Raw genomic sequence first — 143,363 nt, forward strand, 5'->3', positions numbered from 1 at the left:
AACCTTGTTTAATTAATGGTGTAAAACGGAGGAGGGACAAAAGAGGGGAAAACATCCTCTTCTAATTGTGCGTGACTTGGTGAGTGTTTTAGCCCGTCCCAGAAGGGATTAATTAACCGGTATAAGACACAAACTCTGAGCTAAATGCAGTCCCTTAGTAAAACACACACACGCTGCAGCAGTGTCACATGGTGCTACTTGGCACAGTCGAGGCTCTGCATTTACTTCTTGACTAGAGTTACTGAGGGATCTCAGACATCTGCGCCCCAGCGTTCCTGTCGGGTGTCTGGAGGATCTGTGATTTTAATGATACAGAGGAGCCGCCTTAACTAGCTGAGGAGAAACCAGGAGCAAAGCTGCAGCGTGTCGGAATGACAAGAACAGGGATCAATGGAGGCTCAGCCGACAGAAACAAACAGCTCTGGAAACTACAAAATGGCTTTTTATAGGTTTATGTTTGAGTAAAATGAACATTGTTGTTTGTTCTAGGAACTACTGACGTGTCTCTGAAATTCCAAGCAAAAGTTTTGTATTTATTTGCAGAAACTGAGAAGTGGTGAAAATAAGGAAAATGTTGCAGCACTTTCAGACCTCAAATAATGCAAAGAAAACAAGTTCATATTAATTTAGGAACAACAATACTGATGTTTTAACTCAGAAATCAAAATTTGGTGGAACAATCATGAGGTTTTCAATGGGGTTCACTGCAGTGGGCTCTTCATTTTCTCCAGAGGTGATTAGAGTAGCACTACGTCAACATATTTCGACTCGTAAAAGTAAAAAGTAAGTAATCAAGCAGGTGTAAAAGCCCATAACATCTGGTTGAATATTGAAGAGGGGCAGTATTTTTGAATTTTCCAAGCACCTAAATGTTACAATTAAATAACTATGTTGCCTTCAGTTGTTATAAAAATATGACTTTAAAGAAGTTTGACTTTGCAAGTTAAAGCTTTGAAATTGGGCCTCTGTCTCTTTAAAAACTCCTGTTCTTTCTGAAACTCTGCCTTCAGGAAGCCATCACAACATCCCTCCTCTATTAACCCTTTAACAATGTTTTTACCGGTGTTGCACTGAGAAGTAGCTCATATAATAAGCTCAGCAGATGCACAAACTTTTAAAAATCGTGGAACCTGCAAGTCTGAGGAGGAGCTGCACCTCGAAGGCGTTTCGCACAGCTGAAAATGTCATCGCAGATTTTTGTAGGTGGGTAAAAATCTGAATCAGGTCCTATTTGAAAAATGTAAACCCACCAACTAGCTCCACTCTTTTACATCCAGGAGTATTTCACATCCATTGAGAGGATTTTTGCCCCACTATTCTGTACTGAATGTTTCTAATTTAGCCACATTGGAAAGTTTTTAAACATTAACAGCCTGATTTATGGCATCCTGCAGCATTTATGCTTAATTTATGTCCAGTCTTTAAACAGGTTGCTCCAGGCTAATCGTTTCATCTTTTTATGTATCTTTGTTTGTTGAGTCAGTCATAGGTTGACCTTCTGGTCACCATGGTGATATAAGGTTAGGGTCCCAAACTTTTGGTTGGTCATTATCCTGCAGGATTTTCTGCTAGAGAGCAGATTTCAATGTTCAATCATATTTGAGGAGTCATGCAGCTCCTGAAGCATTGAAGCGGCTCAAGACCATCACATTATCAGCTCCATATTTTTTTTAAAAAATCCTGTGTTGTCTTTTGAATCAAACTCTCCAAAAAGATAATCTTTTACCTCATTTGTCCAGAGATTTCTTTCTTAAAATCCATATCTGTCATGATGGGGTTTTTTTTTTTTTTGGTAAATTTGAGACAGAACTTTTTATTCTTTTTGGTTTTCACCTGCGACCTCTCTCATGGAAGCCATTTTCCCCCAAGCTCTTTCTGGGTCATGATGTTTTTCTTTTTTGATCTTTTGGCCTACTTCATGCTGTCAGACGGGCTCTAATGACTCTAAACGTCCAGCAGTGTTCAGGCCTTTGTGTGTTTTTAATTGACGCTTTAAATTAGTAACCTACTTGTTAAGGTAAAGCGTGCCTTATTGTTCCACAGAGGAAATTTGTTTCCAACATGTGCATCACATAAATTGTAGCGTTAATCACTTGAACATTAAATATTAACCACATTACATAGGATGCTTCACACAACCCTCCGTTTTATACATAAGCAACTGCAGATCTCTGCATGACACAATGTGCATCTTAGATGGAAAAAAGCTAAAACATATCAAAATGTTAGTGGAGTGTAAATTCAAAATAAACAAAAACAAAAAAGAGTGGCATCTTGGGCTCACATCTAATGATTGTTTTCACAGCAATCATTAGATGTTATCTTTATGTCATGCAGATCTTCCAGCTGGAAAACCTGTTTCTGTCCCACCATCACAAATGTAAATGTGTTTTAATCATGGTAAAAGTTTTGTTGAAGGGAGAAAAACTCTGTCCTTTCAGTCAATTAGACATAAAAAGAAGTGTTGAGATTTTCTTCAGAAATTAAACTTAAATGGTGAAAGTAAAAGTATAGTTCCGGTTAAGGCAGAAATTATTTTAAAAACTGAAATTACAAGTGTTATTTTGAAGCTAAAGTGTTTGTTTCTAGTCCTGTATATTTGTAACGCACATTTCAGCAACAAGGCAGTTCAAATCGCTCTTCACAATACAAACATAATACAGTAACCAATTATGAAACAACCCACAAACAATGATTTTGTCTAATGCCATCATTTAGCAAATCTACATCATATATGTTGCTACTAATCAAAGGCAACTCTAAACAAGGGAGCTGTAGGCCTTGACTTAAAGGAAATCGTTTTTTCAGCATCTTTGCAGTTTTCTGGAAGTTTGTTCCAGATTTGTGGTGAATCGCTGATCCTTATGCATCTATAAAGAATTGATCAAATTCAACCTTGAGCAGGTTTTACATGCATTAACAGCAGGAGAGTCGGTAAGTGTGGCACTTCCTAATATGGGATTATCTTTTCTCCTGGACAAAGACAAATTAAAGGTTGGATTTTTGGAAATTGTTCACTGCGAGAATGTGCTACTGTAGTAAAAGATTTTTGCTCACCTTTTCCAGTGGCGCAAGCAATAAGGGGGGCAAAGTAGTACTTAAAAGTGTTTAAATTGAGCATATTTTTAAATGAAAAAGACAGATCCTTGAATATATTTTTAAATCATCTGAAAATTTAGGTCAGACTGTATGTTGCAGCATGTTGGAAACCCCGTCTGTCTCATTCTATCCACTCTCAGCGACACTCATCTTACCCAGCTCAGTTCGTCATTTCTGATATAACGCTGCACTGTAAGAGGTGTCAGTAACCATAAATGGCTTTAGCTTTCTGATGCTGCCTGATTCTGTCCGGTTTGTTTTCTGACAGTCTGCGGAGCTTCAAACAGACAATTTATGGGACAATATGTTGTTTCAGGGTCACGTACAGTAGCAATGCTGACGTTTCAGATAAAGAATCTGAATGTAATGTAGGTCAGACGGTGCCACAGGGTTTCAATAAGCTCTTCTGTATCAAGCAGATACCAGAAAAACAGGACAAAATGACAGCAGGAGAAACAAAATGTGATGTAGATGAAGCAACTTCCTTTGTGAGTTTCATCACAGCTCAGCACAGAAAACACTCATGGAAAGTTCATGTATTCCTGCTTTTTTCTCTAAGATATAGACATAGCAAAGAAGGGCTAATTGCACTTTAAAAGGCTGCACATAAAGTTGCAATACTGAGCTGTTTTTACTGAAACAAACTTGCTAACTGACACTACATATTTTTTATTATTTTATTTTCAAGTCTGATATACGACTCACTTTTTGTATAAAACTAAAAGTTTAAAAAATTGGTAAATCATTTTAATTCGAAATATTTATGTAAAAAACATTGATTTTGATTTTTCAGTCTAAAAAAACTAATGAATATTGTGCATTTCATGTAAAAAAAAAAACACAGTAAGCAACATTTCACCAATTATTGTGAAGAATGGTAAATAAATTAAATTTCTAGTTTGTTTTTATTGTTTTAATTAGTCAAGAATTACATAAAAATAAGAGTTTCTGTTTTCATCTAGTAAGAATGAACCTTGCCTTTGATATCTTTTTTCCCCAGCCATCACAACAATATGCTTCTATTTTTATTGCATGATCTTTTAATTTTATTTGTTTCATGTCTTTACTTACTCTTTTTGTACTGGAATAATTTGGGTTTAGTTGCATGTATATTTATTTGGTTGCAGTTTGCTAGTTGTGCCACTAGGCGGCACTATAATTACCAAACAGAAGCATCAGCTGGTTTGGTATCAGTTGAACAGTTTAGAAATTTGGTATTTTTACCTTTTTTGTTAACTATTATTAAATACTTTTGCTTTCATACTCACAGGGCAAACTTCCACAGTTTCTTTTGAGCAAACTAGTTGTTCTGGTAGATGTAGGACATATAAACTCAATGCCTGCTAGTTTAAAATGCAAAATAGCATGTGTGTGGAGAAAAACCAAACGTACGTCAACCTGAACACACCGAGGGAGGAAACTTCTTCAGCAGGAAGAGGCAAACTGTTGGATACCCCAAAAGATGTTGACCTTCCACTAGGAATGACTCTAAATGCTCAGCTCATGTGTTCGAATCCAACTGAGTACTTGTGGTAAGACCCAGAGATTGAAGAATCCTGTTGACTGACCCAAACCGTCCGACGGCTCCAGCTCCGCGGTGAAGATGTGTGACCTCAGACTTCCGCTTCAGCAAGCATCATTACCTCCAAATCACACATAGATCCACTGAATGACCCAAGACACATTTCAATATCTTCCATTGATCTTAGACAAGACGTATGAAAACGACCAGCGAGGTGTCTGCCTCCTGGGTCCACTTAGTACTAAGTCCAATAACAGTTAGGACGACTCTCGGCTAATGGAGAGGCTTATGAATGCACCCGTCTGCCACACTTTGTCTGCCAGTCCCAGCTCCCCCCACCCTCTTCCTCCTCGTCCTCCTCGTCCCTCAGCGTTTTTTTGTGTTAAACCCTCGTTGAACATTCAGCACAGGTCACATTATTGCACATATGAGATTAATTTACTCCCTGCAGAACACAGAGTGATGTTATTACAGGAAAATCAATGTCCCTCTTGTTGTTCTCTGGGGCTGTGCGGGGTGTATGCACATCTGCTCTCATAATACAACTGCTGACCTTGCTGTCAGAGAGTGAGGCATAGAGAGGTTACAGCAAAAAGGTTGCGGCCGGCCGCTTTGTTTATCGAAGCTTTATCAAGCCGCTCGGACCTCTCGCAGACGTGTGACATCAGACCGCGAGTCAGCCGGCTGGCCTCAGCTGAGAAAACGCCGGAAAATGTCGACGGAGGATGAAAACCTTCTTGAGGTTACAGCGTTCATTCTCAAGAGTACAATGTTGTACTTACCCACTCTTCTAAGAAAATTTCTGATATAATCACTAAAAATGATTTCTGTCCTCTTCGCAACCTCATTTTTACTACTGTAATTCCTTTCTTCTCTGAAATTACAATGTACCTCCTAGGTGACCTTTTGACCTCTCGTGGAGGACATGTCCATACGATGAGTGGGGGAGGGGGAGCTCTGGGACAGAAAGACTCCCTTTAACCCAGTGAGTGTGTCCTCTTTTGTCCTCTCGTTTTTCTGTGAACTCGATGGGAAGTCAACAAAAGAGGGAGCAAATGCTAACCAAGGACATGCAGAGGGGGGAAAAGGTTCAACATACCATCAAAAAAATCATTTCAAACCTGTAAAATCCAGATTTAAGAAGATTTGAGAACAAATAACCTTTTATTTTGGCTTAATGTAAAAAGATATCTGAAGTATATATAGATATATAGCAGAAAAGCGTGTTTTTGACAATAGTTTATATTTTTTTGTATGACACTCATTTTTGATTTGTTTTATTTTCTTTTTCATGGGATAATGCACATTAACATGAATAAGTAATGTAAATATGCCAGATTTATCCAAAGAGACGCTTGTTCAAGCTTAAAGTCGGAAAATCAGTTAGATTATTATCAATATAATTGAGTAATTAGAATAATAATTGTTATTATTAGCTGCAACACCAATACTACTACTACTACTATTACTACTACTAATAATCATTAGTGAGTAATCACAAGCAATACAGCTATTTGGCATTTAAACTGCACTTTTATGCTTAATATGGTCATGTAATGCAACCCTTGAATCTATTATGCTATAATATATATAGAAAGAGAGGGGAATAAAATAGAACATAGTAGAATAGAAACAGCATTTATTTTATAAAATTGTAGTGTAACAGCAGCATCAGGTATAAAAGTTCACATAAAAAGTGTTAAAAGCAAGATATAAAAATCAAGATTAACAGTGAGAAGAATAATAGTAATAATAAAAATATTCGGTACAAGACTAAAAATACTGTGCAATTATTACAAATAAAATTTTAAAATATCCAAGGGATGCGCAACTGAGTTGGATCACTTCTCCAAAATGTTTTTTTTACACAGAAACACACACACATATATACTCACAAAAAAAGAACGCAACAACTTAATACTTAAGGTATTGACTTGCTTTAAAAAACTTTAATTCCCATCTTTTGACCTAAATAGCTAAATCAAACTCCTTAGTTTGATTTAAACGTTTTTGTTTGTGTGCCCTCGCCCCCTTTACAAAAGTTTCTGGAAGCGCCCCTGGTGCCTCTCCGCTCTGCTGGAGGGGAAAAACTCCAGCGTCTCAGACAGTGCTAGACAGACAGACAGACAGACAGGAGGACCGACAGACGAGAGACACCCCCGCATAGTTTCCGTCAGCCGGGTGACGTCTCCGCCTCTCAGCCCGTGTGCAGTGTGACGTTACGGGGCTGTAGTGGAGCCTCTATCTGCATCTTGTTGACGGTCCGCCAGGCTTTTCCAGTACTGAGAAGACCCCGGAGTGGAGAGGACGACGCGGACGTCGTTCAGGCAAGTGATCGCTACTACAGATACTACTACCAATGATGATCATAATGATAATAGAAGAGCATTGAGTTTTTAAAACAGGTCGGTTAAAGCGGGGGTTATTGAAGCGGAATACGGTTTGTGATTAACGGTTGGTTTTGCTCCGTTCAGCCGCCGCGAATGGAGGGGGTGAAGCTAATCTCCTTTAGCCTCCCGTATCGCTCCCTATCAGGGGGAGGTGAGCCCGCTGGAATATTAGCGCTGGGTTATCCTGCTTATCGGTCACTATGCCGGGGTAACTCGTCCTAGTAAGCGCCCCGGTGTGAGTCGGTCGAAGCGGACACCGTGGTGTGTGTGTGTCAGTCAGCTGGTGTGTGGACGGAGCTCGGTGGGTCAGCTTAATTTAGCCTGTCCGAGCTCCATTTAACTGAGAATAACCTGGAAATTCACTCCTTCCCAATCAGTTTTCATTTCTGCTTATTTCTCTTTAAATAAGCCAACAGGCAATTTATTCGAGGATGTTTCTTATTTCTTTTAAATCTTTTGTAAGAACGAGTTCACAGCTCCAAATGTGGAATATTCTTAGTCTTATTTCCGACCGCAGCGCCCGTCCGATAAACGCCGCGGTCGGAAACCCAACCGTGCCCTCAGCAGATCGGCGTGTGCCAGACCAGACTGTAGCGTAGACAGTGAATGTCATTATCAGGACTGTCTGCATACCAGAGCCGAGCCAGAGGAGAGCAGCTACAGACTGAGGAGGAGGGGGGAGAGCAGGGGCATTACGCGGTGTCCTTGCAGCAAAAACGATACTAGAAGTGGAGGGAGTGACATTAAGGAGATCAAGTTTACGGATTTTTGCGAGGTTTCTCAGACGGATGCACATGCTGTTTGGAGTGAAGCTCTGCGGGCGATGCGCTTTCTGCCATGAATTAATGGATCTTAACGAACCAAGGCTGAAGTTAGCGTCCGATTCGCAGCTTGAATAAAGGACTATTTCGCCGCATTAAACGAATCTGGTCAAGCTTGAACTTGAAAGGGGCGATTTTGAAAGGCGTCATGTTTAAATTTAGACAGGTCAAACTTAGAAATGATTATGAAAATGCAGACAGTCCTCAAGGGCCAGTATCCTGCATGGTTTAAATGTCACTTTGGTTCAAATTAATGGTTCATAACCAGAGGACACCGGCCCCTAAGGACCGGAGCTGGGCACCCCTGTTTTATTCAAAGAAAAAAACAACCCAGAATTGGCTTCTATCGCACTTTTTTGTTGTTTTAGTTTTAGTCAACACCTTAGGTGATGCCCTTCTTGAAAAAACGATACCACCCAGAAAGCTCAACCCTGGATAGAATAGATCTAGACTAATGAGATATTCTTTAAAATACAGTTTGTGATTTCCAAAACTTCTATTTTGTTTGTAAAAGTGAAAATATCTGCAATTTGAAGTCATTTTTTGCATCTTCAATGTTCTTGATAGGGATAACCTTGAAAATAGTACCTAGACAGGTAAAATGGACAGAGACAATGGACAAAGATAGGACAAAATTATGCTGTCTAATAACTAATTCTATAAAATACAGTTTTTGGTTTGGAAAACCTTTAGTTTGTTTGGAAAAATATATAACTTTGTGTTTGTTTCACTAACCTACTGAAAATATGGGCCGCAGTATGAAAACTGCAATTGCTAGATATTTCAAATCTGGACAGAAATACTCTCAATCATCACATTGTTATTTATTAAATCTCTGTTCTATTTGTAAAATATCAAAAAGCTGATGTTTTTTTATTTTTGGAACACTTTTTACTTCTTCATTGCCTGGACAAAACTGACCACATTGAAAAACTAGGCGATGAATAAGAAAACAAGCTTTAAAATGGTGCTTTTCCAATTTGGTTTTTCATCAGGTTAATTTTTTAGCGCATTGTAATCGTCCTTCAGTCAAGTACCTACTTGAAAATTTTAGATCGGGTGCCAACTTCAGCGTCATCAAAGGAGTCCTGAGAAGGTGGCTCCTTGTAGCCCACAAATATTTCAGATTACAGCGCCCACACACATCAACCTGCTTAGACTTGGAGAGGAAAATAAAAAAAAGAGGTATTTCCATTTTCCAGAACGATGCAAACTACTCATAACCCGTGGGAAAATGATTAGTTGATCATTAAGCCGTAGTGCCTTATTTTCCACTCTGTTGCTGCGCTTTCTATCATTTCTGCATTTTAAATTGTGAACACCAGATTTAATTATTCATCTTGATATAGCACACTTATGACACTTATGAAACTGCAAGTCTTGGCTGGTTGTACCGCTTTTATCAATTGTTTTGCACTGGTTTGGAAAGGACTCTTTCATTTGCAAAGTTATTTTTCACTCAAAAAAAAAAAGGCAGAGCGGTAGAGGATTTCGCACTGTTGAGTCTTGGTAAACTGGTTTGTTAAAATTCTCACTTTGCGCTTGAGAATTTGGTTTGAAACCCTTGGACTGCCTGATGTAAAATTTCTCCTGTGTTTGTGTGAAGTGGGTTAATGGCCATTTGGTTCAGTGGACCATGCTGGAAGCCTCTGACCTCTGCCGTCCAAAGCGGAGGCAGCATAAAACATTACACTCTTTGTGAGCCTTTACCGCTCCGAAACAATTTTCAATTATCTTTTATATCAGGAACAGGATGTATAGTGCCTTTGCATGAGTAAAAAATTCATAAAATATATATACGACATCTACAAACTTAAGACTTTTATGTTAGAAAACAAAGTAGTGCCACCAGGAGGTGAATACGTGGTTTTCAAATACTTTTACAAATAAAAGTTTGAAGAATGCAACTTCAGACTGAGGTGGAAGTTCACGTCTCTAAATATGCTGCCAGAGCTGCAATGAAGTGGGTTCGATCAAAGTATAGCCGTGTCGTAAAAGGGTCCAGTCAAAGATTTGCAAAGTACTGACTGAGAGGGATTCAATGTAAATACCTTCAACCCTTTTAACATAATTTTTTATATCCCTTTACTTTGTTAGTGTATCACATTAAATCCCTAATAAACTCCAGTGAAGTTTGTGTAAAGGATGTAAAGACGCTACAGCGTATAGAGTCGTCTTTTCTAAACTACCTTCTTTGTTTTTTTTGTGTTTAGACAGCGGATCAGAACCTAGAGACCTTCCTGAACCATCATGCATGTGTGCAGCTACCAGAAGACTTTCATTTAGTAAAGACTTGAGGGGGTAAAACGGAAATCAGGAAAACAAGGAACAGACAGAAAAAAAAGCGAAGGACGATAATTCCCACACTCGGACATGGCCAGCACCCAGACCAGTTTGAAAACCCCTTTTAAAGACTTGACCTCCTTTAAGGGCAACATGAAGCGGCTGTACAGGGAGCGGATGGAGGACGCGCCCATCAAGAAGCGAGTGATGGCAGAGATCAATCTGAAGAGGCGCGGCTTGGACTCCCTCCCAAAACTTCCCAAGGTGAAGAAGGAGCTGATGGAAGATCTGACCCATGAGGCTGAGATGGACGGCGAGGCACGGAGCGAACTGCACATTGTGGGCTCTGTGAAAGCCCTGGACCTGAGTCCTGGTCTCAAACACACGCTGGCCCAGTTCACGCTCAGCAGCCAGAGCTCCCTCGGCGGCCCGGCCGCGTTCTCGGCTCGAACGGGCCACGAGAGTTCCCCTGCAGGACTGCCGCCCCTGCCCTCCCCGCCTGTTCTGGGAGGGGGCCCTCTCCTGGTTCCCTGCGACAGCTCCACCGAACTCACCCACTCTCTGCTGGAAGGAGAGTCCATCTCCTGCTTCGTGGTCGGCGGCGAGAAGCGGCTCTGCCTGCCTCAGGTGCTGAACTCGGTGCTGCGGGACTTCTCGCTCCAGCAGATCAACACCGTGTGCGACGAGCTCTACGTCTACTGCTCCCGCTGCGACGCCGAGCAGCTGCACATCCTCAAGGTGCTGGGCATCCTGCCGTTCAACGCGCCGTCCTGCGGCCTCATCACACTGACGGACGCGCAGCGGCTGTGCAACGCCCTGCTGCGTCCCGGTGCCGCCCTCCCCACTGACCCCAGCGGCAAACTGTTATCCCAGGGCCTGCTGAAGGAGAGCGAGGCCAGCTTCCAGGTGGAGCACCAGTGTCTGGGCAAGTGTCAGGGTCTCTTCGTGCCCCAGTTCTACACCCAACCCGAGGCCCCCTGCATCCAGTGCGTTGAGTGCCAGCTGCTCTTTTCGCCACAGAAGTTTGTCATGCATTCACACAAGTCACCTGATAAGAGGACCTGCCACTGGGGCTTTGATTCGGCCAAGTGGCCCTGCTACCTGCAGCTAGCCAGGAAGTACCAGGGGACTCCGGAGGAGCCAAGACTCAAGCAGCTGCTGGACGAGGTCAAAGAGAAGTTCCACTATCAGCTCAAGAGCTCCCTTGACAAAGTAAGTCAGCATTGTTTGTGTTGTGTGCTGTGTTAACTCTTCTTGTTATCTGCTAAAAATCTTGCTCTTTCCTTTCACTCTGTCACAGCCTGAATGAGGCCAACTTGTCACTGAATAGTTTCCACATCAGTGCGCCTCATTGATTCTTGAAATAGCTAGTTAGCTTCCAGTCTTCTTCCATCATTTGCACCTTCCACATTGAAGGGTGTGCTTGTTACTGCAACCTGGTTAGATGAGATCGTATTGCTGGTTGGATCTCAGAGTTTCTGACCAAATGTTCAAGGTGAAAATTGTCATGCTCTGGAGGATTATCTAATAATAAAAAAATAAATTATAATTTTTTGTGTCGGGAGGTATGTATTTGATTTTTTCTGCAGTGTGTCCTGTATACAGTCCCTACAGGAAGTAGTGATGTTGTGATCGTGACTATTAAAGCAAATTCACTCATTTGAAAGTTTTGCTCAGACTTGCATTTTCACCATTCATCTTCTGCACATCTGACAAATCACCTTAATATTTTCAGTATTTCCTTCTTTTCTGACCAATCACTGTAACTCCGCTGAATTTCGACCAATCCCCAATAGCCACCCTTCTAATTTCATTTTCTGTTTCACAGCATCTCTTGAAAGCTGAACCTGGAAGATAAAAGCATGTGTGCAACATTTACCTGTTTTTGTTTGGTTGTTTTGTTTCAAAAACCATTTTGAGATGTTCTGTAGGATTTATTGATTCTTCTTCTGCACCTTAACAACTCCTCAGGACAGAACTGTATTTTTATCAAGGGTGCAACTGAAGAATGTACTTGAAAATGTGATTTATACTTTAAATATGTTAATTTCCTGTTTTGTTTTGGTTTTGGGAGATTATGTGCCGCAATTTCAACTTTTAGGTCGCAACAATCCCCTCCAAAAAAGCATGGCTGCCTCCTGGAGGGACTGTATATGTGGCTGATTTATTAGGCTGAAGCAGACTGCCTTATGGTCGGTGTTTTCTTAAACCAATGTTGACCCAGAGTGTGTCTGAGTCCCGGGACAGGTGGTGACATCTGCTTCACCAGGTCTGATCAGACCTAAGTTAGTCCAGCTGGCTACAGCTGAGGAGGAAGTGCATCATTTGTCCCCTCAGGGGTCACCTGCAGGTCAGTGGGAATGGCGCTCAACAAAAGGTTCGGCGTAGGAGGTTTAGGGACGCCTGAATAGAAATGCTGCTCCAGTTTGCCTTCAGTAAATTGGAACCTCTTTTTTCATACATGCCTTTGCAGTTAAATAATAACATAATGTTCCCTAAACAAGCTTATTTTGAGATTTTTTTATTTTTTTTTCCAATCTAAATTTTTTGTCGGGAGTAAGTGTTTCTTGGAAAAAGGAAAATATCTGCACGCAAAAGCTATTTTTCAGAGTCCCTTCACCTGGAGGCCAACCTGAAATTGAAATTGCTTCATTGAATTTCTTCAGCTCATCTCTGAGGCTCTGAATTGCTTGATAGTTTTCCTTATTCTCTTTCTTCTTGCTGCGGGTGGGGGGGGGAAAACACGTCAATATATGATCAAAGCCACAAGGCCAGCAAGTCTATAAAAAAGTCAACAGTCGCTGAGGGAAAAGCTGTAGATTTTCTCCCCCTGCCATGAAGTGGTTTATGTCTCCTGACCTGCCTTTGACCACAATGGGAGCCCCCTCGTCCCCCCCGCTTCACTCTTGTATTGTTTCTGGATGTTTTTGTCTGTTCGCTGCGGTTTGTTCACGCTTTGATGCACAAATGGAGATAATTTTTCCCCTTACAGTCAAAGCAAAACCAACAACCCTCACTAACATGGTTTACTTGTCACCTTTCCTAACAAAGCGGCTGCTTATGTGCGCAGAGATGGACTCCAAAACAAACACACAAATGTTTGTGTGTTTGGGAAACAGACAAACGATTTCCCTCTTCCGTGTCTGGTTGACTTGGAGCGTGTGGATGCGGCGGAAACGCCGTCTGCTGTCTCGTCTCGCATCCTAACCGCATTCCTGTTCCGCCCCTTTCCCATCCCTCCGACTTGGAGGTTTCTTCTCAGAGGTTGGAAAAAAAGACGTCTTTTATTACCGCAACGGAAATGCACTCAGTGAACAACAATGGACCCGGGCGACAACAGCACCAAAGCATCATGTTGGATTATAAGTCCTAACATCTCGGTGTGCTTTTTTTATGTGTCAGACACTGTTGCTCCATGTACGTGTTTGTGTGTGTGTGTGTGTGTGTGTGTGTGTGTGTGTGTGTGTGTGTGTGTGTGTGTGTGTGTGCACGCGCGCGTTTGTTTGTAATACCTTGTGGGGACGATTTTCCTGACATATACTACGTTGTGGGGACCGGAGCCTGGTCCCCACGAGGGGAAACCCTGTTTTTGGGTCAGGGGTCAGATTTAGGGCTAAGGTATGAATTGAGTTTTGGATAGGGTTAGGGTTAGGTATGTGATGGTTAGGGTTAGGAAAAGGGTAAAGGTAATGTTTAGGCTGTAGAAATGAATGGAAGTCAATGGAAAGTCCCCACAAAGATAGCAACACAAACATGTGTATGTGTGTGTGTGTGTGTGTGTAAAGAGCAGATAATTGGAGGCCAGTGTGACACATTTTTCGTCTCTGTCTCACACTTTGTCAGGCTCTCTGGAGCCTGCGTCTCACCACAGTTCGAGGTGCTGTCTCTTCTCTGAGGTGATTTCCACACTCTTTCTCTTTAACGTCAGTGCTGGTGACGACGTCTTACCCCACTGTGCCCTTTTCAAACTTTAGTTTCATTAGAAACCTCCAGTATCACTTTTAGTTGCTCCTGATTTCTCTGCCTTTGTTGGGAAAATCCAACTTTCAATTGAAGTACATTTATTTATCAAAATCGTATGTGGGATAATGCTAGGTACCGTAACAATCTCTTTAAAAAATAATTGTAAATAAAGCAATTTTTAATGCATCACTACTTTTTTTTTTTTCTAAGATGACCAGTTTTAGAGGCTCTTATTAGGAATCTTTGACATTCTGTATCCCTTCGATTATAAATAGGACATCAGACAGACGGCCGTTTCTTTCAGCCACTAGGCTGGATGAGGAGCCATGTTTATCTTTCCCCCACACACAGCGAGCAGCACGGTAAACGGGGTAAAGAGTGGCATCACCAGAAGCAACATTAGATGCCTTGTTTAGGAGTGAAGCCAGAAAAAAGCTGTTTCTATCCTACCACCACAAACGTAACTTTGTGTGGTTTGCTAAAGACTACTGGGATTTTAAATTAAATGCTTTGGTCAGATGAGATTATGGCTGAAGCGATTAATTGGATTAAACGGATTAATTGTGATGAATCAGTTATTGAAATAATCGTCATCTAATCTCTTAATAGATTAATTAACTGGAGTGTACAGGCTAAAAAAAAGTATGTTTGCTGGAAGAACAACAGATTCAGAGCAGTAGTTAAACCCTGAACTTCTTAGGTGGCAGTTTATTATAGAATATAAGCAACTTTTGCTATCCAATGATTACTTAAAAAATAGTAAACACATTATTCCTACACTGTAGAAAAAGCAGAGCTTTTCACATGCTGTTGATAGAAGTATATTTTTAGCTGGAGTTGCATCCAGCTTGCGCTACAAGCCTTTAAGGCAATAAAATGTTTATTTTATTAATAAATGAATTGAATCATTTGCTTAATTGCATTTTTTTATGTGTTTCTAATACTATATATGTGCCAATTTTTGTGTGATTAATTGTACGATTAATTACTGAACTGATAGAATAATCGATTACTAAAATTAAATATTAGTTGCAGCAGTGTTTATTTTTTCTCATCTTTACCGGAGATGCCAGTCATTGCATCCGTATTCAGGAAAGTACGAAGTGACAAGGAGCCATGTTCCTGGAGAGATCCCGGCATGGAAGTCCTCCAGGAAGCAGGTGATTTTCGACATTAAAGGATGATGACACTCAACCCGCCTCCAGCCCTCCCTTCCTCTTGAGAGCGGATGTATGAGTGTATAAAAGGTCAATAGTTAGAGAACAAGGTGACCCGGCAGCGTCCCGCTTCACTCAGTCACAACACGGCGCTTCCCCTCCCATGGCAGCGCGATCCGCGCCTGCACATGTGCGCAAATGAGAGGAAACGAGGAGGACATGTCGCTCAACCCCGAACATCCTCCAGACTCTTGGTGTCCAGCCGCCTCCACTCCACTGGCTGCGTGACTCATTTTTTCCACATCCCAGTGGATGTGAACAGAAGGCCAGCCATGCATGCATCCCTGCGTTCTGGTTCATGCCTCGAACATGAACCCCCTTTTTCTCATGAGTCCTTATTGACACACGCCGTCAATGTGCACATTTACTAGCGAGACGAGATGAGATGCAGACGAGAACAGGTTTTTTTTTTCTTTTCCTTCCCTCTCCAGCGGCTAGAAAGTCCCATATCCTGTTGGGAGTGTTTGGTTTAAGTAGATGGATTTAAAACCTCCAGGACCTGCGCTCTGTAAATGGCGCCTTGTGCCTGGAGGCCCGGCTGGCCTGTCTGCAGATCCCTGCTGTGTAAATAAAATTTGCTTGACGGACGCCATGAACAGACAGCAACAGCAAGCCGAAGCCTTATTAAACAGATTATTTTGGTACTCCACAAACAATGGGCTCATTTTGCCCGCATGAGCCTGTGAAAGTGGTTTAGACTCTACAGTCAGACATCAGGTGGCGTCATATTTTTTTTTCTTTGTTCCTTTATTTGGTTTCCAAAGAAGACAGGAAGTAACAAAACAAATTCAGATTTGATGATTGCTTTTTTTTTTTTTTTTCCACCTTGCTGCATCGGTTTTAGCTAAGCAACGGGTAACAAAAAACCCCACAACAAACAACATTTTGTTTCACTTTTTTTTTTTTTTTTCCTCTTAGAGTCCTTGCATTCAGTTTCACACCTGATACGTGAGGTGTATCTTTAAGGCGTCTGCGAGCGCAACCCCTGACATGTGTTGCTTATTTGCACCGGCCTTGTTTTGCAGCGTCTAGCTGGCCCAGAGTCAGAGGAGTCAGACGGAGGGAACAGCCTTCCCTCTGTCTGTCTCCCCCGGCCGGGCTGACACAGAGGCTGCGGCACAGACGGCAGACAGCTGCATCTCTCTCTCTGGCTTCCTCTGTTTGCTATTTGGAAACCAGTGACTTCATTACCACAGAGCAGCGCAGCTGTAGTCTCTGGCTGGCTCCTGGGCAGTCTGCTGCGTCTGCCTCTCTGTCATGCTCGCATCTAATTGGATTTTTGCAAACATGCTAATTAGGCGAGGGTCGCGTTGAGCTTCTCACGGTTTGATAACCTTAACTAGAAATATCACAGTATTTACACAAAAACTGAAAACTAAAATCAAGTTAATTTGACTTGCAGTGTGAAAAGGATAAGAATTAGCTTTTTATCGTAGCACAAACAAGATATTTGAGTTTGGTTTCAATAGTCAGGTTATGTGTTTGATTACCCAGCCTGGTGTTAGCAGCTTAACACAAGCCACTAATAGCTCGCCACCTTTAGCTCAGAGTGACGGGTTGGCACATGCCCCTGGTTGGGGCTAAGCAGGCTTCAAATTAGCTTGTCATGGTCATCCGTTGATTTCTGATTGAAAATCATTAAAGCTTGTGAGATCTTAACTTTTTACAATTATCCCAGCTTTTTGAAAACACAAAATGTCTTGACAGCCATAAACATGATGGTAGCCGTTCACCGTGTCATCGTTGCTATTTTTCCCTCCCCTTTATTCACAATTTTTCTTTGAGTTCATACTTTCAAAAGTTTTATCTTCCAACATTCGGTTTGCAATCCTCCGCTCATCTCCCTCCTCCCTGGTGCACATCGTATCTCTGAATGCCCCCCAGGCCCCAGTTGCTAACAGTAACAAAGTAAGCGGTCAAATGACCTGATAAGTCGATCATTACATAAGCAATAAGACCACTTGTGTGCGTCTGCGAGGGGGATAGGCGGAAAGGCCAACGGTTATTGATCAGATCTGCAGCCTTGATGGATGTGACGAGATGCAGATGACACAAAACAGAGAGGAGAGAGGAGGAGTGAAATGAGAAAAATCAGAGCGAATGTAGGAAGAAGGGAGGGAAAGAATTGGGGAGGTTAAGTCACCGCAGGCCAGTCTAAATGTTATTCAGTCACAAACAACTCCTCACCGACCTCGTCCACATCTATTCGGTTCTTACTGGGGGAGTTGGGGCCCAGGTCTCCTCTGCCCTCCAGTTGAAAATTAACCTCTCCAGGACCTGAGCTGAATCTCCAATCTGTCCGGTAGCAACCCTCCTGGGTGACCAATCACATGCACGCCACCTAGCAACCAGCACACAGACAGACCCCCATTTTGGTGTTTCTCTTACTAAACACAGACCTGCTGGTGTTGAACAGAGAAACCTATAATCTGAACCCACTGTAGTTTGCTGGGTAGGAGTGCTGATGGTTGTTGTGTGTGACCATGCTGCCTGTTGCAAAGGACTGAGCGGGGCCCCTCGAGGTGGGAGGAGCCGAGCAGAGGGGCCCTCTGCTGTGTCACCAGCAGGTCAGTGGCAGTATTACAGAGCTGTAAGCGCACTGGAGCTCGCTGGAGGAATGCCAAAGTCATTACTTCTGAGTCTTTGTCTTAAATAGACAAGAATATTCTGGGGTTTTAGGTTTCACATGCTCAGGGGCCTCGGAACAGTTCAGGTCTTTACATGGTTTAGTCCTGCAGCAGCTCGCAGTCTCTACATTATGGTAAAACATGGAGCGTTGCTTTACTGGTTGGTCATTTCATGCCTCGGCCCGGTCACTGGAACCGGATAGTTTTTTGCTTGATCAACTAGCTGAAAGACAGACAAATCCAGCTGTTTTCTGACCAATGAACACAGGATAAGTACTAGTTTTGTATTATTTAGAAGATATTAATAAAGAAACCTGCTTCATTTATTATTTAAATACACCGATTGTCCTGGCTGAAACTACTCTTCAAGATTTTTATTTATTTTTTATTGATGTCAGAGCTTTTTCTCCAGGGGAATGTACCACACATAATCGAAGGAAAATGTACTGGAGGTTTGATGATAGATGTATTTTTGTATGCAGTAGAAAATGCACAAATTGCAAGAGAATCCTCAATTATGCATCAAAGTGCATGCTTTTTGTTGGAGCACTTCTTCTGATGCATTTAGTGAATGCATCAGAATGCATCTTATTTCTGACTGATTTGTTAAATCCTCCTCACTTAAATCGACGTATCAAAGTCAGAATATGAATAAACAAACGAAGCAGATAACATTATTATAAAAGCAATTGGATGTAATTCATCTTTGTTTTAACCGTTTTTTTTTTGGTGTGGTTTATTTACTGAATCTCATACCAGCCCACGCTCACACTGAAGTGGGTTTACTTTTATCAGCAGAGATGGCTCTGTCTCTACACAGGAGCCTCTGCCAGGTTCGCCAACAGTCAGACAGACTAAACAAACCTGCCAGGCCCCTCCCAGTCGTCCTTCAGGCTTTAAAAGTGTCCCAGACTGACGGCTTGTTTGCATGTTTGCCTCGCCCCGTCTCGTCTCTCCTACCCTCCCCTCGGGGCACCAGGCCAGTTTGCTGCTTCTAAGGAAAACCAGCCTGATAACGGGTGAAATCAGCAGCAGTTCCATGTAATGAGCTACAAGTCCAAACAAGACTGATTGGTGGAGAAGAGATGCATCCGAGTGGCTCGCCTCGGTTGTTTTCCATGAGACCGGAGTGATGAGTCTCCGTATTAATTAATCGACGTGCTGATGAGAAGATTAGCCGTCCGCTGTCTGGTCTCCATGGGAGACAGCTATAGAAGCAGGTTGGTGTCCAGGCAGCGTGGGGAAATGTGCGTTTGCATTTGAAAGGCTCCTCCCCCTGGGAACGGTGATTAATGAAGACATAAACTGAGAAAACCAGAGACGAAGCGATCCACAGGAGAACCAACATATGCAGCTCACTCCAACTCTCTGTCGCTTATTTACCCCCCCCCAAACCCTCCATCTCCCAGACAAGCAGATAAACAGGATATCAAAGGCGTGTCATAAGTCCCGCTGGGCCGCCGCGCTGCACATCCACAACACATTAAGCCCAGCCACCACACGGATCAATTATGCATGTTGCAAACACGGGGAAACCGGGGGAAAAAAGAAGGGCCGCTCTATTAAAACGAATCCCTATCCATCCACTTTGCTGCTAATTTATCACCCCGTGCGGTAATGCCTCGCCATCTCAACATGGAAGTAATTCTGCTCGCAATGTTTGAGATTAGCCGGCCGCAGTCTGCCAGTCCGACGGCCACACATGTTTTAATAACCCACAGTGGCAGCCGAGTTAAGTGTTTCCATGATCTGTTGTTAGTTTCTGCCTCAAGTCTAGACTGCGAATGAAAACAGAAAGCCCAGCACAGCTCCAACCTGCTAAACTCGGTCTGCTTGGCCCTGTTAGGCTCACCTTTGCTCCACTAGCTTAAACTTCAAACACCTCCCAACTGTTTTCTTCCCGTTCCACCGTCGGCAGTCTCTTTACCCCCATAAATCCTGATCTCACCAGGGGCTCTGAGCGATTTTGCTCAAGGCGAAACTGTAAAGTTAGCAACCAGGAAACAGAAAGAAGCGAGGGACATTTTGCACTTCTGCCCGCTCCTCTATTACTTTCAATCCCTCCGTTGCCAAATGGTGATGTTTATCTCACTGTTAATCCCACCTGCATCGACGTTGCTCATGGGAATCATCCGTCTCACTGATATTTCTTCAGGATATACACTGTTTTCTTTTGCTTCATTTCCCTCGGGAGATTGTAGCAGCTCAATTAGTTGCTGTAAATAGAGGCTTGGTTCTGCTTCTCCCTCTAGATCAACTCTATAACTAAAAAGTTTCTGACCTCAATATGCAGCTATGAGCTGGGAATGGTAGCGGCTTGTTTGAAACTAGTAGTGGTGATGACTATGTGTCAGAAAGCGTCATCGCAATGACAGTAAGTCTTATAAAGAGCAGTAGAGTTGAAACGATTAATCATGAGAAATCGATTATTGAAATAATCAACTAATCTCTTAAACTGATTAATCGTTACCTGACGTATACAGACTCAAACAAAGGCCATTTCTGTCCAATTAGTAATTCGGTAATCCAGAAAATGATAAACAGATTAGCCCTACACTTCATTGATGAGTCAAGCAGAAAGGGCTGAGCATTTCACATGAAAAATCTTAAGTGGTTAAATGTGGTTATCATCAGACTAATCAATAGAATAATTGATTACTAAAATAATTGCTAATTGCAACCCTACCTAACAGATTTTCACATGTAGATGCCGACATGTTTTTCCCTCGTATGGTCAAATTGGACTTGAGATCATTAACCTGCTGAAGAAAAGCAACTCCACAGCATGATACTGCCACCACCATGTTTATCTGCATGGATGGTGGCTTCAGGGTGATGCTTAGTGTTAGATCTTTACACTTAGGTTTACTAATCTACTGCTATCTGAAGGTTGCATTTTGAAAAAGTTGGCAGGGTATGAATGCATTTGCGAAGTTCTGTGGCGTATGCAGCATTCATTGTTTGTTGCCTGTTCCTTCGCTGCAGCCTTGCTGCTGGAGAGACTTGGCCCTCAACAGGGTCTTATTACCCTTGACTTTATCCTTCGCAGAGCGCAGTTTGCCTTGTGGTTTTTGTTTTTTTTTTACAATCTGGCTGCAGTTTAACCAGTTCCTGTGACATGTGCGCGTTGTAATGCCAGACATCTGATTTGTCATCGCTATCAAAATGAACCGGCTGAGACACATCCTGATCCCCGATGAGACCATCCGTGCTGTATTTCTTCGTAAGACTGACTCATGTTGAAGGGGATCTAGCAGTCAGTCTAACGATGCAGATTTTTTGGCAGGGTTGCCTTTTTTTTTCTTCCTTTTTTATTTGTCAGCTGCTCTGACAGCCATCCCCGCCTCGTTTTCTGTTCAGCCAGGCTGTGCACCTTATGGGAGACGGAACGTCCTTGTCGTTACCGTGACGTTGGAATGCCGTGATGACCCGCCAGTCGTCACGGTCTCGCAGGAACCCTTCAGAAGTCGCAGACCGCATCTCTTCCTAAAGGCAGTCAAGGGGTCAGACAAACAAATATAAAATAAAATGCAGCCACCAGCAGATACTTCCTCCCCCCCATCCCACGTCTCCCACTGCCGTCCTGCAGCATGAGTCACGGCGCTCCATCCGTGCTGCGGTCTGCTCTCCACTCATCAGCGTCACTGTGGAGCCAGGACGAAGATTTATTACGGCGCAGGTCTCTCACTCAGTCCGTTTGATCTTCGCCCAGGTGCGTTCACTTAGTGCTCTGACTCAGGCCTTAACCAGGTTTTTCCAGAGACGAACGGGCTTCTCCTGCCCTCTGTTGTGCGTTCCAGACCGCTAACGGAGAATCGACTCGACTGAGGGTGTTTCAGCTTTAGATTAGATAGAGACTTCCTCTGAAGGAAAAAAAGAGACACTTTCAGAAATATTAATGTTTCTTGACCAAACAATAGCTCATGTGTGAGTCTGAAGGAAAGATTGTGGAGCCCCAGAGATGTGGAGGCCGAAGCCAAGCTGTCCATTCAAGTAGCAGCAGTGGAGGCTTCAAACAAGCGGCTGCATGTAATATGAATGAGACCTGAGCTCCCTGCAGAACAGCCACCATACCCAGAGCCTGCTTGAATTCAACAGCCTCTCTTTCCATGTGGCTCTGATAGATTTGACCCTGCGGGGCATTTTAGCCAGGTGAAAACTTCCCTTTGTAACACTGTGACTGTATCTTGGATCTGGATCTCCTGAAGCTCTACAGTTTTCCAGCCGTCCCTCCCTTTTTTTTTTTACCCTCCTCCGACCTCATCGCTGGCTGTGACAGCTCAGACGTTAATGCAGCTTTCCACGCTTCAGCAGAACGAAACCAAACTGAGGATTGACTGATTGATTGCTAGTAAAGAAGCACTAAAATCTCAGTCTGGGATAGTTCTATTTACAGATTTATCGAGGACTGTCATGCTAACATATAAACAACCATTTTCATGTAATGCAATGGTAATGGCATATTAATGCAAGTACACCCTCTCAAAGACCAATAAACATTTAACACTAGAACTGGAAGACATTTTAAATATCCAAAATGAATAAGCAAAACATCTAAATCAACACATAAAATAGAAAAGAAACAAGATTGTCCTTCTAGTTCAGACAAATACATCAGACCATCATTCAGTCTTTGGTAAAAAGAGAGATACGAGAAAAACAAACCACCCTGCAAATGGAAATTATCAAGCTTGTTTTAATTTATCATGTGATTAATTGATTTATTGCAACAGGCAGAGATGCACCAACTAGAATCTTGTTGCCAGCTTCTAGTTTTTGATTTGCCAATATAGATGTTAGCCAGTTCAGTTCTGTAACGAAGGTTTTTATCCACAAACTTGACATCTGAAGCTGTTTTTACCATCTTATATTAGCAGTTAGCTTAATTAGTTAAACTAAAACAGTGATGAGATTTCGGAAAAGCTGCAACATTTCCTAATCCATGATGCTTCGTTACAGACAGAGATTAAAAGCGCTGTCTATAATACTTTATTGTATTGAGCCTCCCCGTAAAAAAGTCTTGCTCTCTCTTGCTCTCCCACAGCCTGAAATAACTGCAGTGTATTTTGGCATGTTGTAGTGAATAGCTTCTTACATCTTCCTTTCACTTCATTTTAAATAGATCATTGACACTTTGAATATTCTTTCCTCAGTAACAGCTTCCACCCTGAAGACCGCTGTTAGTGTGACCTGGATACTCGTAGCATTTGGTCACTGATAGGAAAACGATTACATGTTTGATTTTCCAGCCAGTCAGTCACCAATTGGAGGAGATGAAGCTGAAAATTGTTGGATTTTGATCATTGTCTGATTTCTCTGCACTGATTAAGCATTAATTCGTCCTAATTAGACGTGCATATAGTGATTTAAAACACGTTTAACAGCCGAGCAACTCTTTATTGCTGTGTAAATTTAGTTTTGCCTTGAAAACGGGTCGGGCTGCGTCTCCATTTTGTGTTTTTCTCTTTCTGTAGTGATAGCAGTGCATTGCTGGCCTGCTGACAGCCTCTCTCAGCTTTCAGTCTGCTTAGCAACGCTCGTCCTCTCCACGGCTCTCTCACTCGCCTCTTGTCTCCAAGCGCTCCGAGTTGTTTCATCCGTTTCAAATAGTAAGCCAAACTCCCTTGTGCAGAAAACCAGGCGACCGATTCAAACACGATTTGTTAAACCGGTACTCTGCCTTCTGACGAGCAAAAACTGCAAGCAATTGTGGAGGATTTCTTCCTTTTTGGCTTGTAAAGAGCTTGCAGTTCTCTCACAGACGCAGAAGCTGTGTGAACGGTGTCCCAGTTAGAGCTCAGATGATGAGTACAGTCATCGGCAGACAAGACAAGGGCCCACTGGCCTCATTCTGAGTCGATGTGTCCTCCTGGGAGCATGAAGTGTGTCTGCTCGTGTCTCTATTTGTTTGCTTGCAGTAAACTGCGTCATCCTCCCACATCACTGTTTGATGGAGCCATTGTTTGATAGGATGTCTGTTTACTCGTGTGTGTGCACGCATCGACGTCTCTGTCTCCAGGCCCGGCTTGCTAATGCAGGTGAGCCCTGACGGCTTTGGTAATTAATGATCTCTGAACAAGGGGCGCCGAGGAGGGGAACGTGGCGCTCGCACATTTCTGCACATGAGCAGTGCAGTCTGAGACTATCCTCTGTGCTGCACGGTTGATATTTCTTTAATGGCTCAGATACAGTCATGTTCAATAAATTAATAGAATTTGCTCAGATGAGGCATGTTTGAAAATAACAACCTTTAGGCAGGTATTGAACATGCTTTTCTGTGTTTAGTGTATTTTTTATGTAATATTTTAATTTTGAATGTCATATTTTCATTACCTGGAGGAGAAAAATAATCATAATTAACAGAAATAAAGGTTTTCAAATTTTCACCTGTGGAATAAAGCAATATAATCTGTTTTACATAGTAGTTACTGTCACCCCTGGTGAAGATATATATAAAAAAAGTATTTCTACACCACCACTTTGTCGATGTTCTCGAAATAAAACTTTAAAAATTCCTCTGAGATTATATAATATCTTTTATTTTAAGGTTCATCAGCAGGTGCTAATAATAGTGGAGGGTGAATAAAAGGGCCTGAGTAGAGAAACTGCACTAATTATTTCTAATAATGCAAGTAAAATATTTCAGTTATCAAAACTAACTCTGGACACCGTTTCACAGCAGTGAATCATTCTTCCTTTCTTTCTGAGGCTATAAGTGTATTATGAGGCAATATGTGCTGTCTGCATAGGACTATTAGTCACAGTTCTACAGACACATGATGAGAAGTGTGACATAATTCAGTTGTACTTTTTGCTTATGAAGCAATGTCTGCAGGGGATGTACATCGCCCACAATATCTTGGCGCACCGTTTCATCACTGTTCAGAACGCAGAGACACAGAACGGGACAATATTGATCATTTTTTATGCGCCATGTTTATGCTGAATTCTCTGTTCTTTAAAGCACTGTCTTAAGCGTATGTTTTCAAACTGTTTTAACAAAATCTTGACTTTGTAATTAATTTTGCCTGAGTATAAAAAGTGTAGCTTCTTTTTTGGATCTGAATCTCACTTCTCCAAATTCCTCAGTTTAGCCCAGTTTTCCCTGCTGATCTGTAACTAAACTAATCTAAGAACTCACACAATAAACTATTGTCTTTAAACTTACTCTGGGTCATGAGCCCGGATGCCAAAATGAGAAATAAGCAAGAAAATATTATGTTTCTCCTTAAATTGGAAGCAAAGTTCAGTCCCTTGTTTGGGAAGGATGCACAATGTGAGTCTGATGTACAACTACTTTTAGAGTAAAATGTTTGTTCTCAAATGTCTGTAAAGTTTCATAAAACATTTAGCAGGTCATATACTGAAAATGTAGAACCTTATTTCCTGTTAAATAAATGCCTCAAAACCAAGACTTGCCACCAATTTTAGTGTTTTTTTTAAAGTGTCACCCAGCAGCATGTACTTTAATTTGCTTGTTTTGAGTTTTTAAAACAATTTAATAAAAATTAGGGACGTATGTTTCTGGAAACATTAAAACTATATATAAAAAAAAAGACATCAAAAACAACAAACAAACAAACAAAAACTCTGTTTGAGTTTCTAAATTGAACTTGTGTAAGTCAAGTCACGGCACCAGGCGGATCGGACGAACTATTAGCAGGTAGATTGCCCATTTTCCAGCACAGACGTCCACGATTGTACCCTGCCGCTTTTAGCCATTAAACCCCGATTGTGCAAATTGTAAAATGGCCGACTGGAACTCTGGCCAGGAGGAAGGAGGAGGAAAGGAAAGTAAAAGAGGGGAGGGAGAAAAACCACATGTTTGACCGTCTAGACGGAGGAGACGTGTTGCAAAAAATCCCGTCCTCACCGTCTGGAGCCAAAGCAAGTTGGGAATGTACCTGTCCTCATCTGCCCTCTTTGTGAATGTGTGTGAGAGGAACGCTTGTTCATGACTAACCCAGCTGATGCTTATCAGTGTGTTTGTCTGTCTCTGATCTTTCACTTTACATGTAGAAATAAAAGGTGGAACAGATGTGTGTGTGTCTGAGTGGAAGGACACAGAGAAAGACCGTTTATTTGCTGGTTTGTTTTGGCTTTCTGCCTCAGTTTTTTCTTTTTGTGATATTAATTTTTCTTTTACTTCCAGCTTCTGTCACCACCTGTCAGAAAACTCCTTTTGTTTCTGCGCCTCTTATCTGTCTTTGCAAAACTAAATCAAAAGAAAAACACGTTGAGCAATCCGGTCCCTTGCACGTACATCAAACAGAGACCACCATCGACGAATGACCTGCTTTATACATTCTTACAGGAATGAGTCAAGATCTGAAGTCCGCTCGTATAATTCTGCAGTACAAAAAAAGTCGGCAAACAGCAACAAAAAAAAAAAGAAGAAGAAGAAAAAAAAAAGGAAAGTACATTGGTTTAATTGCCCCACTTTACTGCCCGCTTCCCCTGTGGCTTCTTATCGATTTGGCTGCTGAAACAAAGTGTGGCTCCCAGTCTGTGGATAAATGGCTTATTGGATTAAGACCATCGTATAAAGGTCTCCGGTGTCCTCCTCGTGCGATTTGCCAGGTGGGACCCCTCCGGAGCAAACCACGCCCAGAATCTCGGGCTTAAAAGATCGCATCGCCCTTCGGCACATCCTCTGTTTGTGTGTTCTGCGAGGTTCAAGCAGGAAGTAGATGTGTGTCTCTCCAGTTTGATCTTTGACACAGCTGATGACTGCAGCAGTACAGGATGTGGTTTAGAAACAGACAGACAGACAGGGTGTGACTGACTGTCTCAGTGCTTGTGTGTTCCTCTCCCCCTCCCACCCCCCTGGCTCACTGTCTGAAGCAGATAGGAAAGGCACCCAAATAAAGGCTGTTTACTTCCTCTTCTCGGGCTAATGGCTGCCGCTTAAAAGTGGTCAGATGGGGGTTAAAGTGCCACAGTTTGGGTTTGTGGTGGCTTCTAGGAGTTTCAGTTTTAGTACCCCGACCGCTGATGTGTTGGTTTTACTAGCGGTGAAGACGATTCTGTCTAGTTTTGAGGGATTTAAATTGCAAAAACAAAACGGTTATACTGGTTTGGGGATGAAAGGTCAGACCTAACCCTTATTGCACCCTTGATCAGGTTTGCCGCTCGGCTTGTCAAAACTTGTTGTGCTTGTCTGTGTGCTTTTGCATACATGGGCACGGTTTTATTGTTTTACTGTAAGGTCAGTAGCCTGATTGCGGGTGCTAAAGGGAGGTTAATGAGGTCAGAAAATAGTTTCTACTCTGGTTGTTTCCTCCTCTTTGTATAGGCAAGTATTCATGCCACTGACGTTTTTCATATTTTGCACATTAAAGCAAACTTCAATGTTTTTATTGGGTTTTTATGTGATTAGATCAACACAAAGTAGCACATAATTGTGATTTAGGAGGAAATGAAACAGTTTTTAATGCCTATTCATATAAAACACTCCAAAACCTAAAAATAAAATTATGTTACATTCGTAGAAGTTATAAAACCACATCGCAAACTTTGGATGGGAGAATCTTAAAATTCATATTCACAGATTCTCTCCTTCCAATCTGACTGTGTTTGAGCTTTTTTGAAAAGAAGACTTGGCAGAAAAATTGATCAAAGCTTGTCTATTTGTAACTAATTCTGAAAAACATGCAGTTTTTTTCCTTCCGCTTCAGATATGCGTTACTTTGTTTTGGTCTGTCACAGAAAATCCCAATAAAATACACTGAAGATTGTAGCTGTGGCATGATAAAATTAGAACAGCTCTTGCATACCTATGCATGGATGGTACTTTAAATGAGTTGGAAAACTTTCTCTCACATTACTGTTGTCTGAAACGAATGTCTATTTATTCTTCAACTATCGTTTTAAATAATTTAAACGGCACATGCAGCACTTTGCTGATGCATGTTTGTTCATTATGCATGTAAGGAGACAGCACGCGTATTTATAGCCGAGAGTCAACTTTGAGCATGTCTGTTGCGTTTAGACGGCAGACATCTGGAGGCTCCGCGTGACTCCGAGGAGGAGAGCCTGACCTCTGACCCGGCTGCGTCTCTGTGTTTCAGCATATCAGTCTGCGTTCATGGCACCTTCGCCTTTAACCGATGAACACGTTGCTAAGAATAGAATAATGACGGAGTAGAAACTCGTCCCTCTGCAGCGGATTTGAGGCTGGATTTGAGCCTTCACTTTCCTTTCTTAAATCCAAAATTCTTCATCTGGTGCAGAAATCAGCTGAAATAGATTAAAATGTTTGTGCACAAGCAGAACAATCACTCACTCAATCCTGTCCTTGTAGCAGAATTCCATTTCTATCCTTAAAACTGAGCTAGAAATAGTTTAAAAGACACAAAAATCCTCCTTTGGTTTAAGATGCTTTTAGCTGCAAAGTTCAGGTGGAAAAGGAAGAGGAGAAAAGCCCAGATGCTGTTAAAGCTGCTGGTGGACGTTAAATGTCTGCACAGATGTCGCTCCATGCAGAAAAACGAAGTGCTTTTACTCTGAGCACAGTGATGGAGAGTCATGGATGTGTGTAGTACCCTGCCGTCTAATAGCGCTCCCAAAACAGCACTTTTTTTTGTGTGTGCTACATTAGTGCATCTGCTGCAGAAATGTCACGTGCCGGAGCCCAACGGTCGGGAGACTGAACCGAGGCTTTGGAAGTGGGTCACCGTGGGGAGTTCACATGGCTGTTTGTGTCTAGAGCGGAGCGCTCGCCGGCGCTGCATGAGTGTAGCCGCAGCAGCAGGCAGACTGCTGGTGATTAGGAACAACAGGGCAGAGTTCAGCTGAGCGAGTGCGTGGAATGCTAATCCACATTGTCATAAGGCGAGCCACGGCCTGACAAAAGGACTGGAGACATCCGGGGGGTTAGAAGGGCTGTTTGTGAGCACGTCTGCCTCTGTGTGTGTGTGTGTGTGTGTGTGTGTGTGTGTGTGTGGGTCACAGGAGTGTCTCCAATGAGAGAGGTGCTTCATTAGTGGAGATTAAGACCAAGCAGCAGCCTGGTATCCGTGCTACTAAAGTAAGGTGGGGGGTTGAGCGAACGAGACGGGGGAACTGGGGGAGTGGTTGTTGATATGTGTGAACATTTGCACGCGGCCAGGTTCATTAAGGAGCAGAGAGCAGCAGTGATAATGAGCCTGGGTGTGTTTTCTTGTGTGGGTGGTGGGTGTAAAGCTGTCAGGTGTGCAGGAAATACTGAGAGACAAGCGACCAGTAGTGGAAAGGAATGAGTAAATGTATAGAGCTGTGAATGTACATTATGGAATCATCAAATTAATTTTAATGTAGATAAAGATAACAGTAGAATAAAAGTTATCTAAGTAAATAATGGATTAATGGCATTTCTTGAGTTCAGTTTTGCTAGCAGAGATCAGGTCTGTTTACTGCCAGATCGGTGGTAGTAAACAGACATCGAACCTGTCCAACAACATGAAGTAGACCAAAGGATCTCAAAAAGCAACAAGCCTTGACCCGGTCGAAAGAAATTCAATAACAGATGAGATCCATCGTTGTGGAAATGGTGATAGTCATTTTAAACGCTTTTTTTGATGACTTGCAGTAATTAATGCAACCGTTAATTCAGGCCAGTGACATGAAATTCTGTCAGAGAAAGAGCAGCATCAGATTTTAGCAGTTGTAGGATTTCTTTTTTGTCTTTGGCAAAAGACCACAAGTCGTTTCTCCCACTAGTATTTGTCTTGTGCGTTTGTTTTGGTTATATTTACCCACAATGCCCTGCGCAGTAGTTTGCTTCCTGCTTTTGGAGTGGTCTTCGATCTGCTTGGCATTCACATATGCATTCGAATCACTCCAGAATTCACTTAATCTGAACCGAAATATAGGTTTTTAGGTGGAACAGTGTTCACTTTTTTGATCCACATCAGAGCTAGATTGCACATTCATACCTTCCTAAATAAACTAGACTTTCCAGGCAAACAAACTAGAGTTTGATTAAAAAAATAAAGTGGACTAAACAGAATTTAGTTTAGGATGTGAATGTACCGTAAACAGGCCTTTAACACTTTGAAACCCCTGCAAATTCTGCAAAGAGGGGTGGGTCAGAATTTCTCATTAGTGATGTGGAAGATTGTCAGTTGTTGTCACAAAGGGTGGAGAAAAATCTTTAACATTTTCTTTCTGGCAATGTTTGCCCCAAGCTTGAAACCTAATCCCAACCAGCCCTGTCCTTCTAATTGGTCTGCACAGATATAGAGCAAAGTAGATAAGTGGTCTCAGTAATGGAGCTTCTTCTGTTGTGGGGGTCAAGCAGATGAAAGACCCCTAAGAGACCTGAAGTTAATGTCCGTTCAGTCCAGTGCTCTCCATCTGTCTTCCCCTTCACACACACACACAACCTTCACAGTGAAGGAAGCTGACGAGGGGAAGGCGCCACCACTGCAGTGTTTTTTTTCTTGTTTTTTTTCTCCCAACTCACTCTCATTACTCAACCCTTCCCTCCATCTTTTCACTGTCCCATCATCCCGCCCTCCCTCTGCCCCCTCCTTCACTTGCCCCCTCCTTTCAGCGCTGCAGTGCTTCCTTCTGAGCAGAAATAAAAATAAAGAAGGAAAAAAACCACCAACAAAATGCGCTCTGGAGCGGACGAGCCTCCTGCTTTCCACACTACACCTGGCTACACATCCAGCTCCATCCTCCATTTGCATGCTCATTCAGTCATGGCCTTGTAAATAAGGGACAGTCCCCTGCTCAGCTGGCAGGAGGGACCACACAAATTAGCACTAGGTAGAGCGTCTTCAGTTTACAAGGAAATAAAACAAGAGAAGCGGCTTCCCTTTCACGAGGCAGGGTTTGTGTTTGATAGATGTTGAGCAAGGTTTGAGGTCCTGGGGTTGTGCATCAGGCAGTAAAAGATGGTGTTTTCCAAATTGGATAAAAGTGATAAGAGAGAATTATTATGATGTCTAGCGGAATGCTGGCGGATGCTGGACTGCAGCTCGTATAACTGGGACTTAGGTGTCACATTCATTTGCACACATTCTTCTTAGCTTCTGTAATGCATCAGTGTGGAGGAAAATCCTTTACTCCAGCTGTTGAAAAGCTGTCTGCTCACCATAGATGGCTTTAAAAGGCGAAGGAGTCAATTATTGATGCTTTCTACAACCCTGTTTCATTTATTTCCTCCTCCTCTGGTCTTCATCTCCCCTCTGCGCCTGTCCCTACCTCACCAGAGCTTCTCTTTCCTCTGGTGCTATCTGCGCTACCTGCCAATTTGCTTCAAAGTGCATGAGCGCTGTGAGGCCACAGATAAGCATCAACTGTGTCAGTTCGTGGGCTCTCGCTGAGCACGGCCCCGTGTTTGCTCAGAACATATACACACACGGAACTAGAAAAGCAGAGACGGGAGCAGCGGTATTTAACGAACACATCTGCAGACGCTCTAATGTACATCTGTGCTTTGAAGCGAGAGCTTGACTCCAGCTGCGTTGCATGTCTGCACAGAAGCACCTGACAACAAGACATGTTGACTGTCGGCAAGGCGTTTCCTTGTGGTTTATTTATAGGCCTTCTCTTACTTTCCACAGTGTTGTATCACAGCGAGGCACAGACCAGTTAGAAACTCTCACAGTATGAAGTTTTTAGTGAAAACACTGGTTTTGTTGTAGTTACCATGAAACTATAATGCTCAACACTGTCTAGCTGGTTATATTTAAGAGAGAAAAACAATTACCTGTTTTCCTGCTGACGTAGTATATAATTTATTTATAGTTATTCTGATTCATTTTGGCCAACCAATCAAATGTTTTGACCAACATTCACCCAGAAACACTCTAGTCACTCTGATGCCATCTCTGGCATCAGAGTGACTAAAATTGTCAGTCAGGTTGTTCTACAACCTGACTGACAATTTTAGCAGAATTGAAACTTCTACTTTATAAAAAAAACTAGTGTATCTTTGCACTGGTGACTGGCCCGTTGCTAATCTGGACCAACTTATCTTCCGTGAGGTGTAAAACTCTATTTGTGAGCTGACCTGTGAAGACATCATCAATGTGACTAAATATAAATGAGTGAATGAGTTTCTCTAGACCTTGCTGGGACATTAGACCTTTAATCCTGGAAATGTTCTTCAAGTGATGGAAGACCAACTTTGTAATTGTCTTTATGCGTCTCTGAAGGTTCAGGTCTGAGTCGATCACTACACCCTGAATTTTTGCCTGATCTCTAGTTTCCACATGTAATAAGTGATTGATTTGGTCAATGATTGAGTGGGTTCATGTAATGTAAAGATATGCGTCATCTACGTTTTAAAGTGTTGACATCATGCTGCACTTTTAATGCCAATCACTTCCATGGGTTCGTTGGACCGACTCTTTGTTTTCTGTGTGTTCTTCTCCATCCTCCCGTCTCTCTGGCTTTGGTAACTCTGGATGGTATAACTCACCCACCGTCTCTCTCTCTCTCTCCATGTGTTTTAGAAGTCGGGAGAGGAAGAGGAGAGCCAGCTGAGGAAGTCCTCGGTGGAAATTTGCTCCGCTTCAGACAAGTTAGCCGACACAGAGCCTACGAGAAAGGTCAGTAGCCACCCCTAAGGGTCATGACCCTCACCTCTATCCTTTCTGACACCTTGTGTTCGCTAATTCGTAGTGGACACAAGGTGCTCCGTTCTGTTGGACCAGACTCTTAAGCCACTCTCCCCCCACACTCACTGAGTTAAAATGAAGGCCGTTCAGGGGGACTATATTCTCCTCTGATGCGCATCGTCTCAGCTGTTGCCTAATCCCTAACTCACATCTCACACGTAATAATAATAATAATAATAATAATGCATTTTATTTGTAGGCGCCTTTCTGGACACCCAAGGTCACCTTGACATAAAAGCAAGCAGATTATAAAATACATACCGGTAATAAAAACAAAACAAAAAAACAAGATTTATAAGAGAGTACAAAGATAATTAAAGGCTGTATGCTAGCTCAAACAAGTGGGTTTTGATGTAGGTTTTGATGTAGGCATGCATATTACACCATGGCTCCTATGAGAGAGATGTGCAGCATATTCCCGTCTCACTTTGCTGTTTCACTGGTCATCTGGTCTGCACTAGTTTCCCTCACAGATCAGTAAATTGGTATAGAACATCTCTAACCATAACAGTATGTTAAAAAGACAGTGTTTTGGTGGTTTTGTGTCCTATTTATGCTGTTCTTATCTTTTTTATTCTTTCTTTCCCACAGGGGAAACCATCCCCACCGGCTCTGATGTTCAACCGTCTTTTTACAGACATCAAGGAGGAGCCAGGACACCCCACCCTGGTCCATCCCAGGTACTGCACCTCACCTGCCGTGATGCAATCTGAAATCTAGAAATTTCCCATTTCTGCACCGTTATGTCTAGTATTGTTTAGTTCAGATACAATGGTATGTTTGTAGTAGACCTCTGCCATTTTACTCCCAGTTGCCGTAATATGGCCGTCCATCCGTCGTTCTCTATTTCTTCTTCACTGCTTCTCCTTCCCCAGACAGTTGCTCCAGTCTGTTTAGTTCTAGCTCCATTTTAGGTAGCACGGTAATCTCTCCCAGATTAAAGCCTGGAATTAAAGGGTTTACGGAGCCACTGCAGCGTCTGACTGCTTCCCGCGGAGACTCTCGCAGACGTCAGGCTAGACGAATTAGAGGATGGGAGGGAGAGATTAGAGCCACGATCACCTGGTGGCATCATGAGATTTCACATTTACATGTGCAGACCAGATTAGAGCACCAGTTTAGAGCCAGACGAGGTTCAATTTCGGTTGTCGCAGGGATCCACTAGAGGGGCACGCGTCTAATGCAAGCCTGCCTTGCATTATTCAATCAGGTCTCAGTTGTTTTAAGTGACGGAGCTTCATATCCCCGCGCAGGCAGACAGGCAGCGCTTCATTCCCATCCAGAGGGAGAGCAGGAATGTCTTGGTTGGTGGAGTTTTGAACAGAGCCCCGCTGAGCTGTCAGGCTTAACCTAGTTCACTGCTCCAGCCTCGGCGCTGGTGGGGGGAGGGGCCACACAGATGAGTGTTGACTCAGTGGCTTCGGAGCATCTCCAGGCAGTATCTGTCTCCCCGTTGTGCGCCACTACCTGGAAGTTTGTGATAAGCCGAAGGTCTGTTTGGGCTGAGATCCTGGCAACACACGATAAGGAATATCCATATTCCACACGGCGTTTTGTTTAGCCCCTGCTCTGAGATTTATCGCGCTGCTTTGAGCTAAAAGAGATAGCAAACAGAGATTGTTCTTTGTTTCAGACGTGTTTGTTGTAAAGGGCAACACAGCATTCTGGAGCCCATAACTCTTTGCTGTTTATAGTTTTTGGCGAAATTGCTGAAAGGAAACTAAACCACCTTTATGAGGCCTAAAGCAGAAATGGGGGATATTTTTAAACACATTACAGAGTCCTGAAAATACTCCTGATTCTTGCACCTTTTTTTCTCTACATTTTGAAATCACAAACTTACATGTATTTTTACATTTTACATAACAGAACAACATGATTGTAAACTTTTTTTTTTTTTTACAAATAATGTTAAAAGTGTGGCATGTCTGTATTCATCCCATTTTTACTTTCATGCCCCTAAAAATAAAGCATTTTGTCTTTTGAAGTCACCTCAGTAGTAAATAGCATCCATTATCAGTGTTAACTTCAATATGATATAATTCTAAGCTTTTTAAGGTCTAGTGTTTAAGGACATAGTTGCATTTTTTAAATAAAACTTTTAAATTCACCAAAAGGGATTGGAAAACCTGGTAGTGGCACCATCATGCTGTGGGACTACTCCAAATCTACTGCTTTGTGTTTCTGTCACATGTAATCCTGATAAAATACTGTAAAACCAAAGTATTGTATCTTTTAACTCTTCACCTCTGTTTTCCAGTTATTACCTGTACACATACGATAAGATGGTGGCTCCCAACGTTTCTCTGAGGAGGGAGGCGGAGATGAGCCCCGAGGTGTTCGGCGCGCTGCTCAAGCATCACTACAGCCGCAGGATGCTGGGCCACGAAGAGCCACCAATGGGTCAGTAGGAAACGCAGCGAACTGTGAACTTACCTGGACAAAAATCCACTTTTTGTTTAAAAATATTTTACTGGGGACAAGAAGAGGAACATCTACACACTTTATGCTTCTTTCTTCTGCAGAAACATGCTGAAATAAAGCCAAGGTTTACAAAAACAAAAAAAAAATTAAATTAAGGCAGTCTAAAATCTGAAAAATGCAGACTAATCGGAGTAAAATATTAAGGCCCAAAATAGTTGTAGTTTTAATTGTCTTAAACAATAATTTTATTGTTAATTTATTGCTAATTTTAGTTATTGTGGGTAAAACGTTCATTTATTGCACTTGGGGGAAATTAAAGGTTGATTCTTTCTGTTGCTGCAATGGAAGATTTAAGTTTATTTTAAGGCTTTTTACACGTCTCTATCACAGGTGTTAATATGGAGGGTGTTTCAGTTAAAAACGCCCAAAATTTTCTTTTTAGATGAAAAAAATAAAATAAATAACTTACAGATATGGAACTCAAATAAATGTTGGATGAATGTACCATATGTTCAAATCCGTAAGCTGTTGACTCAAATGATAATTATGAAACTAATAAGCTGATGAAAACTCTTAATACAGAGTACATTTATTTTAATAGCAGTTAGCAAATACAAGAGTGAAACACAGAAGGTTCATTAATATTAATTTGATCCAATTTAATGATAAATAATTTCCAAACGCAGTTTTTTTTTTACCCCATTAAATAAATCCTTCATATTTAATTAGAACTCCTTTGCACGCCTATTGGACACAATCTGATGTGTGTCTGCTATAAATACGTGACATCAATACAGCGAAGCAGCAGCTGTTTGCATGCAGCATAAGCATAAATGACAGGCATATCAAGTTCACGCAGCTCACTCCGAGCTGACACATGCTCAGCAGCAACTTCCAGGACTGAAAACTCTGCAGTCCGCTCCCATGCACAGAGCCACTCGTTGACCTTCGGATAACAACACTGCGGGCTGCCGCACGTCTGACGCGCTGGTGACCTCCTCTTTCACGCCGTGCATTCACATATACATAAAAAAAAAGAAAAGGACGAATCAGAGGAACGGTTTCAGTCTGTCGTTATTAACGCGCTGTCTGACTGCCAGGCTGCGTGTTTCTCTCTTTCACTTTCCGCTCTCCAACCAATCTGTCCTCCTTCCCTCCATCCTCCATCTCTCTCTGTTTTCCTGGCAGCCGGCAACACAACCTCTCTGAGCCGACTCTCCGTCTGTTCCCATACTTCTCTTCTTCCGTCCATCCATCCATCATTGTCTCTTCCCTCTCTGGCTCCCTTCATCTCTCAGTCTGCTGTCAAATCCTCCGCCCACTCCTCTGAGTGAGCTTTTCCTCCTTCCTCCCTGCCTTTTTCCAGACCAATCTGGATTTTTCTCCTTTAAGACGTTGTAGAAAGTAGGCCGTGAACTGCCGTAGTGCAGTGTTCCCCTTCCTCTTTACCAAACTGCTGGTTTGAATAGAGGATCTAATATTAGCTCTGTGGCTTTGAATCAATTTGAATAATGATTTGTGCCAGAGATTAGCATCCAGCCAAACGTTTCCCGTGATGCACACACCTTAAAGACCGCAGTCAGGGGAACAAGCCGCAGTTTAAAAAAACAAGGAGATGCAGCGGAGCAGCTCACCTACACAACTCACCTTTATTCCTGTATCTGTGTCTGAGGGCAAACACAAACAGAAATTGTGGGCGAGTGTTTGGTTCCTCGGAAGAAGTGCGATGTTTTATGAGGTTGTGTGAGGGTGTTACTAAGCATGTGCACACCAACATGACTCGCACTTCTTGTCTTTCAACCGCTTCCTCTGCTTTTCTTTTCATCTCATCTTCTCTCTTCCCGTCCTCACTCTCTTCTCTTTCTTGCCTTCCTCAGATCTCCACGCGTCGCCTCCTGTCACGGCCGGCACCGAGGAGGCCAAATCCCAGAGCGTGGCGGCTGCTGCCTTGGCCACTGAGCGGGAAAGCCAAACCCAGGCAGTTTCCATGGAGACGAGCAGCCCGTGCTGCAAGAAAGCCACCCACATCCCCTCCCACACTCCTCCTCCGGCATCTCTTCCTCGGTCTGCGTCGATGCTGTCGTCGGAAACGGAAGCAGCGTCTAAGGACATGAGCGCCGCCGTCGCCACGGCGTCGGCGGTCGGGGGTGTGGAGGACGACAAGGACAGGATCGTCGTGGAGATCATGCAGATGTACAACAGGCAGCAGGAGAAGCTCAACTCCACCCTGCAGAAGCAGCTGCAGCTGGAAATGGTGAGTTGGTGGATGGAAACAGAAACGAGCTGCAGATAAACCCGACTGGAACCGTTGTTGCCATCATTAAAGGCGTCGTTGACGTGGAGATGACACCAACTCAACCTCCACCCTGCCTTCTCTCCATCCAAACACTTGCATTAGGAAATATTTTTCTATTTATGCCCACTAATTTCCCATTCTTTTTTTTACAAAATTTCACATACACTGCAAAATTATTATTTCCTGAACTTTTTAAAGTCAGAAACAAACTTCAATGTGTTTTACATGTCCAGCTACATAAAACTCATTCAGAGCAACAAATGATACTTAACCTATTGTGAAGAGACAAATTTATTTCATTTCATTGTTGAAAGTCCAAAGAGCCATTTGCGGCTCCAGACCCGCAGGTTGCAGACCTTTGAGGATAGTTCAACACAAAGTACATTGTTCAAAGTTCAAGCCTCATTGTGTAAAAAATCTTAAAAGTGTGGTGTGCATTTGCACTCACCATGTATTCAAGGTCATCAACCAGAACTACTTTTCTTGCTGTGTTTAGCTCACTCTCTGGCCATCTTCCCATCAAGCAGTTTCTCTGTCCCTCTTGAAGAAAAACATCCCCACAGCATAATGCTGCCACTTCCATGTTTCACAGCAGATGATATATCATAACACATTGTTCATTTTTCTCCACAAATAGTTTTATTTTGCTCTCATCTGACCAAATATCTTCTTGCACATGTTTGCTAAACAACTTTAAACAAGAATTATGATGCAAGTCTAATAATCCTTATGCTAATAGACTCTCCCACATGAACTGAGGATCTATGCAGCTCCTGCAGAGTAATCTTAGGCCTTTCAGTGGTTTGTTAGATTAATCCTCTCCCTTTTCAGCCTATTTGTTATTTTAGTTCTTCGATTTCTGTATGATGGATTAACTGTTATTTAAAACATAAGACATAACTCTCATAGGAGGACATAATTGTCACTAATGTTCGCTGATTAACCTCTGCGGGTTTCACAAAGCAGCTGCATTTACTCTGAGATGTCAGACTTCAATTATTTAGGCACATCAGAGTAAAAGTGGACAAAATAATCCTATTTTATCTGCAGAAATGATTGAACGCTATGTGCAAATACAAGTCAGAGGTTACAAACACAGTTTTGGATTCTGTCAGGTTTTGGGCAGCGGTAGAGGCACGAAGTCTAACCTCCCTGAGGAGAAGCTGTATTGCAAAATATTTCTTCTGCAGGCTCAGTGTAGGGGTTCGTTATTATCACCGTTACTCAGATCGTTCTTGTCTTGAATTCTGTGTGTCCAGGAGCTGGAGGCGTTGCGTGGGGGCGAGGCAGCGAGGCTACGGGAGCTGAGCGCGGAGCAGCGGGAGCTCCGCAGCGAGCTGGAGGCGGTGCACAGCGAGCAGGCGCGGCGGCTCGGACAGGCCCGCCAGGAGCAGCTGGAGCTGGAGAGCCGTCTGGAGCAGCTCCGGCAGCAGGCCTGCGCCTGCGAACCCGGGGCCCAGCGGCAGCAGGAGGCCCACTACACCGCTCAGGTAGGAGCTCTAAACGCATCACCAGTTCTAAATAAGTCACACTGAATTACAGCAACATAAAACTTTGTTTTATGGGCCTTTTTTTTTTCTTTTTTTTTTTTTTACCTTGAAAGCCTTTTTTTTTCTTTGGTGTATGAAACATATTTCACTCTTTCTTCTGTAGTTATGCCAGATATTGGAGATGTTTGACCAGTATTATTGGAACTCTGAGTGTTGTGTAAGAATATAAAAACACACTCGGGGGACGCTGTTTGGGTTTCCAGGAGATTAAACCTGGAGACAGACTGAGTTATGTTGGCCTGAGCTCAGCGCTGCAGTTTCACATCCACCCTCACCAACAGGGCTTTTAACTCCACTTCTCAGCAGATTCTTGAAAAGCTCCCAACTTTATCTCCTCATCTTAGCTGCTCTAGAAAGAAATGAAGTCTGTGGACAGACATGCAGCATTAGTCTTGTTTACCACGCAGAGATACTTTCTAAACAGAATTACATCACTGTCCATTTCTGAGCTGTGAAATATGAGCGCTAATGGTAAACAGTCCCAGTTGCTTCGCCCTGAATATGAATGTGGCTTAACAGTGAAAGTGCTGCTAAAAGCTGGATTTCTGCTATGTTATGTTACAGCTTTATTACTATTATAAGGATCTAAAGCCATCTTTTGTGGATGTTTTACCTCATTTGGTTTTAGTTAAGTTCTGCGGAAATCTTGAATAAAATAAATGAAATGTGTATCATGTCTTTTCATTATTAGTTTGATGATTTACATGTCTTTAAACCATTTGCATGTTGAGGTCAGCTCCTTTCCTGTAATAATGATTGATTCATTGGTTACTTAGTTTTGTCTTCATACAATATATTTGCATTTGAAACCAGACCAAAAATGTTGGGTAAGATTTTGTGTAAATGTTGAGCAGTGGGTTTTCTGCGGCATTTGATCCTAACCCGACCTCTATCTCGGTCTCCTCCCAGTTGTCGGAGCTGCGGCAGAGGCTGGAGCGGGCCGAGGCCGACCGGCAGGAGCTGCAGGAGGAGCTTCACCGGGAGCGGGAGGCGCGGGAGAAGCTGGAGCACACCATCGCCCAGCTCAAGCAGCAGATGGCCCAGTCTGGCATGATGGGAGGCAGCCCCTCTCCCCCTCTCACCCCCGCCACTGGACCCCTGAACGCCCACTCCCCTCTCTGCTCTTCCTCCATGGGCGAGGCCCCTGTGGCCGGCCTGAAGTAACTGCGACATTTTCTTCCCGTCAATCGCCAACTCTACAGACACAAACAATTCAGCCTGACCCTCTGCAGGCTCCCTTTCTGATCCCCGTTTTTAAAAGATACATTACAAGATTTATGATTTATATATATACACACACACACACACACACACACACACACACACACACAGTATTTAAAGATTTTTTTGGGGGACATGTATGTTTGATTTAATTTATAGTTTTTAATAAACAGCTGCTTTAGAGACAGGAAGTTCCATCACTATCCTTCCCTGCCTGAATCATCGTCCTTCCTGCTCCCTGGTTCCTGGAGCTGAACACTCTGAATTTTGGACTCCACCGTTCCTTGCTGGTGACACTTTATGCTACTACCTGGCACGGCTGCCGGTACCTACAGACTTTGTATACATGAAGCTCAGATCCTCAAGACTCAGCGAGTGGAGGAGTTTAAAATGACATCTCTCTCTCTATACATATATATAAAAATATATATTTTCTTTTGGAGTCCTTATAAACACAAATAAATATAATCATGTTAAAATATTAAGTCTTTATGGAGGAAAAAAGACCTTTACTGTACAAAAGCAGACATTTGTCATGCGCAGATGTTGTAGGACCTCATGAAAATGCCAGTAATGACGCTGATGTTGAAGTGACTGAGTGTGACCTCTCCCCAAAGACCCTCTACACTTCTTGTACTTAGCTATGAAATGCTACAGCCTGGAGGGCAGATTGGTTTCCTCTTCACTCGACCGAAACCAGCTGGTGATCTTCCTCGGTCTGGGCGCGGGTCATTCAGACATCGAGCTATGCTAGGTTTTTAAAACATTCCCATTTTAAAACTGCTAAAATTTCTCCGTCTTTTGGTTCCTATGGTTCAAATCCTTTCATGACACCACAAAAAGTTGTTGAGTGATCAGAGTAAACAAAAACATTATCCCTCCACCGAAAGTAGGCTACAACTTTTCAACCGTTAGCCTGGGCTTTCTCCCATTGGCCTGGATTTCTTGTAGAATTTCAAATCGGCCAATCAGCGAACAGAAGGAGACGATGACGTCGATTTTCTGCGCTGGTTTAGTAATCTGCCTTTAACTTTAGCAATGGCAGCGGAGGAAGTGAACGTAGCCGCTCTGTCCATGTCGGCCACGCTTCCAAATATTTAGTTAACTTCTCTCTTTGCAGTGGAGGATGGTTGTTTACAGAGCAAGTAATTTCCGGTAGGCGTCAAACTTTAGCAATTGAGTACAATTTAAAACTTCAGCAGAGTCTACCCCTCCAGTTAGCAATGGTTTGAAAATAACCAAAGGTCCACACGCTGTGTACTGGGTTTTGGGTTTGCAGAACTTGAAAAGTCATCCTCTGACCAATTAACTAGATATTTGAAAGCTTTTTATTCACTAGTGAGTCTATGAAGAGAAGAATGACAGCAGCAACTAAGCTTACAAAGTGCTTATTTTAGATTTTTCCCTCTAATCTATGCAATAAAACCAACGTAACAGTAAATACATCTTATAAATGATATAGCTTCACGGGAGTTTGCCAGTTTTCTATTAAACATTGATAAAATCCTCAAATCTCACCACACCCAACCAGGAAACCGAGTTAAAAAAAAAAACTAAGTTGCATTTCTTGTCTAATTTAACACCTTTTTTTAATTACTACTATTAAAACCTTCAAGCCACGGTATTTTTACTCACCCTTTATCACACCCTGATCTCACTCCGGCCCATGCTGTAGTTTGGACACAGGTGTTTTTTTTTTCTGCGTTACCATGACGACGCATGAAAGAACCCGCAACGTGTCCGCGCACACAGGAGTGTGTCGGTGCGTCGCAACCATCCGTGCGGAACGGTGGCCCCTGCGTTCCCAGCAGATGATCAAAGCTGCAGGCTGTCACGGCTCTCTGAGCCTCTCTCTTCATTGTTAGACATTCTTGCCGTCTAAGAATGCGGGTCGCAGGTGAAAGCTGTCGGTTCGGCAGAGTTTCGGGTTCTGTTTGCACTTATTCACGAACAGTGTGAAGCTGTGGACATTTAGCACCGAGGCTCGCTAATGGCAGGCTGGGTGGCCCCGACTTAGATGGAGCTCCCTCCCGTTTGAGGCAGCTGTCGATGTCGGGGGGGGCCCTTTGGTGGACGACCCACATCCAGATCAGATGCCCGGGAGGAATCCCATCATGCCCAGGCTGAAGCGCTTTTTATCGCCACTATAAAATAGATCCCTGTGAGCGTCTGTGCGGGTGCGTGCGTGTGTAAATAACTGTGTAACGGGATCGTCCTCGGCAAAAAAAAAAAAAAAAAAAACTGAGCTTCTTTTATATGCATCTGCTATTAATGCAAATTGATAAGACATTCCACTGTGCTCCATCCTGTTCGATGCAGATTTTCTTACACAGCCTCCCTTTACAGAGACCGACCGGAAGGAGCGGACAGAGAGCAGGCGGAACAAATGTACACTCTACTGTTGTTGCATTGAAAACATTTATTAAGATGATGAAAGAAAAATGTTTAACATATAAACGAAAGATTTATATTCACTTTGTAAATAAGGTAGTCATTAATATATTAACTGTTCTTATATAAATAATCTATAAAAGGTTATATGATTTGGACCACAGCTGAGGCTGCAGTGGGTCTAATTGTTTTGATTTCTTTTATTAAAAAAAAAAAAAAGAAAGAAAAAGGACTCTTCTGGAGTGGATGTGGGGGAATGAAGTGCATGGTTTACTCAGACATCAACTATAAAACTAAAAACTAAAAAAAAATATATATATATACTTTGTTACACACTTTTACTCCACTTTCAGAACCGACGTTGTTTTTATGGATTTTATCATGACAGATTTCCTTTTTGCTATTTGAACCTTCTCCCTTAATCTAAATCAGAAATTTGTTCAAGACGACATTTTGGAGAGAAAAAAAAACAAAAAGAAGAAAAAAAAATGTTTGCATGTTTTGCTGCCCTTCCAAGTTTATGTCGCCAAGTTACAATCTGTTTATTGTTAGAAAAAAAAGACTGAAGATTTCCCTCAGATTTTTAAAAAGGCTTCTCTGCATGAATTATTGAACATGTGCAAAGTTTTATCTCCCTTGTGGTTGAGAGGCTGGCCAGAATATGAAGTCACCGTATGATCATGAAGATTGTAAACTGTAGAATAATTTGGTCTGACTATTTTTTTCTCCACACTGAAATCATGTATTAACCCATCAGATGCTAATCAGTATTACTTTTATTCTCCTGTTTGCTTCTGCAGCAGAAAATTCACCCAAGAGTTTTTTTTTTTTTGTTCTGTCAGAGGAGTTTGCATTGTAACCACAAGTGAGCGCTGTTTAGTCTTTTTAAGTGTGCGTCTATTACTAACCAGTAGGATGGGAAAAAATCCCTTTTAAGATGGCATGCTGGGCCTTTCTTTGGCTTTTTGCAGCGCTTTGAGAGCTTAGATGTGTTTTGTACAGTTGTGAATTTTGCCAAACCGATAAAAATGAAAAGAAGGAGCCTGGAAAATGACTGCAGGAGGCTCAGATTGACAGTCAAAGGTGGAATTTACGCAAAAATAAACCTAAATCTGTTGCTTTCCCATCAGTGCTGTTTGAAAACATGAAACGCAGTGTCTGTGTGTGTGACCATTGCATACTACGTTGCCAATACTACAGTGTGATGAGACTTTTTTGTTCTTGCATGAATTAGAGACACTGTTCTCCTACCTCATGTTGTGATATAAGATGTTTTTTAAAGCAGAGGACACTGCATCTCTAACTGTTGAGCATCATTATTAAATGACATACCTGTAAATGCTTTTAGCCGATTCCTCGGTTGTATTTAGTGTTTTTTTGTTTTGTTTTGTTTATTTCTGGATTTTTCCCACCCTCTTTCCTCCCTGATTTCAGAACCTGTAAATAAATCCTGTATAGACGATGAACTTGGATCAAATTCAAGTAAAGTTCTGTAGTGTCAAAACGAGCGTCGTCTTTGGTTTCTTTCATTTTCATTTTAATCAGACGAGATGCCAGACCAGGTGTAGCTTGTACAGAGAGAAAAAAACCCCAGAGAAAACACAAAGTTAAAAGTTGAAATAACAGAAAATATTTCAAATCGGAGAGTAGTAGAAGAAGTAAGTGAGGAAAAGTGGTCAGCCTTTGGCAGTGTAAATACACAGCGCAAGAAAACCTGATTCCTGATATGTGTCAAACAAGGCCGTCTATAGCAGAACCTGTTAAATTAGTTGTTTAAATATTTTATCAATCTAATGAAAGCAGTTTTTTTATCTTTATACTATCAAATTGCATTAATGTGAAAAGATGGTCTATATCATTTAATTTAAAGACGTACTTATCTATTACATAGGGCAAATTTTCCACTTCCATTTCAGCTTTCCTTCTTCTGTCTCAAGTCCTGCATTTTGTCTTGTGCATCCAGGCTAAAATTAACTAAAACCTCCTCTCACAGAAGCTGTCTGCAGAAACGCTGCCAAGCCCTGCAGTAGCTGCAAGGCCTGACAGACTGCACATAAAACAATCTCTACCAGGAGGCTGTTGACAAAGCAGAGCCAGGCAACGTTCCGGTCCAGGTATTCACACCGGGAGAAGGAGGAGTGAGGCCAAGAAAACCAGGAAAAATGTCATTGGAAAACATGTACTGAGTATGTTGAGCTCAACGTCCTTTAGGCTATAATGGGATTTTTTTCTTGTTCAGTCGCTGCGTTTCTATTACAAATGTCTTCAGAAATTTTTCAATGTCCCACTAATATAAAAAATAACATTAAATAAGAAACGATTAAAATCACGGGTTAATAATTTTGTTTTTTCTATAAATCATTAAAACAAACACATTTCTCCAGCTACTTCCTGTCATTCTTCTTCATGGTTTGCGCTTGTGTTAACATCTGGTTGTTGATCACATGACTCGTGTGATGCAAAGAAAATAGTTTCCATTGCAATTTTGTGAAATAAACTAACTTTGATTCAGCAAAAAAAAAAAAAAACACTTCCTTCAATCAGAAAAACTGGAGATTTTTTGGAAATTGGCACGTTTTAAGCTAATTTATTTTCGAAATGTCAAATTGCGCAACTATATGGCTAATGGAACCACAGCTACTGACAACAATGCAATGCAGAATGATGCTTCTTAAACTTAGCGCTTTATTTTGAACGTCATATATCAAAAGGAGCGGTGTTTCAGCAGCTCTCGTGGCCTAGGAGCTACATCCAATACAGTCTCTTTCACTGTGAACATTGTGGTTTGTGAAAAACACTTATTAGGTAACAGTTTTATACATCTTGAACATACATCTTTCTGATTATTAAAAATTAAGCTAAGCTTTAAGTCAGAGCTTAGCTTAAAGTATTAGGAGGTGAGTTTCTGATGACCTAAGTGGGACTCCAAGCTAATACCTGGGATCAAATCGAGGCGATCTTAAATGATAAGTTTTTATTAATTAGATAAATATAGGTTAAGCATGTACTGGGTTCAGCCTATTGCTTGTCTTTTCTTCATATATGTGTTTAAGTAGAAAACTCCATGCGTCTGGTTATTTTCAATGTTAAGTATTTTGTAATTGTTAATATTTTCTATTATGTATTATTTATTGCATGTCTGTGGATGCTGTATGTTTGTTTGTTTTTCTTTCTTTTTGCTTTATTGTTGAAAAATAATTTAATAAAATTAAATCCAACCCAGCATAAATCCAGAAACTCCTGTTTACCATTGTGATTAAAGAAGCCGTTAACCTATAACCTGCAATACCCACAATGGCCACTAGGTGCTGGTTCAGTAGAAAGCTAAATTCATTAATTACAAGTCAGTAAAATAAAGTCTACCTCTGCCTGGATTCTAACAGTGATGCTATAACATAATATAAAATATTAAATTGGCAAGAAACTCTTTCTGTATGTTTTGATATATATTTTAATCTGTAAAATAGAGCTGATCAAACTTTTTTATATGCAATTCTTGCACTTTTTCAAACAAATAGCAAACTCACCACAGTGTGCCAGTGAACTTATAGCTGTATTCTGTGGCTTCCTTGCTATTTAAAACATTTTTAAACTGACAGCAAAACCAGGCTGAAATCTGGCAACACACTCATCATTTTCCTCCAGGATCCCATTTAACCTTATTTATTTTTGGGTATAAAACACAAAACTTAAACTCATGTGCAAACCAATACTCGCTCAGAAACCATGACACAAAAATTTAAATGCGGCAGTGGGAGTGTAGGGAAAAAGGTGAACTTTTTCTTTTGTTGTTGTTTTTTTAAAAAGCCCCTGATAAGAATAGGTAATTTACCAATTTAAATAATATTTTTTTTTCTACGTAGATAAGAAATTTACTTATTTTAAATCTTGATTCAATTAGTTTCAGCACTGCAGTAAATGTTTACAGCTGCTTGTTGAACACTATCAAACAAGGGTTTCCTATTAATTTTATCTTATTGAAATTTGAACTGCTAAAGTTACAAATAAAATGTTTTTTCAGAAATACTTGGAAATGTGAATTTCCAGCATAAATTTTAAAATACAGTTAAAATAAATTAATATACCCTTTAGAGCTTTTAAGATGTCATTTTTTAAAATATATGTTGTTAACTACTACACATTATTCCCACTTAGAATGACTAAAATCAAACACGGCTTACACATGATGACAACATCACAGCTTGGCATTTTGTGGGAGTTTTGCCCTTTTCAAGCCTCAAACATTCAGCTTAGTGTGTTACTGACTGCTGAAATGAGAGTGAACACCAGGGGGAAGATCAAAAGAGGATTGTTATTACATTTTATTTATGCATTACACTAAATCAAGTTAGTCATTGTGTACAAAATGCGAGCGATGCACTTGTTTTCCATTAATTACTCTGTTAGTTGTAGATGCAACACAGTTAACCTTAAAAAAACCCGGATCTACTCCTACTTACAATCCGCTGCATTTATATTTTTTTATATTTTCTTTTCTTTTTTGGCAAAAGAACATACAGTATCTTCTGGTACTGATTCCAGTTTCTGTAGCACTGCGTGTAGTTCTGAGTGTGACCAGCGGGGGCAAACATAGCGCTGTAGCGCGTAGTGGTCACCCGCAATTGCTTCCTGTGACGTCAGATCGCTCCTGCTCTGTAATGTTTCTTTTTTAATGTCTGTTCTTTAAATATACTGTCGTTATTTTCTGAATGCGTCCTTCCCTTTCGTGTCCCTGGGCCGACATGAGCTTTGTTTAGTAGTCTGTGGAAAAGTAAGGCGTCACTTCGTTCAGTTTTGCGGCGTTTTCTGACGGCTAGCTAGCTGAGCTATTGCTAGGTAACGTTATCTGTCAATGGTTTGTGAGTGACGGCAGCTAATCCGGGTGCTACAGTCATTACTGGAGTGCGGTACTTTACACAACAAGGTTGTCTGACTCAAACTGGGACAAAAGTACCTCCAGTTTTTCCGGTTAGACTATAAATACACCTGCCTAATATTTGATCTGAAACGCCTAAATTGATGGTAATATGTAAAGTGACTGGTGTTTTTTTTTTCTTCCATGAATCGGATTTATATTTCATGTTTGTTGCGTACAGATTTCTCTCTTTTATTTTTTTATGCTCTTTTTGGTCACAGTTTAAGGTTTCAGATAATTAAACTCATTTTAATACCACACAAAGGAAATGTAGAATGCAGATTTAAAATGTTGATTTCTTTTCTCAAGAGCAAAACTAAAACTAAAACTAAAATCTGCTACCTGTTTTCTAACCAACCGTAGTGGAAAAAGGCACACTTTTTTTTTTGAAGAATTGTTTTAATTAAACTCGGAAATACTTTATTTGGTCCAAAGGGAAATTAAATGTCTCGAATTCCTAACTCATATCTTCCAAGTATCTTCAAAGATTTGTTGTGGAAGGTGATGGTGTGTACAGAAGAATCTCCGGTAGCAGTCTGTCTTGCAACTTTTGCAAACTGCCTCTAACTGAAGATTGTTAATGTAGAGTTCAATATTGAGGCAGCAGGAATGATACTTTACAGTTTACAGTAACGTCCTGGATGACACCATCAGGAGTCGGCAAGCACTGTTAATCCATTTCATTTGCTTTTATTTTTACTTCAGATTTAATGAGCTGCAGAGCTGTCTGGTTGGCTAAATTACAAAAAAGTAATTTTTGGAAGTTATTTTTGGGAAGAATTAATTCCCAAAAAAGTCTTGGGGATACTATTATTTATGTATTTTTTGTTTTTTAGTTTGGTCCGCAGTGTTTTGGACCTTTAATTTCTTTTTTTTTTTTTTTTTACCTTATTTCTTTTTTGCTGTTGAGTCAGGGTTCATCACCCTGACCTTATTGGAGGAAAGTGAGGTCTGCAGTGCTTTAGATGTTGTTGAGGATTCTTTGGGATAAATTAAGGCAAATTTTTGGTAGAGTGGTCAAAATTTTTTAGTGTTTTCTCCATTTGGTTCCAAGTATCTTCAAAGATTTGTTGTGGAAGGTGATGGTGTGTACTCAAATGAACTCTTACTGTAGTTCATTTGAGTCACAAAGACATAGAATGGTTTTATAGCCCTTTCCAGACAGCGCATTAGAGGAAAAAACAGAAGGAATAAGTGTCCGCCAAAAAACTGAAATTTTGAGAATAATCTCAGAAAATTTCTGGAAAAAACTTGAAAATTTCTGAGTTTGAAAAGTCAGTTGGAATAAAAAAAAATATTTTGAGATTAATCTTGAAACTTTTCTAGAAAAAACATTGAAATTTATGAGTTTTCAAACTCAGAAATTTCCAAAAAAAATCTCTAGAAAATGTCTTAAATTAATAAAAATAAATTATGGCAAAAATGTACCCCTCCTTTTTTTGTTTCCAATGTCCTTAATACAGCATTGGAAATATATGTCAATGAGCCTCTCATGTCATTATAATTTTTTTTTCTGCATAGGACCTGGTGTTTCTCCCTTAACTTCAATAGATTAAATTATCATTCCAAAGTGCCCTTTGTTTTCCAGGATGGAGAACTCGGAGGCCGGTCTGTCATCGAGGTCTCTTCCAGCGCTGGACCGGAGCGTGTCGAGATCTTCCGGCTGTCCTGATCAGCAGCCGGACTCGACCAGGTCCTCAAAGCACAGGGACCAACCGTCCAGGTCACCTAGGAGACGGAGGGAGGGGAAGAGGTCACAGCAGCGGGGGGATGATCACGAGCAGCGGCTGTGGGAGATGGAGAGGCGGAGGTTGCCAGGCCAACACGAGCACTTGGAGCCCGCCGGTTCATCGTGCGGTGCAGCGGAAAGCTCTCCTAAGAGGTCTGCGCTCCGGGTGGCTCAGTTTCTGCTGCTCCAAACATGAGGTGATGTTAACTCCTCCTTTTTTTTTATCCCTTTCCTCACAGGAGAGCTCACTTTCTGCATGGACCATATCCAGCCACTCACTTTGGACCCAAAGCCTGCATTCTCCCCAACCCAACTTCAGTCATGTAAGCATGAGGCTGCGAAATAAGCTGAACTTTGTGTACACTGACTGCTTGTTAGATCAATGGCACAGAGAAGTTTGTGCAACCGAGTTAGATAAGCGAGAGTAAGAATGTGTTTGACTCATTTTAAAGCAAGCTGGTTAACTTTACTGTCAGCTGTTCTGAATTGATTTGAGTCTGAACACATACAGGTGGAATAATCTTTACAATGCCTGCTGTTTACAACACAAAGAAGAGGAAAGACAAATGGTAAAAGGAGGAGAGGACATTTTTATTGTTATATTTGGAATTTGACCCTGATCGTCTGCTGTAGCTAAGAGTCACAGCAGTTAATGAACGACTTCACTGCTCAGAAATGTGGAATAACCTTTATTTAATTCAGAGAATATGGTATGTGTGGAACATTTGCTCTGGTAGTTTATATTTTCCTGTTTGTATCTTGTTGCTGACAAAGCGTCATGGTGTTGCACTGTGTATTTCTGTTTGTTTCCTTGTGTGTGTGTGTGTAACATTTTCCCTACGTGTCCCAGGCACATCCAGGACCCGGCCAGTCAGAGGCTCACCTGGAACAAAGCTCCAGTCAATGTGCTCGTCATCAGGAAGATCAGGGACGAGAGTCTGGTCGAGCCTTTCAAAGAGCTCTGCAGGTTTCTAGTAGAGGTACGAGACGGATGTGTGATCAAACACGCAGCGGTTAACTCAAGTACTGTGTAAACATGCAGACCTCTGAAGAATATTCACACACTTTGCACTTTTCCACTTCTTATTACATTGCAAAAATAGATTTTAATGTTTTTAATGGGGGATTTAATGCCATAGACCACATAGAGTGACATAATTGTGAATTGGAAGTAAAAATCTGTAATGTGCTTTGCATTTTTATTTCTTCGTTTTTCTTCTACTTCACAATTATGCACTACTTTGTGTTGGATTACCACAGGAGTCAGCAATATTTTCCATTCAAACAGCCACTTTTCCTTCAGCTGCAGCAAAATAAAACCTTCCTAAAACCACACAAAACAATTTATTTTCTAAATATATACTACATAAAATGTTTTATTTATGAAAGCTAACAAAATTAAACTAAAATGTATTTCTATTTACAGATATTAAAACAAAATTAGTCCTCTATTACAAGAGGGAAAAAAATTTATATATGGAAAATGAAGAAAAAAGTTTGAACTTTTAAAAGCCGGTTGTAGATATTATATGCAGATTTTGCATAAAAACATATAACATTACCAACTCTAATTGCATCCATAATCAAAAACATTTCCTTTTTGGTTTTGTAAGTGCCACAGTGGACTCCTGATGTATCACATAAAATCCAGCAAGAGACAAAATGCAGTGCATACAGTCATGTTTTCTGGTTTAATATTCTATGTAGACCATACAGGTAAGTTTATGTCAGCTTGGTGTTTGCACATCAATCTAACTTTATATAGAAGTAGTAAATCTTAAGATATACACTCAAACATCAATATATGCTTTGTAAAAAGCATATATAAACCTTTACATGCACGTTGCATACACAACAAAGACACAACATCTTAGCACTCTTGAAATGAGACAAGATACAGGAGTTTGTTTTAAGTAAAAAAATCCTTAAATTTGGTTTTAAAAAAGTGCCAGATCCACTGGCAGATTATTTCACTCATAATATGGTGAAAATGTTTTAAGAGTGAAACTGTAACTTTTTTGTCAATATTAAGGAATTATTGACTTAAAACAAGGTCCTATATCTCTGAAATTTTAAGTTAGTTTTGTCTTATTTCAAGTTTACGGAGACATTTGCACTAGAAACTAGGCAAAATACTTTTTTGTGTACCATGGTGGCGTACTTTGTACAAGCTTTTGCAGGTGATTACTTTATCACTTTTTTGCTCTCTATTTTAATATCTGGACAGAATCTTCTGTTCATTCTTTGAGAGTTTCTCTGGCAAGCGCAGAAGGTTAAACCTCTTCGCCTCCAGTGAACATGAGTTCCTGCTGAGGAATTTGTGGTGCCAAAGAGCAGCAGGTCTAACCACCATCAATCCAGGAAATGTTTCAGACAGGCAGAGGAATGCTCCAGTCTGGTCTCCTGCAGCTGCAGCGCATTTTAACCACATGTTTCTAAAACCAGACGCTCAGAGCCGACCTGCGAGTCGACATGTTTGTATTTCATCCAAACACCACCACGCTGAGCCGCAAGCTAACGGTTCGGTGTTGTGGCTAAAGTGTGTGTTTGTGCTCCAGGAGAAGCAGATGATGGTGTACGTGGAGCGCAGGGTAGCCGACGACGCCACGCTGTCGAAGGACGAGGCCTTCGGCTCCATCCGCAATCAGCTCTGCACCTTCAGAGAGGGTGAGACGTCTGTGCGTCTCACAGCGAAGCCATGCAAGCTGTCTGTGACGCAACACCGCCATGCCAAAATATTCACTTCAAAGAGTTCTGCTGATTATGTCTCTGTACAAATGTAATTATAAATGATGCTGTGTGACATTCAAATCAGAAAACTGTTATGATAATACTGCTTATTTAAATATTTTACAGGATTAGCACATTTAGACGCACCCCTAAATTAACTTTATGGATGTTTTGTTTTTTTGTTTGATGGTGTTACTGATAAATAATGACCAGTTTGTAGTTTTGTTTATTCTCTTTTTGTGGGGCTGTTTGGTGTTACGAGTGTTTAAACTCATAACAAGACAAGAACATCTGTGGATAATAACAACAATAATAAAATACAGCAACAGAATGATTACCAACTTCTTTCCAATGTACACCTATAAACTGCTTCAACATATCAGTCATAATCAACCAAATTCTGCTTTTTTGATTAAAAAAAAATGATAAAACCCACCTTATCAAATTTAAAACAGATTTTTATAGTGAAATGATAGTTAAATAAAATGTTTAATATAAAAGTAGAGGTGATAAAACTTGAGGTTTTGTTCATATTTTAGTGTTTTTGGCCACTTGGGTAATTACACTGGATGTTTTCGTTCTAACCTGGATCTGACGCCAAATAAAACCTTGGCTCCTCTTTTTATTTAATTATTTAAAAGCAAAACAAAGTTATCAAAGATCAGAAACTGGTTTTAACATTTTGCATCTGATTTTGGGGAAAATATAGATCAAATTTTTACCATTCTTAAGTATTGCCGTTTTTAAGGTGTCAAAACAAGAAAAGAAACAATATTTTGTTGTCCCACTGCCTGACTGGAAGCCATTTTCACCTTTGTGTTGTTTTGTGATTTGTGGGAGAATTTGAAAAGTTCAAGTTTTTAGTTGGATAAATTAAAGCTAATTTTTCCAACTTGGAGATTGATTGCAGTGACATTTACTTGTAATGTTTGTGACTTCAGGTTATGACGATATTTCTGACTGCATCGACCTGATCATCTGTCTGGGTGGCGATGGGACGCTGCTTTATGCCTCCTCTCTCTTTCAGGTACTGATACTTTAATAAAATAAGATGAATGCAAGATATTATTGACTGCTGTAAGAAAAACATGCAGTATTGATGTATATTTATCTCATTAGTTGACAAGAGTAACAATGTCAAGTTTAAGGAGTTTTTATCTCAGTTTTCGTGAATCAAACTTTTTCTTCAGTTTTACTTGCTTAGATTTCTGGATTTAGTTTTTCATTTCTACCATAATTTTCCTTTAACATTCAGGAGATGTTATTGAAAAAGAAAAGCAATCTGAAGAAAAGCCAATTAACTTACAATATAGGAGATAATTACTGAGTAATTATGCTATAAAATCACTTTTTCAACATTTTTCTCCTGATCAAATTAAGTTTAGGAAACTTCTGTTGTTTAAAACTTAGTTTAGCACATCACAGAATCCACTAATTTTACTTTCTGTATTTTAATTATGTCTCTCAGACGTTTTGCATGTTTCTTGTGAATCACCTATCATAGATGTGACAGAAAGGTTTTAGTTTAAAATATTTTCAGACTCTCTTGTTCAGAAAAGTTTTGACGCCCACAGATTTCCTGTTTCTTCCTCTCCAGGGCAGCGTCCCGCCAGTGATGGCGTTCCACCTCGGCTCTCTGGGTTTCCTGACTCCCTTCAAGTTTGAGTCGTACAGAACCGAAGTGGCCAAAGTGTTGGAAGGTAAAGTGAACCCGTCAGTGAAAATGTAAGCAATCTGTAAACAAACAAATCTAAGGAGCTGGGTGTGTTGTGCTGTGGGGTCAAAGGGAACGCGGCCATCACTCTGCGCAGCCGTCTGAAGGTGAAGGTGGTGAAGGATATGCTCCAGAGAACGGGGCAGCAGCCGGAGAGCAGAGAACCGCAGATGGAGCACAATGGCCTCCTTCCTCATGGACACACCAACAGCGAGGCTGGGAAGGTCACCCTGCAGCTGCAGGTGAGAGGTCGCTGTTTACATACTGAGCTTGCTTGATGCAATGTTTTTGTTTTATTTTTAATGAGAAAATTAGGGTAGCATCAGTGTTTCTCGGCTTCACATCTCAAATAAATAGTTTTATTTTTGGATATATTGGCACTAACATTGGCATCGGCCGATATTAGTAATTTTTTAACATATCAGTATCAGTCCGGTAAATAAAACCAGGCCAATATTAATTTAATATTTCTTAATATCATCTTGTTACAATTTGTTTCTGACTATTTTCTTTCCAAAAGTGTTGAAACGGTAGATAAATATATACAATATTGGTAAATATTGGTTATCTGCCATAGCAACAGTATTGAAATCCTAAATGAATTTTCATATCGGTGCATCCCTAATTATTATTCGTATTTCTATTAATAAAACCTCATACTAGCTTTCTAAAAAAATTAAGTAAAATACTTTTTTATGAGTAACTAATAAACTATGGCTGTCACTTTAGTAAGTGATTATTTAGATGATGAATCGATTTTTTTGAGAAAAAATTGGCACATTCTGCATATTTTTTATTTAACCATTTAAGCTTTTTTATACAATATTGCACATTTTTTTTTACAGGATTTGAACCGGATGAAGCTAAAACTATGCCTCTTAAGGAGATCTGGGTAGAACATATTTACAGACAGACATTTTTTTCTTAATTTAAATCCAAAATGTATATTTCTTAAACAGATTTGGTTTAATTTCTGCTCTGAATGTGTTGTTTTTTAAGCAAATCACCTTTTTGAGACTGATTACTCCAGTTAACGATTCATCAATTACTAAATTAGTTGACAATATCTCAATACGATTAATCACACAATAATTGCAATTAATTCGATGAATTGTTTCAGCGCTTCTGACATCCCGGCTAAAAGACAGGGATATTAATGTGTAATTGCAAACATGTAACTGTGTTCAATATTTTTCTCTTCATTAATAATTTCCTTATCAAAAAGATGGCTGTTTTTACCAAGATGGTAAAAACAGTCATGAAGTCATTGTTGGGATTAACCCACATTTGCAATCCTCTTCTATTTATGCTCTATATTCATTATTTATCATCTTAGTTACTAAGTTATTTATCAGGTTTGGGCACTAAAGATGGTGAAAGTCCATCCAGCTGGCCAAATATTTTATCTTCAAGCAGAATCTGAATGTATTGGAGCTGTAACATAACAGCTTTGGCTTTTCTAATCTGATCTCTGGCTTGAAAAAGGAAATATGGCGTGTTTTTGTGCAACTCACGTTTTGTACATGAGCCACCTGCTGTGGGACGCGAGTGTTTCCTCCACCCAAATTGATAAATCCGGGAATGAATGTCAGATGTTTGATTAAAAAGGCCCATTGTTATTCTTTGCAATTGTGAAAACGTATTCCTGATTTTTCCTCTTGTTTTTTTCTGTGCCTTCACTTGATCTGGACGAACCACTTGGTAAAAGAGGCAAAAGAAATGCATTATGTGCATTCTTGAAGAGCCGTAGCTCCTTATTTCACAGGTGCTTTGTGTGTTTATTTGTAATTATAATGACTCACCGACCACAGCTGTGAGCGGTCCTCCTCCTGTTGCTGTGTTGACCTTCACCCTCTCCACATTTTAAGTCTCTTTAGCTGCTGGAACAACGTCCACAGGTCGTCTGCAGCTCTTTGTGATTTATCTCATGCTGTAAGCTGAGCTGTCTCTGCTGCTGCCTAGCAACTAGCAAAACTTTTCCTCCTTATGTTGCTGACTCTTCTGGCAACTTTTTCTAACTAAGGTTGCTTCACACTGTAGCCTGAAATGACTCAATTCCGATTTTTTTTTCTCTTGACGTAATGCGACCTGTATCTGATCTTTTCATGACAGTCTTAACAATTCAAGTCGGATTCCTTTCGAATGCGACTCAGGCAACAGGATATTCAAATGTGACCTAACGTTCAGGTCACATATATCCGATTTGAACGTCATTGATACTCGACAAACGTCACTATTCTGCGCCCTACTACACGCAAGCGGGAAGGAAAACAACAACCATGGCGGAGTGTAATGAGGATTAAGTTGTTACTACACTGGCTCCGGTTGGACAACAACCTCAAAATCGTAAGCTACGCTCCATCGTTAGCATCCATGTTTACTTCCACTAACACTGAGGACTACTTCTTCAATATGGCGGTTCGGCAAAACACTGAGCACGCTCTCTATGTGTGACGTTATTGCGCCCTCTACTGCGCATGCGGGACACTTTCTAACAGATCACATAAACAAGTTGCATATTTTGGAAGTGTGAACGATCACGGCAACAAAAGAAAATCCGATTTGACAAAAAATCGGAATTGGGTCATTTCAGGCTGCAGTGTGAACGTAGCTTTGATTTCAGAGTCACGAGATGTATTTTAGGCTGGGTGATGTAAGCAACACCACAGGTAGTTTGAGTAAACATGAAAGATTATAAAATAATATGTTAAAATACTGCATAGAATAAGTAAAATAAATGTCTAAAAACAACAAAACAAAAAGGTTTCTTACTTTGTAGCCTGACTCGTAGTCCAATAGTGCGTAAATTTATAGTTTATCATTATCCACACACTTCTGATTTAAAATAGTATTACACAATATACTCCATTTAGTTGAACAGGATGAAAATTAATTATTAAACTATGATTCTGACCAATGCAGACTTGCTTTATTCTCAATTGGGTCCCTTTAAAGCTCAAAAAGGAAGAAACAGAACCACTATGCTGTTCCCTGTTTAGCCTTTCTGTTATCCGCTAAAAGTCTTCCTCTCATTCAGCCTTATAAGATGGCTTTTTAGTCGTTTGTGCTTTCAATGACTTAACACTGAAAATCACTACATTTGAGCTGATCAGAGGGAGATCATTGGTTTGAGCTTCAAACCAATCTGTTCCTAGTCACTTGTCGTTTTCTCTGTGCATCTCTAATGACTGAGAGTTAATTTAGTGTTTGTGCAGCAGCCTACTTTATTGTCAAAGTTCTTTTTACTGCAGAATAAATGCAGAACCTTTCTTTGAATCCAATAACCTCTTGGTTTAGCTCCTCTGATCCTGCGGTTTCGTGACAAAGAGCTCATGCGACCACAGGCTGACGGAGCGAGCTGTTGGGATTTCAGCGTTAACCTCAGAAGCGTTTGTGTGCGCACGCAGAACATGAGTATGGGTCGGCGAGGGAACATCCACCCGGTCTCCATGATGACCGTCATAACAAAGCTGTCGCCGCACACACACTGGGGAGAACTCTGGATGTTGTGAGGTTCTGTTGAGCCCGTTTCCATGGAGACAGTGGCGTCAAAAGCGGAGTCGTCACCAAATGGGTATTTAATGATTCCTGATGCTCTCAGTCTGGCACAGAGTGTAACTAAACAACACGCCTGACTGCACGCGCTCGCACACCTGTCTGTGTTTTGTCAGTTTCTGCTCGGCTCCCTCCGCCCCGTCGTCTCGCTCCAGAGGGGTTTTTCCTTTCCTCCCTTTTTCTTTTTTTTTTTTTGTTCTCATCAGTGAAGTACAGTGATAGATTGTTTTTACTGCTCTCTGAACCCCACTTATACCCTCGCATTACATCACGTCTGCCGTCTCCAGCAGGCAGGATGTTTGAGTTGAACTCTGCTGACGTCAGCACATCTGCCAGACATCACAGCTCAGCGGTGCAGAATGCCGTGTGATGGAGGTGCAGAGCGTGATTTGTTATGCGGTGGGTCCGCTGTTGGTTTCCCTCCGGGCTGTAGGACTGTAAGTCCCAGTCTGCTGGTGGAGGATTTGTTGTTTTCATTGACAACACGGCTTAAACGTAACGTCTGCGAGAGGGGATTACACACCGCAGACTCCAGAGAACCAGGATGTGCATCAGTATCTAATTATTCATGCAGCTTTTGTTTTCAGTTTAATAAATGAAATTCGTGAAGGTTTAGCTGGGTTGTTTTTCAGCAGCGACGCAGATGTTTAGTAAACTTGTAACAGAGGGCCAATAAATTCTTTAGAAACCGGTAAAGTACTGACTTTAATTATGTTTTTCCCCCAGTCTGAATAAGTTTGATAAACGCAGCAAAAATACAAAATCTTACCAAGTATTTTTTGTATAGTTTCTAGTGCAAATATCTTTGTATAGCTGAAATAAAAAAGATTATTTTACTAGTATGTTGGGAAAAATGTGGTGTTATAAGTAAAATAATCTGCCAGTGGAACTAGTAGTTTTTTGTAATAAATATTAAGGACTTATTGACTTAAAATAAGCTCCTGTCTCTTGCTGAAAAGTTACTTGTATGTTAGTTTTTTTCTTAATTCAAGTGTACTGAGATATTTGCACTAGAAACTAGACAAAAAGACCTTGGGATTTTGTAGTGGAGTTAAAAACAGAAAACAGATTAAGATTTCACTTCTTACTTCATGAAACAAGAGAACAAAATCATGATAATCAAAACTTAAGTTTTTGCTTCACTTTTTAATTCATTTTGCTTTTGAGTGACACGCGCGCACGCACACACACACACATTAAGAGATACTGTTTTGATTTGGACTTTAGGTGTTTTCCTTTCTATTTTAAATTGGATCCACTGTGTTACTGAACTTGGTTTGAATTTTTGTTTGTTTTTGGACTTTAGAAAAATTATTTAAACTTGTATAATTTAATCCAGACCATTCTGGTTTTTATCTGACCCATGTTGATCAATAAAAGACCATATAAGTGCTGTGTTGTTTCTTAAATTGTGTGGCAAAAATAATAATAAAACGAATCTATTTTGTACTCAATTATAAATAATGTCATAAAAACTGATTAAATGAGTCTGGAAAAGTATAAAATGACTAAATGGTCATTTTTAAAATCTCATTACTAGAAGATTTATTAGCATAACAAGCCTATTTTGTTCCATCCAGTTTTACTCTGAGTCAAATTAATAAGCAAATTGAATAACGGTGAAATCAAACCATCAGCACCAGTTGAAATCAGCCCATCGTCCTAATTTGCAGAGCGATTGTTAACAGATCATGTCTCCTTTTGTTAGCAATGGTTACCTCCAGAGAAAAGTATGCAGCATCATTGCTTTGTGTCAAAATGACCTCAGATGGGAGGAGATTGCTGTCAGGAATATTTATTCTGGAAGAACATCAAGAACTTAAATGTAAGAAGGGTCAGTATGAGATCCACAGTGTTTACACAAACATTTTAAAAGAAAACACATTGCAAGATCTGAATGATTATATTTGAAACAGAAAAGTGATTTACGTCTCATGTGAAAAATTGCATAGCTGATTAGTAAAGATATGATACTCTTGGATAACATTTATTTATTAAATGCATAGAATTAGGTCTGCAACTAACAATTATTTTAGTAATTGATTAATTTGTTAGTTATTCTGGTGATTAATCAAATAAAAAAACTTGGCATTTTGTGCTAATTTTTTATTTAACCACTTAAGCCATTTTATATAATAGAAAAACATTAAAAATGCAAATAAACAAATAATTCAATTCATTTTTCAGTTAAGAAAATAAGCATTTTATTGCCTAAACTACAAAAACAGCATTTCTTAGTGAATTAAAACCTGCTTTTAATTTTTAAATCTTATATATATATATATATATATGTATGTATATGACTGTGTTCTTTCAGCAGTTAATTACTAAATTACTTGATGATTATTTCAATGATCTGATTAATCGTTTCCGCTCTATCATCAGTGTCAAACCATTGGTCTCTGAATATTAACACATTCTTACTTCTGGCCTGTAGATGTCACTACAGTAAAATATTTAACTAAACTCACTATTACACAGACCGTAGCACAACAGTGTTACACAATTAGCATTTTAATCAGCCTTTCTGCATATGTTTGTTAAACTTCCAGACTTTGTGTTCCTAAAGTCCTTCTAATCTGACGCAGGTGTTAAATGAAGTGGTGGTGGATCGAGGCCCGTCTTCCTATCTGTCCAACGTTGATTTGTACCTCGATGGGCGGCTCATTACTTCAGTCCAGGGAGACGGTGAGACGAGAAAACGTCTTTTCTTTTTATGCAGCTTCGTCTCAAAAGCAGAGTCAAAATGTCCGTGTCCTCCAGGGGTGATCGTGTCCACGCCCACTGGCAGCACGGCGTACGCAGCTGCGGCAGGAGCCTCGATGATCCACCCTAACGTCCCAGCCATCATGGTCACACCCATCTGTCCACACTCCCTGTCCTTCAGGCCCATCGTGGTTCCTGCTGGAGTGGAGCTCATGGTAAGACTCTGTGTGAAGAAGCAAAGCAGAAGGAAAAGCTGCGGGGGTTTATTTATGTATGTATGGAAAAAGGAGAGATTTGGGAGAAAGGTTTGTGCTATCAGATGGTATTCCATATCCCATTTATCTAAAGTTTTAATTTCATCCAGTGGTTTAAGTGGGCTGGTACGCAGCTGTATCACTTAAAAATGAAGAACTCAGCAAAGAATCAGGGCATGAAGACAGAAACTCCATCTCTGAACAGTGAAAAATCAAGAACTTACATGATTGGCAGATCAGGCGAAACGCATAACATGAGAACATCTGGAGAGAACATAACAAAATGCAAGAATAAACTAAGAAACTGAGTACGAAGGAACATATGGCAAGACCTTATGAGCAATAATTAGTACAGGGGACTGAACAAAATATTGCAAGATCTGATCAGAAGTAAAAAACACAGTAAATTATGACAGGAAAAACAATAATGCAACAAAAAAAAAAAGAAAATAACTAATATGGCAGAAACTATGAAGTATACAATCAAACCAAAACCCAAAACTCAACTGTCAATTACTGATCTGTGATTTGATACACAGATGTATATACAATATTACATGTTTTGGTCCCATATTTGTTTGACATTAAGACGATGATGGACACTTCATCCATCTGTCTGTTTGCCCATTTATCCTACTGTCCTTCTTCTCTCCCTCTCTCTTTGCTTGTTGCAGGTTGTGCGTTTAAAGTTGTTAATATTTATACTTTAAATATGGACTGAAAAGGACTGAGAACTCTGAAAATTTGAGTCTCAGAACTTGTAATTGTGGCATGAAAAATGTGTAGGAACCCCGTCCCATCTTACGTAGGAGTAGGACTGGATGGTATAGCTGAAAAATGTCTCACGATATAAGCATTTCCTGTCAGTCGATATTGATAATTTAAGTGTTTATTAATAATAATTTAAGTGTTTATTTGATATAGACCAAACTGGTGGTGTGACCTTTTCTGGTTTTTCCACAGTTTTCACTTCACGCCGTTGTTTTTAGAGTTTGAACTGCTGAAGCCTTTCCTCTGCCTACATCCCCCAGAATGCTGTGCAGTTCTGGGATGGACTTCAGTGAAATTATTGGTCATTCCATCAGACGTGTTATCTATTGATACTGTTATTGATTTATTGTCATGTAGGAAAGGTCAGTAGAAATGCAAAATGAGTATTTGTCTCAAACATTTCCGTCACTTTCAGGGATTAATAGGTTAGTTTAAACGGGACTAAAGAGAAGATGCTCTGCGTTGAAACCTCTTTTTTTTGTTTGCCAACAGATCACTCTGTCCCCTGAAGCCAGGAACAACGTCTGGGTGTCGTTTGACGGCAGGAGGAGACAGGAGATTCAGCATGGAGACTGGTACATTTTACACATTTCATCATCAACACTCCTGGTCTGTTCCAGCTGCTCTCCTTACCCTCCGTCTGTTTTTTTTTTTTTCCTCCTGACAGCATCAAGATCACCACGTCTTGTTACCCCGTGCCGTCCATCTGCTGCCATGACCTGGTGTACGACTGGTTCGAAAGCCTGGCGCAGTGCTTGCACTGGAACGTTCGCAAGAGGCAGGCCCGACTCGCCGACGTCTCGGACTCCTCAGACACGGAGAACTAAAAGAACGACGGCAGAGGAGATCAGGTTCGCTCCGAGATACGATCAGAGAGCACCAGACTGTGACAGAGGCGGATCAGCCTGCACTGCACAGGCTGTTATAGTGAGTTTACCCCGGAGTCGTAGTATCTTAATGCATTTTAATTTGTCGTTTTTATGAGAGCATGCAAACACCTAATGCAATATGAGCATTGAGGAAATCATTGCACTCCCCATACATAAAAAACAGCATGCTGTAGTAAAAACTTAGCATAAAAACAGCCTAAATAAATAAAAATTAAGTTGACTGAACTTCCTATTACCTGTACATTTGTACATATAGATCTCTAGTTTAAATGTATCTGTTATATTTCTGTTGGTGTATGTCAACAAGTTGAAAATATTGCTAACAATTACCTGAAGTTTGTGTTTTCCTGCCGCATCTAGAGCCGTCATTTTGTTTGTACTGTAGTTATGTTTGAAGCTAAAGCTGCACTCACTCTGTGCAGGACTGCAGCACAGCTGTGAATTTCATGTTTATGAAACTGACAAATAATGATGCAGAAAGCCATAATGTGAAAATAAAAAGCCTGACAACTGTTCCCTTTGTTAGCTTGATCTTTGCATGTTAAGTCTTTAGAAGAAAGATAAAAGTTGTTAGCAAAGCTACTTTGCAACTTTCTGCAATGATTATGTAGCAAACCACAGAGTACAGCATGTGCTGATATAGTTGTGTAATGTTTTATCACAATGATATGCAGATTCCACATTTTCATAAATGACAGATCATCGTAAAACATTTTATCGATTCATTACACAGTGATAGTTATTTCAGTTAAATGTTCTTGTTTCACAGCTAAACAACATTCAAAATGTTTTTAAAGACATATACAAGACATCTAGCTGTCTTTACATTTGTCTGTCTAATGGTGACTAACACCTGAAGAAACTGGCTGTTCACAGAAAGCTGAGTGACAGGAAAATGTTTGCAAGAATAAGTGACTAAGATCCAGAGTTTTCTGTAAATTGGAGGCAGGAAAACCTGAACTATCACTGAATAAATGCAGCCACAGGTTACAGCTGTGGAAATTCAACTTCTGAACAGGAATCATCAGAAATGTGAGCTCAGGAAGAAAAACTGTGGTCTTTGATATTCTGTTTTTAAATTTTCTGGCTTGTGTCAGGACTTCAACAGGGAAGTATATGAACAGAAAGTTAAGTGGAAGAAAAAAGTAATAATTGAAAACAAGAATAGGAACTCATTGAATGAGCTTTCTGAGAAGGAAATATTTGTTTTATTATTCATAAATAATCAAAATGAACAAAAATAAGCAGTTTGATGAATGGATCCGAGTTTCACTTTCAAACTAAATTACTAAAATAACTTACATTTTTCAAGATATATTTGTATTACATCCTAAACTGTTTTAACCCTTACATTTTCCCCACAGAAACAGAAACTACACACATTCTCTTGATGCTTTCTAGGTTTTTATTGCAATAACATACAGATATAATCCAGACATCCAATTTCAGTAAATTACACTTCGATATCTTAGGAGACCGTCTTGAGAGTGATATCGACAAGGTGGTAAAAAAAAAAGACACCAGAGATAAAAAGTGGAAGAGTTTTTTTTTTTTTAAACATGTTTACTTGAATTTTCCCCGGAAATGTGCGACGAGAAGCAGCAGCAGCAGCAGCATAGAGTAATACTACGATACACAACAGACCGATAGTTTGCAACAGTCAAGAACAGCTGGGAGAATCATTTCGTGTTTGTGTGGAGAATCAGAGTTGAGCCGCTGGCATCGCCGCAAACAGATGCACTTTTGCCCGTTTAAAAACAAAAAAAGGGAAAATAAAAAAAAAGGATGGAAACAATGATAAACATGACGACATGCAAATTAGAAAATCAGAAAGCGGAACCTCGTTAGGAATACGTTAAGAAAAAAAAAAACTACTTAACACAGACTAGACAACATACAGAAAACTGTGTTGATGTTGAACCTTTTTTTTTTATCAGATTGTGTTACAGGAAACTTCAGGTTTCTTTGTTAGAGGGAGAAAAATAGACCTGGTAACTCACAACCAACCACATCACACACTTTGACATAGCGGCAAATCTAATAAAAATAATAATGGTAATAATGCTGCAATCCAATGATTCTCAGATTCTACCTTTTAAAAGTTATTCTATGATTTAGATAAAAACAATGACAGGACAAATGAAAAGAAGTTGTTTTATAGGTTTAGACTTTGAATACTATATGCATATATCTGATACATTAATAGAATCCATATATAAATGATACATTTCTGTTTTATACTTAAATATACTCCTTGCTATGCCTAAAAAGAGCGTCTAACCCATTTCTAACCCAAAGATAAAGTGAAAGTACAGCTTGGAACTCGGTGACTGGATCTCAGCCAATCAGTGAGCGGATCTGGACTCAAAAAATAAGCCCACTGATTGGTTGTGCAAGTCTCGGTGCGACTCCTTCGGGTGAGTCTGGTGTGAACGCAGTTTTAACGGTTTCATTGAGACCAGAATCCTCTCTGTTTACCTGCATGCTAACAACTTTGTGCTGTGCTTTTTGACACTGCGGTTACAAAATAAATGGCTTTAATAAAACAGAACTCAGCTTTAATCATGCATCGCTTTAGTTATTTGGTGTGTTTGGCACTAGAGTTCACTTTAGATCTGGTTTTGTTCCCAACTTTAGCTCTTACAGAGTTAATTCTTCAGCAAATTCTGCAGTATTAACAAAAAAAAATAAAAAAAATTGCATGCCAGCTGTCTCCGGTAGCTTAAATGTACTTGTAAAGATAAATTACATGAAGAAATATTTTATACTGAGAGGACAACTGCACTATGATGATTAAAAAAAAACAAAAAACAGATGCATCTCAATTGATTAGAGTTAAAAAGTATTTCAGTTCAAAAAGGAAAACTAAGATTTATTACACGGTGAAACGTTTCAACAGTTTATTTTGTTTGTAGTGATGACTAAGACTTACAGTTAATGAGAAAAAAATTAAAATAAGAACCGTCATGAACTGAATTAAATTAATTGAAAGTTGAGTGGAAGGAAAACGTGGCAAAAAAATGAGATGTGGAGAAGCACGAAATAGTGCTTCAAGAGAAAGTTAAGTGGAAGAAAAAAGTACACAAAACAAAAACTGCACAGGCCACAAGGATAGAAGGAGGAAAAGGCCTGCTGATGTGGCTATTAGCTGTAAGACATAATCATCAAAATAAACAAGTAAAATATCTGAACATATGCAATGAATCTGTGTAATGTAGAAGTTTTCCTCTATGAATTGAATCAGTGAATAAATTAATGAATTGAGATGAATCTGCAGAGACCCGCACTACTCTGCAAACCTTTATTCTGCCTCTGTGGTTTAGGGGATTTGGTCCGTCTGGCTGAGTTCAGGATGAACAGCTGGCATCATCCTTCTGCCTGAGGAATCTACCGGACTCACCAGATGACACCAGAACCTCCTGACCGGTCAAACACGACTCCCCACCATCGTCTAGATCGGACCTCTTGTTCTCCAAATGATGTTAAGACCCTGGCAGGCGGTGTTTTGGACCGGCAGGTTCCTCAGGCAAACAGCAGTTTCATTTTAACATAAATAACAATTAATTGGAAAGGAATCATTTCCACTGTAAGGCGGCTGCTTCTTCTTTTTTTTAAACATTTTCCCCATCATCATGGCCGTAAACCTGTGAGCGTTGTGTCTATCCCGGTTCTGTTTAGTGGAAGGAAGATCTCAACAACATGAGATGGAGCCTCTGTGCTGAGAGAGGCCGGACGAGCAGGTCCTGGGATCACAGCAGGGAGAGGGAGGAAACGAGAATGATGGAACAGGAAGTTTATGTCTCCGCAGTCTGGACTTTACTCTCGCTACCCTCTTTCCTCTCCTGCGTCTCCTCGTCTTCCTCCTCTCCCTCTTCCTCGTTTTCCTCCTCCTCGTCTTCCTCCTCTGTGTGCTGCTCCAGCTCCTCCCTGGTGATCATTTCAAAGTCGTTTCCGTTGCTGTGCTGCGAGCCTTCGTCCTCCCGGCTGTCGCTGTCCGTATCCGAGTGGCGGTCTTCCGTTGCATCTCCCTTCGCCTCTTTGCTCTCCTCGTCTTCATCCTCTTCCTCGTCGTCCTTCTTCTCGCTGTCCGACTTCTCGTCGCTGTCAGACTTCTGCGCCTTGAGGGAGGCAGCGCCGTCCTTCTCGTCAGTCTTATCGGAGCCCTTCTTGTCGCTGCTTCGCGGCCCTTTGTATTCGTGCGTGTAGAGCGGCCTGAACGAGTCGATGAAGCCCACGTCTGCGGTCAGGTTGGGCAGGAACCAGAAGTGATGGCGTCCGCCGGTCACCAGCCAGATAATCAGGAAGAGGATGCAGCGAGCTGAGGAGAGAAGGAACAACTGGACAGGTAGCCATTTTCTCACAGCGCACCATAAAACTTTGATAAATGTAGTTCTTTTTTCTTGTTTTATCAGCATGAGTACATTCTTTCTCAATATTCTCAATAGAAAATGATCTGAAAAGTGTGGCGTGCATTTATATTCCACCACCTTTACTAAAAAACGAATCTGTTGCGTAAACTCCTTAGAGCAGGACGTCAAACTCATCATCATTTTGGGGAGTTTCAATATTAGAAATGTTCACAACGGAACAGTTGCTCCAGAATGTATTAATAAAACCCATCAACAAACTGTTAAAATGCTAATAAATACATTTAATAAGTACTTCTTAAAATTAAATACTATTATTAATTAAAATTTGCACTCATGCATAATGGTAAATGTGATTTTTTTCTGCCACATTGATAACTTGACATCAAGTAAGGCTGAGGTGTAGTACAAGTAAGAAATACTGCCACCTGATGGTGGGAGTTAGCATCACTTAAATGGGTTAGAACATTTTTGAAGAACATTTGCAAAGATGCATCAGTGTGAAAAAATTGCAGAGATCTGTTGAGTTTATGTGAAATTCTTCAACTGTGGAAAAACTGGATGGACTGATTGATATACTTTGGCAGGAAAAAGATAAAAACTGATTTGATTTGATTTATAAAATAACATTCAAGCGATCAACTGTTAACTGTAAGGATCTATTTATGTAGCTAACTATAGACTGGAGGGCCAACTACAAAGCTGTGGTGGGTCGGATTTGGCCCCCGGGCCTCGAGTTTGACACATGTTGTCTAGAAGTTTATTGGAGTTTATTAGTAAACAAAACCAAGAAATCTATGGAGAGTCCGTTAATTCAAACAAATGAATATTGTTATTAATGAATAATTAATAAATGCTCTATAAAATAAATGTTTCCATGAAAAAATTAAATTAAAATAATTTAACGAGAAGCTAATAGTCAGTTTTTTAGAACTTATTTCAAGATTTATTCAATTTATGCATTTCTTCATTTATTTCATAATTAATAGTAATTCTGTCACTTTTGTTTTGTAAGCTACTTTACATATTTCAGATACTTTTATTTTTCTAACTGTTTTTATTCTAAGCTCTTTATTTCATATTCTTATATTCAAATAAGTTTTTTTTGGTGGAAATTAAATATTGAAGTGAATAAGTAAATCTTAAAATAAGTAAAAAGAAATACGTAGATAAATAATTATTATTATATATAACTATAATAACTATTGCTAACAAAATAAGCTCCAGATATTTTTAATCATTATTTTATTGGTATATTTATTTGTCTAATTACATATTTAATTCTGAATTAAATGGTTCTCCATGAGGAACACATGAGAACGGTTGGCGATGAGGTTTTAGTTACATTTTGGTATCAGTGTTTAAAGAATCTAAAGCTGCTTTTGAGTCAAACATCACGTGAACGTATTTTTAAAACATTATTGTGACTATGGAAAAACATGTTTTACTTTAGCAGTTCTACTCACCAACTGCTAGAAGCAGGATGCTGGCCACAAAGCAGCCAGCTGCAACACTCAGATAGTAAACTCCAACACGCATTTCTGCAGGCCACAGCGGGAACAGGGTGGCTGCAATCACTGCAATAACTGAGAAGAAGAAGAGGAAGAAGAAGGTGAGGTGATCCCTCCATTTGCAGAAACCTTTCGGTTCCAGGCCTGACTTACCGAGGATCAAACCCATCGCAAACGTTTTGAAATGAACCGGGTCGTAAATCCACACGTACACCTGCAGCAAAGAGACGTGTGTTACACTTCTCACTTCCTGAGGGAACAGCTTTTTAAAGATGCAGAGGTTCCCACCTCATTCCCATCCAGGAACAGCTGATCCTCATGAGGCTCCAGTTTAAACTTTTTCTTCACTTCTTTCTTCTTCTTTGGGGTTCCTGGGCTCTCATCCTAACGTTCAAAGAAAACTTGTTTCATAATCACAACCCTCGTTGTGGAGTTTTCTTTTTGAAATTAAAACAAATTGTAAGTTATAGTAACATAATTTTTAAAAATAAAGTTATCAAAATTGTTTAAACTGAATCAAATATGATTCACACAAAGTTTTACCTCTTGAGTAAAGATTTAAAGTTTGAACTCACAGCTGGGTAAACATCAACTCACTGACTGCTTAGAGGTCGATCAGCTCAGAGTAAAGGTAACTGAGAACAAATATCATTTTGTGCCAGTGGATCTATAAGGGGAAGTGCTTTAGACAGACCCAAAATGATGTTTGGCTACAAGTAAGATGCAGCTGCAGAAAACCTATAATTTCTGTCCATTTCTAGAGTTTTTCTGAGCCACTTACACTCTTCTCTTTCTTAGTTTCAGCAACTTCAGACTCTTTCTTCTTCTCTTTCTCCTTCTTCCCTTTTTTCTCCTCCTCTTTGCTGCTGTCACTCTTGACTTTCTCTTTCTCCTTCTCTTTCTTAGCGTCTTTCTCTGGCTTCTTCTTCATCACCTTAAGAGCTCGGTGGAAGAACTGCTTCTTTAAGAGTCTGCAAACAACAAGAAAAGATTTGATCTTCAGGAGCTGTGAGTGATATTTACTGCTGAAGTTCCTCCATTTTCAAAGTAAAATAAACATAAAACAGTGTAAGAAATTGTGGCTTTGGAAACTAAAAACTGCTAAAGTCAGTGATCCAGCCAGACGTTGGATGTGCTTACGGACCTGTTGCAGTAATCTACCACCGACTCTCTGGTGGTGAACAGAGCCTCTTCTCCCTTCTTAGCTTTGGCCCATTTGGAGTCCAGCAGACAGTCCACGGCCTTGGAGGCTAAAAGCAGAGAAACAGTAAAATGTCACGTCTCCCGGGCTGCAGCTAATGATCATTTCCATTAATCTATTGATTATTTGAATTTAAAATATTGCCATATTCTGCTAATTTATCATTTAAGCCTGTTTTACACAATAGTAGAAATACATTAAAAGATGCAAATAAACCATTTAAGCTCAAAATAAGAAAATAAACATTTTGCCTAAAGTGCAGTAATAGCATTCCTTTAGTGATCATTTGTTGCAAAAGATGAATCTGCAACTTCTAACATGTAAAAGGCTCAGCTCTTATTACTTTATTAATTAATGTTAATACAGTTTAGGGCTGATCTGTTTATTATTTGGGGGATTAATAGATTAATAATTGCACAGTAAAAGCTGCTTAATATGGGATTTTGTTTGTTTACAGAATTTGATCCAGGAATCTAAACCTACTATTTAAATATGTACAAAAGGTTTTTTCTGCCTTAAATGCAAAACATATATATTTTTTGTACAGTTTTGTCTTAATTTCTGCTCTGAGAATGTTGTTCTTTCACCAAATGATCTTTCTTTCAAGTCTAAATGCTAAATCAGTGGATAATTATCTCAATAATACATTCATGGTGATTAATGGTTCCAGCCCTAATACAGTGATGTTGATCAGAAAGCTCAACATAAATCAGATTATCTGGAGAAAATCTTCACATCAATTCAACAGATTCTTAATTAGGCCCGAGCAGCTAAGCGCTGCGAGAGCCTATTGAAACTGTACTGTTTATTATAGTTCTTGTGCCAAATGAATTGGCTTTTTGGGGGCTTTATCATATTCAAAAACTCACCAAACTTGGCGGGGGCATAGAGCCCGTGTAAAATTTACGTATTTTAAGGTCCCCGGAAAAATCGCAAAAGAAACGGCTCAGTGGCGCCACCTAGCAACATTCAAAAGACCCTTTCCTATTCACTTACTTTATCGTAGAGACTTGAAACTTGGTACACTTGTAGAGCTCCCCAAGACACTCTGAATTTACAATTAATGTCATAGTGCAAGTATCACAGATTGTCGGCCATTTTGGATTGAAGTTCCGATTTTGACCCGATTTTGGCCGTTTACAGGGTTCGCATTTGATCGAACTTGTCCTAGGGATTTCGATCGATCGGCTTCAAACTCGGTCAGATCGTTCATAAGGCATGGCCGATCCAAAGTTATCGTAGGTTTGCGTTTTCGGGCTTGCTGAAGGGGTCTTTCCGGGGGTCAAAGGTCACCGATTCGCCATGAAACATCAAACTGTTATAACTCTTTGAAAAAAACTCATAGAAGCACCAAACTTTCAGTGATTGATCATCATGGGATGCTCTACAATACCCAACGGTCAAATGATGACGTCACTTAGGCCACGCCCCCTGAGAACAGGAAGTGTCATTTTTTACGCTGAACGGTCGCTATCTGACCCCTTTGACCTAATCGAGGTGAAACTGTGTCCACAGACAGAAAACATGTTGGTGTGTTGAGGATTCCAAGCCAAGCTCATTTGAATCCAGCAGGTGGGCGTGGCGGCGTGGCGAAGTGACCCTAAACGCCGTGTCCTTACGTTTGGCTGTGGATTCCACAATTTTGAGGCCAGCTGCACCAAACTTGACATGAGTGATCCTGGTAGGGTCCCCTACGATCCTATGTTGTCATAGTCTGACGTCATCTAAGCCCCGCCCCCTCAGAACAGGAAGTGCTTTTTTTTCCATGGAAAGCTGCCTTTCTGGCTCACTGCACCTAATCAACATGATTCTGTGTTGGATGACAGATAACATGTTGGTCTCACTTGCTTTAAAGCGCCAAGAGTCTTCTGTAGAGGGCGTGGCCGTGGGACCGCGGCGAAGCAGAGGTAACGCCGCCGCCATACGTTTGGCTCTAGATTCCACATCGTTCAGCCCAGCTGCACCAAACTCACTAGGATGCATCCTTATCCATCCCCGAACAGGAATCCATAACAGTCGTTGATGGGCGTGGCCTAATTTCTCTACAGCGCCCCCTAGAAATTTTTAAATGATCAGCCCCAAGCCATGCTTTAACCTAGAATTATGAAACTTGGTACACGTGTATCATGTCAGGACCTACAAAAAAGTCTCTTGGAGCCATGGTGCAAACCCAACAGGAAGTCGGCCATTTTGGATCAAAATCAGCCATTTCCTCTTTTTCATAGACATCGCATCTGATCTATCTCCTCCTGCAGCTTTTGAGATAGAGACTTCAAACTCAGTCAGCAGAGACTTGAGACATTAAAGATGAAAAGTTATCGTAGGAATTTTTCTATGTCAAAGCATGTGGGCGTGGCTAAGTCCCAAACTTTGACTATTCGCCATGAAACATCAAGATGCAATAACTTCCACATAGAAGGTCACAGCTGCATCAGACTTCCTATATCTGACTACAGACCACCCCTCATCACATTGAGATGGTCAGTTGATGACATCACCTTAACCCCGCCCACTTCCGACAGGAAGTCACCTGTTTTTTCTATTGTATGTCTTACTTTTACTCTCTAAGTCATATGGGTTTCATCCGGTGTAGGCTGACATGACATGATATGATGATGAACTCTCCCATGATGAACTCGACTGACCCGTGGGGGCGTGGCTAAGTCCCAAACTTTGAATATACATCATGAAACATGAATGTGAAATTACTTCCTAATGCCAGGTCACAGATGCATCAGACTTTCTATGTGTCATTATAGACCAGCCATCATGACAGTTAGGTGGTCGATTGATGACATAAAATTAGCCCCGCCCACTTCCGACAGGAAGTCACCTGTTTGTTCTACTGTATGTCTTACTTTTTCTCTCTAATTCTTATGGGTTTCATCCTGTCCTGACTGACATGAAATTAAATGATGATGAACTCTCCCATGATGAACTCTACTGACCCGTGGGGGCGTGGCTAAGTCCCAAACTTTGACTATACACCATGAAACATGAATGTGAAATAACTTCCAAATGCCAGGTCACAGCTGCATCAGACTTTCTGTGTCTCATTATAGATCAGCAATCATCACAGTTAGGTGGTTGATTGATGACGTCACCTTAGCCCCGCCCACTTCCGACAGGAAGTCACCTGTTTTTTCTACTGTATGTCTTACTTTTTCTCTCTAATTCTTATGGGTTTCATCCTGTGCTGACTGACATGAAATTAAATGATGAAGAACTCTGCCGTGATGAACTCTACTGACCCGTGGGGGCGTGTCTAAGTCCCAAACTTTGACTATACACCATGAAACATGAATGTGAAATAACTTCCAAATGCCAGGTCAGAGCTGCATCAGACTTTCTATGTCTCATTATAGATAAGCCCTCATCACAGTTAGGTGGTCGATTGATGACGTAACCTTTGCCCCGCCCACTTCCGAAAGGAAGTAACATGTTTTTTCAAATGTATGTCTTACAGTCTAATTCATATGGGTTTAATCCTGTGCAGACTGACATAAAATGAAATGATGATGAACTTATTGATGATGAACTCATTGATGATGAACTCTACTGACCCGTGGGGGCGTGGCAAAATGGCTGTCCCTCGTAATATGCATACGTTCGTCTCGTATTCACAAACGCATCATCCGATTTGCACCAGACATTGTATGAGTGACACTTGTGAACCTCTAAGGAGCCCAATAGAGTTTAATTGTGATTTGACTCCACTGCGCCCCCTAGGTTAATCAAACAGCTGTATCTCCTCTCTACATGGCCCGATGTGCTCCAGATTTTTGGTTCATCGCCAGGGAGCTCTGCCGAAGCCGTAAAAGCGGATAGCGTGGATGAGGGCGCGCGAGCGTCGGCGGTGGCGGGCGGGTGGCGGTGCTGGTACCCCCGCGGTGGCTATAGGCCGGAGCAGCGCTAGCTGCGAGGGCCGCTTGAGGCTCCGCGGAGCTTTAATCTCTTCTTGGCTTCAGTTAACAAACCTGCAGTGAGTTGATGAGAGTCTGGTCTGTGCAGACAGCTGCCTGCCGCCACAGACAATTAAACCCTGAACAATAACAGAGCCTGACAGCGTAACAATGAGCTGCAAGGAACAGCTACTATTATCACCTCACTGTCTTATGCAGAAACCAACCAGACATCATCCTGATTTTATCCATGTTTGTCCACATTTAGATTGAAATACCGAACAAAGATTAGCTGAAACTATGAGCATACAAATCTATTTAAAACATATTTCTATTGGGATGAATCATTTATTCCCTGCTTTACTGAAGTTAAATATTTATTTGTACTTTTCTGAGCAGTAGGAGTGGATAGCAACTATAAAACTGACAATAACTGCTACTTATTACCTCTTTTTTAGATAACCGTGTGACTGTGTGTCACAGCAACTGACAAATGGGATCAGCTGTGCCACGAAATACAGAACATATAAACCCTGTCAGGCAGAAAAATGCTTTCCTCGTGTTTGTTGAGCTGAGCACTAACCAATGAAGTAGTCGACTCGGTGACCCATCATGTTGGTGGACTTGGTGGGGCAATTAAACCGAAGGTACTTGGCCACCGCCTTCTCCTCCTTGGTGGGCTCGCTCACCTCCTGCAGACACAAACCAAGAGTCAGACACAATGATGTTTATTATGTGTCTATATATGTCTTGGAACCGTTTTTATTATGATCATTTCCGTAGAAATATTAAGAGTCTACCTGATTCCTGGTGAACAGACATTAGAAATCAATCAAAATGTTGGTGCAGATATGGAGGTCTGTATGAAATGCTGCCTGCGTTGCTGGACTGACTGGCCACAACCAAACATTTAAGCATCAAGTCCTTCTTTGACCAGTTCTGCACCAGTATGTAAAGTTTCTAACAGCTTAATACTCATGGGAGAATTTTATTCCAAGACTGTAAGTAATGAGGGAAAGCCAGCGTCTTCCAACGTCCGTTGAGAGAAAATAAAACACATGCTTTGCTAATTCTGCATTGCTGTGCATAAGTTTGATCTTAAGCAAATGTAATGTTTTGAGATGCAAAGGGAAATTGGCTGCAAAGTGTGAGATGACTTTGGGTGCTAATGGTGCAAGAAGAAAACTAAAAGTTGCCATTTTTATCTGAGGTCAGAGAAAGACGAGAAGCTACCTAAAAGAAAACAGTATTTAGAAACATCTGTATTTCATTCCAGCTGTCAGGGAGACTTTTAGTAGCTAACAGGAAGGCTAAACAAAGCAGAAAAGTTCCTCTTTTATCCTATAAAGCTACAAACATCCAATATGGCATGGAGGAGTTGGGAATGTTGGAAACCAATAGAAGATGGCAAAGACACTTTAAATGTTACATCCAAGAACATGTTATCTTTTGTATCTAGTTTATCCTTCTTTCAGACATACTGTTTTCTCTACACACGCTGTGACATTTGATAAGCTCCTAAAATAAATACTTGACAAATGCTGATCTTACATTTTCATTATTTCCCTTCACAAGGTAATCTGTACAAATTGGTATTGAAGGTTCAATTTGTTCATCTCTGTAATTTTCAGAAACCAGTTTTATGATCAACAGACAAGAAGTTGCAAGCACAAAATATAAAAATATGATTATAAAAATCTGACAGTGACTAGTCAACGCAGCAATTTCTGACTGCTGGGGTTGCATGATTTCTCTCGTTTCCATCATCACAGCGTCCGCACTGTTCCCCTTTAGTATCTTGGTCATTAATACTAACTATGGACATTAAAAGTTCATCTAAATGAACAAATACATTATTGGAAAACAGATTTTTAATGAATGACAAAATAGTAGAGTCAACCAAATATTACATCCAAGTAATCCTTTCCAATTGCAATTCCACACATATTGATGATGTAGCGACAACAGCAACGCAATATATCGGCCTCCTACGGCACACACTCCTCATTCAACATCTGTGTCGTCTGTTCTGCTGCTAGCAGCGCTGAGCAACATGGCAGCGAAGGCAAAAACAAAAAGGCAGAATCAATCTAGAGATTCTGTGCTGCTTCATTCAGTCCAGCTGGCTTTGATCCCCACCAAGAGGAACAACCGCGCTTATAAACGCCCCTTTGTTTGGAGAAGCAGCCATTAGAGACAGATCAGTTGCACCTGGCAGGAATAGGGAATCTCTTTGTTAGTTTATATGACCGAGGACCTACCTGGGTTGATCGCAGGAGGATAAGCTCCTCTCAAATAAGCAGGTCTGAATGATACAGCCATTCTAAGGAAATGCTGATTCAACGTCATAGTCGCTTTGTGGTTTCAGTCTGCACATTTAAAATGTCAACTGCATGCTCAGTGCTGAATTATAGTTATTATGGAGTACCACGCTGTAACCAACAGTGCCTTCCTAAGTTTTCATGACATTTTTCACATTGTACCTTACAACCCCATCCTTTAATCAACCCTTGTCCTCAAGTCACACTGCCCTGCATGTTTTAGGAATTCCCCTGTTTCAGCACACATGATTTCAATTGATGGCTGATTAACAGGGTTTTACTGAATTGAAATCATCTGAATGTGAAGCAGAGGAACATTTAAAACATGCAGGACAGAGTGCCTTGAGGACAAGCAGGGTTGGGAAACACTGCTTAAATATATTGTATTGGGATTTTTTTGTGATAGACCAACAAAGTAGTAGTTGTTACGGGGAAGGAAGACAATGCATGGTTTTTAGAACAGTTCAGTATGGCCAGAAAGTTTATTTTGCCTCTTTTACTGTAATACCTCTAAATAAAATCTACCACTTTACCTGGTTAGTAAAGAAAGCCCACCTGTGTTTAAAGCGACCTTAGTATTAATCCTGCCGTTCTGTGAAGTTTGTTAGAGAACATTAGTGAACAAAAAGCGTCACAAAGACCAAGAAGGTGGTTCTTACTAAAGAAAGACAAAAATAATTTAATTTTAATAACCAAAGTGACATTTAGTAATATATTATATATGAATGTACTTTAAATCTAACTTGTGTGTGAGCATGTGGAATACAATGATGTTTTCGTTTTGTATTTATTTTAAATCCCTGATCAATTCTAGAGTACTTGTTTTAATTTACCTATTTATATAAGCAATGCACCTTATTTAAATAATGTTCATTTTAGACATGGTTTCTGTTTAAATATTTTGTCAAATCTTGGATTAGTAAAAGTTTTCACTTCAAAATTGTAGATCATCTTTTAAAAAATCAACTGTTTGTGGTCTTAATTTGAGTATTGATGTCACAGCTTTACATTTTAGCTCACTAGCCTCTTATTTACAGGTATTGGTTATTTGTTTATTGGTTTAAAAAAAAGGTTATCAGGTATCCCTACATTTAAGTCTTTGAAAATGAAAACAGAAATTAATTTCTAGTTTAATTTAATTCCCTTTCGAAATAAAAGATACATTTAATTTGGTGCATGTTAATAAATGTGTGCCTGTGATTTCAGTGTGTGAAGTTTAGGTTGTAAAAATATTTTTCTAAGACACCAAAGGTTAATTTTAATTGCTAAAAAGGTATGAATCACCCTGAAACAAATGAATGAAATCAAATCAAAACAAAATAGTTAGGCATGTAGTTATGTTTGAGGCAAGATTCCTTTGATCAGTTCATTACTGAAGTAAATACAAGTATTGTAATACAGATCAACCAAAACATTTAGAAGCTGCCAGGCATCCATCCTGTTTTCTAGGTTAGCATCGAGAAAAATTAATTCTGGGAATTTTCTAGCAATATTTCACCTTCGTCCCATTTCTTTTTAATTTACTATAATTCAAATGAATGGAAGTGAACTGCACATTGAATACTAGTGAGGACGAAGTTAATGAAGCCTGTAGGTACTATGTCCATTTACTCTTAAGTTTTTGTCTTCAAGGCGCTCAAAGAGGGTCTACAATTCATCTTCCTGGACCTATAAAGAAGTGTATTGTGTCAGCTCACTAATTAAATTGCCCCACGTTATGTAAACACTGTGCTTAGAGCTGACGCAGCTTAGCCAGAAAACATTTATAACCACTCCTGCCTCGATGAAAATGAAAACCGACTGCAAGGATGAGCAAGACAGAAAGCGGAGAAACGTCCCCAAAATGGCAGGGGAAATACGTATGAGTGCTACAAGTAGCATACTAGAAAAAGTGTAGTAAAAACTGCTATTTATTTTCGCTACCCTGCTAATGATAGCAACCGTTAGCCACTTACAGCTTCAATTGCTCTCAGTTATTTAACGACTCTTGCGTCAGAAAAGGCTGCCGTTAGGGCTATATTCCGATAGTTAGCCGTACAAACCGACCCCGAATTTTATTTGTAGTGTACCAACCGACGGAAGCAACGTTTCATCACGAATGAAGTGATGTTACCTGGATCCGTTTCTTGTGCCTCCTGCGCTCCGCCATGATCCTCTCCAACTCAGCTACCCCGTGGGTAAAGTCTCGCGAGACTCATCGGCAGCGAGAAAACAGCTTTACATTCACAACTCTTAACTCCCGTAAAATAGGATTTTAATACCATTAGTTTTAATGGACAAAGTGAAGCGATTTCACATTAATTATGGTTCGCTCAGTAAATTGTAAAATACTACATTGAAGTACGAGTTCAGTTTTTGATTTGTATAAAATGAGGGTGAGGAGAAATTTTACTTTTATTGTTTACATGTTTAAAATATGTTCCTTGCATATTTTACTATTTATTTTTTTCATAAGAAACAAGATATGCCACATAAAAAATAACTTGCTAATTAATCTAATTATTTTTTTTAATTATTTTAGTATAGATTTAGGCCTACAAAATGTGAAACTCAAGTGCCGTATTTCAGACATTGTGCCTCTGGGTGACCCTGTTTCTTTTGCCATTGTTGACATTATGAATGTTTTGTGCTCTCATTTGTTGTTGTTTTTATCATTATTGAATTATTGTGTCACATCACGTGACTTGTCTAATTGAAGACACTCGTGTACAATAAAGGGTGTGTCCTTCAAACAAAGGGGGAACAACACGAAAGCCAAACCGAGTGAGTCTCATGGTGTCACGTTGAACGCTGTGCCCGAAAAGTGATTCTGCTAACAGGTTATGGGCCCAGGATCAATGAAGAAACGAGTGAATGTCCCAACAGACGGTGAACATCTGTTGTGTAAGTAAACAAGGGAAATGAACAGAAGAGAAAAAGACATGGCACACAGCCGCTGGTCAAGACTTCTCTTTGATGGAGACGAGAAAAATTACGAACTATGGGAAACAAAGTTTTTAGGACATCTTCGATTGCAAGGGCTGAAACAGACAATTTTGACAAGCCCCTCCGATGATGACGATGAAGAGGAAGACGCGAAGAAAAACGCTGAGGCTTATGCAGAGCTCATTCAGTTTTTGGATGACAAGAGTCTATCACTTATCATGCATGACGCGGCAGACGATGGACGTGCGGCGCTTGGAATCCTGCGGGCCCATTACGCCGGTAAAGGAAAGCCCAGAGTGATTAACCTGTATACTGAGCTGACGTCACTGCAGAAATCACCCTGTGAGTCGGTTACCGAGTACATCATCAGAGCTGAGACAGCGATCACCGCTTTAAGAAGTGCAGGTGAGGAGCTGAGCGACGGACTTCTGATCGCCATGGTCCTGAAAGGACTTCCAGAGACATTTAGGCCATTTGCTATTTATATCACTCAAAGCGAAGATGGTGCTACGTTGACTTTTGCAGAGTTTAAGACTAAACTCAGAAGTTTTGAGGACATTGAAAATATGCGTGCCACAGTATCTGAGGACAATGTGATGAAAGCTAAAACACATTCTGGTACGAAGTGGGCACCAAGAAGTGCAAATGATCTTGGAGCAGGAAGTTCTGAGATCGTGTGCTTTAAATGTGGGACGAAAGGCCACATAAGCAGAACCTGCCAGCGGAAGCAGTGGTGCAGTTACTGTAAGAATAACAATCACAGCAACGCAACCTGCAGACGGAGAAAACAACGGGACAACGCACGGAAAGTAGCCGAAGAGACGGGCGGCGACAAAGAGTTTGCTTTCCGGGTGAGCGACGCTGACATGCGAGTGGACGACATCAAGAGGAGAGGTCTGATGGTGGACGCTGGTGCGACGTCGCACATAATCACCGACATCAAGAAGTTTCGGAAGCTTGATGAAAGTTTCCAGGCCGAGACGCACTGCGTGGAATTGGCTGATGGATCCAGGTGTTTTGGGGTTGCTAAGCAACGAGGAGACGCGGAAGTGTTTTTGATTGACAGGAGAGGTCGACGTCTTAAAACGGTGCTGAGGAACGCATTATACATCCCTTCATATCCGCAAGACATCTTCTCAGTGAAAGCTGCAACATCCAGCGGAGCAACGGTGATCTTCAAAGAAGGAAAGAACGTTCTTCTCAGAGACGATACCAAGTTCCCCATTCACGTATGTAACAAATTGTATTACTTACAAATGATGGACAGTGAATGTGGTGATCAGTGTAAAAAATGTTATGACTTACAAAGTTGGCATGAGATTCTTGGACATTGCAATTACAGAGATGTACTGAAGCTAGAAAATGTTGTTCATGGCATGGAAATTAAAGGGAGAGGTGAACCAATGCCATATTGCGAAGTCTGCACAAAAGGAAAATTTGTTCAAACTAGGAACAGGGAGCCAGATGCAAGAGCTAAAGGACCACTAGCAATGGTCCACACAGATTTAGCAGGACCTATAGACCCAATATCCAAAGTTGGTCACAGATATGCATTATCCTTCACAGATGATTATTCCAGTGCAGTCTTTGTATACTTTTTGAAAAACAAGAGTGACACAGTACAAGCTACTGAAAAGTTTATTGCCGACATGGCTCCACATGGAAAGATTAAATGTATGAGGTCAGACAATGGTACTGAATTCACAGGAAAAGAGTATCAGGCATTACTGAGCAGAAATGGTATCAGACACGAGACCTCAGCACCATATTCTCCACATCAAAATGGTACGGCAGAACGAAACTGGAGAACTTTATTTGACATGGCTAGATGTATGTTAATCGATGGTGAGTTACCAAGAATGTTATGGCCATATGCAGTTCAGACAGCTGCTGTAGTGCGAAACAGATGTTATAATAATCGCACACAGCAAACGCCTTACTTCATGTTGACAGGCAGACAGCCTAACATTTCTAGGATGCACAAGTTTGGATGCGTTTGTTACACTTACAAACAAGAGAAAGGGAAGCTGGATTCAAGGTGTGAAAAAGGCATTTTTATAGGGTATGACAAGAACAGTCCAGCCTATATGGTCTACTATCCAAACAGCAGGAAAATCCAGAAACACAGGCTTGTGGAATTTGTATCCAGAGAGAAAAATGAGACGGATGTAACTTTGGACGATGATGATATGATTAGAATTAGTCCGAGAGCAACCAAAACTTCAGAAGCTGATCCAGTAAATGTTTCTGACCATAAACTGAGCACAGAGGAACCAATGGCGAGTACCAGTCACACAACAAAACATGAAGAACCTGAGAGGCGATACCCTGTCAGAGAAAAAAGGAAACCAGGTTATTTGGATGACTATGTATGTAGCATTGATGATGAAGAGCAGATAGCCAACATTGATTATTGTTACAGACTGATAAGTGGAGTACCTCAAACCTACAAAGAAGCTGTAACATCTGTGAATGCAAAAGAGTGGGTTACAGCAATGGATGAGGAAATGCAGTCATTAAGGGACAATGTTACTTTTTCCCTGACCAATTTACCTGAGGGTAAAGGTGTAGTGGGGGGTAAATGGGTGTATACAATCAAAAAGAATAGTGATGGATCAGACAAATATAAGGCTAGATATGTTGCTAAAGGATTCAGTCAAAAGAAAGGTATGAACTATGATGAAACCTTTTCACCAACTGCTAGCATGACGAGCATCAGAGTGTTGATGCAAAAGGTGGCACAGGAGAACATGTTTGTTCACCAGATGGATGTAAAGACAGCATATTTACATGCTCCAATCGAATGTGAACTTTATATTGAACAACCAGAGGGCTACAAGAAGGAATCTCAAGAAAATGAAAGACTGGTGTATAAACTGCAAAAATCTCTTTATGGACTTAAACAGTCGGGCAGAAACTGGAACAAAATGTTGCATGACTACCTATGTGAAATCAAGTTTGTTCAAAACCCTGCTGATCATTGTGTTTACACAAAGATCACCGATACTGAAACTGTGTTCATCATTATATGGGTCGATGATTTGATTATTGCTGCCAGTGATATGAATATCCTTAGAGATGTAAAAGAGAAACTTGCATCCAGATTTAGGATGAAGGACTTAGGAAAGTTGACACATTTTCTTGGCATTGACTTTGAGAAAGATGCTGACAGTATTAAAATGTCACAGTCGAAGTATGTGAGGAAAATATTGGAAAAGTTTGACATGCAGAACTGTAAGCCACGAACTATTCCTTGTGAGCAGAAACTCAACTACGCTGATAATGCTGAAGTAATGAGTGATGTCAGAAAATACAGGGAGGCAGTAGGAAGCTTAATCTATTTGTCAACATGTACAAGACCAGATTTAAGCTATGTAGTAAGTAAACTGGCACAGTACTTTGCAAACCCAACCGCAGAGCAGTGGAATACTGTAAAGCATGTTTTCAGGTATCTAAAAGGTACACAAGATAAGGAACTATGTTTTAAAAAGGGTGCCTGTGATAACCTTATATATGCATACAGTGATGCTGATTGGGCAGGTGATGTATCAGATCGAAGAAGTACAACAGGTTACTGTATGAGTCTAAATAAAGATGGTCCGTTAGTCTCATGGAAGACCAAAAGACAGCCTACAGTAGCTCTATCTACATGTGAAGCAGAGTACATGGCATTAGCTGCTACTGTACAGGAATGCTTATACTTGAAACAACTGTTGTTCAACATGGATGGTCTGGATTATTTAGCTAAGATTTATGAAGACAATCAGGGTACCATATCCTTAGCCAAAAATCCTGTATATAGACAAAGATGTAAACATATTGATATTAAATATCATTTTGTCAGATCAGTCGTAAATGAAGGAAAAGTTTTTCTAGAGTACTGTCCAACCAATGAAATGGTTGCAGATGTACTAACTAAACCAGCAACAGAGATTAAGTTAGGGAAGTATGGAATGTTTATGTTTGGTGTATCATGAATGTATTTTGGTTGAAATATTAAGAGTCAGAGGAAGTTACCCAAATGTGAGCAAGTGGGGGTGTTGACATTATGAATGTTTTGTGCTCTCATTTGTTGTTGTTTTTATCATTATTGAATTATTGTGTCACATCACGTGACTTGTCTAATTGAAGACACTCGTGTACAATAAAGGGTGTGTCCTTCAAACAAAGGGGGAACAACACGAAAGCCAAACCGAGTGAGTCTCATGGTGTCACGTTGAACGCTGTGCCCGAAAAGTGATTCTGCTAACAGCCATCTTGACTTCTCTTCAATGGGAATATTACAAGAGATTACAGCAGATTTGTTTGAATGGGATTAATTGCAGTGATGCATGTAATATTGTGTGTGAGATGTGATTCAGCTGTATGCATTAAATGCTTTATCTTGACACTTATATATAAAGAGAGATTCTACTACATATTAATTTGTAGAAAAATTCTTTATTTTTAAACAAACAAATGCAAAAAAGTATCAAACAGGAGATGCAAAATACACAAATGAGGCATTGCTGAATTGTTAAATGTTTCTCAAATTGAAAAAACACAAAATCTTTCCAGTATTTTTGTCTAGTTTCTTGTGCAAATATCTAAGTACATTTGAAACACAAAAAAAACTCATTTCAAAGTAATTTTTAAGCAATATATGATAGCTTCTTTTAAGTCAGTTCTTGGATATTGATAAAGTACTTGAAACTAGAACAAAAATACTTTTCTGGATAGATTTGGTGTTTTTGCAGAGCATATAATTTATACTGTTCTTAGCTCAGCTGAATAAACAAAGAAAATCATCAGCTTAGAAAAATAATTAAAACCTACAATCAGAAACTATAATGTATAAAATTTAAAGAGAAGAATATTGTATCACTTCATAACGCAATTTTTTTATTTTTTTATTTTTTACTATGTACATGTATGGGCATATTGAGCAGAAAATACCATCGTTAACACTAACTCATTATGTAAACAAAAGAAACAGCTTTTCAGGCCTGAACCTGGTTCAGTTCATATTTGTCCTTGGTGTCTGCATAGATCAGGCCATCTCACTGCTGGCTGAAGGAGGGGAACTGTTTTCCGCCTCGTGAAGATGCTCCGTGGATTTGATGACCTCTGGGTCTCTCGGGCTCGCCACCATGTCCTCGCTGTTGCAGTTGACGGGGGAGCCCATTTCTGGCGAGCGGTCCCCGGGCTTTTCGGAGGCGGCCTGCAGAGCGGCGCCGGAGAGAGGCAGGTTCAGCATGTACATCATGCTGCCCATTCTTCTGGAGACCTGCAGGCATGCAAGCAAAGTAGATGTAGGTTAGATGCAGAAAGCTGCATGTGATGATGGCAATAATCAGCTGAACTTTTCTTCGATTTCTAAGTTTAAAGTTCTGCTGTTCTGGTTTAGAGACAAATACTCCATCAAAATGGATCAAAATTCACTACTGTAGTGAGCAATGAGATTATTTTTCATATTCCTTAAAATCCTCCTCACTGTCACAGTTTCAATTATTTTAAACTTAAAGTTTTCCCTTACCTGTAATATGGATATCTTTAAATGAATAGCTACTTTTTTATAGCCATCTCTTGACTTAATTTCTCAACTTGTATGTTTTTGTGTTCTTTTATAGGAAATTTCTGTACTCAGGGGTTTAGTTTAGTTTTTGTTGTTTATTATCTATAGTTATGTAGATTACAATGTAATTTATGTGGCAAAAATTACCCAGTTTTGTAAACATTGACTTTTAACTTCGGGTCTGTGTACCTGTGAACGTATTTTCAGAGCCGGTCCTAGTTTGAGCCCCAGCGTGTCCAGAAGGTGTTCCTCTGAAAGAAGCGGCAGTGTTTCTCCATCAATCATGTGGTCCTTAAACGTCTGGAGAAATATTTTCAGAAGAATTAAAGCTGCAGTTTGTAACATTTATAAAAAATATGTTTTTATATATTTGCTGAATATGACAGTACAATATGAGACAGCTAAACTGTGAAAAGATCAGGCTCCTCTGCTTTCCCCTTGTCCTGATGACATCTGCACCCAGGAGGAGGGGCTTAGTGCTGTCAATCATTCTAGTGTATACACTGCTCACACACTCCCCTTGCTTTCTGCTACACAACATCTGGTTCGCTACAGCGTAGCCTAGCATGAATACTCAAGCTAGTTCGTAAGTTGTTTCTCCATCATCAAGCAAGTTGTTTCTCCATCATTAGCTCATTGAGCAGTGTACACAAGGTTGATTGACAGCACTAAGACCTTCCTCCTGGCTCTGATTGGTTGTTTTTGGTTGCATTTCTTCAAATGGCAATGATAGCACTGGGAGGAGATGGAAAAGCTTGATCTTTTCACAGATTACTTGTTTCATGACAAGGTGAGAGTTTTAACAAATATGTTAAAAACATAATTTTGTAATAGTACAATTCTACAGCACAAAGAAAAGAAACAGAAGAAATAGAGATGTTCTCATGACTAACCTGAGCGTATTCTGAACATGATGGGATACTGCTGATGAAGTTGTAGACGTCGTTCACCGTCCACTTCCTTATGTCCTCTGGTACTTCCTCGCCGTTTAGAAAGAGATTTGGTGGACCTGGAAAGCAGGAGGCACATGTTAACTTAATCATCTCATAGTTTTAAATGAAGCTATAATTCTCATACTGCTTATACAGACTCACCAGTTGGAAGGAAGCCGTTTCCTGGGACAGGGAAGACGTAAGGCATCCCTGTGAGAGCGCCGCCGGTGGAAGGGTAAATGAATTTTTCCTGGAAAGCAGAACACTGACCGGGTATTTCTTTATCATTCGAAGCCCCGTTGGTCATATCTGAACACCCGTCCTGAGCCGCTGCGCAGGTCTTACGCAGCCCGGCCTCTCCCTCTTTGTAGCTCTTCCTGCTTCCTGTGGCCAGCTCAGAGTCTGTTTTCGTTTGGTGGTGTGTTTTACTCGTGCCGCACTCTTCTCCCGCGTCACTCTTCGCTTCCAGCTCTTTCTCCTCTCCAGACGTGGCCTCTGGACTCTGCTCTACACTTTTGTCTTCAGTTTGGTGCTTCAGGTTGGCCGCCTGGTTCTCCGTGCTCTTGTGGACGGCGGGCCTCCGCCCAGCCCTCCGACCTCTCTCCCTGTGCAGTGAGCTGATGGGTGGGTAGGGGCTGGCCGACATGAGTATGCTGTTGGAGTGCAGCTCATCCAGGGAGGGACGGTGGACGAAGACGTCGTGGCCGTCTGGCATGCGCTGGCGGCCCCTGAAGAGCATGGGGTTGGAATGGTACGACATGGGATTCTCCATCCCCATCAGCCCTTTTTGGTGAGCGTTCTCCAGCTCCTTCTGGTGCAGGATGGCATTCATCTCCATCCTGAAGATAAGTCAGCACAAACATTTGGTGCACATGTAAGAACAAACTTTCTGCTGCTAAGAGAATTTAGCACAAAATCATGCCGAGTATATTTGATCGAGTTTGTAGGTCAAATATCTTACTACAGAACTAACTTACAAGTAACTTTTCAGCAAGATATCAGAGCTTGTTTTAAGCCAATAATTCCTCAATATTGATGGGAAAGTATTAATACCACTGTCACATTATTTCACTTCAAACTTCAAATCTTATTGTAAGTGAAATAATCTACTAGTGAAACTACACTAAATCTGATCTGGTTTCTACTGCAAATATTTTGGTACACTTGAAATAAGACAAACCAAAGTAACTTTTCAATATGGTTGACAAGCTTGCTTTAAATCAATAACTCCTAAATTAATATTGATTTTAAAAAAAGTACTAGTTATAAGTGAAATAATTTGCCAGTGAAACAAAACATTTTAACTTGTAATAAGGGGAAAATGTCTTGGTCCAATGAAAGATTGTTTAATTTATAACAATATGAAATAATTCTTTGCAAGCTCCTTTTTCTTACTAAAAAGTTCTTTGTAAGTTAGTTTTGTCTTATAAGATGCCAAAAATACTTGGCAAGATGTTGTGTTTTTGCATTATAGTACTTTTTATATGAATAGTAAGGAATTACTTAATTTAAACAGGCTTTTATATCTTGCTATAAAGTTACTTGTTTCAAGTGTACTAAGATATTTGCACTAACTAAACCAAACACAGTCGGTAAGTGCGGTGATGATGCTCTACCTTGCTATGTTTTGCTTGTGTATGAGCTCCTGTCGCCGGGCAACCGTTTCCATTGGTTCCGAGGGCAGGAAGCCGTAGCCAGCTGAGAAGGAGGAAAATGGGAAAAATAGAGAACATCCTGTTAAGTCCTAACACCAAAGCTTGAAATTCTCTCAGGTGGGACGGCTGCGCTCACCTGGTCCCGGGAAGGTTCTGCCAGGCAGGACGTTGGCGTGGGGCGGAAGAGGTGGGCCCAGGTGAGGCCCCATGTGCATCTGCCTCGCCTCGGATGTTACCATGTCTGTGGGAGGAACCAGCTCCCTGATGAGGTCAAAGGATGAGATGTCAGACAAGTTGTAGTGGAACAACTTGTTGAGAAACAATTAGTTGAATATCACATTTTTCCAGCTGTCAGTTTCAGATTGCTGGAAAATCCTTTGAGTTGTTTTCATTTTAATCTGTTTCTAGAGGTGCTTAAAATTGTGCTTAGGTCATTCCCACGTTTTTACCCTCTAAACCAGAAGTTCACAAATTTTCCAGCTTCTGACCCACAAAATGAAATCGTAGGAGATCAAAAACCTCGACTCTTGAAAAAATCAGTATAAACAGTCAATGTACTTCTATTAAGCTTTTATTTAATTTCAAGTCCTGTTTTTCGTCTTTTGCAACTTTTATAAAATACATGTGCTTTCTGGTTGTCATTTTTAGTATTTAGATCAATTTCTTAAAAGGACTTCAAGGCCCCAAACTTACATATTCATGAACGGTTATCTCTCCGTTGTTGACATCCCTTCTTTGGCTTATTTTACATTTCAACATTGAATTTTGTTGCTTATTTTTAACTTTTTTAATGATCTATTCTGGATTGTTACAGTCCAAAGAGCCATTTCTGCTCCCAGTGCAAATAAATAGAATTAGTTTAGAGCATCCAAAGACAAATATAACATCTTTTTTTTTTTTTTTTTTTTTTACAAATATCCAATGTAGGATAGCTTCTCTATTTATTTTCCAATTTTAAGCTTGGATTTCTAAATTCAAGATTTAAATAATCCACAGGCTTCATCTGATGGATAAAACATGTTTTCATTATATATTTAAATGACAAAACTGCTAAACTGAAAATTTTGCACCATTAAAATGTTGAATTTACTAAAATAGATATTTCCAAAAAGTTTAAAATGTCTGCTTGAAACTCTTGGGTGCAGGAAGACTTGATTATGTAGGTGAATTCAGATCCAGACCTCTCCATAAATCGAGGTTCGAACTGTGCCGGGACCCCCTGCAGCCTCTGCTGGCCCTGAGCGAGGATCTGCGGCGCCATGGCCATCTGGTTCCTCATTATCAGCTCCTGTCTTTGCCTCAGTTCTACAAGAGCAGAGAAAATAGCAGCACAGGCCATTGAGATCAGCCTGACAGGACAGGAAGCTGTAACATGCCCCGACTGTAAATGCTCCTCAGCTTCCAGGCGCTGCTGCATGACGATCTGCCAAATTCACCACATAATGAGTCTAAAAGCTGGATTTGCATGAAGATCAGGATCCTCACCTCCAGCTGACATGCCGTTGACCAGCCGGTACCAGTGCTTCTCATCCAGAGTCCCCTGTTCGCCCAGTGCCGTCATCTTCCTCAGCTGCTCCCTGGGGGTCATCACAAACACACCACCTTCGACCTCCTCAGGAATCCTGCTCACAAACAGAATTTAATGTAATGTGATTTGCTGCTTAACATATGAAGATGAACTCATTCGGAATTATTTTAAATGTTTTGAGTTTGGATTTTATTGAGTACATTTTCCTCGCTTGGATTTCCCAATCGCTTAACTTGTAGTATCTTCTTTTTGCCGTTAGAGGGCAGCAGATATCTTTTTTTTTTTTTTAATGCGGCGCGAATCGAAATGAATAGAAAATTAGAGAATCATTTAATACTTTATTAAATAATAATTTCTAATGTTTATCAAAATGAATAAAAAGTAACCTTTATTAACAATGAAAGCAAATATCTGAGTATGTGACATCATTTTCAGCCTGAACATGAAACCTTGACTTTTCTCATCTTTTCTGAAAATAAACAAACAACCTCAGTGTTATTTATGTTTCTTTATGTATTTTTTTAACGTTTCCTTACATTAAATTTGATCTTTTCTAAAGCTCCCCTTGGAGATGTCATCCACCACATTATCCTCTCACCCTTAATCTCACCTTTCAAACTCCACTAATAACAATCTTAAATCCACCTTGGCTGTAACCTTCATCACAAAATTAATCCGTAAATCCAAATCCTCTCCCTATGCAAAGGCCAGCAAATATGCTCTTTTGCTGATGATTTTGACTTTTTCTATCCTCGTAAGGACATTTAGTCGTGATTCAAGTCTAGCACTGAGACAAGCATTAATTTGCAGCCTGGAAAAAATAAATTAGCCTCCCCGTGTTGCCCAAATCCCATTACAAAATATGATACTGTAAATGACTCAGTAATCCAGTTCTGCTAATTAAGGGCCAACCTGCAGCTGCAAACATGAATGTCTCAGGCCGCCTCTTTAAATGAATCCTCTTAGGCTGATTGAATCAGCCCATGATTGATATGTTTGTCAGGCATGTGTTAACTGTGCACTTTTATTGTTTCTGATGTCCAACTCCTTCCAGACAAATGCTGCCATGAAAAAATGCCCCAAGGCATCATGCATTATCCACAGTCCCTCAAGTTCCCTCTGAAAGCCGTGTAATCTGAGGGCTGTAATCCCTCTGTTAGTCCTGCAACAGTCTGCTGCCTACATCTGCTGACCTTCCTGGCCCGGCCCACTCCCCATCCCCACCTTCCCAGGCCCCTGCTACCCCCAGGATCCTATTAGCTAAGTCCTGGCTATACAGCACTTTAAAGGGATGTGTTAGAGGTAATCCGCACGTTTAGAGTTTTACCCTTAGCAAACCTTGCCAGTAAGCATCCCGGACAATACACCTCTAAGTGCTAAGCCTATTAGTCTCCATTAGCTCCCAGGATGTCCCAAAAACACCTTGGGGATAAATCTGGGGAAGCAATCGGTTTATGTGGAGCTATGTGGCAAGAACACATGCCACATCTAGCGCCTTCCTTATCCATGTCACAACCACTAACATCAGCAAATCAATGGAAAGGATTTTTTAAAAGTTTTTATTTCTATAACAGGAGTGGAAACTGAAATCCCCAAGGTTTACACACACAGTATTTAAGATTTGTGAAATGTGCAGCTTCATCTGAGTAAAGAAAGTCTACAAAAATCTAAATTTTTAATGGTGAAAAGTTGTTCAGTTTGTTTTGAGTAGAGAAAATTTGAAGGACTTTATGTTTCCTGTTTTATCTCAAGACAAGAACAAGAAGCCTTTTAATGTAAAAGCTCAAATAAGTGACTAAAGTAATATTTAAGGTAAACTTAACCATTCATCCCATGAATCAAAAGTGACACAGGACAAATACCTCCTCATATTAGAGGTGTAACATTAAATGAGATTTTAGCTGTGTGTCTGAAATAAAAAATTCTCATCTTTTGTTTCCACAAAGCTTCACAAATGTTGAACTGTGTTTTAGAGAATCTGTCTTCATCTTAGAATGATCTAGTTCAAGTTTAATTTAATTTTTTTTATTTCAAACTAGAGATGATGCAGTCCACTACAGTGAAAATGGTGAAACAGCCCTTTAGATTAATTCAGATGGAAAGAGGATGGTTTGCCAAACACATTCATGTCTTATCTGCCAGTTTTAGTTTGATTTTTGATTTAATTTTAAATTAAAGATGCTAAAATATTATTTTGAAATATTTATATAATTTTACGTATAAAACACAAAATATTTTAACGAAATGAACAAAATACTTAGCTTTTCATTGTTGAGCCAAAAGACAGTAAGGGTCCTGCACATTTGGTTTACTTAAATAAAGATATACAATTTCATTTTTTGAGGGGTTCTAATGTGTTGTATTTTCTTACGTTTTCAATCTCTCCTTAAAAAATGGTTGCAGATCTCGTCAACAAAGATCATTTTTAAAGGTGGGTTCTGCTGGTGTGAGACATTCGTGGCCAGAATTGGCCTGCGGGCCACAACTTTGGACACATCACTGTTAACGCCTCTATTGTCTCACTCAAGATTAAAACTAGTCTTGTTATTCTTGAAAATAAGACTCTCCAACAGAAACAGGATGTTGAACCCCAAAGTAAATTTACAGTCTAATAAACTCGATACTTTATGTTTTTGGAATGTGGGTGGAAGTCAAAGTTTCTACAAAAATACACGGAAGAACTCACAGGAAATATCTATTATTGACCAATATGTGAACGTTTAACAATGCTAACCACACTTAGCTAAAATCCTAATGTTCCCTTTAGTAAATATACATGATAAATGACCGCAGCACTCTGCAATTTAGGAACAATGATGTTTATTTGTGTTTTTTAATCTCTATTGACATCATGAAAGAATATTTTCTCATAGCTTTAGTGTCAAAAAAAGTAAGTTTTAGGTTATGCTAACTACTTAGCAGCCAAGAGGTCAATATTTGTAAAAGTGAACAAACTCAAATCAACTGCACCACTGTGCAGCCTATTATAAATAATTGTATGCTATTTTTCTAAAACCACTTAACTTTATGCCAAATTGGTGAATGTATTAATGCTGACCACTTAGCGCCACAAACTACTTTTGGAACTAAAATGTTAATGTTAGCTGAAATGAATCCTCTTAAATAACTACATGCTGCATAAGATTAATAAATATATTTTTAATTTAAGTTCTTCATTTTACTTTGAGCAATTTTTTGGTCACAGTTTAAATGTTGTACTAGTGCTAGCATAGATTGGCGCTAAAAAAACCCTAATGTTAGCATAAGCGAATAACTGTGCTGCATAAAATCAAAGCTTATTTTTGATCATTCCTAATACTTAATTTTTATATTGACTTTATGAACAAATCTTTGGTCAATATGTAAATGCTAATGCTAGCTTGATTAACTGGAAGTTAATCAAGCTAGCATTAGCTTTAGTGATTTAGTGATTTTTCTAATACTGAGCGTCCCTATTAAGTTTATGAGCAAATCTTTGAGTTAAAAGAGTAAATGTTGAACATAGCTAACCTTACGTAGCAAATAAAATATTAATTTTATCCTAAGAGAACAAAACTGTTCAGGCAAAATAACCCAAATATGTGTAAAAGAACCAACCCAACAATTGTAGCTACAGTAAAACACAAGCATAAGCTTCAGAAAACGAATTATTACATAAGCAAAAACTAAGCGAGCCAGCAAAGTTCAGCGAGAGTTGTTTTATTTACATTTTTTTCATCAGTCTTCCTCTCTATACTTTTTAAAAATTGGATGTACTGACTGAAATGCAAACAATACATTACAGGCAAAACATGAGCTCCAACTTGCAGCATATCGCTGTTTGGATTTCTCCAGTGAACCTTTGAACTTCAGCTCACTTTCCTGAGGTAAGCAAATCTTACATGGACATTTTAAGCATCTTTTAGTTTTGTGCGAGTGAAACTATCACGAAAGGTGAGCTGCATAGAAAAAAAACACAACCACCTCTGCCGTATTTCCTTCAGCAAGCAGAGGCCACACCACAGCTGCCAAATCCGGGGATTGGACTCCTCGGATTTGCAGTTGCCTGGTTAATCTCATTACAAGAATGAATTAAAGAGAAAAATTGCTGACAACTTAGATGGAGTCCTGAGGAGGTCATATCAGACAAGACAGAAACGATGTCTAGTCCTTCCTAATCCCCCAACACAACACACACAGGTTGGAGCCATGCACATTCTGGCAGTTGCATGAAGCAGATTGCATTTCTTGAGACTTTTGTGCATCGTGAATGTCATTTTCAGAAACAATTTCCCGTAATAAAATGCTAGCTTAACCTGATTTATTTCTTTTTCCTTCAGATTATTACTGACCCACATGAAGAAGCTGAACTAATTACTGTATTTGATTAACTGAGTATTTTAAGCGCTTATTTAATAGAGTAATTACAACAGTATTAGTTGGTTGTATAAAGTTTCTTGCTGATGCAATCTAGTTTCTCACATGGAATTTTAACAAAACAGAAAAAAATAAATATGTTGTTAGATGCTTGGTTAATTTTATTGACCCATGAGGTTATGATTATGCAGCATGTTGCAGTAAAAGACTCAAAAAAAAAAAAAAACTGAAAGAAAACCTGTGAAAAAAAAAACATTTTTAGTGACTTACCTTTACCTTGGCAGAGCTTTCAGGTGTTGCTGCAATTCAGGTGAAAAGAAAAAACAAAAATACAACCTGAAGGTAATTTCAAACCGATAAGAGCTCGTCTCTCCTCTGTGTCTCCTTCAGCATCCAACTGGGCAGTGGACTGAGCACAATCTGCTGCCAGCAAAGTGCCTTAACTAAGAGAGACCTTTTAAATACCGATTCATTTCATCTCCATTAGCTGGCCTTATCTCCTGCGGTAAGCCCTCCCTGTCCTGACATCACTATGATCTCCCATCCAACCACCCGCTGCACCTTGCAACTGATGTGTAATTACTGAAGCAGCACTGGTCCCTAAGCATGGAGTGCTAAACCTCTTTCAACGTTTACCTCACTAATCCCGTGTTAGCACTTTAGGCCACAGTTAAGACACCTAAATGCTTAGCTTCTTTTTCCAGTGGCAAAATGGCCAGCCCCCTCCTTCACTGCTTAGTGGCACCATGCAGAGAAACTGAACGCTGCTGTTTGTAGATCGCTACAGCTCCACTGATCAGTCTTGTAATCTCTGTTGTTTTTTTTTTTTTACACACGTCTAGTTTGGGTGTCAGGAGTATTGTGCTCCCCAGGGTGCAAAAGAGCTGTCCCAAACATGCTTGGTGGTAATTTGGCAGAAATCCGACTGAATATTGGCTGGATCATCCTCTCAGACCTCCTAATCTGACAGTTTGTGCTAACCAAGCTTAAAGGAGGGGTCTGCACTTTGAATGATGTTTTCTTTAATGCCTAGTGAGGAGCTAGTTGTTCACAGTTGGTGGGCAGCAAAGAAAATTAGCCAAACAGCAGAAACAATGTGGAGGGGTGGGGCAGAGGGGGGCAACATGGGGCTGAATCTGAATCCCTCTGCAGACAGTGGAGCCTCCTTTAAGGATGAATGCACTATTTGATCAAGAGTTATATTATTGTAATTGGTACAGAAATGTTGTACAAATAGATTTTCAATCATTTTATGCTTCCACAACATGTTTCAGAATACTTTGAATAAAACATCTAATTATCATCAGGTGTGTAACATCAGGAAATTACTGTAGGACCTGTCTGACAACATGAAGTAGGCTGCAATATCTCAATGAAACATATTATTCTCAACCAGAAAAATTCCTAAGTCAAGATTGGACACTAAGCAGCCGTGTTGGGTTCTCCAGCTCAGCACTACACTAATTCAAAGCACTAACAAATCCACCTATTAATGAGTCAAAAATTAATGTAGACTTCTCAAAGTCCAGACCCAAATCTGCTTGATGAAAAGGTTGTTCATATTTAAAATTCCTCCAATTTGGCTGAACTGAACAATTCTGCAAAGAAGAGTTGCCCAAAATTCCTCTACAATGATGTAAAATACAGAAACACTTCATTATGCTATCTGTCAATTTTCTCACACAAGACCAGACTGATTTGGAAAGTTTATTCCCTCAAAGAAATTAAATCCTAATGAGGAAACTGCACTTTGTATTTACTTTGGGTATCTTGGGCTGATCTTAAAATTAGCTTTATGATCTGAAATGTAGCAGAAATGCAAAAACAAAAGAGCTTAGAGGGAAAATGCTTCATCACAATTTATTTTGTACCTTTGGTGTAAAGTGACGTTTGCTTTGGAACTGGCATAAAAACAACGGATAACTCGTCTTACCCTTATTTCTTTATTGATGTGCCAGACTTTTGTAACTTTAGGTTTTTGGAATAAAGCCCTAGTAATTTATTTCTGTACTTTCAGTCAGTGAAATTGACAGTTTTCATAAGTTTTTGTTTTGCTATAAAAAATAATGACAAAATAAACCACATAAAGCAGATCTATTAATCATCACAGCTCTAAACAATTTAAAATCTGATTTTTAAGAAATGTAAGCTCATCTACATTTCTTCAGTTAAATCTATAACAAGTTATAAAGATTACAATGGTATTTTAGCAACAACAATTTAATCCCCAAAGAGTAACGTGGTTAGATTAACTCAAAAGATGACGGGTTTCTTTGGTCTTGTGTAAAGTTTCTCTTTTTTTCTGGTCACACTTCTTCTCTGTTGAGCTTTTTAGCTCTTTCATTCAGTATTTATTAACTTTCCTATTGTTGAGTCAAGATCAGAGTGGAAGAAAGTGGGTGACATGACAGAAAGTCTGGAGATCTGCTGATCAATACTTCTTTAAAAGATGTCAACATATGGCTCTCTGATGACGGAGAGATGAGGAAGAGCTTACACAGTACAGTCTGTAACCAGATATTAACAGATTATATAAAAAGATAACTTCTTTTTTTTTAACAATTTCATGTTTTGGGTCTGTTAAGAATACCTAAATTATTTCTTTTTGCTAACTAGAACAAGGATAGAGATTATTTTAGATATTTTCTATTAACTTATTCTTCAAATATAGAAGTTTACATAATCTTAGATTATTATGATTTCAAACAATTTAGGAAAGCACCAATGATGATGATGTCATGATTTTTGCAAGCTTCTGATAGATTAATCAATAACCTTTGAGTTAGATGGAGCCACACATTTGACCTGCTTCTTTTTGTGACGTTATGGAAAAATCAGGGATTAATAAATAAAGAACCAGATTATAATTTGTAAAAGCACTCTGAAAAAAATGAGTAAATTTTTGGAGTCATGTCCGTTGATCTGATAAAAGCTACAAATGAAGAGTTTGGGAAAAATGACAATGTTTATATTTTGAGTAAAAAGTGGAAACTTACAAGCGTAAAGACACCATCCCAACTGGAAAGCATGGCAGTGGCAGCATCATGGCAGAGGCAACATCATGGGAGTGGCAGCATCCTGGCAGTGGCAGCATCCTGGCAGTGGCAGCATCCTGGCAGTGGCAGCATCCTGGCAGTGGCAGCATCCTGGCAGTGGCAGCATCCTGGCAGTGGCAGCATCCTGGCAGTGGCAGCATCCTGGCAGTGGCAGCATCCTGGCAGTGGCAGCATCCTGGCAGTGGCAGCATCCTGGCAGTGGCAGCATCATGGCAGTGGCAGCATCCTGGCAGTGGCAGCATCCTGGCAGTGGCAGCATCCTGGCAGTGGCAGCGGCAGCATCATGGGAGTGGCAGCATCATGGCAGTGGCAGCATCCTGGGAGGGGCAGCATCATGGGAGTGGCAGCGGCAGCATCATGGGACTGGCAGAATCATGGGACTGGCAGAATCATGGCAGTGGCAGAATCATGGCAGTGGCAGCATCATGGCAGTGGCAGCATGTGGGGGTTGGTTGACTTTTCATGACCTCTGGAAACATTTATTTATAACTTTAAAATGATAGCAGCACAAACAAAAACATTTTCCTGCACAAACTTTTGACATAATTTTTGTCTGATTCAAAGAAGGTTCACAAAATAAATAGCATCATGAGAAAAGTAACTACAAAATTTCTTTTGGACAACAAAGTTAATGTTTAGGAGTGGCTGTCAGTTTCTGAAGTTCTGGTATTTTGCCTTCTTGGACCCCAGAAATAGTGAGATGATCATGAAGTATGGAATACAGGATAAAGGACAAGAAACAAGCAAGCAACTAATTGAGTTTAGCCAGCAAGGCTACTGGGGCACTGAGGCAGGGAGAGGAGCTCCATCTTCTGGGGAGACTCTGCTCTTGGCAGGTGTCACTAGTAGGACAACCACAGGCAGATTTCAAATTTGCTGGAGGATCTAGTTATCCATCCTGGAATAGAAACATCCAGGAGGGAGAAGTCAGTGCTTCCCTGGTGGATTTGTTGCCTTTAAGGTTTTGGGATTTCTGGGGTCTTTCCAGTACTCTGGGTTCCTCCTAGACTGAAAACAGGCTGTTAAGTTAATTGGTTAATCTGAGTTGCCCTTGTGTGTGGGTACATGGCTGTTTGTGCCACGTGTGTGTGTGTGTGTCTGTGTTGCCCTGGCAACCTGTCTTTGCTCTTTAATCTCTCTCAAATTTTTGAGATCAAACTGTTTTTAACAATAACCAGAGTGCATACACAAAGATTTAATTTGCTAATCCCACACTAAACCATTTAGGACTGAGGTGGTCCAGTCCAGCATTCGAAAGCTACGATCCTGCAGCTATCCTTACTCCACCACATCCGTTTCTGTGTTTCTACTATATTTGCTTATTTTATTCAATTATTTGACATGACATACATTTTAAATTTTGTTGTCCTTTCTTTCTTGCACAATGACAATAAAAGAAATTCTGATTCCGATTAATTAAACGAACTGTTACCAGACTTCTACAGAGCGGATTCAGTCATTTGATTCAGGCATGTTTGAAGCAGGGATGCATTTAAAAGTCGAGGAAAGTAGCATTTTATGATTAGACTTGGCCATCTCTGATTTAAGATAAGTCTTTAACGTCGCTGTGGAGGAATCTTGGCCTAATTTTCTTTGCAGAACTGTGTTAATTGAACCATATAGGAACGTTTTTCTTCCAGCATAAATGACATGTTTGCCGCAGTATGTCTAAATCAGGTTCAAGACTTTGACTAGGTCATTTCTTATTGTTTCTCATAAGTAAACCTTTTGGTAAATGTGATTCTCACCTTGGTATTCCCATTTTTAGCGCTGTCTCTGTTATGGTTTGTAGTAGAAAAGGACTCAAATGTAGAACAAACCATGTTAGAAGAGGAGCGTTTAATAAATGGAGAAAACTTACAATAAAAAGCAACTAATGGACCTTGAGTAGCAATGATGAAAGGAAACCAGAGAGCAGCTTTTATACTGAGGCAATGACAGCGAACCTGATTAGCTAATCAGGTTAAATGTGGAGCAGCTGTGGGAGAAACTGCAGTAATAAGCTGAAAAACTCCACTTTTTTTTGTAAATATGAAGCTGTGATAAATTTTTGAGGAAACAGAGATGTATGTGTTTTCATTACCTTTAAGCTGTATTCACCAAAATTACAAGAGCTACACTGCAAAAACACAAAATCTTACCAAGTAGTTTTATCGAGTTTCTAGTGCAAATATTTTAGTATATTTAAAATAAGACAAAACTAACTCAAAAGTAACTTATCAGTAATTTAGAGGAGCTTGTTTTAAGTAAATAATTCCTTAATATTGATGACACAGTGCTAGTTCCTTTGGCAGATTATTTCTCCTGTAACATGGAAAACATGTCTAGTCTAGTTTAAAATCTAGTAGTGATTTTATCTACCAATGAAAAATACTTTTTTGTCAATACTAAGGAATTATTTACTTAAAACAATCTCATATATCTTTCTTAAAACTTAGTTTTGTCTTATTTTAAGTGTAATAAGATATTTGCACTAGAAGCTAGACTAAAAATAAATAATAAAGAGTAAATGTTTGAACTCCATTGCTGTAACATATGAGTTTCACTTTTTGAGCTGAATTACATCAGCTTTTTCATAACGTAATTTACTGAGTTGCGCCTGAATGTGGCCGTTCAGAAGTCAAATGGATTTTTACTGAAAAAAGCAGAGCGGAAACTACAAATAACGGACTTAGGAATTAGGAGAACAGGGGCTTTAGGACATCTAAACCGCTAATTTAAGAATCTCTCAGGTGTAAGCTTTTTATAAGGGATTTCTGTCCGTGTTGTTTGCACCCAGCATTATGGAGTCACGGTGAGGCGAAGGGATCAGAGCCGGTTTAACCTCAACAAACAGCTACAGCTATAAATTCTCTCTGGGTAAGAGGAAACAACGTCCATCTTCTAACTGCAGCAACAGTCTGGTGTCCGGATGAACCGCATTTCCTGCCTCTGTCACATGATGACCTGTTCCTGAGCTGTAATCCCTCTAATTTCGAAGCCTTGTGTCTTTCACGCCTTAAGGGGAAAATCTTGTTTGGATCATGATTGTTGTGATATCATGGGAGCCGGGTGGTTTTCTTTTTAGATATCAGTGAATTACAAAATCCACGCTGCTAAATATTTGGAAAAAATTTAAGAATAAAATATGAAAAAATAAAAAAGCATGTATATGCTTTCAAATGCTTTTAATATAACAAAATGATCTAAAAGAAAAAAACATTTGGTTCTGTTGCTGAGCTGCAGAGCATTTTCTGTGACAGACCGCTGCGTCCGAGGTGCACCAAGTAGCGTTACAGGAGATCCTTCTTGACTCTGTAAAATAACTTCTTCCAACAAACAAATGAATGTTTTCATACCTGCAGTAATTTGAAGTTTCTCATTTCAAATATCATTTCTGGTATTTTTTTTAAACATCCCTGTTTTGCACACTCTCCTCTTCTCTTGTAAATAATTTGATATTTTTATGTACCGTACTCATTTACATGCATAAATGTAAACATTTTTCTTGAAAATGCCATCTCAGCAGAACATTTCTTTTATTCTGAGTATGCTATTTATGATAACTGCACAGTGTGATAAATTTGACCTTATTATACAATTTCTCATTGCTTTTTTCAATTATTTTTTTTTTACCTTTGCATTCACAAACTTACCTTTAACTTACCTTCAGCTGCTACTTTACACCTTATACACCTTTCCAGACATTGGGGGAAGAAGGAACATTTCTATTCTACATCATAATATAAATATCTATATTGTTCCAACAGGAGCCATAAAGGTTTGATCATATTTAAGATTTTTATCTTTAAAAATGTTATGATATTCATATTTTTGACAAATTTTAATTTATTTTACCTTAATTCTGTTACAAAACACAAAATTTGGAAATTATATTTACATTATATTTTAGCTCCTGACTCACTTTTGATAATGTTCTCATTGCAGAGTTTCACATATTATGTATCTCCTTATTAATAAGCTAGAAATATATCTTGTTTTCTTTTTGGACATACATATTATCCTTTTTGAAATATCTTTCTTATATCCTTTTTGAAAGCTAAAGCTTATCTTGTTACCATTTAATTTAGCTTTTTTTTTTCTTTTTTGGTAATTCTTATTCTAATTGGACATGAAAGATTTGCCAAAATGAAAACAGTCCAGGTTTTATTATCTGCCTGCTCATATTAAATGCACTTAGATAAATTAATATTTTTATCTTTAAATCTAACAAAATTGTACAGAAGCATGAAAAAAGAAAAAAAAAATTACAAATGCAATAAAAGAACTGTGAAAACTATTACGGTCCATAATACACCGCTGTCACACGTGGAACAAAACATGTAACTATGCTTATAGATTTCTGTAATCTATACAGTTACCTAAAGTAATGAAAACATATTTGTTTAGCAGCCAAGGTCTGTGTTTGGTAAGAATCCGTCTATCTTGACATGAACAGGTGCCAAAAATCTCACACCTTTATGAAACCAAAACGTGACATGCAGATCAGACCTGGGGTCAGCAGTCGACCTCCACTATAAATACAGCAACACAACGCTGAACGTCACTGGTGCCCAGTAGAACAGGCAGGAAACAACTGAGATCTACTCCTGGATTTTACTCTGGCGATTCTCCTTTGGTGTAAATTTAGGTAAAATTCAGAATCTTTTCTACTTTTTTAAGGTTTTGCAGAAAGATGAAGCTCCTCCAGGTGTTTTCCTTCACTCTGCTGTCCGTCCTGGCGGCCAACGCTCAGGTCATCATGCCTGACAGATGCCCCAGCGCTGCTGTTCAGCAGAATTTTGATGCTGCCAGGGTGAGAAAGCCTTTAGATGAAGCAGCAGAACAGTTTGTGGCTTTGTGTTGACTGTGAATCTGCTTGTTGTGTCGCAGTATCTTGGTAAATGGTTTGAAATCCAGCGGATGCCCCACACGTTCCAGAGCGGCCAGTGCAGCACCGCCACCTACAGCCTGGAGAGTCCTGGTGTTGTCGGAGTCATCAACAGGGAGCTGCTGTGAGATTTACTCACTCTCACTTGATCAGATGCATCTATAAACACTGTTTTAAGATTGTATTTAATTTCAGTGCAAATGGGACCATTGATGTGATCACCGGCATCGCCAAACCCGACCCCACTGAGCCCGCCAAGCTGCTGGTCTACTTCTTTGAGAGTACAGGCCCTCGTTTGGTTTCCACGCTCTTTTTAATCTTGTTTTTTATTCCCGCTGCAGGTGGAGGTTTACTCACAGCCTGCTGTGTCTCTTTGCCCCTCCAGACTCTCCTCCGTCTCCTTACTGGGTCCTGTCCACAGACTACGACAACTACGCTCTGGTCTACAGCTGCACCGACCTCGGCGTGCTCCACGCCGACTTCGTGTGGATCCTGAGCAGGAAGCCCACTCTGCCCGACCAGACGCTGGAGGAGCTGCACGGCGTCCTGCGGTCCATCGGAGTCAGTGTGGACAAGCTGCTGGTCACCAACCAGGACGCAGATTACTGCAGCCCCATGAACCAGTAGATTGAGATTGTGGAGTTTGTGTTTATTGATGTAGAATCTTTATTTGAGTTTAATTTAATAAACTTGAGTGTCTAAAACAAACAATGTGGGTCTCAGTGGTGTTCTACATTTTTGTTAGGCTTGTGGTTTTTTTAATTGAAAGTGTCGCTTCAGAACATAAAAGGTAATGTTGAGCTTTGCCAACTAAAAGTCATACATGGACATGTTTTGTATTTACTCTGGATATTTTTCCCTGATACTGAAAAATATCTGAGGCATTATTTTCACCAAAAAAAATTTGTGAGGTTGAAAATACTTTTGGCAGAACTGTACATTCAACTCGGTGTGGATAAAACAGATGAAATCTTTAGATCCAATTCTTCTTTATAAAGCTATGTTCATTAAATGAATCATTAATGACTGAAAATTTTGTGTAAAGCGACAGAAATATTTCTGTAGCATGCTGGATAAAGTTTGACGGCTGCATTTTATTTGCAAAAATGTATTTTCTATTAAATAAACTTCATGACACATGTAGTCATTTGTTCCATTAAGGTTTTATGAACAAGCTGCCCTATTACATTAAATACTCCCTGAAGGACATTTGACTCCAAGATGCTGTGATGGTGAAACAATCCAGCCTCAGGATAATAAAATGCCTGTTTAAAGATTTTCTCCTAACAGTGAGCATCAGATGAATTTTGTTCATCTTGAGAAGCGACAGGATTTTTTATTTTAATTGACTCTAAAACATATATTAGACATTTTTTAAGCACATCTCACCTTTAAACTCTACTGCCATCAAATAAATAAAAATAAATCTAATTAACTGCAAGTTATTTCTGCTGACGTTAATTTTTAAATCAATGTCAGGTGAAAACTGGCTAAAAATCTTTAAGTTTTTTTTTCCTATTCCTACCATGTGACCACTTATGTTTTGCCATCCTAATGAAGGATTAGTTATTTCAATTAATGCTTGTACTTTTGTAATAATGTTTTATATTTATTGACAGAATTTACATATTTTGCATTTTAAATTTTCACCATTATTTAGCCTTTTACTTGGTTTTAGCAAGATAAATTTTCCATTTCTCCAAAGATAACTTTAAACAAAAATAGCCAATTATTTACAGCAATGTCATTTTTCATTGCCAAATAAATAAGTTTGACTTAAAGATATAAAAATAAGTCTTAAATATAATATAATATAATATAATATGAACTAAATGTTAAATGCAACCACTGAACCAAGATAATGAATAAAAAATGCCTTTTTTAGGATGCAGGAATCAGGAATTTTATTTCCACAAAATAAAACACAAACATGTAGAAGAGATTTCTTTAAATAAGATGAGGCTCGTCATAGAGACGCTTTTTTAACACGACTCCGTCTCACTGGTACATGGGACTGCAGTAGGACTCGTCCTGAATGGTGGAGACCATCTTGTCCACGCTGACGCCGATGGAGGACAGGATGCTGAGCAGGTACTCAGTGATATCTTTGGGCAGAGTGGGCTGCCTGCTCAGGATCCAGGCCAGTTCCACGTGGAACAGGCCGTAGCTTTTGCAGCTGTAGACCAGAGCGTAGCTGTCGTAGTCGGTGGACAGAAGCCAGTACGAACCCCGAAGAAGAATCACTGCAGCAGCAGGAGGATTTTAAATAACTTCAATAAATACACTCGTTTCTGAAAGAAAATTGTTTACCATCAGAGAAGGTGACCTCCAGCTTGGCTGGCTCAGCAGGGTCCTTCACTTCAACCGTGCCAAAAGCAGACCTGACGGTTCCATCGTCACTGCAGGTTAAAAATAAAAAAGTAAATCAGTTCTGTTCAGGATTACAGGCCGCAGGACTGTTTGACTGACGATGTTCAAAAACAAGCAGGAAGTTTAACTCACAGCAGCTCTCTGTTGAAGACTCTGACGACTCCAGGACTCTGCAGGATGTAGTCGCTGGTGGCACATTGACCTTTCTGGAAGGTTGATGGCAGCTTCTGGATCTCAAACCATTTACCAAGATACTGAAGAGGAACCACAGTTATTAAACTTCAAACATAAAGAAAATATTTAGCTTATTTACAAAACAGGACTTCTGAGTTTGTCTCACATCATCAGAGTGGCGTTTAAGCACAACCCACATATGGAGGCTCTAGTTTTCAATGCGGTTCGCTTCCCGGTCCTCCCCTTCTCTCATTACCCACTTTTTTTTTTGTTGTCAATTTACTACCAAGTAAAAGCCATTAGAGCAATTAAAACTTTTTCCCCTCAGAAACTACTGACCATCAATAATCCCCAAATTAATTTTAAAAGACATTAGATGCCGCATTAGATGCTACAAAAACACCAGCACCAGTTGCAGTATATAATCACTTTTATTTCAAAACATCAAACAGCACTGACAGCAATATACAACAAAGGTCATACATTCATGGTACTTTGCACTGAAGGTGAAGTGTGCTTTGAAAGTTCATTGGAAGCGACCATGGATGGTCTTGTGATCACCGAAGGTGAAGTGTCTTTGGTGCTGTTCTTGTTTTCGCCAACATGACGGAGGAAGACTTCCAGCCTGTAAGGAAAAACAGGAAATATAGCAGAAACATTAGGATAATAAATAAATATTTTAAAAAGAAGTGTGAACAAAACTAATCAGACTCACCTGTGTGTGTCACCATCATATTCATTTAAATTACTCTGCCCACCTGGTTTACAAGATAAAGCATAAAAAAGTCAGAAATAATTACTAAAGAAATTAGTCAGCTTATAGAAAATTTTTTGGACAGCATTAAAAGTCATGCCAACCTGTCTGGAGAAATGTGTTGAAGTCATCATCAACATGACACACTAACACATAAAAAAACATTTTGGCAGCTTTTAGATGTGCCACAGGAACAAAGAACCAGAGTCAAATGGCTCAATTGCCTCCTCATTGCGTAGATATGTTCTCCAGAGTCCTGCTAATCATCTAATTATTGTATTCAGGTGTGGTGCAGCAGCGGCACATCTAAATGTTGCAGGACAGTGGCCCTCCAGGACTGGAGTTTGACGCCTATGGCATAGATCAAGCAGGGGAGTGGCTGTGCTCCCAGTCTACAGCCAAAAATGTAAAGAAAACGACTCCGCAGCTAAATAATGTTAACTCAAATGGCCTCCAGATTTTCCTGACAGTTTTAATGTTCGGTTAAGATAATAAACAGTCGTATAAACCGTGATATCCAAACAAATAAACGTACATTAAGCGAACTGTGTATATGAATCGATGCTCTTGTGTAAACGGAAAAATAATGCCTCCATAAAAAATAGTCAAAAACATGATCATTTTAACATGGAACTTACCTTGCTATAATAAACTCCAGACAAGACGCCATACTGCTGCCTCCGCTCCTCAGGCAAACATGTGACGCAGTAGCGGAACAAGATGGCGTCGGCCGGGGGGCGGGGCTAATGACCGGGCCCAAATAATAAAGCTCATGATAATTTAACTTTACAACATGGACATGCCCGCAACAGCGAAGCTAACAAGTCTCATCACCACAGAGAGCGACTTTGTCATTTTGAAGTCCATCTGACATGAAGTACAACAAACCAAGAGAAGAACAGAAACAGGCTACTGGTCACTAATGATGAAACAACATAAATTCAAAACATGTTAACGTAAGCCGTAGAAATGCTCTAGCTAGTTTGCAGTGTTGTGTTCAAGACCACCTAACCCGAGACCAAGACAAGACCAAGACCAGAGTGTATCGAGACCGAGACAAGACCAAGACTTTTAGGGTCCGAGACCAAGTCAAGACCAAGACCGATGAAAGTCGAGACCGAGTCAAGACCAAGACCAGCGGTCCACGCTACATGATACAATAAAATGTAAAATATGATCAAAATTGCTTCTCAAAATAATCTGAAAGATCCATATTCCCATAAAAAACACCTAGATATTAAATACTTAATACATTTTACCAATATTAAATATTCCATTTCTGTGCTAAAATGTGTGATGGTCTCGTGCCATCCCTAAAAACATAACACCCTGGGCATTTGCCCATATTGCTCATGTAAGAAACCACCACTCTCTGCACCATTAAACATAGCAATTGAGGCAATGCCCTGACTGTAAATAACGCTCAACTACCAACACTGACCAAGGAGCAACAAGCAAGAAGTAACCAAACAGAAGGCGCTCATCGTGTCTGTTTTCACTCTCTATCCCAGTACATGAAGCCAGGTAGTCTGACACCATGGCAGACATTACAGCTGCCACTTTGAACAAAAACAATCAAAGAGTGCATGCCCTTTCTTTCTTGTGTTTTAGTTATTTGTTAATTTAAATATCAACGTACATAATTAAATAAAATAATGATGCAGTGCACACAGAGCATTACAAGAACAAAGAACGGGTGTTCTGTCAGGTCAGATCGTCATATGCTTAGCACAAACTCACGGTGTTCTGTCGGATCAGCATACGTTGTCAGATAGTCGTACGTTTAGCTCAGACATGCATACGCTGTCATTACCATATGATTTTATTTAATCAGCAACATAGAATCATGACGTAGATCATTATTAACAGTTATTAACAGTTGTATGGCATCCAGCTGCAGCCAGACCTGCTTTAAATACACTTTGAAACCATGACAACGCATGTATATCTATCTAGTTATCATATTATGTCATATTATAAACAATTTAATGACTTATTTTCGTCATAACTTGTTGCTGACAGTGGAGTTGTCAGCAACTGACAACTCCACTGACGGTCGAACTTCTTAAGGCGCATGCGTTGGCATGGTACTCACTGCATGTATGCTAGCAACATAGAATCATGACGTAGATCGTCATACACTTTGTTATTAACAGTTGTATGGCGTCCTGATTTAGCGGTTAAGTGAGTTTTACACGGGCGTGTGTTGTAGCTTACTTCAGCTGCAGCCAGACCTGCTTTAAATACACTTTGAAACCATGACAACACATGTATATCTATATAGTTATCATTGAAAACAATTTAATGACTTATTTTCGTCATAACTTGTTGCATGTGGTGAACTGACAACTCCTCTGACGGTCGGACTTCTTAATGCGCATGCGCAGGCATGGTACTCACTGCATGTATGCTATTCTGACAGTGTATGGTAATCTGATAGAACAACGGCTCTCAGTGAGTGACACTCCAGTCCTATCTATAAGTAAAGAGCCGTGGAGAAGAATCGACTGTTTCTGAATGTCACATCACTATATTGGAGACTTTTGGACATAGCGTTGTCCTATATATGCGACAAGACAGTCAACATCTCCGCACAATAACTCAGACAGTGAGTGACTTTTTTTCATTACAATGCTTATGTGTCTCTGCAGCTAGCTTTGCTAACATCACGTTAACGGAGCTTACCTTCTTTGAGCTACTTTTCTAAGTGACGAAAATAGTTAGACGTTGTCCCCATCGTCTGTGAAAGCGAAGCGCTGCTGAGTTAGCTGTGGCCATCGGATTTCTTACTATTTATGCAGCGCTATTATATTACTGACGATTAGACAAACATTTTCTGCCGCTGAGAGAAAACCACTGCGCATGTCCTGGAGCGCCGCGTGCGAGTGAAAGGTGGGGAGGGGGAGGAGGGAGGAGGGAGTAGCGCCGCGCGCGAGTGAAAGGTGGGGAGGGGAGCAGGAGGGGGGAGTAACAGAAACATGTAGTTGCTTGGATTTTAATGGGTGCGTTTGCATCAGCTGAAAACAAAGATGTTAACAAATAAACTGGACAGTATGCTGTACGTTTAGTGATATTTTCACAGTTGCGGTCTCGACTGGTCTTGAAATAAAATGCCGAGTCACCAGCGCCCGAGACCGAGACAAGACCGAGACCAAATGCGGTCGAGTCCGAGACGAGACCGAGACCATCAGAAAACGGTCTTAAGACCGGACTCGAGACCAAGACCGATCTCGAGTACCACAACACTGCTAGTTTGCCATTTGTTGCCAAGTAACTGATGTAAAGGTTGGTGACATGCTTTACCCAGAATGCACCTGGAGACAATAAGGACGATTCAATTGTAGTTTTGTGTGTCATAAAGTTAAATATAAGAGTGACAATAAAAGCCAGTCATGTGGCACAACATTTTATTTAATATTTTACACTCACTATGTCACTAAAATCAGTCAATCTGGTAAGGTTTTTTGCAACCATGAGTCAACAATGAGGCACCCTACTATAAAATCTACTGAGGGTCAAAGTCTTCAACAGAAGAGAGTAGGTTTTTGAAGTTTTCATCAGATGTAATAAAGAAAATTTGGATTTCTGAAGGTATATTTTTCATTCTATGTGGGTCTCTTGTAGGTCCAGGCCAGGGATCTACTGCAACCCTTATTCTACCTGTATCTCCTTCCCTGAAGTGATGTCACAAATATGTTACAATTGTGTGAGGAACTGTCTGATGTTGATTTCTAAGTCAACACCAGACTGAGTGTTGAGTTAGACTGTTGGAGTTAATTCGGAAATCAACACTGGACTAGATTGCTTTTTGTTTAACTCTTTGGAACTCTTTAGTGAGTGTTAGGGAAACTAACACTAACTGAATTAACACTGTATTTTTAACATACAACACTTGCACTGGAAATCTGACACTTCTGAATTTGCTGTGTAGTCGGTATAGTTGACTTTTATTTCAGTAATTTTAATTTGAAGTATCGCTACTATTAGTTGAGTAAAATTTTTGGATTCTCTTCACTGAACAAAGGACAAACGGTTTAACCAAAAATTCACCAGATAAAGACACTTATTAGACTTTTTCTTGTTTGTTTGTTTTTTGAAAGAAACTGATTTAGAAAAATATTTATTTTGCCTTATTTTATTATTGCCTTATTTACTTTTTATTTCATTTCTTGGCTACTTTCTGCTATTACTTGAGAAAAAATACATTCAAGTAGTGCTGCTCTTACTTGAGTACAATTTTTTGGTTACTTTACCAGATTAGATAAAACTTTGCTCACCCTGGCAGGATCAAAGTTGTGCTGGACTGCAGGATCGGGACATTTGCCAGACTTGAAAAGCTGGGCGCCGCCTCCAGCAGCAAGCAGCATAGTCAAAGTAAGAATCTGCACAGCGTTCATCTTGTCGCCTCAGTCTGCAGAGAGTAAAACAGAAAACAACAGCTGAAGACGAGTCAAAATCCAGCTGCTTCAGGAAGGTGTGTCCTGCTCACCTGTGTGAAACCAGCAGGAGTGACCACATTCCGTTTCTGGAGGCTTTTAAAGACCCGAACGTCTCCCGTCTTCAGCCCCTCCTTGTGGTTTGGTGAAGTGGGAGCTGGGACCTGCTCAAATGAAACAGACTGACCAAAGATATTCAGCTCCACAAAGTTTGGTTACATACATTTTAGGGAATGTTTTTATAAAGTTAAATTTGACTGCCTGTTTGCGTCATAACCTGAAATAAAGTTAGCACAGTTCTTGTCATAAAAGTAAAAATCTCCAATGTAAAAATACATTTCAACTTTGAAACATTTTACAGACAAGATTTGTCATGATGTCATGACATTACACATAAAAAAGCATGTTGATGAAATCAAATATATCCAAAACCAAAACACACAACAATGATTTTATTCCATTATTACCTTTTAATCTTCGGTGGTTTATTGAAACTTATGGAAAAGGCTTTCTCCTGACAAGGTTTACATCCAGTCCACTAAATTATTAAGTTTTAACTTCATAATTTATTTATCAACTGAAAGTTGATAAAACTTTAAGTAAAAATGGTTTGACTTTCAAGTATTTAACCCAAAAACAAAGAAACCTGCAGGGCTGGGCATCAGTCCATGTAGCAGGTTTTGTTTTTAAAATCTACAAAACACTGTTCATCTGTTCTTCCCTGCTGCTTTTGCACTAGATTGGGACTATATCTGAAAATTAACATGACTGTTTCTATACTAGTTCAAGTATTTTTTATTTTTATTTTTTGTTGATGAAACTGAAACAAAACTTTGCTCTAAAATAAAATAGAGACAGATATTTCTTCTAAAAATCAATGCTGCTTCGTTAGGCTTCAAGAGGAAAGTGGAAAGTTTTAAAATGATGATAAAATCTTCCAGCTGCATGTTCAACATATTTATTGAACTGAAAGGAAATTTCACCGTAGGCCTGACCTTCTGCTTTGAAAACATCCAGACCCAAAAGGCTTTTTGTGTTGGTGGACGGGTTTTAACCATAACGCGAAATGCTTTGCAGTTAATGGATAACGAACGAGACGTTACACAACTGGGACACATGACTGACTGGCTTCAAGGTAAATAAACTTAGATAACACAAATCTGTTGAGATTAAGCTTGTTAAATAATTTACTCTTGTTGGACACATCCTAATCTAAAACTAACAACATGTTTTCTAAAGAATTATTTTGATTTTGTCTCAAATAAAGAAAGACAGTTATGTCAGCAGCATAGCTAAAAGGGTACAAAAAATAAAAAAAATCAATTAATTAATTAAATCAAACTAAGCGTTTCCTGCTTTAGGTCAGTTATTATTAAATTTTTTTAAAATATGTTTAGAGCCAATAAAAAAAAAATTACAATATATAATTCTTATTATACATATACACCTATAAATACACTTACCAATATAATACTGACAAAATAGTGCATAAAAAAATCTATTAAAAACAATTGCGATGCACAAGTTTCAGCCCTGCTTTTGTTGCTTTTTCAACTAAAAGGAGAAAAATTAAATTTAACATAAAACTAAACAACAAACTCAACCCTCCTTCGCATCTCAGATCCCCAAAGTCAATCCCCCCCAAAAAACAAAACACTCAATACTCATAACCAAAGCAACAGAGCTCAATAACGGGCACCATCAGTTGGCCAAAACCTCCCTAAATGTTCATTTTAATTCAGAGGTTTGCATGTGTTTCTTTTGTTTTAGCTGAAAAACGCTGTTCACAAAGGTTTGCTGGGATTTTGGCCCATCCCCGCTGGCTGAACTGGTGTAACTGGTTCTGGTTTCTGGGATGTCTTTGCTCCAAAACTCTTTTACACTAATACCTAGAATTGCAGATGGTGATAAATCCAAAACACGGATCTTGTTGTCTAGAGTCATTGTCAGTTTGTAACTTCATGATAATGGTTTTTCCTCATAGTGCCATTTAGTTTGTGATGCACAGCAACATAAAATCCGATGCTGCAGCTCCTGTACAACACAGAGGAGACGGTGTTTGCAGCCTTGCAAGCTTTCCCCTTAAAAATGCAGCTATAGCACTTCTATGAAGTCATTTCTTTTGCATTAGAAGCGCCCCTTTATTTGTCCACTTTTAAAAGTCTTCGTAAAACACATTTTTATTTCTTGGCATTTAACAGACCTCCGCTCTCACTTCTGTTTTAGCATTTTTCGTCTTAATCTTAACCAATAACCATCAGAGCGGTCGGTTCAGTTTAGGAGACAGATCGTCCTCGAGGTTTTGACCTCAGTCATTCCTCAGCAGCAGGAAACATTCTCAAGCTCTATGCACGTGTCCCTGTTCACTTTCAGGGTTTTCCGTCCTCCCTCTGTGGTAATGCACAGTTTGTATATGTGTGCACAGCTGCAGGGACATCAGCAGCAGCACGGCTGCATACGCGCTGGCATGTGAGTCTTTACCGCAGCCGTTACACAACATTTTCTATTAGGTGTGGAGCTGAAATGTGAACCAGCAACATTTTGCTGAACCCAAATCTAAGTTTTATTTATTTATTTTTGGTCAATGAAACAAACTTTTATGCCTTCAATTAAAGGCTAGAAGATAAAATTCTGTTTTTTTAAGGTTTGAAAATTTTCTTTTTGGATGAAAATTGGAAACAAGTGCCTCACGAAAAGTCAATATGACGATATTGTTTAATTTCCCGAAAGGTCCGCTGATCATTTCACATTAAAGCTCCTCTGCTGCCCTCTAGTGGACAAAAACACAGAGTAGATTTTCATATCTTACAATCTAAAGGTAAAATATGTTCTGTTGTATGTGTATGATTAATTCAACCTGATTTTAGTATTTCAAGCAATAAACTGTTTCAGAAACCGAACAACAGAGCCCCTTTGCACTGTCATATTCACAAACCACAATATCATAGGTACAGAGGGTCTCCCTAAGTATGCCTCTGGATGAAGGTGACAGGAAAATCATAATTCCCTCCTAACGTATTGAACTCTTAAACAAACATACTGAAACATAAGTGAAACAACCCTGCAGTTTCATAATTTATGAAACCTCATGGGACAGAATATCAGCACAAAAAAGAAAATCCAAACACACAGCCTTGCGAATAAGATTAAAAATGACCAAAACTCTCCTCCGAATCCACCTTTGCAAGCTGCATCTTTAATATATTTCTCAGCTCTTTGATATTTCCTCATTATCCTGCAGCCCGTTTGGCTGTGCGCTCGCTTCTTTCCTTGATCTTCTGACCAGTCGAGCTCATTGCCTCCACCCGGGCAGAAAGCAGCCGCTGCTGTTTTAACCGGGCTTTGATGTGTCTGGCTGCAGCTAACAAGTCATTCCTCCCTGAAATACAAGCTGGATATATTAGCTGGAAATTGAGCCTTTTGATCTTTATTCTTCTTTAGTTTAACCTTGTTTGTTGCCGGAGGGCTTTGTCTGGAAGCAGACAACGTTTAATAGATTTCTGCATGTAAATCACAGTGTTTATTTTAGAGTATTCGTGTTATCAAACAGCAACCGGACCTTACAGATAATGAAATGTCAAGTTACTGACTCAGGTTCTAGCAAACACGTCTCATTCTTATGGTATCTAAGGTTTCCTGTGAAATTTTTTAAAGTTTTTAACCTGGTCTCTGTAGTTTGCTGCACAAAATCCATGTAGATGGGGAGATGTGAGTAAACTCAATTTCAGACTACTGAACTGAAGAGGAATAAATGTTAAACTTGAATTTTAAAAAGTGCATCTTAAGTGTGTGACCACGAAAGCAACCACGTTACTAAAAGGTTTACATTTTTGACATTTATTTTTCAGTTGAATTGAATATGACCATCCTCTTCACAGAACTGTCTTAGGAAGGCAGAGCATTTTCAGTCAGAGGCATCTTCATCTTCATCTTCAGTGCAGTACAGACTGCTGCAGAAATGCCATCAGCCATCATGATCTTCAATAACTCTTTGAAGAATCTAAATTAACGAGTTATAACAACACTTAATTTCCCTTTGGGATTAAAAAAGTATTTTTGAATTTGAATATACCTCACATTGAATATGGAAAAAAATCTTTGAAATAATTGAAAGAAACCTGGGGTATGCACACTTCTGACTGTAGGTAAATCAGTGGAAAAATCTGAAAAATGAGAACAAAAAAAAGCACAAGTTCTCATCTCTTCTGATAACTTTGTGACATTCCAGCCGGAGCGTCACCCATGACTCTAATTTGGTAATAACCGACTTTGCGCCGGTAATAAAACTGGAGAAAGACAAAGAATCTCATTGATTTCAGAGACGTGCAAAAACTTTGTGGAGAGCAACTTCTCTGAGTCAAACCCTGAGATCTCTGAGGAGAGAACACGGACCCACAAAGAAGAACAAAACCGGTAAGATAAATTTACTTCCTCTGACCAACTTAAACAATCCTTTACTGATTTTAAAATGTGTAATGACCATAACAGCAGCTTTTGCTGTTTTTCTGCATGGTAACGCAGCCTGCTCTTACCATGAGGGTGTTTCTGGCTTCGATTCTTGTGCTTGTAATCCCCATCATTCGGGCTCAGGTTCCCCACTGGGGTCCGTGTCCAGAACCAGAAGTCCAGCCTGCCTTCATCCTTAAACAGGTAACAGAGGATGAGTCCAAAATGTCTTTGAATGACCCGATTTTAAAAAAGTTTCAACAGCTTTTTCTTTTATTTTTCTTACCAAACATTAGAAATAAACATCATTAAAAATATTGTAAAACTCTATCCTGGTGTCTTTTAAAAATAATTTTACAATAGAGCAAATATTAGTGGTGTTAATATTTTTAAAACCTTTTTGAAAAAGTGAATTTAAAGTGTTTCTGCAAATCTACTCGCTGTCTAAACTGAGAAATTATTATTATTACATGTTAAAATTTTACAAGTCATGCTTCACATTACAAAACGCCGGGAATGCATTTATCTGCAGCTGTTAAAAATAATAAAATCTCACTGTGGTAAAGGGTTGTGTGTTAAAATGACATTAAATGAGATGGAATACATTGAAAAATGAATATGCAGTATTTCAAAATCAAAAATAGTTCATGCATTTCTCCTATTTTATCACAAAGAAGCAACATCTCATCATTTTATCCGTTCTCAAAGACTGCACAAACTACTATTCAACTGAAATAAAACATAAAGTGATGCTTTAAGTGCAGACTCACTAAGATATTCTCTACTATATTGTCCTTGAGGGGAAAAAAAACCGAGAGTGCAGGATACTTAATGACTTTCCACTGCAGATACAGAGCGGGCCTGAAAGCTAACCTGTCGCATGTTTCTGTAAACCCATTACAGTATGTAGATTTATTCATAGTCTCCTCTCACGTCGCTCTAAATTGCCTCTGAACCCGTGTGTCCCTGGCCCTCGCAGTTCATGGGGAGATGGTTTGAAATTGCCAAGCTGCCGGCCCAGTTTGAGAAGGGCCGCTGCATCGAGACCAATTTCACTCTGACGACGGACAACTCCATTCGAGTGGTCAGCTCGGAAATACTGTGAGTCACTGCGAGCGGGAACCTTGTGGAAATGTGTCAGGAGGCGCTTGTTGGCACCGTTTAGCGCTGCGTAAAAACTCTCTGTGTGTGTTTGTGTGTGTCAGAAAAGGAGAGGTGAGGAAAATCGTGGGGACCGGAGTGATAGAGGACCCAAAGAATCCAGCTAAACTGGGAATAACCTACTCCTACGGTCAGCGGGAATACATCGGAGTAAAAATAATCACCTCTTGCTTATGTTCTGACCTTTGACTTTTACTCTCTGTCTATTCGACGCAGTCCTCCCTTACTCCCCTTACTGGATCCTGTCCACTGACTATGTGAACTTTGCCCTGGTGTACTCCTGCACGGACGTCCTCAGGCTCTTCCACGTGGACTTCGCCTGGATCCTGGGCCGCACCCGCAGCCTGCCGGACGCCACCGTGGAGAAGGCCAGGGAGACCTTCGCCACCAACAACATCGACGTGACCAGGATGATCCCCAGCAGGCAGCAGGGATGTGACAAAACGCTCTGAGGCTGCGGCGGGAAAGCAACACAAGATGGCGCCGTTGCTGGTGGAAGAAGAGAAAGGATTGCAGATTTTTTTTCTCTTTATTTCTACAGAGAAGAGTTTTAATATTTTATTGCAGTTGTAATGAATAGAGTAATCTCAGCTGTTTGCTTGCTGATTAAAGTACATAATCTGATATGAGAATGCTTTATGTTCATCTGGAAAAATATTTGCTAAAACATTTTGCCTTTTTTAATCAGACACATCTCTTATTGGGCAAGCCTCAGTGGAGTAGATTAATTTTATTAGAAGGAAACAGCTGTTTTTTTTTTCAGTGAAAACACATGATACTGATTGCTCTATTCGTCTCTCAAACTGCAAACATGAAGGATCTCATTAGTCCTGTTAGAGTCAGGAAAACATGTGATCTCTGTTGATTTAGAGACAAATTAACGTGAAGCGTTTTCCTGGGTTTATTCACCTCGACCAGATGCCAGTTTTGTTTTTGCTGACTGATATAAAACCTTTGTGGAAAGTGTATCAAACTGCAGAATATCAACTATGGATACCTAAGCAGTAAATTGTGCTACTTGGAACAGTCTTCAATTAAACGATTTGCACAAGAGAATACAAATCTGTTTTGAAAGTAAAAATTCTGTTTCAAAACAGTTAAAATATAGAATCTCAGAAATTAACTCATAAAGCTTGCTGTGATTTTGTTGCCACTAACTGCTGATTTTTATTTTATTTTTTTCATTATTGACTTTTAAAACAATGTGTTCATGCTGACCAATTTACTGTCTCATTTACTTTTTGTTTGTAGCCAAGAACTCTTGTCAGATTCCTGTTGGCCTTTTACTTTAAGGTAAAAAAAGAAAGAAAAAAAAGACTATGTATTGAAAATAATTTATAGTTAAAGTCAAGATTATTTACACACCTCTTGCAGGTTTTGGTTGGAATAATTTTTTTTTAAACTTACATCAGTAAAAAGTAAATATGTCTTTTTTTGACTGATGCTCTTTTGACATTGTTTTATTTTCTTTTGAGACATACGAGCACCATTTCCTGTTGGCAAATAAACATTTTTAGTTGAATGAAAGTTATTTAAAAATGAAATCTTCAGTAATTTTGAGTTTAACTGTACCTGAGCTTGCAGACAAAGTGAATATAACCTTGTTTTATAAACATTCAGCACTGCACTTTTGAGAAAAAGTAACACCAAATCAATTGCAAAAATAAAAATAAATAATAAATATATACCAAAAGTTTACTTATAATAGGAAGCTGCAAGTTTAATAGATGATGAAGTTTAATTATTGATTCGCATTTAGAGATGTTTGCGTAGAGAGGAAAAGATAATGCATATCTGTCTAAAATACACCATTTTTCTTCAGTGCAGCGACTCGTGCACCTGTCTTTCTAACACTTTTGCTGTCTGGATTGCACAAACAAAACAGGACACAGTTGTTTTTTGCTTTATGTTTGCATAAATTTCTGCTATATTGTTGTGGCAGTTTTCATTGTTCAGCATAATAGGGAGGGGGAGCTGTCAGAGGCCACGCAGGTGGCGAAGAGCTGCGATGAATGATGCTCTCCAGGATGCATCGTGGTGGTTTTTCAGCAGCGGTGTGCAGAGTGCGCTCTCTCTCTCACACACCAGCATAAACATCCATATTTCCCTTCAATAACTCAACCTACAGAGGCTTCGTAGAGGCACACAATTATACATGAAAATGTAGATTTAATTAGATGAAACTTACAGACCACGCTTGCTCACTATTGACTCAGTCTGAGCAGCTCTGTGGGCTTTCCACGGTGAGCGGGCCTGGGCTGAGTGGGAGTAAAGCCTGGATCATGGGGTACACAGCTCAGACGTGGCACTTACCCCCATAGAGAAGAACGTAAACTCCTCAGACATACAAAGAGGAGCTCTTCCAGCTTAAATACTGCAAAGAGAAGACTGGAAATCCTCTTAAACAGTGTCAGGCTGCTAAAGCAAGCAGATACCAGGCCACAAATATTAAAATAAGCTCATAAAACTAGAATGTTTTAGCTTGTATTTATTTTATATAATAGATTAACAGTAAGTTGTGCACAATTGTGAATTAAAAAGTAAATGAACCATGGTTTCAAAAGCTCCTCTGAAAAGAAATAACTGGGGGAAAAAAAGTTCTGGACGGATAAATCTGTGGTTGATGATTCCTGATTATAAAGTGGTTAATCAGATGATTTAGGTGTTAATCAGGAGCCAAATTGCAGAAAGTTCATTAGGAGCTGCTGCACAGAATAACAAGCTGTATACTGATTGAATCAGGAGCAGAGATTAGCAGCAGGAAGAGTTAATGATGGTCTAATAAAAGTAAGGGGCAGCGTTTTCCTCTCGTCTGTTGTTTCAACGCTGTTTTCTAAATGTGTTTTTTAGTTGCATTACCAGCAAAGAGCAGACTGGCTTTCCTTTTGTTCCTGTAAGATGCATGTTTGGTGTCTGACGGGCTGAGGGAAGCAAACACTCATTCAGACGTAAAGATTTTCCACATATGTAAAAAGGTGAGACAAACCATTCTATTCACAAGCCTAAAAATACAAACATGTCGGACTAGTTAAAGATATTTCTTTAAATTTCAGGTTAAACATAACAAATACTACAAATGACACAAACACTAGTAACTAATTCTATTTATTGAGGTATTAAATCCAACAACATGATATACTGCAGGAAAACATTGTGAAATAAACATTAATATTGCTTTGTTTAAAAACTATGAACTCATTTTCTTTGTCTTATTTTGGGTCTAAGAGAGCATTTTCTTAATTTGGAAAATCCCACCAGAAACTTTATGTAAATATGCTCTAATGCATACAATCTATATGTGTTTTGCTTGGTGAATTGAGGTACTTAAATAAATATTTTGATAATATTCTAACTTATTGGATATGGTTGTATGTGTTTATCCCTATTAAACAGGAAATATTTGTTTACAGTAAATTACAAACATATCCTCTAAAGTCTTTGGCCTTTCAAAACAACAGCATATACAAACATAAAAATGGTCACATATACATATAATGGTAACACTTTATTTGAAGGGGGTTGAATAAGACTGTCATAACACTTTCATAAACATGACATAACACCTGTCATGAACATGAATAAGCCTTCATGAATATTTATGACTGTTGTCATAAAGTGTCATTCGGTAAATAATGACACTTTTAATACAAAGTTGACATTATTCAAAATGTCTTTGTTATGACAACTTGACATTAACCAAGAAATCATTACTGTTTAAACTTTACCTTTAATAACATAAAGTTACCTAATTTTTAAAGTGAAATCAGTAAAACTTTTATAACAAATTTATATCATTAATGATTTCTTGGTTAATGTCAAGTTGTCATAACAAAGACATTTTGAATAATGTCAACTTTGTATTAAAAGTGTCATAATTTACCGAATGACGCTTTATGACAACAGTCATAAATATTCATGAAGGCTTATTCATGTTCATGACAGGTGTTACGTCATGTTCATGAAAGTGTCATGTCAGTCTTATTCACCCCCTTCAAATAAAGTGTTACCCATATAATTTACACGTGCATCATTAAGTCACAGATAAAACATATCTGAGTGACTCAAGATTCAAAGATCTAAAAGGAAAGGTTTCAACATTGTTGAAGCAAAGAGTTCTCTGTCTCTTTATGGTTTTAATCTTGCGTCTGCAGAAAAAGCAAAGTTATTCTGCTGCAAAAACACAATATACTGGAGGTTACCTTGTGCATGACCTGAGAAGAGAATAATGTCACATCCAGAGAGTCCCTTGTGTCACAAATAAAAGTGTGTGTGTGTGTGTGTGTGGGGGGGGGGGGATCCTACCCTAATCATAACAGCAGTTTCATGGGAATGAAAAAGTAAAATGAAAGCTCATATTTTTCTCAAGTCAATAACAGCCGCAACAAACTTAAATTATTTAAAATGGCTGATACTTCAGTCTATTTTTGCAGTGTGCATCCAGTATTCCTGTGCAGCTGGATGAAAAGCTTCAGTCCGGTCTCTGCTGGAACGTGGGCGGCCAGAAAGCAAAATCTTTGTTCTGATTGCATCAGCTTCTCGTTGTGCAACGAGACTCCTGAGATTTGGTTAGAAAAAGATCATTTTTAAAGAATTCAAGTGCACAAAATTAAATTTTTAGAAAGTTCTAGGCTTAAATCTACAAGTACTGATATTTCGAAAGAGTCTGATAAAACTTTGCACTCGGCGACAACGCTCTAGGACGTAATGTTTGTTAGAAATGTTCAAATGCAGGATGTCTGTTCCAGTTGGCTGAATTGAAGTGAACTGAGGAGGAGTCTGTCATGTTCGGATGGGGAATTGTCAGTCAGGGCAGATTGAATCCATTAGCGCTCAGTGATTAGCTCCTGGGCGTCAGAGCTCTTCTGTTTCCTCAGCAGGAAATCTCTTTACTGGCCTTGAAACCTTCAGCGTTCCCCGCCCCGTTGTATAAAACCCCGTTCATGCCGGAGTGTGATCCCTGTCCCGAGGCCTCGCTTCAAACAGCCTCGGTTTCACACCATGTGTGACACACATTCGACGCAGACCCCTCGGCGGGAGCAACGGGGATGTGCTTGGTGCGAGGCTCATTCGGGGTGACAGTTTACTGTCTCATGGACACGACTTCTCAATCCTCCCTGGCCCACATATTATTCATAAAGCGATTTTAAATGTTCATTAATCTGAACAATCAGGTGCATAATGCGCCTCGGTTCTTCCTCAGTCACAGCCGTAAATGGCTTTGGCGGTTTGGCCTCATTTACTGTATGTTATGAAATATCCAGGCTACAGCAGCTCTGTGGAAAATAACTTTATTGGATTGTGCTTCTCTCTCTCGAAGATGCTTATTAGCATCTTTAAACTTAAAATGGTACAATTGCTGATGTATATCAATTCACTCTTTTGGAAGAAACAGATTTAGAGATTTGATGTCTCTTCTTGATTAATTTAAGAGAAACAAATGATCTTTGTGTATGTAATGTTGATGTTCATTAATTTTGACCAAAATAAGAATTGCATCAGCTAGTTACAAGGATGAAAGACAAACTTGTGGCAGTTTTCTTACCACAAAATAACAATTTGTCCCTTTCACTTGTGCAATTAAATTACTCTCATGCAATATAAAATGCATCTAACTAGAGGAAATAAACTACTTTAAAGTGCATGCACAGCACTGGCACCAAAACAATTAAGAAACCCAACAGTAACTTGATATTCTTGGAGTTTTATGTGAAAAAAATCACGTAAAACGTGCTCCAAACATGTCGGCAATCGTGTGAGTCTGATATTTTACTTAAAAGGACGTAAAAATAAAAAGCATCCCTTGGTCTGTGCTCGAGAGAACAGCCCACTGAACTCAAAAACCCAGAACACAAAACAGAAATTTGTCTGGAGAACCAACCGCATTACCTTTGCTGATATTTAATTCGGCCAACTGTACCTTGCTGAATTAAATTGAGCTTGGTTCCTCAAGGAACTCATGTCAAAAATGAAATATTACAACATTTTTGCTTTGTTGTCTTTATATTTGTTGTTCCATGAATCCATTATCCATTGATCTGGACATTGGAAAACATATATACTGGAAACATTTAATTCCCTGGTTCCACAACATCCCAAAGGTGATTGGGATTTGACAGTATTTTAAATAATAATAAAAAAATTTATAAAAAGAAAATAAACCCTTTTTTGAACCAGCAACTAATTACACTAACAACTATGCTGTCCTGAATATATTTTACCTTTTAGGAAACTCCAAGCTCAACTCCCTTACAATCTGTTCCTTGTGAGTTTTATAATATATTTAAGCCTCTGGAAACTAAGCAGTGGTTCTTTATGTTGAATGTATCAGCAACAATCCTGACAATAAACATGGTAAGCATAATGAAAAGTTTAATCAATGGGTGCGTTGTTTGTTATATTGTCCTCTACTGCAGATAATTAGGTTCATAAATATTTCATTGGTGACACGAAGGCTGCGTCTGACAAACTGTCAGTGTTCATTTTGCTTGCTAGAGAGAAATGTTTCTCTTGTCCCCATGTGAAAAGCAAACTCCTCGTACCGCAGAAACTAATCAACATTGAACTGAATAATATTTTGCCTTATGTTTATAAAGCACCTGTTTTGTTTTAGGTGTCGTGCCTTATTGAAGACTTTATTGTTAAAGTGCAACCTTCTCCTCACAGAAGAGTTGGTTAAACACATCTGCGTGTTTGTTTTTCGTTTTATGGACATGGAAAGACAAGATGGAAAAGTAATTTTTTTGGACATATGGAATAAAATCTGCTACATTATCCCTCACACATCACATTCACTAAACGTCTGAGCCATTGTTGACACACCTTCTACCCTCGTCTTACGGAGAAATAGCCACGATCCATTTCTCCAGCTAGCGCTACATACATAAGCTAAATTACGTTTTTAGTTTGGTTTTCGATTCACACCTCCCAAACAAACGTTCTAGTCTAGTTTGATTAAAGCGGATCAAACAGAGCTGGTGTAAACGCACCCTCAATCGGCATGCTGGATGCTTGAAATTAAAAGTGAAACTGCCAAAATGTCCTGTCTGAAAAATTTGACTAACAACTGTCAAACTATACATACTTTTAGTATTTAAATTTCATTATTAGCTTATCAGTTGATCCTTTGTTGTGAAAAAAATAAAAATTAAAAATTAAACGAGGCGACATAAAAAAAAGTTATGTACCTGGACACTGTGAATTCCACACCATTAATCCCAGTATGCATGCCGTATTCAGATTGGAAGTGCATAAGAAGTGGCACATCTACATTACAAACATGACAGGACTTCATTTCACTTTCTCATGCTCAGATGCAGCCAACATTAATGTCTTAAATCATCATATGTGGCCAGATGGAAATAGTGATAGCAGCTTATATATTTCCTGCTTTGTTGTCTTTTCACATTAATTAATTTCTGGAAAATGTCTCAGATCTGGATGGGTCAATATAAAGAGATTAGACTGTCCTTTTACCCCCATAAATGAGACAGAAACTGCAAGAAAACAATGACAACTCTGGTTTTACAATGTGTGTAAAAAAACAAAACAAACTGAAGTCTCTGTTTAGTCTCTTTTGAGGCTGTAATTAGGCTTAACATACTGTTTTCTGTCTGGTTCTGTCCAATTTTGTTTTGTTTTGTTTTTTAAATAACATGTTAGAAAAAAGGAGCATACACAAAGAAGACACACAACCTACAAATATACAGAATAGAGTTACCAACTATTCTCGTTCATCATTTCCTTATAATTGGTCTAAGGCAATAATATTTGACACGCATATTGCCCAACTTTATGATTCTACATAAAGTTGGGCAATGTGTATTTTATTAATGGAATAATAATACAAGGGAAAGAGTAGAAATACTTCATAATAATGCTATTAATGTAAAAGTAAAACCATGATCTGGTAAAACTACCGTTAAAAATACATTTTCCCGACAAAGAACTATAACTGAGTAAATGTAAATAGTTACTACCCACTTCTGTTCACAACTATCAGAGTTTCAGAAATTGACATTTAAAGTAAGTAAGTAATATACAGCAGAGTTCAGAGATAAACAGAACAAAGGAGTGCGAATACAAACATGGTGTGTGTATCTGTTGCATTGCTTGGTTAACTTGTGGTTGGTCTTCAGTGAGTGAAATAACTCACTGAGCAGCCAGACGTTGCATTCATGTAAAAGTAGCATTACTTTAAAATAATCTCACTAAAATAAGAGAAAAATGTAGGATGCAGTGCAACAGCTCCTAGAAATATACTCAAGTGTGTAACCAGTTACTGCCCGTCTCTGCCCGTCACACCCTGATTTCTCTACTTTGAATCCTTTCATGATATACAAGCCAACATTTTATGGCAGAACAAAAAAGAAACATTCACCGAAAACAGATATATAGGCATAAAAGCCCATCAACTGAGACTATTTTAATTTAAAGTAACACAAAATAGCCTGGCTCTGTGCAGACAAAATGTAAAGACTTGAGTCACTTGCACAGTCCTGCACTTTGCAAAGACGTATAACTTTCTCCTCACAGAAGAGATGGTTAAAAACTATTATGACTCCAGAGAAGACTGTAACATAGCAATGAAATGAAGCTGTGGCATGTAAAAGCCAACGTTTGACAAAATGTGATTTTTATTTTTAATATGTGTTGCTGACAAAAGAATTAACCCTTAAATATTTTGTTTTAAGTAACATGAAATTAAACAAATTATGTTTTCAAAATAAGTCCCAAACTTGTGAACAGAACCTCTTAATTTTTTACACAGAGTGAATTTCTAATGGCACTAAAGTCATTGTAGGAAAATGCAGCTAGTTTTCCTTGGTGCTGGTTTATAATGAGAGTTAAATGTCAACCACCTGCAAACGCAAAGGATGTTGCACATTTTCTGCTGCCTGTTGATACAGATTTCTGCAGTTTTCCTGCTAAACTTTAGTCTCATACGCTGTCACACCCACAGGAAGGGCATTCCCCAGAGCCCAGCAACCTCAAAACGAGCACAAGTGTAATCATTTCCCACTTTTGGAAATCTTTGTTTTCTATTCTATGAGCTTGTTGTAATGGATCCGTTGTTGTTTCCACAGATGACCGCATCCAGAAATCTGCACTTTCCTCCCCTTTCTACATACTTTATGTGCAGTAATATAATGATTAACAGTCTAATAATATATAATTTTCTTTGTTAGTGGCACAAGTTTCAGATTTTTTTTCTTTCTCAAACTTCTCCAGATGTTGTGAAACTCCTAACAACCCAGGGATACAGTATGCTAAAATTATGGGCTTCTATCCTGCTTGTGTTTGCTGCTACTCCTGGGGCTGGATTGAAGGTTTTAGTGTGCTTGGAAACACCTGTTCAGGGTTTAATTATACTGTAGCTACAAATTCTGCACACAGACTCCATGTGCTGTCACCCCTGGAAATTCTGCAGATGGCATGTAACAAACGACTTAAAGGGCTTAAATGATTTCTACATCAGTGAATTATGGCCACATGCATTCAGTTTGACTTGACAAGTTCTGGTGAAAAATAAGAACCACCCTTTCAGAGCAAAATGAGTTTCTCTCTGATTCTTTCACCATTTAGAGAAAAATTACACCATTTTAATTAAAAAAATTCAATTGATTCATTCATCATCTTAAGATTTCAAATCGTTCTGTCCTTGAAGTGCACAGAAACGTAAATTAAGACTTCTGGATGAAAGCTGAGCACGTGGGTTTAAAATGATTGTTTTGCTTGCAGGTCTGTAAAGTTCAGAGGGACAACATCGTTATTGTTCCAATATTTTAAATATAAATAGTTTTGTATACGTTATGGTGGCTCATTATGTTAATTGTTTCAATGAGTTTATCTGATTTGATTCGGTTCTCAATTCTACAGGTTTGTAGATCTTCACCTAATGAATGAAATCAAAGAATCTAATACTTAAAAACATTTTATCAGTCTTATATTAAAATTTATGCGATGATTGGAAACATGTAGGTGTTATGAAAAAGCAAAACCAGAAGAAATCTGGAAAGAGGAAAACTTCAGTATTGAAGCTTTAGCTCTGCACATTATTATTTGATTTACTTTTTTAGATTTAAAAAAAAAATAGAGAATAGAAAATAATTTAAGTATTTTTAAGCTAAAGCTAAGTATCTTTCAACTAAAACCTTTAACATAAATTTATCTGCAGCTATTGCAATGTCATCAAAAAATGCCATCAGCATAGCTTAGGTAATAATTTAGCAGACTGGGTTGAAGCTGCAGCGACTGTGAGGAAAAACTGCAGCGATGCTCATTAAATACAGAGGAAGCTCAGAGTGCAGGGCGAGCCTCACAAACAGAAACATGTTCTCACCTTTCTTGCAGTTCTCTGGACCTCAACCCGGAATCAGAACATGAACAACGGCGTTTCTGTGGATTACATCAGCCTGGCAAAAAAAATGACATTTCTACTGAAGTCGTAAGAGAAGTGGAATAGTTTCTGCAGTCCAGAAGAAATTAATTTTTTATACATGTGTCTTTTTGTGTGTAGATGGCATTTAAATGTGAGGATATCTTATAAGGGAGAAATTTTCTAAATATCAATACTAGATATAAAGGTCACATGCACAGCTATGTGGTATGTATCTTTATTACTATTCTGGATGATTTTGTAAGCAAATAGAGGCTTATGGAGAACATAAAATTGCAAACAACAAGATTTTCAAAGCAGCCTGTACAGGCTCAGCAAAACTAAAAACTGAGCTGTCAGCAATGCCCAACAGATGTACGAAAAGGATTAGTATGAATTACTGAACATCTTTGTTGCGCAGTAACCGGTGCAACATCTTGAATATCTAAAACCTTAAACACAACATCAAAGATCTTGAGCGAGAGGCAAAAAAAAGGGTGATATTGAGTCACGGCCAAAGGGTTTGGCAGACGAACAACAGTGGTGATTTTTCTCATTCAGTTCTTTGTTGTCACAGTTTATGTAGCTTTAGGTTGTTGTTTTGGTTAGATGGGTATGCATTAATTAGCTAGTAGTTGAGGTCAGTTTTGTTGATTCAGGATTAAGTAAGAAACTGGGCAAAACTTGCGTCCTTTGGAGAAAAAAACTGCAAGTTCTAATACTTCTGTAGTCAAAACCATTTTAGAAAAACTGCATCATAATGACAGACATGGTGGGGGCAGTATGATTATAATTAATTATAAACAATGTATTAAATTAGAAATTTATACATCAATAACTGTATTAATTGTATAATAATTGTAGTTAATGGAGCCATGAATTCTGCTCTCTACCTTTATCTGTGTTACTTTTTGACTGCAATTATGTCCAAAACACACACGTGTGTGAATTAAATCAAGTTTAGTTCCTCTTCATTCAATAAGTGAACATATTTGTTCTTCTAATTTTTTTAGATATGTTGTATATTTTAGAGAGCAGATTTTCAGTCGGTTAAGGGTAAAAATCAACGCCAAACTAATTTAAATAATTTAATTTAGGATATTTCTTCTAAGTCTGGACAAACCTCAATTGAAAACAGCACATAATTAGAATAAATATTTACTAGTAAAGACAAAAACTGAAAAAAACCCCAGCTCAAATTGGCTAAAAGTTGCCAGTTTTTACAGTCAAATCTTGAGTTTTTACAGGCTCTTAGACTCTGCTTCATCCGTTTTGACCATCAGATTATGACACGATTATTCTTCTACCAAACACCTGCGTTTTATTTACCCTTAATCTCCAATGAGTTACACTTTCCATGGTTGTTTCTGGCTGACATCTGTCGCTGTCTGATTTCCAAGCACAGGCAGATACTGACTTCCAGCCAAAAGTATGTTTCCCTCAGTGACGGTCGCGTTAATTTAAAGCTGTGGTTGAGTCACCAGCAGTCAGACGGTTCCTGAGAGACACGTGTCCACAGAGACGAACTGCCAAACGGTCGGCATTATTTAGAAACAGCTGCTCAAACTGGTGGAGAACGTTTAGTTTTTAAATTTAAGTTCAAACTTTTTCAGTTACCGGTAGATGTGCAAATGTATATAAAAACTAGAAATAATTCTGCCATTAAAAGGCACATATGTTCATTAAAGGGTTGCCTGCTGAAAAACAAATATGTTTTTTTGCTTCAAGAAATGAACACCATTGAAATTTATGTTGGCTGTTCATTTGTCTGAAAATCCAACCCAGCACTGTGACTCAGTCAAAAATAACAAAATTACAGATGCTATTATGAATGAAAATCAGACAATATCTGTAAAATTAGGACATTAAGTGCCCTGGCACTAAAATTCCTGTTCAGACATGCAAGTCACATTCAGAGAGTCTGTCTGGCAGAGCAATAAATGCAGTAAATTGGAGGAAAAAGGTACATCAATGAAATAATTGGTTAGTGTACTGGAGGTTGATAATAGTAGATTTCAACTCTGGAAGACAGAAAAAAGAGTCTGCAGAAGAAAGTCCTAGGAGCATGCATGTTGATAAATACTGCATATATATATATATATATATATATATACATATATATATATATATATATATATATATATATATATATATATATATATATATATATATATATGTCTTTTTCATTTTGTGGTAACCTTTGCAGAAACTTAAGCTCATGAGATCCAACTATCCACCTTATTTTCAGCTACAAACAACAAGAAGACATTCAGATTAAAACTACAAGACATTGAACATTCTTCCAAATGTTCCAGCTTTTAAATGTTTTAGCATCCTTCACTGACTTTTTTGTCCCATTTAGTACAAAGAACAACTTGCTCTTCATAATGCTAGTCTGGTAGAAAAGCTGACAAAATATAATTGATTTAATCTCTAAAATTGCGATGTACTTACTCAAATAAAAGCCCAATATAATTATATATGTAGATGGTTTATCTTGATTTAGATTAAGCAAAATTGTGTGATCTGAACGTTGTGTTAGCTTGGATATGAAATGATAAATTCATAAAGTCAGAAAAAAGTCTGTAAACATTGCAAAAATGTGAGAAAGCACAAACAGAAACTCAAACACAGCTTTAATTAATGAAGCTTTTTAAGCTACTTTAATAAATGAATGTGATTTTGATGTAGTACTATAAATGTGCCAAAAATGTTCTAAGTTGAGGATGAAAAATTATGAGAATGACAGTAATTATAAGATATTTACATATGTATTGCACTGATCCTTAAATATTTTGTGCATTAACACAAAGACATATCAGCAAGAAGGTTAAAGCTTGAGCCCAAATGGGTTCTACAAACAGAAAATGACTCGGAGCATTTTTCTCCAAATTAGCTGCAAATTAGCTTAACGACAATAAAGTCAGTCGTGGTGATCGCCACAAAGTGTGTGTGAGTAAACTGACTCAGGTACAGCAGTGCTTTCACTGGGAATGGGTCAAAAATCCAACAAACTATTGTAAGAAGCTTTGGGAAATACGTACAAAAGAAAACCAATTCCAAACAGGGAAGAGTGTGCACACTTCTGAATTCAAATAATGATAATAAAATATTCAATTGTAACTGAACTCAAACATAAAATGTTATTTTTTTGTATGTACTGAATGTCTGGTTTCAACTGGATTGAAGTTGTCAATCTAATCCCTTTTAAATACATAAACCTAAATACAAAGTGCAACTGACTATCAGTAAAGGCCACAAATTAAAAATAAATGTCAGTCTTTGAATGTTTCAAGGAGCTGCTGCACCCTCAGAGGTTGGCTGCATGGTTTGATCTTTTTAAGCTTGTTTTCATCAGTTTCCACTGCTCCCACGGTACTCGGTACGTTCCTCTAACACAGACTGCAGGCTGTGAAGGCTACGTGGCAGAGCCCAGGCTTCAGGATTGTACTGTAAACCCAACAAGCAGAGCTGTTTGTATGCTGGTCCTGAAGGCGCTGCCTCCTACTGTAGCAGCAGTTTGTTGCCTTTATTGGCTCCCTGTATGAGGTGTACTTCGCCTAACGACTCGACTTTCCTTCATGTTGTTCCATATAAAAGATGCATGTAGAAGAAAGAAATTTTCAAAGCAGGAGTTATCAGTGCAAAACTTTTTTTTTTGTATCTTCGTGAAGGGATTACATAGCTTTCAAATCCTCAGAAGAGGATAACAATTGAGTGATTCGGCTGCAGACTCATTAAACCAAGTTTGAAAGTTTCAAACATGGTGCAAAAACTACTTGGATATTCTTGTGTTATAATATTTGTCTCTCATTTATTCAGTGATCTGATGCAAGACTGAAGTTGTTTAAGAAATATTTTATTCTTTGTTGTGAATTTCTGCAAAACAGCTACATTCAAAAGTAAGAATCTCAAGTACAAACAGTATTTTCTCTTATTTATTGCTATTTATGTATCTATAGAAGCATGCCAAGAATACCTGAAATACATTCTTGCTTTTTTTGCCACAGCAAATCAAGTGCAAGCTTAATAACTTCTTAACTTATCTCAAAACATTATGTCAAATTAACTCTAAAATCACCCCAAATTTCATCCCAGTAAGGAAGAAAACTGTGAGCTTCAGCTTCTCCAGGAAGAGAGTCGAGCTGCTCACCTTTCCTAATTACAGGATCGCTGCTGGTTGGATGTTTGTCAGCACAGGAGCCAATCCTGCAGAGCCTGGCAGCATGTTTTAGCCTCATGACATGCCTTTTTGAGTCTTTTAATGACCAAGGGAGGCTCCTTAAAAATGTTTCCCTGCTTGTCCGGCTCATACTGGGGAGCAGAGAGCTTCAGGGTTCAGACATCTTGGAGAAGCAACCCCTCCCTCCAGAGAGACGCGCTGGATCTCGAGGTGATCTTAGGAGGACAAATCCACGGCACCTTTGCAGGTAAGTAGTTATTTCTACATTTTCTTAGAGAGACTGCTGGGAACTTTCACAATTTTTAAAAAGGGCAAAACTTAAAAAGATTCACAAGCCAGAGTAAAACTATTCATCTTAGTGAGAGTGGCAGCTGTAATTCATCAGCCATCTGTGCAGCTTTTGGTGGTTTGATTGTTGAGTTCAGTCGCTGTATTTGATATTCTGATTATTTTCCATAATCCCTCTAAAGCTCTATTAGTGCATGTCCTCAATCCTCTCTATTGTCTCTGCATCAGCCAGTTAAATAAAACCCATCACTTTGTTCTGAAAGCATTGTGTAATCAAGGATTTCCATTCCTAGCAGGCAGATGAAAAACTCTTCACAGAAAAGAAAATGAGAAGATCAATCCAAGTCGAGTTGCATTGTAATGTGTTACATATAGCACCGCCTAATGTTAATACTGTGGCAACTCTGAGTATTGTTCCCCGTCTGTTCCTACAGGAAGCACAGAAAATGGCACGACCATCACTCATCCTCACAGGACTCCTGTTAGCAATTGTCATATTACCAGGTGAGATGCAAATGACAAGTTTACAATGCCACTTTTTCTAATTTCTGTTATTTATCATAGCTTTCAACCATTTGTCTGTAAAGTAAAATATGGAAACATAAACTACTTTGAAAAACACCAAAAAGTTATTAAATGATGCAGCAATTAAAAGCTAAGCTATAATAACTAAGAAGACCTTAGGTAACGTACTGAACATATAACATTGTGACAAATTAGCATTCTTCTCAAAATCTGCTATTTTAAGAAAATCCAAATACATTTTAATTACTTTACGTAATAGTAAGTAGGATTATATTCATGTTGTTTTAGAAACATAATAAACAACATATGATGGAGAACTCATAATTGTTTACATGATATTTATCATTTTTAGTCAAGAATATAAACATGTGCATGTAACCAGTAAAAAATCTGATGACTTGGCATAAGTGTCCCATTTGTCAGTGACATATTTTAAAGACTAACTAAATTAAATAATGGAAGATGGAGGAAAGGTGAGTCCTGAGGGTGGCGATGACCTTCAGAAATGGGACTCAGTCTAAATGTCCTTTACATAACAGGTAAAAATGCACTTAGTCCAGTTATAAAGAGTAATAGTTGATTCCAACAATAGAGTTTAAAATGACTACAATTAACTGATAAATTGCTTCTGGGGTGAGTTAGCATGATTTTTTACTTTACAGTGACTTCTGTTGAGAGGCAGTTGGATAAATTTATTTCTGGACAAGGATATGTTTTTCTTTTGGAAAGTAAAACATCTCGTTAAGATTGTGTTTTTTGGTAGCTTTTAGAGATAAAAATATACATACACAACTGGACATTGGGTAATAATCAGCTGACGTGGCTGTTTTTCTTATCACCATAAATGTCTCCATAAAACCCCGGCAGATCAGAAGACACCCAGACTGCCCCCCCCCCACTAGCTACATTTACAGTGCATGAATAATTGGTCTGTGTGAGGGCCAACTCTTTGTAGTTTTACAGGTAAACTTTGAGGAGGCCTCCAGCGGGGGCATAAACACCACCATTTTAGTTCAAAGCTAAGCGACACAACGTGCTTTAGGCTGGATGGCGGAGTGGACGAGGAGGGGGCAGAGAGGTGGAGGGTGTTTAATTTGCAGGATGCTGCCTGCATCGGGGCGCCAGCGCTCCAGCACCTGCCGCTTTTCACCCGCCGGCTTATTAGCAGCTCAGCATTTTCCCTGATGTTGAGAGAAAGCCCAACATCTGTTCCCAGTTAGCAAGCGTTGCTGCTGCTAATGTGGCTCCTGTTTGTGTCTGTACAGAGTTTCTGGGGGCCGTTCCAGTGGGGCAGGACAAGCAGGAGGAAGGTGAGGGTTTGTCTGACGTGGCATGGAAAACTCAAGGGTTTCAAAATGTTCAATTAGTAAATGTATCGGAAGAAAAAAAAAGCATTAAATTCACTTTTCAGCATGCATGAACCTCATGCAGTTCACAGCTGATTTACATAGTTTAGGTGAAGCCATATGGGTAATTATATTCAAATTAGGTTTTCATTTGGTGAGCTTTGTCTTTGTTATTTAATATGAACAATCAAAAGTGTCCTTGTTCGAGATTAACTTGAACTAATCTGAAATATGTTCCTTAATATGAAAACCGCTGTTCTTATTTTTTAATTTAAAGCTGAAATAAACTTTTTTTTTAATGTAGAAAGAGATGGTTCTAAATTCAAGTGTCATTTTTGTGATTGCAATAAAAATTTTGGATTTAGGTTTCATATATCTTAAAATTTCATTGCAGTATTACTTTAAGAGTAGGATTTAATGCAAGTAAATTCAGTTAAAAAAATAAATAACGTTATAAAAAGTTGATCTTCACTATAGGAACAATTTGATCTTTTGGGCCGTTGGTATAAAAGTGAAAAGGTCTTAAAATAGTGAGATTTACAACACACAAAATGCTCAAAATAATTTACAGCACAACATTTAAAGGTGTGTTTAAAAATAAACAAGAGTAATAACAATATAAAAACATTTAATTCTCAAAGCACTTACAACCACTAATCTACATATCTAGCATATGCGATGAAAACAACAAACTCCTGTACTTTTTTGTACTGTGTATGTTAGATTTAAAATATAAAAGCAGAAAGCAAAGAAATGAAAATACCACAGACAAAGCATTACTGGAGAATATAATATAATTGTGATAAGTCAGAGATTTAAGGTGTGCAATGAAACTGAATACTCCAGACTGGTAGAACGTATCAAGCGCTCCAAGTTTGTGAAAATGTTTTCACAGAAATAAAATTGACATAATGGTGCAAACGTAAAATTGTAAGAGAAATGGTTTTCAGCCTCAGAAAAGAACATTAAATTTGATCTAAATGAGAAAAGTTTATTTATAAGTTTTATTTACCAGTTTCTGTGACTTTCAGAAAAAAAAAATCACTGTTTCTTAGATTCTGTAATTGTATTTCAACTTAACTAAAAAGAGTTTAGCCAGATAGAGGATGGATTAAATTTAAAGTGGGAAATAGTTTCTGTACAAAATCTACAGAAACTCATTATCTGATGTAGCCTGATAAGGTACAGATGTAGAAGAATATACCACGTCATCTTCAGCATAAAACCAAACATTTACATTAGAAATGTAACCAATGGGTTGACCAAGAACTCATCCTTAGCTTAGTTGAGCATGGTGTAACCAATAATTTCTTAAACTAGTCATTAAGAATTAGTTTTGTATAAATAATAGGCCAATGAAGCTTCTTTCAACTTGATTTTGTGTTTAGTACCAATCTGTGCTCGGTCTATCTTATATGGAAACACAAATATATGAGCAGCTAATGTAAGATAATATGACAATAACATCACAAAATGACATAAAACACATCCTTAAGTTCAACAAGATTATGCAAAGTTATTTTGGCTGCAAGTACCCATAGATTGTCTTGAGTTACTTTCAGGACAAACTGTGGCAATCCTAGTTAAGATTAGTTTATTTTCTTTGTTGTTTCTCCCTGCAGCAGCTGCAGTATCTGATAATGTGAAAGCAGAGGCCATGACCAACTTGAAAAAGCTGGTTCGCAACAGAAGGAATGTCCCCGTCGTGGCTGTGCCCCAGTTCAAACGTATGCCTGACTTCTGGGGATGGTACAAATACTTTATGGACACCCACAACCAGGAGGGGGTGAGTGGAGCTTGTTTCACATCATTTATTCATTTTTATGCCAGTCACGATTACGAAGCTCCTCATTTTTTCCTTAAAACAATCCATCAGATTGCATTATGCTGTTGTATTAAAATAAATTTTTCCCCATTGACTGCATTAAATAAATAATTTCAGGCAGTAAGAATATTGGATTGTTTTTCTCAATGTTCCTCTATCTTCAGTTCAGATGACAACAATGAATGATTTATTGCTCAGATCTTGGTTGCATAAAAGTATTAATATGCCTTTACCTTCTTTAAATATTTAGATATTTTCCAGTGCTTTATGCCCAGGACATTTATGTTGTTTAAGTCCGGCTCATTTCCTGCTTCAAATACAGAACAGGCTAAAAATGGCCTTGGATTTTAAGCTTTTGATTATGTATTAATTATTTTAAATCCAATTTCAGAGGCTTGTAAATTGTTTGAACCATCATTATGCTAATTTCAGCTGCTTTCGCCCCCGTTCAGGTGGAGGACTTGGATCGTCTGTATCTGGCCTATTTGCAAAATAAGCACAGGTCCGAGGAGGGGCCCACCTTCAACCACTACCTCAAACACCTCAGTGAAATATACAGAACCTGTGCTGAGTCCGATGACCCAGAATGCATTGCAGAGTTTACCAGCAAACCCAAAGCTGCAGTGGTCATGCCTGCCCCTTTCAAGGCTGCTTCCATTAGGACATGTGACCCTTACCTTGACCCCTACTGCCTCTACCCCCTTTCCTCCAAGGCTCCTGAACCGGCTCCAGCTAAGGTACCAGCTCCCATCCTCGCCCCTGTGCTGCCCATGAAGAGCCCCAGTGGTTACTACCATTATGGTCCAGTCTTGGAGCCTTTCCTGAGCCATGAGCAGCAGTCTGAGCTGCTCAGGATCTGCCAACCTGAAGATGTGGAATGCCTGCAGTACCACCTGAGAGCAGCGTTTGGGTACCGCCCTGTGCTGGGTCCGGCTCCATCCTATTCTGCCCTCAATTGCGACCCCAAGGACCCGTACTGCAAGCCCTCTTTGGTGCAAAAGGCCCCCAGTGGCTTCTACCACCTGATGTACTCTAGTTGTGATCCATCAGTGAATCCTCTTTGTGCCAGTAAAGCTGCTCCTGCTTCCTTTGCAGCCGGGGAGGCACCTACAGAGCAGCACTGCAACCCTCTCTTTGATGCGGGCTGCAACCCTCTTAGCGCTACAAGGCTCGCTAGCCTCACCAAACCCGTCCTGGAGTACGCCCCCAAACATGCACTTCCTGCGGCGCCTCTGACTTGTGACCCGCGAACCAACCCGTACTGCATACTGGCAGCTGCTGCCGCCCTGCGCAGGCCCCCTCCACAGCTCCCCGAGCACCAGGTCTGAACCCAAAGTCCTCTTCTTAGGTTTGAATTACTTCTTTTTGACTAGTCCTCTATAGTCATGCTAACATATGACTTATTAAAATCTGTAGTAAAATGAAATGGGTGTTGAATAATGCTTTAATTCCTTTCTTTAGTCATAAATCTGCTTTGCATTTGTTTTGAAACACACACACACACAAACCAAAAAATCAACCAGGTCCGCTACCAGCTTGGTGTCCGCGGCAAGACCAAGGAAGGCTACGACTGCTATATGCACTATGACAAGGACTGCAGCCCAGTCAAGTCTGGTTCTGAAGCTCCTGATGAACCCTTCTGCCACCCTTATGATCCCAGTTGTGCAAAGTTTGCTCCACCTGGCGGCATCGAGGCCCCAAAGCCTGGAAAGGACGGCATTATTCTTCCGGATCCTGACTGCGACCCCGAGTACGACTACAACTGCAGATTGCGCCGCGCCGAACCTGCCGCCTCTGCCGATGAGCCAATAGCTGATGAAGAAAATGGTGCAAAGGAAGCCGTTGTCCACCAATATGCTGTCCCAAGCTTTGAGGACTTCCTCCAGGGTGTCCTGAGCAAGCACAAGTAAATCTTTCCACTAGCTAGGCAGTCTTACAGGCGGGAATTAAGTTCATATGAACTTTGCAAGGCAGAACATTTTTATATTATCTTTAAGACCTTAGCAAGATTCAAAAACAAATCCCAAAATAATTCAGCTTCAAACAGCAAATCAGTCTTAATTTGGATTACTGTATGTCAAAGATTGAGCCAAACAACACATAGTGGCATTATGAGGAAATTGTTCACGTTTGGATCTTTGTAGAAAAGACATATATGTATAGATGTGTAATAGAGCAGTAGAATTAGTCAAGTCGTGTCAGTGGGAAAGATGTTGTACATTATCGACAATGTATTTAATGTTTTCTTCAGTCTTCAGTTACGTAAAAACTCATTAAACCTCACCTGCTCAGTTTCTATCATGTTCTTAATAAAAAAGATTGACTAAAAAAGATGATTAGATTTAATTTCTTGAAATTAATAAATCGTGTCACAGAAACATCTGTTCAGAAGCTAAAGATGAATGTTTAGGTATGGGCTAATATTTAACATATTTGACTCTGTTGCAGAGAGTTTATTTAGAGACTGTTTTTTCAAAACAGCGACTGCCAGCTGTTGTGGATAATGCCATTATATTCCTGAAGCAGATGGCGCGTCCTGTTGGGCTTTCACCATTTTATGTTCCAAATAACTTTAATAAAACAGCTCATTGTTGCAAATGAGTAGTTAAGCAAAATGTTTATGTACATTTACTATATCATAGCCTCTAATAAGTTACAAAAGTGCTAACATAATTCATTCAAATGTGTTGTATTATCTGCTGTATATACATGCATCTTAGTGGGATTTTGTGACAGACCAACACAAAATAGTGCATATTTGTAAAGTGGAAGCAATTTTTTTAAAGAAAATCCACTGCAACCATTTCTCTTTCAAAGACTCTAAATAAGTAAAAAGAGTCCAGGGGTAAACATTAATCACACACTTTGCTAGTGTGGCTTTTATGAAAGAACTGCCAGGAGAAATACTTTTGCAAGGCATTAAAAATCAGAATCCATGCTTTTTGAATGTTTCACTGTCTGAAAAACTAAATTCCAACACTAAAATTGAGCATAAAAACAGTCATGGCCATGCAGCAGTCTTCCAGCTATAAGCTACAGCTGAGCTTGTAATTTTTACAATTCAGCTTTTCAGTTGCTTGTTCCCCGCAACAGTTTTTGAATACATTTTTCATACCGTATCAATTTCAAACAGTCTTCAAGGACGTAACGTACCAAGTCGGTTTCCTCAGGTAAACAAACAAAAAGTACATCTAACCTCAAATCTAATTTTATTTACAATTTTACCAACACTCTGGCACAATGGAAGCAGTTAAAGCTACGGAGTATCTGAAAAAATTATTATGGGGATTTAATAACCTCATTAATTAATTAAAATCTAGGAAATCCTGCAACAAAAGGCGTAGAATGAAAAAAGAAACGTAGTGCAGGGAAAGCCACTTGCAAAGCTTACATTAATAAGTTTGATGAACTGCTTGGAAATTACTTGATGTATTGCTTGAAACAACTGTAAGTCATTGCTGTGCAGTATTAACCTCTTCCATTGGTGTTGGAAGATTCTCCTTTAGCGCCAAATTGCAGTGTAGTGGCTACAAGCATCACCTCTTAATAGTTTTTCTTCTTTAATGTAATCATGTAATGCTATAACATCAGTGGGAAAATTTTAAACAATTGTCCTTTATTTAATATGTATGCATCAAGCAGCGTCTGTTCTAAGGATGAAAGTTTATAAGCAGCTTACAACAAGATAAAATATCAAAATTGATCTGGCTATAGGACATTTTTACAATATTTATTAAATACCATAAGAATAATTGGAGACATTATAATCTGAATAACAACTGTGGGCTAATAAGACGCCAGATTTGGTTCCTTGTTTATTGGTCAACATTATAAAGTTCCTGCATATTGAAGGCAAACATATCTGACAGTTTTAAAGACCCACGACCACTGAGAATAATGGCAACCTAAAGATGGAGGATCCTGAAATCCTCATATGTTGCTAACTCCAGTAAAGTGTCTCTTTTCATTAAAAAATTATCTTGTTTACAAAGTTACTTTACTTTTAATTCTGGATTCTAATTTTCAAAAGATTATGAGATCATCATTATCACATTTACCCCAACTTCTGCACATTTACGACACTTTGTGCAGCAAAACGGGGCAAATATTCTAAAGTTTGTCTCTGCAAGCTGTTAAAAACTGATGACCCAAGTAATCCTGAAACTTTTGTATTGTTCCAATAAATTAGATTTACTGTGCCGTTACTGGGCTGCGCCATGTAGAGCTATAGTTCCAGTTTGCTTTTTTTTATGTCTGAATTATGCGTCATTAAAATTTTATTTTTGCAATGCTTTAATAAAAAGCTATGGTAGTGTTCAGGTTAGGGTAAGAAATTACGTTAAAGATAAAGTTTTGCAAAAAAGTGCTTATATCTCAAAGTGATATGCAGCACATTATAGTCACTCTGTAAGAGTTACATGAAAAAATAAACTAATACAAATATTTAAACCACTCCACAGAATTATGTTTTCTGAAATAGCAAAGATCTGGACGGGTTTGACATCCAGAGAGATGAAGAGTAGCAGGAGGATAAAACACTACAAGATTATTTCCACACTCCATCACCAGAGAAGATATTTGTTTTGATGTTTATGAGAATTTGTTGCCCAAAAGCCAAGAATGCCAGCAGGTTTAAAAAAACTGAACTGTAATTCCTTCAGCACTGCATATATTGTTTTTCTTAGGGAAATGTTTACGCTGCTACTGTTTTTTTACTTCGAGGTTTGTTTGAATCAATTACAATTCACAACTGTTGTCATCAAAACTTCAGCTGTACTTTATAACAGAGTAATATTGGTGACATGACGAAGCAATTTGACTGTCTTATCCATACACAATGAGACAATGACTTGTCATTCTGAGGTACTGACATGTTCATTGACACATTTATTCTTGAGAGACAAACTAAGGCTTTTGAGAAAGAGACTGACTTTTGTGGGTAATTCATGCACCAAATCAACTGAGAAAACTGCAATTAGACTTTTTTTCCCCCAAAGAAACATTCAGTAGATGATTATACTTTTGTTTTTAGATAATTTTGGAACAGGAGACCTAATGTTTTCATGCAGCTTCCACCAGATGGTGATCTCAGAGTTCATGTTCTCTTGTCTACCATCTGTGTGACTAAATCTGGCACACCTTCACACTCTGATTCTCACGTCTGTTTTAATAAAAAAAACCAAAAAAAAAAACCTCAATCAGTAACCATCTTTCTTTTAATCAAGCATTTTACGCAGCGCTGGTTGGATCATCAGAACGCCTCCTCAGCGATACGAGAGAAAAACATTTCATAATCCGAGCTGCACACAATAGTATTATTAAAGATGAAACTCTGATATCTTTAGGTGAGAAATTGAATTTTTATTGAAGGTCGTCCTGGGGAGCAAAGATCAAACCGTGTGTGGAGGAGAAAAAGAAAATGTTTGGAATCAATTTCACGCCCCTGTGAAGAATAATTGCGTTGGATTTTAAGCGTTATGATATTAAGATAAGCGCCTTTTAGCGTGTCGCAGTGGAACGCATTTAGTCTAGTGGTTTATCACGGCTGTCTGCTTTGTGTTAATTACTGAATAAATGATGAACTCATCTGCCATGAACACACCCTGCAACTGTTTGTTGTTATTCCGATAGATAGATAGAATAATGTATAAAGACTTTTTTTAAACTTGCTCATCTTCTTGTCTCAGGGAAAGAGTTTATTAATTTGGTTTTATCTCTATACAAGCCTTCGGTACAACCAAAAGAGCAATTCCTAAAATTTTTGGCATGTCTGTGTATCGTTACATCCCTAGTCTCTATGGTTCTGCAGTGTTTTAGGCTGGCTCATTGTGGCAGGCAGCTGGATTTGGACTTCAGCTGATTCTTCTCCAACACTACTAGTGCTAATTGCTAATTGAGTGGAAATCAATTGGACTGCTTCTCTTGTTTCTCATCCAAAACACTTCTCCAGCTCTGAACATGGTCGGAAGTAACAAGCTAATAAGTTGTAGGCAAAACAGAATAGAAATAAAATTAGTAGTGGGTTTTAATTTTACAGTAAAACACCCAAGAATATTTTAAAAACTTAATAAATGTGTTTTTCTTATATTTGAAAGGCTCAAGTAGGTTTTACAGCTTCAGACGAATTTTGTTTTGAAGAAATGGTTAGTGAACATGATCCCATTCCTCAGGAGTGTGTGACCAAGCTGGTGACCATCATTAAGGGGAGCCTCTAGGCTTGACTGGTGGTGCATTGTTTTAGACGCTACTGAGGTCTCTGTTGTCTTGTTTCTTCAGATGTCACTAAACAACATAAAGCAGTAGTCATTAACAGAATAAACTCTCTGGCATTGGCAAGGAGGATTTGGTTTTTAATAGGAGCTGCTCAAAACATACATTTTCCTTTCAAATTTAACACAATTCCAAGGAAAATCAGTAGGATTTTCAATGAAAGTTGGGTTTATTACCAAGAGGTGTTACAACAACAACAAAAACATCAAACATAAATAATTAAATTTGTAAGTCATAAAGGACATATTTTCTGAAAATATTTCTCTAGAAACATCTGTTAACAGAATATTTGAAGACTTTAGAGCTGTTGCCTCGCAACCAAGATACTACTAGCACAAAGGTTTCAGGACAAGCTGAAACTCTAGTGTCTACTGCAAAGTAAGTGAACAAAACAATGGACTCACAAGGTAAGGACCATGAATTTTCAAAATGAATGCTCAAGGACTGCCTCTTATTCCACTTATTTCACACATAAATATGTGAAACTATCCCTTTTGTTATTCAGCACATGGATATGCGAGTCAGATATACTGGGACTGATTGAAAGTATCTCAAATTGATTAATCACAAAAGGTGTTTAAAGATAGATCTCACAAGGATTTAATGCTCAATGCTAAAATATTAATGTTTTGTTTGGAAACACATCAACTACTCATCTAAGCTGAAAAAACCCCCTTCTAGTTGAATTGCTTTATAACAAAAAATATTCAGCCACATTCACATGTAGGTAGTGCTATGATAGAAAATACATGTTTCATCTTATAACTCCAAAACTAAAAGTCACATTAACAAAATTAATGTGGCAGAGTTTAGAAAGATCCTCCAACAGATGAAACACTGTTACAAAAGATTAGTCTGGAATATTTTTCACCAGAGAGCTATAGATACTGCATTTCCCAAAATCAATCTATCTATTTACGATCAACTCTGAGCCAAATAAAACCTAGCACAAGATACGCAAAACAAATTATGTCGGCAGATTTTTTTATTTTTTTGCCCAATTACAACATAACAGCTGATTAACATCACTAAATACAGTACAAAATAAAATTGCCCATAATTTTGAAACCATACAAAATTCCACAATTTTCTTCTTACCGCCAACTACAAACATGATACTGATGATGCACCATGCTAGTTTTTTCAACGTCCACCTCAATGTGGCAGAGAAAAATTACAAAATTTATGAGAAAGTTTGTCACATACCTTCACCTCGTCACGCAACTCCGACTTTTTCATTTGACTCCACTCACAAAGCGTGGCAGCTTTAGACTAAAACTAAGATTTAAATAAAACTCTCAGTTTTTGTTCTGCAAATAAGTTTTGGTGTCAGAGCCAACAGTTCATCATCTGTCTCAATTTTACCTGAGATTTATATTCTGAAACCATCCTTCATTCAGAGGTACACTGACCAACCTAATGGACATATTTATTAATAACTCACAGGCAAATGCACTTTTCAGCTGACCAGATCTGAAGTGCTGCTTTAAGTGGACTCCCGAGCTGAAGCAGAGTGTTGCTGGCTGTGCTGCAAGAGTTTGAAGTTGGTGGCCTTTTTTAAGCTGAAAAAATAAAAAAGCTCCTTTTTTCACCTGAACAGGTCTGAGCGACTGCATGTAAAATGGAATTTCATTTTATTTTCTTTGCTGCTATTGCTGCTTGAATGAGGGGGGCAATAAAATGAAAAGGTACAGTAGGGCTATAAATTGACAGGGCCTTGCATTCAGCAGCCTGTTGGGAGCGCCACACTAGTTCTACACATTGGGATTGTGTTTTGTGGTTCTCCCTGTTTTCTGCAGTGTGATGGCGTTTAGGAAGGGCGATGGAAAAATCAGACGTTTTGCAGTGTGGGAGACTGAAACTGCATGTGAGAAAAGCAGGAGGAGTGAGTCATTTAAGAGGTCAGTGCTGCTACAGCTCTCATTTCATCATTTTTGAATTGATAAACTTGATGAACTTCCTGGATTTAGATGTGCTTCATGCTGCCGTCTAATTCAAATCAGCAACCAGTTGTGTGAGAAAATCGTCTGCAATTATTTAATTTGTCCAATTCTGGTTAATTTATGACTCCTAGTTTATTAAAATGAAAAATACGCCTGTAGAGTTTATTATGAAAAGCCACATATGCAGCCATGTGTGAAAAAGAGTCTAATTGTTTTCAACATAAGAGAGTCTCTGCCACTAAAAGTCCGTGGTAGGTCTCCTAAAGAAAACAAGCAAGGAATAAAAAACCCACTGAGACTATATTGTGTTGAAAACTGCTGCTTCTGTTTTACAACTACAACAAAAACATGTGGCGTACAAATTTATGGGTTTTCACAGGAAAATGAAACATTTTTTTAAGAAACTAAAATCTTGCATAGTTTTCTCTTTCTGAGTCAAGGTTCTCAAGTCTGGTTTATTTTATAAGAATTTAAAAAAGGTAATTTTTGTGGTCCAACTAACTAGTTTCTTTTCTGTTTCTACAGAGTCAGGGAGAAATAAACAGGAGCCAGCACACGTCAGATCTTTCACAATAGCTTGTAAAAGAAACTTCAACATAAAAAATCCAATATTGTAGTTACTATGAAAGGAATTCCTAAAAGAATATATTAGTAATAGTTTTTGTCTTTCAGTTCAATCTGAGAGGCAAAAAGCAGAATGCATGCCACTGTTACCCAACAACCTTGATGGGCTGAGGGTAATATGGTAATTTTTTTTCCTCTTCTCTATAATGAACATACTGCACAATACTGCAATACTTAAGGTATTGCTGAGCAACTGCAATGGATAGCCCTTAGATTGAGTGCATCACCAATGACTTTAATATCTCTTTAAACCAAACGAGAATTATTTTAACATGCTTTATCATACCAGTCAGTATAAGTTTTAAGTCCAGACTGAAAACACATCTACTCTCCCTGGCCTTCAACACCAATTAAAGAGAAATGTAAACGATGGAAGGAAATTGCTGCAGCTGCAATGAAGTATTATAGGTTTTATTCATATTATTAGCTCTTTTTTTGTCTTTGATAATAACTACAAATGAAATATAATTTAATATTTAAGCATTTTAGCTTTTAACTGTATCCACTGTTTTCACAGAATAATATTTGATCTCTTACACGAAAAATTAATTACAAAACTGAAAAAGGTGTAAAGCTGTCTCTCTTTATTAAGCTTCACAAATAGGCAGCCATTACTTCCTCACTGAATGTCATTAACAACATGGTTTCTCTGGTTTTTGTAATAAATCATAAATAAATGTCTATTTTACGACTAAAAACACCAAATTAATGCCCTTTGTGTGGAAACCATATAAAAATGGCAAAAACAATTAATTAAAAGTGAATTCAGTAGTCCTTCAGCTGTTTCTCAGCTAGCTCAACACACATGTACAAAGTCCGCTAGCATTACCAATAATTAGCCTCAAGAAATATGTACCGTTTTCTACACAATACTAATTACAAACCTCATAACTTTACTCACTAGTCGACTCTATTCAATAATATATTCAACTCTTAAAGGATACCAATATATATGGATCAAAAATATATTTTTACTTACCTGTGATATAGAAAAGATGAGACGCACATGTTGAGCTTCTACTAGCATCTAACAGCATAGACATAATATAAGGATAGACGCCACACGGACCGCTCTCGCCTATTGTCGCTGACGAGATTTAAGGCGGCCATCTTGGAGCGGTCGACCGCTCCACTCAGCGTTATATGTCTAGCAGGCACAATGACATATCAGCGCATTTAATCGCTTTTTTGTTACTGGAAACCATATTCAAACATCTGTCAAAACTACATTTATAAACAATTGTATTTTTTAATTGTATTGATACATAGTTCAGCATATTTAAATATGCTTAGTGGGGAAAACCATAGAATAGGAATGGAATATTCTGATATTGATGTATGATGAGCATTTTACAAAGCCCACAGCCGTTCATAATTTATTTAAATTTTTTTTAGTAATATCAATACATATTTATATAAATATACAAACACAAATAAATGATTAATAATGACACAGATTAATTGATTAATACTGAAACAGTTTGATTAATACTGAATAATATATATTAGATACATGTTTATATGTATATATACATATAAATAGCCTAATATATATTATCTGTCGGCTGTTTTGCAGCTGAGGATTTCCAGCTTCAGAGAGAATCAGCAGCTGAGATTGAGTCCAAAATCCGATTCATCCGTGCTGCAGTGAATCCGTCTCTCTTTAAAGATATTTCCCACTTCTTTCTCACATCGTGTCTTTATGAAACCTTCAAAACAAAAACGGAAGATTTGGGAGCTATCTTACTTTTGATAGAGTGAAAGAATTACATATAAATAATAGTCTTTACCACCTGTGTAAACTTTGCTGGTAAATGTTATAACACGTAATATAAGTTTTATAATATACGTTACACTGTCACATTTCTAATATAGGCTCTTGTGTCAGATAATATAAGCCAATGTTAGAGCATAATTATTTTTTAGATTTACAGAATCTCAGTTAGCCTTCATAGCTGGGCTGAACCCGGTATTACACCAAGCACAGTAGCTAATATTAGCTGGTATCTCACCGGTGGACATAAATACAGTAAAGTAATATTCTAAGGACAATATATACACAATAATATGTCCGTCTTACTTGTGAAATGTTATCTGTCAAGCCCTCACATCAATAATCCATTGATCAGAACAACAATATCCCTCAGTGCTGAAGCATCTTCTGCTGTTTTTGTTGAGCAAAGTAGGAGGGACGACCGCTCCAAGATGGCCGCCGTATTTACTGCGCCGGAGCAGCCAATGCGGGGTTTACTCTTATGTCTATGTCTAACAGTAATGTTAATTCTTCTTCTGTGTGCCCAACCTTCTCTATGCCCCCAATACAGTAGACACCCCTAGCGGTTGTATTTGGAAACGCACTGAATAATTGAAATAAAACTACAAACTTGATACAATGAGAAATTAAGTATAGAAAAAAAAAATAATAATGTTACGGTCTTATTTTTAAACTTATTATTTTCATTTACTTATAACTTGTTTGCCACCTACTTTTGGTATTTTTCATCTTGGATGGCACTTTAGGGCACCTATAACAGGAAAAAAATCTAAAACTTAAATATCACACTAGGTATAACAATGCTTCACACAATAAGACAGTACCTAGTTCAATAAAATGCTAACAGACAAGTTGGCTGTAATGTTTGCTGAACTATTTATACCTAGGATTACCCAGGAGTATTAAAGTCAACTTTGATGTTCAGCATTTGAAGTCTCTGTGTGGCAAAGGCTTCATGTAGACCCCTGCATAAAACTTTTACTTTTAAAAGTATTCCAAGGGCAAAAGAAG

At 39.1% G+C, this 143,363-nt stretch overlaps 8 protein-coding genes across 10 annotated transcripts; 5 read left to right on the forward strand and 3 right to left on the reverse strand.

The window, feature by feature from the left end:
- Positions 1–6,682: 6,682 nt before the first annotated feature.
- skila (SKI-like proto-oncogene a) lies at positions 6,683–43,920 on the forward strand. Its single transcript, XM_088014347.1, has 8 exons — positions 6,683–6,952; positions 10,050–11,327; positions 32,370–32,465; positions 33,126–33,214; positions 34,795–34,937; positions 36,836–37,212; positions 38,514–38,744; positions 39,714–43,920. The coding sequence occupies exons 2-8, from the start codon at positions 10,206–10,208 to the stop codon at positions 39,966–39,968; spliced, it is 2,313 nt and encodes a 770-aa protein (XP_087870473.1). The 5' UTR covers positions 6,683–6,952; positions 10,050–10,205; the 3' UTR covers positions 39,969–43,920.
- Positions 43,921–46,737: 2,817 nt separating this feature from the next.
- nadkb (NAD kinase b) lies at positions 46,738–62,194 on the forward strand. Of its 3 annotated transcripts, none has more exons than XM_014984309.2 (12): positions 46,738–47,252; positions 48,920–49,213; positions 49,300–49,383; positions 49,911–50,040; positions 51,619–51,727; positions 52,732–52,817; positions 53,388–53,490; positions 53,577–53,746; positions 59,648–59,747; positions 59,823–59,980; positions 61,283–61,365; positions 61,458–62,194. In XM_014984309.2, exons 2-12 carry the CDS (start codon positions 48,921–48,923, stop codon positions 61,615–61,617), a joined length of 1,476 nt encoding a protein of 491 aa, XP_014839795.1. In that variant the 5' UTR covers positions 46,738–47,252; position 48,920; the 3' UTR covers positions 61,618–62,194. The 3 variants fall into 3 exon arrangements, with proteins under 3 accessions (XP_014839795.1, XP_014839796.1, XP_014839797.1); XM_014984310.2 differs by having other exon boundaries at positions 46,738–47,187; XM_014984311.2 differs by having other exon boundaries at positions 46,739–47,071.
- An 868-nt stretch (positions 62,195–63,062) lies between these two features.
- On the reverse strand, positions 63,063–77,204 carry sec62 (SEC62 homolog, preprotein translocation factor). The gene is made up of 8 exons (XM_014984312.2): positions 77,096–77,204; positions 73,245–73,353; positions 68,703–68,808; positions 68,340–68,529; positions 67,847–67,942; positions 67,712–67,772; positions 67,514–67,633; positions 63,063–65,998 (listed from the first exon to the last, which is right to left on the reverse strand). The coding sequence occupies exons 1-8, from the start codon at positions 77,129–77,131 to the stop codon at positions 65,475–65,477; spliced, it is 1,242 nt and encodes a 413-aa protein (XP_014839798.2). The 5' UTR covers positions 77,132–77,204; the 3' UTR covers positions 63,063–65,474.
- Positions 77,205–82,327: 5,123 nt separating this feature from the next.
- samd7 (sterile alpha motif domain containing 7) lies at positions 82,328–96,877 on the reverse strand. The gene is made up of 10 exons (XM_014984313.2): positions 96,737–96,877; positions 94,929–95,457; positions 87,534–87,670; positions 87,230–87,353; positions 86,185–86,309; positions 86,010–86,091; positions 84,556–85,232; positions 84,355–84,470; positions 83,651–83,761; positions 82,328–83,173 (listed from the first exon to the last, which is right to left on the reverse strand). The coding sequence occupies exons 2-10, from the start codon at positions 95,228–95,230 to the stop codon at positions 82,937–82,939; spliced, it is 1,911 nt and encodes a 636-aa protein (XP_014839799.2). The 5' UTR covers positions 95,231–95,457; positions 96,737–96,877; the 3' UTR covers positions 82,328–82,936.
- A 2,781-nt stretch (positions 96,878–99,658) lies between these two features.
- Positions 99,659–100,485, forward strand: LOC106916197 (apolipoprotein D-like). The gene is made up of 4 exons (XM_014984325.2): positions 99,659–99,783; positions 99,861–99,982; positions 100,054–100,139; positions 100,244–100,485. The coding sequence occupies exons 1-4, from the start codon at positions 99,664–99,666 to the stop codon at positions 100,483–100,485; spliced, it is 570 nt and encodes a 189-aa protein (XP_014839811.1). The 5' UTR covers positions 99,659–99,663.
- A 1,250-nt stretch (positions 100,486–101,735) lies between these two features.
- LOC106916196 (apolipoprotein D-like) lies at positions 101,736–107,553 on the reverse strand. Its single transcript, XM_014984323.2, has 4 exons — positions 107,434–107,553; positions 102,361–102,482; positions 102,169–102,257; positions 101,736–102,101 (listed from the first exon to the last, which is right to left on the reverse strand). Exons 1-4 carry the CDS (start codon positions 107,551–107,553, stop codon positions 101,857–101,859), a joined length of 576 nt encoding a protein of 191 aa, XP_014839809.2. The 3' UTR covers positions 101,736–101,856.
- Positions 107,554–111,928: 4,375 nt separating this feature from the next.
- apoda.1 (apolipoprotein Da, duplicate 1) lies at positions 111,929–114,726 on the forward strand. The gene is made up of 5 exons (XM_014984326.2): positions 111,929–112,005; positions 112,114–112,242; positions 113,018–113,139; positions 113,244–113,329; positions 113,416–114,726. The coding sequence occupies exons 2-5, from the start codon at positions 112,126–112,128 to the stop codon at positions 113,649–113,651; spliced, it is 561 nt and encodes a 186-aa protein (XP_014839812.1). The 5' UTR covers positions 111,929–112,005; positions 112,114–112,125; the 3' UTR covers positions 113,652–114,726.
- A 13,765-nt stretch (positions 114,727–128,491) lies between these two features.
- Positions 128,492–133,651, forward strand: and2 (actinodin2). Its single transcript, XM_014984317.2, has 5 exons — positions 128,492–128,549; positions 129,836–129,880; positions 131,539–131,702; positions 132,194–133,063; positions 133,265–133,651. The coding sequence occupies exons 1-5, from the start codon at positions 128,492–128,494 to the stop codon at positions 133,649–133,651; spliced, it is 1,524 nt and encodes a 507-aa protein (XP_014839803.2).
- The last annotated feature ends 9,712 nt before the right edge of the window (positions 133,652–143,363 follow it).

This window comes from Poecilia mexicana, unplaced genomic scaffold (genome assembly GCF_051168715.1).
Source record: "Poecilia mexicana isolate PSO_F unplaced genomic scaffold, ASM5116871v1 scaffold_17, whole genome shotgun sequence".
NCBI classification, from domain to species: Eukaryota; Metazoa; Chordata; class Actinopteri; order Cyprinodontiformes; family Poeciliidae; genus Poecilia; species Poecilia mexicana.

Bases quoted from the DNA above. Each gene is read 5' to 3' on its own strand.
- samd7 (XM_014984313.2), bottom strand. From the start codon at position 95,230: ATGCTGCCACTGCCAGGATGCTGCCACTGCCATGATGCTGCCACTGCC. The intron at 87,671-94,928 runs GTAAGTTTCCAC...GTTTGTGAGCAG, and splicing joins GGGATGGTGTCTTTACGCTT to GATTCCTGAGGAGGTCGAAG. The intron at 84,471-84,555 runs GTGAGTCTGTAT...CCTGCTTTCCAG, and splicing joins AAACGGCTTCCTTCCAACTG to GTCCACCAAATCTCTTTCTA.
- nadkb (XM_014984309.2), top strand. From the start codon at position 48,921: ATGGAGAACTCGGAGGCCGGTCTGTCATCGAGGTCTCTTCCAGCGCTG. The intron at 49,384-49,910 runs GTAAGCATGAGG...TACGTGTCCCAG, and splicing joins CCCAACCCAACTTCAGTCAT to GCACATCCAGGACCCGGCCA. The intron at 61,366-61,457 runs GTACATTTTACA...TCCTCCTGACAG, and splicing joins GAGATTCAGCATGGAGACTG to CATCAAGATCACCACGTCTT.
- skila (XM_088014347.1), top strand. From the start codon at position 10,206: ATGGCCAGCACCCAGACCAGTTTGAAAACCCCTTTTAAAGACTTGACC. The intron at 32,466-33,125 runs GTCAGTAGCCAC...TCTTTCCCACAG, and splicing joins ACACAGAGCCTACGAGAAAG to GGGAAACCATCCCCACCGGC. The intron at 37,213-38,513 runs GTGAGTTGGTGG...CTGTGTGTCCAG, and splicing joins AGCAGCTGCAGCTGGAAATG to GAGCTGGAGGCGTTGCGTGG.
- LOC106916196 (XM_014984323.2), bottom strand. From the start codon at position 107,553: ATGAACGCTGTGCAGATTCTTACTTTGACTATGCTGCTTGCTGCTGGA. The intron at 102,483-107,433 runs GTGAGCAAAGTT...GTTCCTCTTCAG, and splicing joins ACAACTTTGATCCTGCCAGG to TATCTTGGTAAATGGTTTGA. The intron at 102,258-102,360 runs GTGAGTTAAACT...TTTAACCTGCAG, and splicing joins GTCTTCAACAGAGAGCTGCT to TGACGATGGAACCGTCAGGT.
- sec62 (XM_014984312.2), bottom strand. From the start codon at position 77,131: ATGGCGGAGCGCAGGAGGCACAAGAAACGGATCCAG. The intron at 67,773-67,846 runs GTGGGAACCTCT...TCTTTGCTGCAG, and splicing joins TGTTCCTGGATGGGAATGAG to GTGTACGTGTGGATTTACGA. The intron at 67,634-67,711 runs GTAAGTCAGGCC...TCTTCTTCTCAG, and splicing joins TGCGATGGGTTTGATCCTCG to TTATTGCAGTGATTGCAGCC.
- and2 (XM_014984317.2), top strand. From the start codon at position 128,492: ATGGCACGACCATCACTCATCCTCACAGGACTCCTGTTAGCAATTGTC. The intron at 128,550-129,835 runs GTGAGATGCAAA...GTGTCTGTACAG, and splicing joins AGCAATTGTCATATTACCAG to AGTTTCTGGGGGCCGTTCCA. The intron at 129,881-131,538 runs GTGAGGGTTTGT...TTCTCCCTGCAG, and splicing joins GCAGGACAAGCAGGAGGAAG to CAGCTGCAGTATCTGATAAT.
- LOC106916197 (XM_014984325.2), top strand. From the start codon at position 99,664: ATGAAGCTCCTCCAGGTGTTTTCCTTCACTCTGCTGTCCGTCCTGGCG. The intron at 99,784-99,860 runs GTGAGAAAGCCT...GTTGTGTCGCAG, and splicing joins AGAATTTTGATGCTGCCAGG to TATCTTGGTAAATGGTTTGA. The intron at 100,140-100,243 runs GTACAGGCCCTC...TTGCCCCTCCAG, and splicing joins GCTGGTCTACTTCTTTGAGA to ACTCTCCTCCGTCTCCTTAC.
- apoda.1 (XM_014984326.2), top strand. From the start codon at position 112,126: ATGAGGGTGTTTCTGGCTTCGATTCTTGTGCTTGTAATCCCCATCATT. The intron at 112,243-113,017 runs GTAACAGAGGAT...TGGCCCTCGCAG, and splicing joins CTGCCTTCATCCTTAAACAG to TTCATGGGGAGATGGTTTGA. The intron at 113,330-113,415 runs GTCAGCGGGAAT...TATTCGACGCAG, and splicing joins GGGAATAACCTACTCCTACG to TCCTCCCTTACTCCCCTTAC.